At 42.0% G+C, this 144,179-nt stretch overlaps 3 protein-coding genes across 3 annotated transcripts in view; all 3 read left to right on the top strand.

The window, feature by feature from the left end:
- Nucleotides 1–51,406: 51,406 nt before the first annotated feature.
- Nucleotides 51,407–90,456, top strand: LOC100757092 (T-cell immunoglobulin and mucin domain-containing protein 2). The gene is made up of 9 exons (XM_035448102.1): nt 51,407–51,455; nt 54,418–54,750; nt 61,245–61,308; nt 61,396–61,493; nt 63,358–63,428; nt 64,386–64,497; nt 88,586–88,656; nt 89,770–89,881; nt 90,452–90,456. The coding sequence occupies exons 1-9, from the start codon at nt 51,407–51,409 to the stop codon at nt 90,454–90,456; spliced, it is 915 nt and encodes a 304-aa protein (XP_035303993.1).
- A 21,980-nt stretch (nt 90,457–112,436) lies between these two features.
- Nucleotides 112,437–124,879, top strand: LOC100768366 (hepatitis A virus cellular receptor 1 homolog). The gene is made up of 5 exons (XM_035447949.1): nt 112,437–112,755; nt 117,010–117,059; nt 119,408–119,516; nt 121,708–121,741; nt 123,206–124,879. Exons 1-5 carry the CDS (start codon nt 112,512–112,514, stop codon nt 123,321–123,323), a joined length of 555 nt encoding a protein of 184 aa, XP_035303840.1. The 5' UTR covers nt 112,437–112,511; the 3' UTR covers nt 123,324–124,879.
- A 9,640-nt stretch (nt 124,880–134,519) lies between these two features.
- Nucleotides 134,520–144,179, top strand: part of LOC100768653 (hepatitis A virus cellular receptor 1 homolog) — a 19,774-nt gene continuing 10,114 nt past the window's right edge. Inside the window, exons 1-3 of the mRNA XM_035448101.1 lie at nt 134,520–134,568; nt 136,819–137,157; nt 142,354–142,458. Of these exons, the coding sequence (XP_035303992.1) occupies nt 134,520–134,568; nt 136,819–137,157; nt 142,354–142,458 (493 nt within the window). The remainder of the gene's footprint in view (nt 134,569–136,818; nt 137,158–142,353; nt 142,459–144,179) is intronic.

The following is a 144,179-nucleotide window of genomic DNA, read 5'->3' as shown; positions in this document are numbered from 1 at the left end:
GCAGGTCTGTGAGGCATGCCAAGTGGGGCTGTTTCTGCCCCAGCTGCCATCCTGCCTACCTCGGGAGTTTCCCTGCTCTGAGGGAACATGGCTGCAAGGCTGTTGTGCCTGGCTGCCTGGCCTTCTCTGTGCTCCACACACATAGTATGCAGGGGGGCCTGGGGATCTTTCTCTCATGCCTGCACTGGCCAAGGTTCTAGGGTTACCAGCAGCACCCCCACCCCAGGTTGCTCTGCCTTGAGCACATGGAGCTGGGGCATATGAACTTATCTGGCCTGATCTGGACTTCTAAAAACAGCCTTAAAGTTATTAAGAACTGTATATGGACTGGCTTCTGTCACTTTTTAGTAGATTCAGATAAAATATACCCTTCTCAGATCTCTGAAATATTATTGGTTGTCAACTTGGCAGCATTAGACAGTCAGATCCACTATAGACTATAGTCAACATGTTAGCTGATAAAATAGTGACTATCTACTGTTCAGGCACAAGCTCAAAGTTTTTAGGTTTATTTTGGTTGTCATCTAAGTACAAACTTAAAGGGCTTTTCATCAGGCCAAAGGCACCTCTGTCCAATCCATACCTGGCTCTCTGGACAGAAGAAAAATGTACATGCTTATAGCCCAAATCTGTAGTTTTTGCTAGGACTGAAAGTTATAAATATGTTCCTGCTCTTTGAACAGATATCCAGATATTTGCTTTTTCTGCACTGTGGACTTCAGTATAAAAGTTTTAACCTCTGTTCCTAGTTTAAACATGTCTTAAACAGGTTTCTGCTTCTGGCAGACATCTGAGTATCAGTTGCTGACTACAGGCTGTTCTAAGTAGACTGCAAGCCCCAGACTTGCTATGGATGTGAACAAGTACAGCTGATGTGATACCCTCTGTCTCTGCAACAGAGTCTGCTAACCAGAAGCCCCTGATGGATTCCCCATTGCCTAAATTCCTTTTTTGCTTTTGACCAGCATTTCAATCTTCTGGGGTCCCTAACTTCGTCCCAAAGTCAGCAGGAGGTAGTTTGGGAAAGAATTTGCCGCCCATTTTCCCTGGTTAAAATGCTAAGTCAGGAGGGACTCCCTTGCATGGGGATGCCAATATCTCTCACTCCCTGATGGGTGCATGGGGATGCCAATATCTCTCACTCCCTGGTGGGGGCGCTAGAGAGACAGCAATTCCATGATTGGAATTTCCAAAAAAAGAAAATGGGGGAATGAAGGGACCAGCTCACATTTCGGCAGCCATAACAGCCTAACTTGTGCTTGCCATAACCTTGCCTTGGTCACTTAGAGGTCAGATGCCTGCCTCGTGGCAAGGAACCAATCAGAAGTAAGCTGGTGGCGCTATGCTTTATGACCCTGGCTGTACTTTATGGACAAGCACACAGCAATGATGAAAAGCATAGCAACCACCCTGGGAGGGTCTATGGGCCAAAACAACCAGTTGGCCAATCGACACAGGGAAAGCCCTCCAAGGCTGGAGGCACACCAATAGTGAGCCTGTGCGTACCCCTAAACACTTCCCCTTATGCTGTCCTACAAGATCTCTTGGGAGGCCCTAGGTCTTGTCTTTGCTAGCCATCCGCCATGGCGGGAGGGTGAAAGACCCAAGCTAACATGGGGTTAGCTCGTTAAATTATAATAAAGCCTCATGCAGTTTGCATCAAGCTCTCTAATCTGCCTGGTGATTGGGGTGACCACAGTAGTGGCCTGGGACCCCGGATACCTGAGTTTTCCGGGGAGTGGGGGGGTCTAACAAAAGGACATTGATTGTAGTCCATTAATCTGCTGATTCTTTCCTAGGAAAGCATGTGGCAATAGTGCTTGACTTCCCAAACCTGACTTTTGGCACTAGGAAACTGCATAACAGATGAACAGAGACCTTAGCAGAAATAGTTTCCCTACTGTGAACCAAGCACACACTGGCCTTGATCCAGGCTACATCATCAACCCCAAGAATACTATATTTTACTCCAAAATAGGCCCTTAGTTTGGGTTTACTTTTGAAATTTCGCTGAAGAATCCACTTAAACTGAGTGTGAAAGTCTAGGACCCCCTTGGATGGAGGAAGAGTGTTTTGGTCAGATGACTGCTAGGGAGTGTGCAACCTGAAATATCCCAGATCACCAGGGCTCCCTTTGATCCATTACTGCCTAATTCTTCATAGGGGTGTAACACTTCTACCTCAAAAGAAAACAAATTAGAAAGTCACCTGGTCTGTCCCCTTCAGAGATAAGTCTGGTTAATGTGCCTTCTGTTTGGACACAAAAGAGAGGTCAGACACAGCTGCTGATCCAGTGTCCAAGATCCATATGAGACATCACTGGATCCTTCTGTTTGTTCAGATGAATGAATGTATGCTGGCCACCCCTGGTTGTGTTTGCCTGGTAAGTTCCTGTGTGTGTTTTGTTTTCCAGTATTGAACAGGTGCTATTTCTGGTGTGAGAACCTACCCCATGAAGCTTAAGACCTGTGCCCTCTCCTGTTAGGCACCCAAACTCTTTTGGCTCTAGCAAGTCACCCAGAGACACCCTCCATCTGCCCTACTTTGGGAACAGGGGCTCTTGCTTGCTCTTTCTTTCTTCCTTCCTTTCTTTCTTTCTTTGTTTATTTTGCTGTATTCTTGCTCAAAGAGTGTTGTTTCCTATGTGGAGGTGGGGAGAATCAGGGCCTGGGCCTCTCATCAAGCCCCTCTGTTATCTGTTTGAAGTGCTCAAGGGAAGGGGAAAATAGTTCTTCCAGAAGAGCATTCCCTCTGCTCTGCCCTGGGCTTGCTCTAAGCAACCTGAGGGAAGGGAGAAAGTTCCACCTGACTGCATCCAAAGGAAAAGAGAAACTTGCATTCCTTTTACATTTTTTTTAAGTTTATGTCTTTGTTTCAATCTATGATACATACAACCGACCATTCTATAAAAAAGTAAACAAAACCACTGCTGGGATGGTCAGGAGATTGATGCCTGGGCAGAAGGGATTTTTCCACTTAGAGTCCTACAAAAAATTGTTAGGCCTCTTCGCTTTACTTTGCATTGAACTGCTGTACTCTATGTAGGGAGGGAGTTGCCCCTAAGAGATCATGTTTGAAAGACCTCCCCCACTGCTTCCCAGGCTCTAAGACCAGCAGAACTGTCTAGCCATTCCTTTCTTTAGTCACTCCAGTCATTCTAGTACTCCATAATGGGTATTCATTAGACTGTCTGAAAGACCCATTTGACCTCCAAGTCCACCACCAGCTCCCCTTTGTTCCAATCTAGTGATACTGTTGAGTTCAAGCAGGTATCAAAAGAGGCACTAAAACTAACTTGGAAAGGACTCTATTTGGTGATTCTCTTGAATCCTATGGCTGCAAGTTGGTTCTCAGCACCAACAACATCTCTTTAAAACCCAATGAGTCCACAGTTAGACTCATGCACTAAAACAACTGAAAATTATAACAGGGATCCAGACCTTACTAGACCCCAAAACTTTAACACAACTGACTCCAAGATGGAAGTGCCATTCAGGCTGTAAATCTCAGCATGTAGACAACAACACCTGCCAAAACTAAATCTAAGGCTCAAAACATCAAAATCCATATACTTCTGGGAATTTCTCTAAATGTACTACCCTTGCTTTTTAGCTTCTAGTGTTCTACTTCTAGCTAACCATTCTTGTTAACTATAGTACAGGTCAACACAGAACATGTTTTGTTTTGTTTTGTTTTTACATTTTTTTTTTTTTGCTTAAAATCTCAAATTGATAAAGGCTTCATGCTACACTGGGATCCTGAGCACTCAGTGTAGTCACAGACCAGCTAATACTGACTTTCTACTGACTTAAACACATGTCCCAGCAGGCTTCTTTGGTGAGTACTTCACAACACTATCTTGCCCAACTACCCAACTCTGGAAGCCTGCATAGGCCAGTTAGTACACCTCAAAGGGACATCAGGGCCTGGAGACGCTCAGCTTTGGGAGCTGGCAGCCTCTCTGTCTACACTTTTGCAAGCAAACACTCTAGTCTAGCTTCATTTGGTTAGACTCTTCCACTATTAACATAGGTTACAAATGAACATGTATTATGATAATGGTAGTTGAATGACAGACCAGTGTGTGTATTAGTCAGCTCTCACTTCTGTCTCTGTGTCAGGAACCTCCCTGGGCACTAGTTATAGGCTATGCCTCTGTGTGCCTTTCAGTTGATGCATCTGTCATTTGAGAAAGCTGGTTCAGGAATTTGAATTCCCTTTATTTTAGAACCATGTTAAAGGCATCATGACCTCCAGGCCTGGAGTCTGAACTCAAGTGAAGATACTTTGCTGATGCTGTAGAGATATCCACAAGAAATTTCATTTTTGTTTTTTGTGTTTCTTTGTTTTGGAGATAAGCTTTTCCTATACAGACCAGGCATCCTTGAAATCACAAGATCAACCTTCCTCTTCTTCCAGAGTGCTATTTTAACTATTTTCTTGAGGTCTCCTTAAGTGGGTGGAAAGATGCTATCTGGCAAAAGATTGTAGACCCAGACAGACTCTGTTTTCCAACAAACACTTGAGTGTGCAACTAGGAGATAAGGATGGAATTCTGGGAGAGATTTGTCTTTATCCATGGGCATCTCTGGAAGTCTATCAGCAGCAGAGGACTAGAAGGAGAGACTGTAACAGGAAGCTGGGGCTCGCCTACCTAACTGGTGAGTACAGTCTTCTGCAGATTCCTGCTGGAGTGAAGTAATCAGAAAGTGCTCCTTGGATTTCTGTGCCATATGAAATGACATATGGGGTGATAAGTGATTGTCTGCAAGACAGTAGGATAATGTAGGTTGAGTCTCTACACATTACGGCAACTTAGCATGTAATGGAGTTCTTTTGATTCTTTGAATGTGGATCTTCATTGAAATGGAATAATGGACTTCCATAGATGAGCTAGTAAAGCTGTCTACTTTTTAAAAAATAATTTATTTTTACTTAACGTGCATTGGTGTTTTGCCAGATCCCCTGGAATTGGAGTTATAGACAATTGGGAGCTGCCATGGGCTCTTAACACCCAAGCAATCTCTTCAAGCCCCTATTAAAATCCTTCTTAAGCACAGTAAACACTAGAAATAAGAAAAAAGCTATAAAATAGTCTGATACTCCAGGTGTCTGTAAATATTATGTAATATTATTTATAACATATTACTCCACAATGGAAAAATCTGTAGGAACTTTCTTCTCTCTTGCAGATTTATCTATTTATTTATTTGTATCTGGCTGGTACATAGCAATAAACAGACCAGGTTGTCCTGGAAAATACAGAGAATTGTGATTTTGTAGGAATAAAAGCATGTGCCACCATACCTACCTCTTTTTTGTTGTTGTTGTTGTTGTTGTTGTTGTTGTTGTGACTATTTTCTGTGAGACTGAGATGGAAACCAGGGTGCCTCTGACACTCACCTCCAACTCCAATCTCCCAAACTCATCTTCCCACTTTTCATTTTGAGACAGGCTCTTACTAAGTTACACAGGGAGCCTAGATAGTGTTCATGATCCTCTGGCCCCAGCCTCCTAGAAGATGGGCTACAGCCCTGTACTTCCAGACCAAATGTGACTTTTGACAGTTCCGGAAATGAGCCAAGTGTCAGTGTTTATACAAAGCATAGAAGTGTACTGGGTTGAGTCATGCTGTATTCCCAGCATTCTGAGTAGTTGGTCTCTATAAGTGACAGATTACCTTGAGAAAGAACAAGCACCAGGTTCAGTAAGACCTCCAAAAGTAACAAAATAAAGGAAAAAAATAATAACAAACAAACAACCACCCCGGAAGGTCAGGAGGCAGAGGCTACAGTAAGGCACAGAGATTTGTGGCCATCAGATGTTGCATTTATTGCCTTCCCAACCTCAGAGTAGGTGAAGCTAACTTAAGCCAGCCCAGCCTGCTTACAAGTCTTATGTTAGGACCAGAACTTAGTACATAATGCTATGCAAAGATGTAAAAAACATTCAGATAACTTGGGCTCTGACAATCACCATTCTATCCATCCAGGAACAGGATGTCCTTCTCCTCTGTCAAGGTCACAGTCTTAGGGATCTTGAGCCCTTGTCCAGCTGCTTAGACACCATTTGCACAGAGAGCTTCAGTTCACAGACCCTTAGATCTGGGTTTCCTGCTATTGCCTTGTTTTCATCTTCCTTAAACCCATTTTCACTGATGTCTCCAACATGGGAAGTCACTGGCCCTGCAGTTGCAAGGTTCTCTGGACCAAGCTTGGCCCTGATGTCTGCAGTTCTGACTTGGGATCATTGCCAGTGCCTTTGCCTTTGTTAGACCTTGACTCTTTTTTGTTGTTGTTGTTGTTGGGTATTTTGTTTGTTTTGTTTTTCCAGACAGGGTTTCTCAGTACCTATGGTGCCAGTCCTGGAAATCACTCAAGACCAGGCTGATGTGGAACTCACATACATCCAACTGCTTCTGCTGGGATGAAATGAGTGCTCCTTCACCATCAGATGGACCTTAACTTTCAGGCTTCTCTTCTTGCTCCTTGGGCTGATTTTGTCAGTGTGTGGGCACGTGTTCTCTGCTGCTCTTTTGAAGGATGGCCAATCTGAGGAGGCACCAGGGATTTGCCTCAGCACACAAAAACTTCAACAGCTTCAATAAAGGCATTCCCCAAAGTACCTAATTCACGCTTCTCCCTTCAAGTTCTATTTCTAAGCCAGTTACTCCCAAAGGATGTGTTTATCTAGATCTTCCTCCTCTGTGGTTGCAAATACATCTCACATTGAACAAGACCAAAACCCAGAATATTGCTTTCAAACCCTGTGGTGGGAGCTGGGCCTTCCCTGCTGACATTCCCTCCTGCCATGCACAGCTCAGGCCTCAGTAACTCATCCTATTTAGACTCTCAGCGGACAGAAAGCCCAGGTAGCTTTGCCTTCTGGGACCACTGACATGAGAGTCTTCGTTTCATTGATCATATTACTTTCTGTTTTCTCACTGAATTCCTACCATAGAACCTACGTTGTCCTTGCTTGCCAACCGGGAAGTCAGAGCAGTCCCCAGATGGCAGCAGGTCCTGACACACCCAAACCCTAACAAGGACACTGTCTTTGGAAACAGGAGAGTCCTCAAGAAGTAGCTCCTGAGTCCCATGGCCTGCCCCTTGCTCCTTTGCATTGCTGTCCCTCCCTGGCCACAGGCACTCTCCTGCATCTGCACCTTTGCCCTCCCTCTTCCTTCTCCCCTCCCATCTCTGGTTGGCTAACTCAACTTCAAATTTGTTCTACCTCCACCTTCTCTGTGAATGTATTAGCATGTCCTTTTAGGCAACTCAGGCCAAGTTAAAATTGTACACATACCCCACTACAATACAGTTAAAATCTTGCAGCATGCTGTGTGATTTCTGGGGCTTTTTCCCTCTTGTTCTTCCAAAGGTAAAGATGAGTAAGACTGCTATGCATCTGCAGGTGTCTTCCTGCATGACTAGAAGAAAATCTTTAAACTTTAAAAGTGGTAACACACACCTTTAATCACAGGACTCCGGAAGTTGCGGCAGTCAGATCTCTGTAGGTCTATGGCCACCATGTTAGACAGATCAAGTTCCAGGACAGGCTCCAAAGCTACAGAAAAAACATGTCTCAATAAAGCAAAAACAAAACAAAAGAAAAAACAAAAACAAAAACATAAAACCTTTAAACACTCTGAGCTTTCTGCTAGAGTTAATTTTTTATTTTTCGATTTACGAGGTATTCAGTGTTCTGCCTGCATGTTTGCCTGCAGCTAAGAAAGGGCAACAGATCAGCCATGTAATGGTGGACACACCTTTTTGGATAAGGGGTATTCACATTGTGGTTCTTAGATAGGAAGAAACAAAAAGACAATATCCAGTCTCTACCCAAATATTCAAAACCCATTTGTGTTGGGGCTTGTGTGGGATCTGCACGCTAAGATGCAGGGCTACATGGTTTTTCTGTCCTCTTGGGACTCACTGTAGTGAACATGCAAGGCCTGGAAATTGAGTATGAAGTGAGTCACCAGTGAGAGCAATCACAGGCCCCCACACCCTCTCAGTGTCTCACAGATGCTTACAGATCTGAGGACCTGGCAGCTGTCATTTATAAAGTGTCCTTAGGAGAACAGGCTCTCTTCTCATGTTTATGTCAGCAGTGCAGCTGCCTGCTATTGGTGAGCTGTCCCAACAGCCCTGCTCTGTCCTATTTGATCAATGACAAAGGACAGATCAGGAGAGGGGCCTCTCTGGGGACAGCCTCTCACTGGTGCTACAACAGAAGCTCTTGTCTCTTCTTGTTGACTCATTCTTGTTTCATCTTGATTTCTAAACCCAGAAATTCTAACAAGTCACCCAACAAGTCCTACAACTATCACAAGACCCTCAACAACAGGAAGATCTACAACAACAGGAAGACTCACAACAGGAAGACTCACAACAGGAAGAGCCACAACTACAATGAAGCCCACGAATATGTCAACAAGACCCACACTTGTATCAACATCACCCACAGTCTCCACCTCGACTCCTACAACACCAGCACAAACAGAGACTCACTCACCAGGTAAAATCAAATGTTGTCCAGGACAGAGAGTCTCTCTTATCAGTGGCTGTAAGATACACAGACACTGAGTAATATTTGTGTTTATAATTGATTTTTCTTCTTGTTGAACAGATTGGGATGACACTGTGACAGATTGGAAAAACACTGTGACATCCTCCAATGAACCTTGGAATAATTACACTGTAAGTTCAGTCTTCCCAATAAACCATGATCACTTGTGTATCTTTAGGATACAATTTGTAGATAAAGATGTCGTAAAATTAGCTCACAGGTGATTGTTTAAAAAACAAAACAAAACAAAACAAAAACAGATACTCAAGACAGGCATTGGTGGTCACACCTTTAATCCCAGCACCCGGGATACAGAGGCAGGAGGTTCTCTGTGAGTTCCAGACCAGCCTGGTCTACAATAGCTATTTCAAGGACAGCCTCAAAATCCACAGAGAAAACCTGTCTAGAAAAACCAAAAAAAAAAAAAAAAAAACCAAAAACAACAAAAACAAAAAACAACAAAAACAACCAGTCAGATATAGTGGTATATCTGTAGATAAATAAATCAGTAAATATATGAAAATAAAGAAATTAAGAGGTTGACCTTGGTCCTGGAGAGACGCTCAGAGGTTAAGAGCACTGGCTGCTCTTCTAGAGGTCATGTGTTCCATTCCCAGCAACCACAGGGTGGCTCACAACCATCTAAAATAAGACCAGGTGCCTTTTGGTGTGCAGGCAAACATGCAGGTAGAACACTATATGTAACTAATAAGATCTTTTAAAAATAAAAAAAGGAGTCTGATGTTTACAAAAGATATTTGAATTCAACATGTTCATTTACATTCCCATTGAGCATTCTCTGTAGAGCACACGGGGATATTTTGATTTCCATTCAAAAGCACCACAGAAGGTGATTAAAGCAGACAAAATCTCACACATGATGTATGAGTCCACATTAAGTACCTGGTTAGATGATTGACTGAGGTAGCTACCCATTTAGTCACCTTAACTATAATAGACCAGGTTTCTACCATGATCCCAGGCATTGATTTTTACATTGTCTTGGAGTTCCACTACCTTTACGACCTCAGATCCTTGGGTCTTCTTGCATATTTCAGACTAGCCACAGGCCAGTAAAGATGAAGCTCCAGGACTAGAGTCTAGGTTAGGGTCAAGCATGTGTTTTCTGTTCCTCTCACTTGGTGCCCCTTGTGTTTACTGCTGTTTCCTTAATGTTGTTTTCTTCATTGTTTTCTTAGGAATCCATCCCTACACTGAATCCAGAGGAGAAAATGAATAAGGGCTTCACTCTGGGCACCACAATTGCTGCCCTCATGCTGCTGCTGTTTGTGTGTGCCCTGGCTTTCACAGGTAAGTAATTTCACAACTGTCCCTAAAGAAGGGGACCCAGGTTTTTCTGACTGCCTTTAAACAAGTACACATGCCACAGTGGCTTTTAGCTCACATGCCTTCCCTATCTTAACTACTCTTGGAGTTTTTCAGCTAAAACCATTTATTTATTTATTTATTCATTCATTCATTTTACATCCTGACACTGACTCCAGTTTCCCTTCCCTCAGCATTCCCATTCCTTCCCCTGTTACCCATCTGCCAACCACCCCCTATGTTTTCTTCTCAGAAAGGCAAGGCTTCCTAGGGATATCAACAAAGCCCAGCATATCAATCTGTGGGTTAATACAATATTATTTTTGATTTAATTTATGTGTCTTCAATTGGTTTTGCTTTTAGTTTTGGTTTTTGTTTTTGTGTTTTTGCTGTGTGATCATGTAGTTCACGCTAGCATTACACTTGTTGGTACCTCAGGATCCTTCTGCCTCCTACATCCAAGTGCTGACTTCCAGGAATAGCCTGCTGTGTAAAAACACTAGTTTCCTAACACTCTCTTTTGTCTCTAAGCTGGATTCCATTAAAGAGGAAAGATTCTATTTTCCAAAAAAATTAAATATTGTGAGACAAGAAAATTTTGGATAGGCTTAACAGTTTAGGTCATTTTAAGACCTTTGATATATTCTCTCCTTTCCTACACTTGGGGTCTCACTTGTTCCCATGATCATACTGTGGAATGTCCTGAGATGTATTTAGTGTAAGATGTAAATTAGACATTGGTGGGAAGCCCCCTGCCAAATTCTGGAACAGAGTATTTGTGCGTGATGCCCACTCCTACATTGTCCTCTCCAATTGTGCATTAGGTACATCCTTATGAAAAAGAAGTCAGGTCTCTGAGGTAAACTGGAATGGATTGTGTTGATTCTTTTTGAAAAAACAATCAAGCCTATCTCTCTATTCACTTTTACTTATAAATCATGCTCTACTAATTGATTCACCAATTGGTTTGGCTGATTTGAAACAAGGTCTTATTAATCATTCTTTACTAATTGATACATCAAATGGCTTGTTGATTTGAATCAGGGTTCACTGTGTGGTGCAGACTGGCATGGAACCTGCTATGTAGCCCAGTCCAGGATGAACTGGCAATCCTCTTGCCTCAGACTCAATTACTCTGGGATAACTGCTGTGTCCCATATGCTTGTCCCCCATTCTCTACGAAATAAAGTTTAATGAGTTCCTTTCTTGTTACCCTCACTTCTCAGAAACACATTCTTCATTTCTCTGCATTTATGGCAGCACAGGAACAAAAGACCTCTTTATTCTAGTCTCCCATAAGTAGACACTGAGTTGTTAAGTTTGCTTCCTGGAGCTGGTATTGAAGGTGTTTCCCTGACCCACTCTTTTTTCACCCAGTGTTTTCTTTCATTGACTACCTATTCTAGTAAAAAATGAAGAAGTAAATCACACAAAACACATAAGCTAGTAGGAAGACCCATTGAGGGGCTTTTAGGGAAGTATGCTGGGGATGACAGGGTTGGATGGTGAGCTGTTTGAGGGAGCTTCTGAGGAGCAGAATATTTAGGGGAAGATGACTTCCAAGGTGCCAGGAATGTAAAAGAACTGTGGTCCAGCCAGTGTCTCCAAACTCCACACCAGTCCACTTGACTCACTGCACTACACTGGCCTTGCTGGCTCCTCAGTTTACAGTACATAGGGAGCTCTGTTAGTCTCTTCTTGTGTAAGTCCCCTGTACTTCCTCTGTGCCAAGTGCTGACAACTATCAATCTTTTCAATTTGTCTGAAGATTGGATGTACACAGGGCCATATCTTTCAATCAAAATGAATGTCCTTCAGGCTGATATATATATAGACTCACCCATGTGATAATAGGGAACTCTCTCTCTCTCTCTCTCTCTCTGCAGGTTGGTAGCATTCCATATCTCTTAGATTGGAGCTTTACAGAAGACAGAAGTTGTGGGGCCTTGAGGTGAAGACAACTTCTACATAACTGAAGACAGTCTTTAACCTACAGAATGAGTACCAGTGGTCTTCGGAGGGAAGATCTGCCTGAATCTGGAAGGACAGCAACTGAATTTGACAAAACAACCACCCTCAAACACCCTTTACAGCTCCAGGACTCTTTTCTGTGTGTATTCACCCAGCAATAGTGGAGAGGATGACACTCAGCTGTGTATACTCAAAGTCACTGTTCACACCATCCTATTTGTTACATCACCACTGCTTCAGTTTGTCCACTCACTGTAGTACATTCTCTCCAACATGAGTGTTTTAGATTGTGTGTGTCCTTTATGTCAATAAAGTCATTGTTAAAACAGGAAACAGACTCTTGCTTTGGTTACTAAAACCACTAAGAGAGAAATAGGATTGAAAAGTTAGAGTGAGGGTGGGTTGGAGGAGCAACCTGAATTTAGAAGTATTTCTCAACTATTTCATGTTTTATCTATTTTATTGTAATTTGAAATGTCAATTTTCCTCCCATTCCCAATGGCTCTAATCATGAAAACATTCAGGTGTTAATTTCCCTGACAGATAAATAGAAGGGACTCTAATGTCACCATTAGAGTTGACTAAGCTTTCACATAGCTCTGGAAATATGATACATTACTATATGGATGATCACAGGGTAAGGATGGGTGTTTCATGTCAGGAGAGGTTTCCATGGTGAGTCTGGCACAGGCCAACATTAGGGAGGATACTAGTGGACCAAGGTATTGAGTCATTAGTGTCATTTCTACTGCAGTTGGACTTGATGTTCAGTGTTTCCATACTCATGCTCTGGGCTCTGAATTAGGAGCTAGAAGGAGACTGTGAAGAAATGAAGGGGCAAGGAGGGAGCAGGACACAGGCTCTGCCTGAGAGGAGTGCTATTCCAGGTGCACATACTTTGGGACTATCACTGGTTCATTCAGAGTTCTAAATGTGTAATAGTCTGCAGATGGTATTTATATTTAAACTTGTATTAAAAGGACTAGGCGTTTTTGATAGTGGATCAGTTGGTCACAGTCAATGAAATATTGGTTTTGCTAAGAGTAAAGAAAGCTGTTGTGTTGTTGTCTACATTGTCAGCCCAGCTGTTGAGAAGAACACATTTGCAAGAGGGTAATACTTTCTATTTCAGTTTGAGTAATCCTGACTCCAATTAGAGTCTCTCGGCCCATAGGAGATTGGATGCTGGACCTCACACCACATTCCACTGCTGTTCTATAGAGTTCTAGGAAATAAGTTTGTGTCTTATTGGTGGTTTCTTGGGAGGTCATATAGTAAGAAGTGGCATTCTGGGTTTGCCAAATGGGGCTTCCCTTGTCTGCTCTGAAAATGGTTGTTTTAAACTACAGTCTTTCCTGTTAATTACATTTGCAGCAATTACACATCAAAGCTTGGGATTAGCAAAGATTACACTGATTTGTAGCTTTGCTAGAAAGATTTGTCCAGATCAGCATGTGTTCTAGAGTGATAAGGCCACTAGATGGGGCGATCCATGCCTGCCTCTCCTGCCTCATTCCTGATTCCTGCTTGGTGTCTGCAGGACTCTGAGATTGTGAAGATTGATCTGGTATTCTGTTTTCCTAGAGCTGCAGGAAAGGCATGAGGCTGTCTGGAAATCTTTCTGTCTGTGCTACATAGAATTTCCAAATCATGCTAGAATTCCAGAACAAGGTGACTAGTGACCTTCTGTGAAAGTATGTTGGACGCATTCAAAATCAAGTCATATATATGGCTCTAATACTAGGTATCAATAGTAACATAGGGTAACCTCTTTGTTCACCCTATCTGTTTGCTGTTATCATGTCCACACTTACCTTGGTGGACAGTGGACATCACTATGATGGGGGCCAGTGAGAAGATTTTGAGCAGTGAAAACCTCCAGTCCCCACTCTAGCAGATATGCAGTAATAGCAGAGGCCGAGTTAGAGCCCAGTCATTTATTTTCATATTATTAGAACCAGGAATCGTTTTTTATGTTGTCTGATACAACTTTAAAATAATCATGTTCCCCTGTGATATAGTTGGTGTCTATTTTTTCCTATACTATAGAAAAAAATCAAGTGAGAGAATCAATAGAAATATCCCAGAGGAATTTTGTTAAAAATGCCATCAATGTCTCAGTCTTGTGAGTTTTATTAAATTTTCTTTCAAATGGAACTTTCAGGACACCAATGATTCTGTTATCTATAACCTTCTATGGACTGGTTTATCACAATCCTTGGAATTAGTTTTTTCTTTTTGAGATATGGTTTCAAACTATAGCCTCAGTTTGTCTAGATCTCCCTATGTAGCCCAAACTGGCCTCAATGTCTCAGAAATTCTCTCACCTTCAAGGTCTGAGTGCTGGAAATAAAATTATGTGGCAGCATGCCCATTTTAACAAGACATTTAAATTTTATGACTCTTTTGATATCAAAAGGAGCAACATAAGAACATGGAGTTCTTTGAGAACTGTGTGTGCAACTTTGAGAGTAATGCAGATAGGACACTGAATAATTATCTGACTTAAGCCATGTACTTTTGTTCTGCCCAGACTCTGAACCCCACCCCCAAACTCCCCAGAGACCAGATCTAATGAAAAAACAAAGACTCTTCTTAATTTACAAGTTAACTCTGGTCCTCCAGTCGACTGACACAGCAGGTTGGAGGGACACTGAATAGCAGTGGGTCAGGGTATAATTTGGGGTAGAGCAAGGGGAGTTTCTGGATATCCACTAGTTCCATAGCAACAGTCTCAAGCTTGGGGAACCTGTCCTGAGTTATTGGTCAGCTGCAGCTGCAGAAAAGTTGCTAGGCCCTCATTCCACTATTATCAGTAAAGCACATCCAGGGCCTGCCAGCTACCTTCTTATTGGTTCCTTAGCTTATGGAGGGAATCTGGTAGTAGCTTCGAGTGATTAGGGCAAAGTCGGTAAGGTCATGCTGCTGAGTCAGGGGCCAACATCTTGCTGGGTCTTTTCTGAAGCCTGTCATGGCTGCGAAAGCAGGGGGCTGGGCATTTCACTTTCAGGAATACAAACTGTTTCTTCACATTGAAAACTGACTTCACATTTATTTTTTTGAGTTCACCACTACAGTTGGGCTAGATATCTTTACCTTACTACATGTATGCTCTCAAAACATGGGTATAATGTGTCAAATTATGCATGATTTCATTAAGTGCTAGGTACTTTTCTCAGGTCTGTTGATAGAACAAGGTCCACTTTTCAAGTCTAGTTCCAGAGATGCTGCAGGGTGGGAGGCAATAGATGTAAAAGGACATCAATTGTAGTCCATTAATCTGCTGATTCATTCCTAGGAGAAGATATGGTGATAGTGCTTGGGTTCCCAAACATGATATTTGGAACTAGGAAACTGGCCTGACAGATGAACAGAGACCTTAGCAGAAATAGTTTCCCCACTGTGACAAATCACACCCTGCCCTGGATCCATGGTACATACTCAAGCCCAAGAATACCATACTTTATTCCAGCATGAGCCCTTACTTTGTGTTTTACTTTTGAAATTTGGCCTCGTAATCCAGTTCAACTGGGTGTGAGGACATCCTTGGATGGAGGAAGTGTGTTGTGATCCAGAGACTTCCAGGGAGTGGCAATCTCAAATATTCCTGGTCACCAGGGCTCCCTTTGTTCAATTACTGCCCAATGCTTCATAGGGGTTTAATACCTCTACCCCTAAAGAAAACAAATTAGTAAGTCACCTGGTCTGTCACCTTCAGAGATAAGTCTGGTTAATGTGCCTTCTGTTTGGACACAAAAGATAGGTCAGTCACAGCTGCTGATCCACTGTTCAAGATCCATATGAGACATCACTGGATCCTTCTGTTTGTTCAGATGAGTGAATGCATGCTGGCCACCCCTGGTTGTGTTCATGGGGTATGTGTGTGTCTTTGTCTTACTATGTGTTTCTGTCACCTTTGTTTTGCAGTATTGATCAGGTGCTTTTTCTGGGGTGAGAACCCATTCCATTAAACTGAAGTCCTGTGCCCCTCCTTTTGGAGACCCAAGCCCTTTTGGCTCTGCCAAGTCACCAAAGATATCCTCCCCCTGTCCAAATCTGGGAATAGGAGCACTTGTGTATTTATTTATTTATTTATTTATTTATTTATTTATTTACTTTTTTATTTTCCTTAATTCTTGCTCAGGGAGGGTTCTTTCTTTGTGGAGGTGGGAAGAAGCAGGTCTTGGGCATCGCTGTCAAGCCCCCTACCATCTACGTGGAGTGCACTCTGGGTGGGGGAAATAGTTCTTCCAGAAGAGCATTCCCTCTGCTGTGCCCTGGATTTCTTCTAAACAGCATCAGGGAAGGCAGAAATTTCCCCTTCACTGAGCCAAAAGGAAAAGAAAAGTTCCATTCCCTTCTTTTTTTTTTTTTTGAAGTTTTTGTCTTTGTTTCAATGAATGATCCATAAATCCCACTATTCTCTGAAAGCAAGTGAACAAAACAAAACAATGTCAGGCAATGCAGCCTGGGCAGAATAGATTCTCCCTCCTGTCCCACACTGACCAAGGAGACTTTAACCAACTTACTAGGTCCTTTTTAAAGGATTAAAAACAACGGCTAAAAAGATTTCCTTTGTTACTGAGTCAGCCACAGATATTTAAAAAAAAAGTTTTAAAGAATAAAACAAAGGAATAAGTAGGTTCCAGTTTCAACAGAAAACTGATTTGGACCTATTATATTAACTGAAAACCACTGCCACCTTCCCTGATGATGAGACAGAGTTAGACACAGCAAAATTTTTATGTCTCACCCTTTCAGAATAAACCAAACCACCAGGATTGGTCCAATGCCAAACTCCTATAATTAAATGTTCAACTATCCAGTTTAGCTACCTCTGTCCAGTTTAAACTGTACCCAACAACCATGGAAACAAAAGGAGAATATTGGAGTCCATATTGCCTGGCTTGAAGACACAGGCATCCTGGTGCCCTGCAGGTCACCTTGGAATACATGTCTCCTGACTGTGAAGAAAACTGGGACTTCTGATTCTCATGGGTTTGATTCTTCCAGAGAAAAAAGTATACACTGTTTTGGACATGTAAGATATGTTCTTCAACCTCCCAGTGGCAGAAGTGAGTCAAACCATCTTCTCATTTAAATGGACAGACCCAGAGGGAAGTTATAATTGGAAACATTCCTTGGACCATGTTGCTACAGGATATAAAGACATAAATGTAGCCTTGCTGCTTTTCTCTTGAGGTTTTATGGGAAATTATGTCATAAAGGAGCCACTGGGATCCTGCTGCAAGATTTATAGATCTTGAGTTATAAAGTGTGGGCTAAGAAAGCCCACCATAGCAGAAGACTACCTATCTTGGCTGGCAGCTGAATGGAGACTAAAGGAGATTGTCTCAGAATAGGACTGCTGCCATCCTACAAATCCTCACTGCGAAGAAGAAGAGACAGGTGCAAGAGTTCTTAGGTGCAGCTGAGCTTTGCTGACTCTGGATACCAGACTGTTATGGAAATAGCAGAGCCTCTATACACCAGCACAAATTTTGCACTAAGCCACGAATTTGGACTAAGACTAAGCAAATACAGAAGAGGTTTTAACCCAAACTCTCGGCAATAGAAACACTCTGTGACATACCTGTCCAAAAAATTGGGCCTATAGCCACAGGATGACCGTCCTGTCTAGTATCTATGAAAGCTAGTTTAATGAAAACAATCAAGTTAACTCTGGGTCAAGCTCTTAAACTCACAGCATGCCACAACGTGGTTAAGACCCTCCTCTGAGGAGAACCAGAATGCTGGCTGTCTAATGCCACTGTGACCCAGTGCCAGGACCTAATCCTGGCTTACTCTCCAGTCCAATTTGAGGAACCCAACACCATCAATTTATCTACTGCTTTTTCTGAAGACACAGATACTCATCCATGACTGTCAGGAGATGAAAGATGAAACCAGGTATGTGGGAGCTGTAGTTGTTACTTAAACCAAAATGATTTGAGATCAAGCCGGGTACCTTAGCCCAGAAATCAGAACTGATTGATCTGTGACCCAGACTTTCAGGAAATTACATAACCATATACATGGACTGTCAGTTGGCATGTTTTTAATACTGGGCATGTCCATGTTATGATCTATGGAGAAAGACAGCTACTAGCTGCTTTGAAAAAGAGTTTTAAAGATCTCGGCCCTCCTGGAAGCGATTTGGTTTCCCCTACAAATGGCTTTCCTTCACTGAGGGGCTTCTCACCTGGCTGCCTGACAAACAGGCCTAACACTAGTGGTGCCTAATGATATTTTGATGAATTATTATGACTCTGTGCTGCCTGAGACTCTGTGCTAAAGGAAAACTGGACAGTTCAAACACACAGGCTGATGGAAGACACCAGGAGGAAAGATCTTTCTCCCAGAAACAACTAGTAGGTCTGTTGATTACTAACCTTAACCAGGCACCCATTTGGCCCAGGAGGATGGGGGAAGTGGGGATGGCCATAAAACTTTAAAAGTTGCTCTGACAAAGGTATGTTGGACAGCCTAGTGCAAGATGTCTCAGCCAGATGCCAGGTTTGTGCTCAAATGAACCCAAAACAGAGAGCCCTTACCCAGGAAGGGGTGGGACTGAAAGACCAGTATCCCAGTGGACTCTGGGAAAACTGACTTCACTAAGACCTGGCCTATAAGAGGAGAATAAAAGTTCCTACTAGTTTTTGTTTTGTTAGTTTTTTGAGACAGGGTTTCTCTGTGTAGCCCTGGATGTGCTGGAACTCATTCTGTACACCAGGATGGCCTCAAACTCACAAAGATCCCCCTGCCTCTACTTCAGGTCTGCTGGGATTAAAGGCATGAGCCACCACTGTCCAGATTATTTCCTAGTTTTTAAAGATACTTTTTCAAACAGGTTAAAAGCATTCCCCACTTGGACTGACAATGCTTAATAGTAGCAGATCAATGTTCCTGCCCTACCTGTTGTCTGGGGCCTGGGTCTATCTCTTAAAGAAGTAGAGCTGGTCAACATTAAAGCCTGAACCTTTCATTCCTCCAACTCACTTCTTAGAATAGGCAGGACTCCAACTCATGAGATCTGCCAGCCTCAGCCTCCAGAGTGCTGGGATTAAAGGCATGTACCACCAAAGCCCAGCTGTTTTTAATTTTTAAATAATTTATTTTTACTTAATGAGCATTGATGTTTTGCCAGCATGTATATGCCAGGTTTCCTAGTACTGCAGATATGCAGTTTGAACTGCCATGTGGGTGCTGGATATTGAACCCAAGTACTCTGAAAGAGCTGACAGTGCTCTTAAACACTGAGCCATCTCTTTGGCTCCTGGATTTCATTTTCCAATGACCCAGAAGTCACTGAGTTCTTTAAGTGTTGGGGAGATACTTAGAGAAAAAGTTGTGAATATCCTAAAAATGTGTTATTTATTTATTTATTTATTTATTTATTTATTTATTGACTCCTTTCAGACTCACTAAAATCCACCTGTGTTTGCCTCCCAAGTACTGGGATTAAATGCCTGCACCACCACTGCTCAGCAAAAACGTATTAATTTATGTTGGAAATCAGTGCACTCCTTCCCCAAAATTCAGCTTCTTGGATTTGGAGAACTTTGTCTTCTCAGGCTGTCTGTAGACCTGGTCTTTTCCCTCACTTTCTGGGAACTGTGGAGTGCTTATGGATCAGGCTGACCTTGAATTCACAGAGGGATTACAGCGTGGGTCACTACCACCTGGAGAGACAGGGCCTCTGTTAATCCCAGGTTTCCTCACAATGGAAGCCTTGCTGTGGATGACCTTGAATTTCAGAGCTTCCCTTCCCCAGGTGCTGATTACGGGATTATAAATTCCAGGCCTAGTTCATCTGAGGAGGAAGTTTAAACTCTGGGTTTCCTGCTTGCTAGGGAAACCATCTACCAGCTAAACTATTCTCCAAGCTTCTATAATTTTCATTTTATCATTAAAAAAAACAAAAAAACAACAACCCTAATTGCTTCCTGTTGGCAAATCCCTGCTCCTGGGAGACAGAGGAAGAAGCTGAGGTTCAAACCAACTGTGCTGCAGTGTGATTTAGAAGCCACTGTGGGCTACTGGAGAATTTGTATAACCTGTCCACATTTGTCCCACTAAAAACCCCTCTGAGTGGTGGTAGTGCACACTTTTAATCACAGTACTATAGAGGCAGGCAGATGTCTATGAGGTCAACGGCAGCATGGTCTACAGAGCTAGTTCCAGAAGAGGCTGTTACACAGAGAAACCCTGTCTCACAACAAACAAACAAACAAACAAACAAACAAACAAAAAACCTTTGCATCATGGCCGGGTACCCTACCCATCTCTTTGTGTGTATGTACATTGGAAGACCCTCCACTGAGTGCCAGACTGGGGTGACAATTCGGGTATGCGGTGACCCTAGTCACCAGGCAGAGGTGAGGACATGCAAACCTCAAGAGGCTTTATTGCAATTGTTTAATGAGCTAACCCCATTAACTCTGGCTTTGCATCCACCCACCATGGCAGATGGATGGGGAAAAAGACCCCCAGAAACGCCGGGGAGACATCTTATAGGGCAGTGTAAGGCGAGTGTCTAGGGTTACACACAGGCTCAGGATTGGTGTGCCTCCAGGCTTTGTGGACTTGCCCTGGGTTTATTGCTCAACTGGTTGCTTTGGCCCAATGGGCCTCCCAGGGCAGTTGCTATTCTCTGCACATCATTGCTGTGCACTGTCCTTAAAGCACATCCAGAGCTATAACGCATAACACCATCAGCTAATTTCTGATTGGTTCCTTGCCATGAGGCAGGCATCTGACCTCCTAGTGACCCAGGCAAGGTCAGGCAATCACCTGTTAGACTGTTTTGGCTACCAAGACGGGGAGCTGTTCCCTTCATCCCTCCATTTTCTTTTTGGAGATTCCAATCATGGAATTGCTATCTTTCCAGCATCACCCATCAGGAGAGAGTGATATTCTTGGCGCAGCATTAGTACCTGGACCGCACTTACTCTCTCATGAATGGAAGTCGTTAGGCGCTTGAGAATACAAGAACCAAAAGTGAGAAGTAACAAGATAATATTTATGATAGGCCTGAGCAATGAGGAGACCAGGGTAGTGAAGAAAGGGGACCAGCTGTACCAGCTTTCAAACTACCTCTGGTTGGACCCTCTCTCCCTTTGGTGCTTCTCTAGTCCTGATTTTTTGAGGGAGTAATACTTGCATCCCCTATGTAAGGGAGTTTATTTTGACTTAGTATTTCAACCTGGGAATATGGGTGACATATTCTTTCCCATGCGACTTCCTGCTGACTTCTGGATGCAGTTAGTGACCCAAGAGAGTTGAAATGCTAGTCAAAAGCAAAGGGGATTCAGGCAATGAGGAAGCAGCTGGTTGGCAGAATCAATCCCTGTTGAAGAGACAGGGTGTGGCTACATCAGCTGGGCTGGTTTACATCCACAGCAAGTCCAGGGCTTGTAGTCCTTTAGGGGCAGGTTGTAGTCAGAAACTGATACTCAGGTGTGTCTGCCAGAAGCAGAAACCTGTTTAAGACATGTTTAAACTGGGAACAGAAGTTAAATCTTATTTATTGAAACCCACTATGCAGAAAAAGTAGATATCTGGATATCAGTTTAAACAGCAGGAACATATTTATAACTTTCAGTCTTAGCAAAAACTAGATTTGGGCTAGAAGCATGTACATTTTTCTTCTATCCAGAGAGCCAGGTATGGATTGGAGAGAGGTGCTTTGGCTTGATGAAAAGCCCTTTAAGTTTATTTTTAGATGACAACCAAAACAAATCTAAAAACCTTGAGCTTATGATTAAACAGTAGGTAGTCATTATAGTCTAGTGGATCTGACTGCCTGATGCTGCCAAGCTGACAACCATTAATACTTTCAGAGATCTGAGAAGGGTAAATTTTATACAATTTCCAAATCTATTAAAAAGGTGACAGGAGCCAGTCCACATACAGTTAGCCATACCCAAGGCTTTCCATTAGCGCTGGAGGCAGAAGTCTCAAAGAACATCGCACTTCCCCAGACCTATAAAGTGAGAGGTTTTTTTTCTCTGTGTGGAATAGGGACATGGAAAAGACTGACCTTGTTTTGTCTAGGCAACGGGGGTGCAATCAATTTTCTAGTGTCCAGCAGCTTTGGCTAGTATTGGCCAGAGTATAACAGGCAGCAGGTATCACATTTGAGCATCTTGCTCACTGGTCAGCAGCATCATCATCCAGGTGCATGTACCGGGGTGCCTCATAATCTTCTTTGGACACTATGGGTCACTGTCAGGATCTGGCAGTGTGATATTATAAACTTTTAAAATAACATTTTAAATTCCATATTCCCCAGGTCTCTATAGCATTAGAGGTCTGTCAGTTTGTTTCAGTTACTTGCCTTAAGCACACAGACAGACAGGTAAATCCTTATTTCTGTAATTAATTAATTTTCATTCTGACTGTAACTGGTTTTAACTTAGTAAAATATTTGAAATTAGCACAGTTGAATTTAAATTGCATATAGTTACTTTATATTTTTTAAACAGTAGCTACATGTACACATTTTAGTTGCTTGCCTAAACTTAATTTCTGAAAATATATACTATATTAATTTGTACTTTTAACATCTTATAAGTAGAAACATTAATAGAAACATTTTTAAAAACATAAACTTTTTTTTTTCTTCTTCCATCAGCCACAGATCACACTGAGCTAAAATCTGGAATTTAGTTGAAGAGAGGGAGGAATGAAGATTGAAGGGGTCTGTACCAGGTTGGAGAAACCCACAGAAACAGTTGGCCAGAACATGGGAGAGCACATTGACCCCAGATGCTGTCTGGGAGGCCAGCACCAGACTGATCCAGACTCCTGAACATGGATGTCAATAGGAGACCTGTGCACTCCAGGGAGCCTCTGGTAATGGATTAGTATTTTTCCCTGGTGTAAGAAGGGACTGTGAGAGCCCATCCCACATGAAAGGATACACTCTGGCCCTGGACCCATGGTGAAGGGCACAGGCCCAGCACAGGAAGATTTGGTGGACTTTGCAGAGCCCCCATTGAGGGCCCTACCCAACCTGGGGAGTGGTGGGTGGATGGGGTGGGGGGAGGTTGGGGGTGGGGAAAGAGGGATGGGGTTGAGGGGAGGGAGAGGGAGAAGGGAATTACATGTGAAAAAAACTTGTTCCCTAACTTGAACTAATTAAAAATATTAAAAGAAAAACTACTCACATATAAAAAAAGAAAAAAACATAAACTTTAATGTCTTTCTGTAATATGTAGAAGCATTAACATTTTAAATCTTAATAAAAAAAACTTGTTCATAAGATGGTACCTCCTAAATTTTATGTGGTCATCTTTAGCCAAGATGTCAGTCCAAGTATCTTTTTCAACTTCAGCAAAATGGCTACCAGCCAGCCATGTGACCATCATGCCATGTGGCTGACTGCAAAATGGCAGCAACCTGCACAATTTGTTTTAGCTTTATACTTGTAACAGAAATTAGGTTATGCCAGGAAACAGATAGAACATTTTAAAACAAGCATACATAATTTACTTGAGAAATAAACAGAAGTTTTTAAATGGAATTAACTTAATATGGTTAAAATTTTATCTTGTCTTACCAATTTTTGAAATTTAGTATTTGTAAGTATGAGAAACCATAACAAACATAGATTGCATTTTTCTCTGACTTTTAACAACCTTTCTTCTGACCTTCGACAACTTTCCTCTGACCTTCGACAAATTTCTTTGACCCTCTATAACTTTCTATATATCTTCCGTTCATACCTCTGATGCCCTTTAGACATTCTCATTTAGACAAATTTCTCTTTCCCCTTCCCTCTTTATTACTTTAGTGACCTACATTTTCTTTCATTTCTCAGTCAACATAAAAACTCTTACCAAAGTCCTTCTTGTAGTTTTTAATAACTTTAAGGCTGTTTCTTTAGAATGTCCAGGTCAGGCCAGATGGTTCAACTGCCCCAGCTCCATGTGCACAGGTCAGAGACTTGTGGGGGGGATGTTATTGGTGATCCCAGAGCCTCTGCCAAGGCAGGGGTGGGAAACAGACCCTCTCAGTTTCCCTGCTCCCTTCCCCACGTGTGTGGGGCATTGAGAAGGCAGGGCAAATGGTAGCCTTGCAAACCATGTTCTCAGGGCAGGGAAACACCTGCAGCATACAAGGACCTGAAGCAGGATGGCAGTTGGGGCAGAGAGAGTCCCACTTTGCATTCCTCAGAGACAGGCAGGTGAGGATGAAGAGATAGACTCACCTGCACTAGCCAGGCTCAGCTGTGAGGGGCGCAGCAGTGGTTGGAGTCTAGAGCAGCAGCCTCACCATGTGCTCAAAGACAGGGCACCCTGCCACAGCACACTCTGACCCATGGCACATGGCAGAGGAAGTCCTGTCCCTTACACTACATGCTCAGGGCAGCAAGAAAAGACCCCTGAACGACACATGCCATGTGCATGGGTACTAAGGACAGAGAGATAGAGAGAGATGGAAGAGAGAGAGAGAGAGAGAGAGAGAGAGAGAGAGAGAGTGAAAGAGAGAGTAAGAGAAAGAGAGACGCTGCTGTAGTCCAGAGCATCAGCTGTTCTGAAAGACCTCCAGAGTCAGTACAAAGACAGGCTTGACAAACACACAGCACAAATGTGATACGTGGACAGACAGCACAGTAACACAGACGAGGGACCTATCCAGAATTTCAGATGGCTAGACAATGGGGAACAACTTGGTCTACAACCAATGTTCCCCCTATAGATTGGGTGACCCCCCTGGGTCTCTTTACAGATGGAGCAGGCAACTTGATCCCATGACAAAAGACAAAATTTCACAACGACATAGAAAAAAATGAGCAGTCAGAGAGTTCCAAATCGCCCATGCCAGGCATGCCACAAAAATGAGATTGACCCGGATGGCATCATTTCCCCAGGAGAACTACAAGTGTCAATGGGTTCCCGTCCCTTTGGGGTGTCCCCCTGGGTGGCAACCTTGGATCCTCCAAGTACGTCTACGGATCACAGTTCGATATCCTTATGGGCACTCAGACGGCTGCAGAACAAATCAAACCAACAGCACCTTTCAAATTCAACAAGGTCGACTCTGAGCAGGTGAGGGTGGTCGAGGATCTTGGTGGGAACTACAAATGAAAGACCCCCCATGGGGCTGGAGCCCAAGTGACCACTCAGGAATCCTGTGACCCAAATCATCAGGCAGAGTCAAGAACATGATGCAAACCTAAAGACGCTTTGTTGCAGTTGTTTAATGAGCTAACCCCATTAGCTGAGGCCTTGCATCCACACACCATGGCGGATGGCTGGGGGGAAAGACCCTAGAACCACAGAACAGAGATATTATAGGGCACAGTAAGGGGAGTGTCTAGGGTTACACACAGGCTCAGGATTGTTTAGCCTCCAGACTTGGAGTACTTGCCCTGTGTTGACTGCTCAAATGGTTGTTATGGCCCATAGGGCCTCCCAGGACAGTTACTATGCTCTGCACATCATTGCTGTGGACTTGTCTGAAAGCACACCCAGAGAGGCAAGGCATAGCACCACTAGGAAACTTCTGATTGGTCCTTGTCATGAGGCAGGCATCTGACCTCCTAGTGACCAAGGCAAGGTCATGGTAGCATTGTTAGACAGTGACGGCTGACAAAACCGGAAGCTGGTCCCTACAGCATGCATCTTTCCCTGAGTCCATATTGTGTGTGTGTGTGTGTGTGTGTGTGTGTGTGTGTGTGTGTGCATGTTTCCCTGCATCCATGTAGTTTTTTTGTATTATCAAAATCTGGCTATATAAAAATGTGGGCTCTTGTCTAAAAAGGCAATACAATAGTTGACTGGAATGTAAAAAAGAAATAAAAATGTTAAAAATAAAATAGTTGATTATGCTCCAAATTTGAGTGACAATGGCTTTGGGACATCAATTCGTCCCGAATGGTACTCCACAATGGAAAAATCTGTATGAACTTCCTTCTCTCTTAAAGATTTATCTATTTATTTATTTGTATCTGGCTTAGCAATATGCAGACCAGGCTGGCATGGAAATTACAGACATCTGTGAGTCTCTGCCTCCAGGTTGTAGCAGTAAAGACATGTGCCACCATAACTGGATCTTTTGTTGTTGTTGTTATTGTTGTTGTTGTGACTATTTTCTCTGTGCTAGCAATTGCAACCAGTTTGTCTCGGCCACTCACCTAGAACTCCAGTCTCCCAAACTCATCTTCCCACTTTTCATTTTGAGACAGGGTTTTACTAAGTTACTCAGGGAACCTAGATAGGCCTTAAGTTCATGATCCTCTGGCCCCAGCCGCCTACAAGCTGGGCTACAGCCCTGTACTTCCAGACCAAATGTAGACTTTTGACAGTCTGGGAAATGAGACAAGTGTCAGTGTTTATACAAAGCACGGAGGTGGACTGGGTGGGTAGGGTCATGCTATAATCCCAGCATTCTGAGGAGCAGGGTCTCTATAGCTGACAGACCACCCTGAGAGAGAACAAGCTACATGTTCAGTAAGACCTCCAAAAATAACTAAATAAAGGAAAAAATAACAAACAAACAATCAAAAACACTGGAGAGTAAGGAGGCAGGGGCTATACCAAGGGACAGAGATTTTGGCCATAAAACACTGCATTTATTGCCTTCCCAGCCTAGAGTAGGTGAAGCTATATGAACCCATCCCAGCCTGTATTTCAGGTTTTATATAAAAGTTACATTGTTAGAAGCTGAACTTTGTAGCTAATGCTATTCAATGATGTAAAATACCTTGAGATAACTTTGGCTCTGACCATCAGCATTCTATACCACCACCATCAGGATGTCCTTCTCTTCTGTCAAGGTCACAGTCTTAGGGATCTTGATCCCTTAGGGATCCAGGTGCTTAGACAACAGTTGTACAGAGAGCTTCAGTTCACAGACCCTTAGTTCTGGGTTTCCTGCTATTGTCTTGTTTTCATCTTCCTAACACACATTTTCACTGAAGTCTCCAACATGGGAAGTCACTATCCCTGCAGTTTCAAGGTCCCCTGGACCAACCTGATGTCTGCACCATGGACTTGGGATCATTGCCAATGCCTTTGATATGGTTGACCTTGGCTTTTTTATTTTTTTTATTTTTATTTTTTTGGTCTTTCATTTTGTTTTGTTTTTCCAGACAGGGATTACAGTACCTATGGTGCCAGTACTGGAACTCACTGTGTTGACCAGGCTGATCTGGAACTCACAGAGATTCAACTGCTTCTACTGGGTGAAATGCGTGCTCCATCACCACCAGGTGGACCTTGACTTTCAGGCCCTCCTTAACTTTTTGCTCTTCTTGCTCTTTGGACCGATTCTGCCTGTGTGTGGGCACCTCTTCTCAACTGCCCTTTTGAAGGAAAGCCAATCTGAGGAGGCACCAGGGCCTTGCCTCAGCACACAAAAAGCTTCAATAGCTTCAGTAAATGCATTCTCCAAAGTACCTAATTCAGGCTTCTCCCTTCAAATTCCACTTCTAAGCCAATTACTCCCAAAGGATGTGTTTATCTTAGATCTTCCTACTTTGTGGTTACGAATACCTCTCACATTGAACATGACCAAAACCCAGAATATCCCCTCCAAACCCTGTGGCGGGAGCTGCTCCTCCCTTTCTTGCTGACAGTCCCTCCTGCAATTCACAGCTCAGGCCTGAGTAACTCATCCTCTTTAGAATCCCAGCAAACAGAAAGCTCAGTTTGCTTTGCCTTCTGGGACCACTGACATTAGAGTCTTGGTTTCATTGATCATATTTTCTCTTATCTCTTCCACACTGAATTCCTACAACAGACCCTAAGGAGCCCTCGCTTGCCAACCGGAAATTCAGAGCAGTCCCCAGATGGCAGCAGGTCCTGACACCCCTAAATCCTAACAAGGACACTGTCTTTGGAAACAGGAGAGCCCTCATGAGTAGCTCCTGAGTTCCAAGGCCTGCCCCTTGCTCCTTTGCATTGCTGTCCCTCGGTGGTCACAGGCACTCTCCGGCATCTGCACCTTTGCCCTCCCTCTTCCTTCTCCCCTCACATCTCTGGTTGGCTAACTCTTCTCAACTTTGTTCAACCCCTACCTTCTCTGTGAATGTATTAGCAAGTCCTTTTAGGCCCCTCAGCCCAAATTAAAATTGTTCCCATACCCCTCTCCCATACCCTTAAACTGTTGAAGCTTGCTATAGGATTTCTTTGTCTTTTTTCCCTCTTGTTCTTCCAAGGGTAAGATGAGTAAGACTGCTGTGCATCTGCAGGTGTCCTCCTGCATGACTAGAATAAATTCTTTAAACTTTAAAAGCAGTAACACACACTTTAATCACAGGATGCTGGATGTTGAGGCAGGAAGATCTCTGTAGTTCTGTGGCCACTATGTTCGACATATCAGGTTCCAGAAACATGCTCCAAAGCTACAGAGAAACCCTGTCTCAATAAAACCAAACCAAAACAAAACAAAAACAAAAACAACAAACCTTGATACTCTGAGCATTCTGCTAGATTCAATTTTTTATTTTTTGATTTATTTACTAGGTATTCAGTGTTCTGCCTGCATATTTGCCTGCAGGCAAGAAAGGGCAACAGATTAGTGGAGCAATGGTGGACACACCTTTAACATACGTGGTCAGGATTAAGAGATACACAGATATCTGTGAGTTCAAGGTCACCCAGAGATACATGAGATTCAATCTAAAAGACAAACAGCCAGGTGGCAGTTACTGTCACCTTAAATCCAAGTATTTGGGAGCCACACACCTTTAATCCCAGCCCTAGGGAGGTGGGGACTGGGGAGATTTGGCTGGGCACAGAGGAATATAAGGAGGAGACAGGAACTCATGGCACTCAGTCTGAGCATTCCTAGGAACAGGATCGCACCTTTGGTCTGAGGATTCAGTAGAGGTAAGAACTAATGGCTGGCTGCTCTGTTTCTCTGATATTTTACTATTAACTCCTACATCTCACTTTGGGTTTCAATTATTAAAACCAGTAAGAATTTGTGCTTCAAGGTAGTTTCTCAGGGGGAAATACCATGGTCCGATTACACACTTACCATCTGTCTTATTGTCTGTGAATTTCTTTATTGGTTGGTCACATTCACTTGTATGTTGTTTGCACAACTCTGTGTGTTTTACACCCTATTTTACTGAATCATACTTCCCCATCCTTAGTTTATCAATATTCACTGCAATGAAATAAACATCTTTTCAAAAATCCTTCTAAGGACATTGGGATTTGGCCTAGTTGGAGGTCATACTAAAACTAGTATTAAAACATTTTAGTTTTCAAATAAAGGAGACAAGTTTTAATTGTGTGTGAGCCACATTAGCATTTGTTCTACTTTGGACAGGGGGAAATTCAGCCTTCAAGCAAACCCACCAGATGCCTTGGCAGATAAAGGGGCTTGCTACCAATTCTGAGTTCAACCCTGAGAACTAACCTTATAGAATGACACAACCCAGTACTCAGGGTTGTCCTCTGACCTTGTGGGTCCATTGGCAAGTTCATCCATTACCTGGCATGAAATGAATTTAATCCATTTTTTTGTTTTTCAAGACAGGGTTTCTCTGTACAACAGTAAAAGCTATCTAGGAACTTACTTTGTTTACTAGGCTGGTCTCAAAATCACTGAGATGCTCCTGCCTCTGCTTCTCAAGTGCTGGGATTAAAGACTTGTGCCACCACTGTCCAGTTTAATAAATAAGTAAGATGTTCATGAAAATCATTGTTTGGACACCAGTTTGCAGCATTAGTTTTCTGATGTCTTCTAAGTACAAGGACTGTTAATGTAATAGTGTAGGACCCAAGTGCTGAAGATCCTGAACTCATGGGGGCTTCAGGAAAGCCATTACTTCTTTACACTGGTAATAGGGCACATTCAGCTCTCTGAGAGGATGGCATGGAATCTTCTGTCCAGAAGTGGAGTTAGTGATATACTAAGCAGGCTTACTCAGGTTTTTATTGTTACCAATCAAGAAACAAAAGTGGAAATCCAGATATTGGAATATGAAGACAAGTAATATCACCCTTAAATGGGGGAAAAGTATCAGTCTTATGAGTTATGAAAGAATGATTTGCCTGTGCATCATGAGCACATTGATTGTCTCCTTCACAGCAGATTCTCCAAAACCTGAGCAAACATTAATGATAATTTCCCTAGGAGGAAATCTGTGCATGGAGGGGATCTAGTCATGGAAGATCTTTATTTGTACCTGGTGCTTTTTTGGTTATCTCTAGATAGCCCAAGGAATATGTGGTCTAAGTCACTGTTTCAGGAAGTATGAGAGGTGCTTTATAGTCTCTCTCTGTCTTTCTTGTTGGTGTTTTGATTTCCTTGGTTTTGTTTTGTATTGTTTTGTTTTTTTGGTTGAGATTCAGAGACTAACCAGTATGGATCTAAGCAGAAAAAACTCGGTGTTTACTGGGAAGCAAGCACATCTTGGCCATTAGAAGGCTGGTGTTTGCTTAGAGTTCTACCAAGAGAATACACTCTTGTCCCAGCCTTCAGTTTTCTCTGTTTGCTGCCTTCTTTATGTAATAGCCAGAAGTGAGACTGATGGCTGTATGTGAGAAAGGGACCAGAAAAGAAGACAGTGTTTAGGAGGACAAAGGTCCCTGAATGAGAGGCCTGTGTGATTAGTACAATGAAGATTTGCCCCGATGCAGTGTGCGGAGTGCCAAAGCCAATAGAATGTCTTCTCATTGTCCTTCAGGTCAACACCATTATGCTTCTTCGAGTGTTCATTTCAGGCCTCATACTACTTCTCCCAGGTAAGTTGGTTGATGGGCTGGCAGATGCTGGGAAGTCTAGAGTTGGCAGAGGTGATGACAATCCTTGAGCCTTTTTGGTTATGGGTTAAGTAGTGAACAGAGAATCAGGATAAATGGTAGCTCCAAAGGAATTACTTAACATGAATGAATTTCAAAACATATAGCTAAACAAACATAATCCCTAGAACATGTCAGGCAAGAGGTAAGAACACATGCATTCATTCATGTGATAGACAAGTAAAGGTGAGTGCACATGCATGCATGTCATTTACAAGGAAGGGTGAGCACACATGCATGGATGCTATGGACAATAAGTATGATTGCAAGTTCATATAAGTTATAGTCAAAGGTTAATAAAGAATTAAAACAGCTTTCCATGCAGGATGGGTACACAATGTCAGTCTCCATTTCTTTCACTATTTTTGCTTTTGAAAACCATTTTCAATTGCTTAACTTAAAAACCATTCTAAGTCAAAGCATTCTATGAAATGGGAAAAAAGGAACATTGTAATTGTCTTTGAGACAGGAACTAAGTTAGTCCAGGGTGACCTCATACTCCATAGGCTGTTGAGGAACAACTCAAACTTTGATCATCCTGCCTCTAGCTAGAAACAGCTGGGATTATTGGTGAGAACTAAAATATCCTTCTATGAATTAGGTGCTGTATAGGAACATAGAATTTGGACGCTTATAGCCACGTGGATTCTGTTGATTTGTGAATTGTAGGTTCAACCTGCCTAATACAAAAATCTTACCTCTTCAGAGATTCAAATCCAGAACCTTTTCAGCATGGACTTGGTAAAGCCCCTGGAAAGTTCAACACCATATCCTTATCACATGCAGAAATATCAAAATATTATGACTTTTCATTAACATATATACACAAATTGCAGCCATATGAATGCTACATCAACCATAGTTATACTTCAGATCATTTATTAGAGAATATCTATATGCAAATACTCTGAGTTGTGAAGAAAGAATTAAATTATGAAAACAACATTTTTGGATAAGGGGTATTCACATGGTGCATGTTAGATAGGAAGAAACCATAAAAGACAATATGCAGTCTCTACCCAAATTTTCAAAACCCATTTACGTTGGGGCTTGTGTGGGGTCTGCTTGGTAAGATGCAGGGCTATATGGGGTGTCTGTCTTCTTGGGACTCACAGTCAGACCTAGAATTTGAGGATGAAGTGAGTCACCAGTGAGGGCAATCACAGGCCCCCACACTCACTCAGTGTCCCCCAGATGCTTACAGATCTGAGGACCTGGCAGCTCTCATTTAGAAAGTGTCCTTAGGAGCACAGTCTATGTTCTCATCTCCATGTCATCAGTGTAGCTGCCTGCTATTCATGAGCTGTGCCCACAGCCCTGCCCTTCCCTGTACTATTTGGTCAATGACAAAGGACAGTAAGGAGAGGGACCACTCTGGGGACAGCTTCTCACTGGTGCTACAACAGAAGTTCTAGTCCCTTTTATTGACTCAGCTTTGTTTCATCTTGATTTCCAAATCCAGAAATTCTAACAAGTCACCCAACAAGTCCTACAACTATAACAAGACCCACAACAACAGGAAGATCCACAACAACAGGAAGACTCACAACAGGAAGAGCCACAACTACAATGAAGGCCACGACTATGTCAACAAGACCCACACTTGTATCAACATCACCCACAGTCTCCACCTCGACTCCTACAACACCAGCACAAAAAGAGACTCACACACCAGGTAAAAGCCAATGTCATCCGGAACCCAGAGTCCCTCTCATCAGTGGCTTTAAGACACACAGACACTGAGTAAAATCAGAAGTATGAGTGAGTGAAGAGTTCTTAGGTCTGTCCCAACAACAGCTTCACAAAGACTGTAGTTTTCCATTCGTAAGATACAGTCACCTTCTGCTGTGTAAGAACTTGAAGATCAGAGACACCATCTTTCTATATTAGATTCCCAGGGGATTCACTCCTAGCTAGACTAGGTGGATCATTATCTAGGATAGCTGATGAGGATGGAGGCACTCTGTATCAGCTTGGCATGACTTTTGGTGAGAAACTAAGGACTGACTGAGAACTAAGGTCAGTGTAGGGAAGCCTTGACCTTTTGCATCATTCTGAAATTGGTCAATACAGCTGAGGCCATGGTTCAGGGAAGCTAGCATTAAGCATTTCCTGGATACAGTACACATGCTCCATGCTTTATGATGCAGAGATTAATTCTCAGATAATTATGACAGATATAGCTGTGGTCTGTCCCTATTTTATACTGACAGTATTTCTGACATAGTCAGAAAGTTCATTGTAGAGTTATGAAAACAAGTGGCTCAGACATGTCCCTGTTCATGTGAGTTGGAAAATGTTTCTTCTGACTCCAGGGTCAGAACTCCGGCTCTGAACACAGATGTTGAGAGGGTTTTACTGTTCCCACTGGAAAGGCATCCTGACACCACCCTCTAAAGAGACAGTGGATGCCTTGTGTAGGTTTACTTTAAGGATCCTTCAATTTATTCATGGACCATGAAAAGTGCAATATTTGTACTTTATATGTATAACACACACACACACAATCAAAATCAAAGCTTTTAGTAAGTGATTTAACATGTTCTTTTGAGTGAGGCCATGTAGTTCATACTTCAAATAGCCTACAGGTAGAGTTAATATTAAAGGGTAGTACCTTGACTTACAGAGGGGGAGAACATTGTCATGCAGAAGGCAAGTTTAGGTCTAACCCATCAACATCTAGGAGTTAACAGGTGGATGTTAGAGGGGCTCTCTAAGCTTCTCAAACCTTGTTCATCCCAGGGGTACGGCTGGAATCTGAGGAGAGAGAAAGCCATATAGCCACTTTGTTGTTAGGGTAATCTGATGGGTGATAGTTATTTCTTTCCCCCTCTTGATAGACTTTTGGTCATTTCAAGCAAGAGAACCCTGACAGACTGGGCTGCTCGCCAAGTTTCAGAGGCCTCCAGGTTATAACTAGGTTTGTCAAGGATAGGATTTGTGAAAAAAACTTCTTTGTTCCAGGTAGCTGCACACTGAAGAAATGCAAGGATCTCTAAGAGTTAACAGTACATTTCAAAAATTAATTAGAGCCTGTTTAAAGGGATGGGCTCATAGGGTAAGACCTATACTATTTTCACTCATTGCATGGGCACTGTGCGAACCTTGCAAGCTGTGATTTCTGTCATTTGATAACATTGCAAACATGGAGTTATGTGATGTCTGCTGCTTCATCTGTAAAATGCAGTGAAGGGCTCCTTGTCAGGAGGTCCCTCTCTTACATATGTCTGATATAAGCAGAAAGAGGATTCTGTGATTCATTCACAGACAATGGACAGAGTGAAAACAATATATTCCTTGCTATAAAATAGACATGTCAAATAAACTTTGAATATATAAATGTTCAAAACCTGCTGTTCAGTGACTCTTCTGCCATATTAAATTCCACACACACATGGTGTAAGACACATTGACTTTGTGGTGACTTTCACAGATGTGGAGAAAAATCTAAATTTTTGTGTTTATAATTAATTTTTTCTTGTTGAACAGATTGGGAGACACAGAGACTGATCGGAATAATACCATGACATACTCCAATGACCCTTGGAATAATTACACTGTAAGTATATTCTTCCCCAATCAACCATGCTCACTTGTGCATGTGCTAGGATACAATTTTAGATAAAAATATTGTAAAATTATTTCACAGGTGTTTATTTAAAAAAAAACTGTCAAGCGGGGCATTGGTGGCACACACCTTTAATCCCAGCACCCGGGAGACACAGGCAGAGGATCTCTGTGAGTTTGTGACTTGCCTGGTCTACAAGAGCTAGTTCCAGGACAGCCTGAATATCTACATAGAAAACCTGTCTGGAATAACAAAAAAGAAAAAAAACAGTCAGATATAGTGGTATATTCCTTTTTCTCAGGACTCAGGAATTTAATACAAAATATCAGCAATTTGAGATCAGCCAGGACCATTAGACAATATGGGTTAAATTGTGACACCTTTTGTCAAAAACTGTAGATAAAAAAATCAGTAACTATATAAAAATAAAGAAATTAAGAGGTTGACTTTGGTCCTGGAGAGATGGCTCAGAGGTTGAGAACGCTGGCTGCTCTTCTAGAGGTCAGGTGTTCCTTTCCCAAAAAACACATGGTGGCTCACTAACATCTAAAATAATATCTGGTGCCCTCTTCTGGTGTGCAGGCAAACATGCAGGTAGAACACTATATGTAACTCATAAGATCTTTTAAAAATAAAAAAAGGAGGCTGATGTTTACAAAAGACATTTGAATTCAACATGATTATTTACATGCCCAATGAGCTTTCTCTGTAGAGCATATGTGGGATATTTTGTTTCCCAGGTCGACAAGGCACCACAGAATGTGATTAAAGTAGAAAAAATCTCACACATGATGCATGACTCCACATTAAGTATCTGGTTAGATGATTGACTGAGGTAGCTATCCATATATCTAGTATAGTCACCTTAACTATACTAGAACAGGTTTCTACCATGGTCACAGGCATTGATTTTTACATTGTCTTGCAGTTCCACTGCCTTTACAACCTCAGATTCTTGGGTCTTCCTGCATATTCCAGACTAGCCACAGGCCAGTAAAGATGAAGCTCCAGGACTAGAGTCGAGGTTAGGGTCAAGCATGTGTTTTCTGTTCTTCTCACATGGTGCCTCTTGTGTTTACTGCTATTTCCTTATTGCCACTGTTGTTTTCTTCTTTGTTTTCTTAGGAATCCATGCGTACACTGAATCCACAGGAGAAAATGAATAAGGGCTTCACTCTTGGCACCACCATTGCTGCCCTGCTGCTGCTGTTGTTTGTGTGTGCCCTGGCTTTCACAGCTAAGTAATTTCACAACGGTCCCTAAAGAAGGGGACCCAGGTTTCTCTGACTGCATTAGCAAGGACACAAGCCACAGGGACTTTTAGCTCCCATACCTTCCCTATCTTCAGACCCAAGACACACATGGTAAGCCATCTACTCCCCAAGGGATGTGTTAGGACCCATAGAACTCTGTGGCTGATTTCTGGTAATTGATGAATTTTCTGATCAATGAAGTTACACAAAGGCTACTATGTCTTCAAATATTCCTAATCTGAAAATCTCAAAGAGCTTAAATACTACTGGAGTTTTTCAGCTAAAACCATTTATTTATTTATTTATTTATTCATTCATTTTACATCCTGACCCTGACTCCAGCTTTCCTTCCCTCATCATCCCCATTCCATCTCCTAACACCCATCTGCCATTTTCCCCATTTGTTTTCTTATCAGAAAGGATAGGCTTCCCAAGGATATCAACAAAGCACAGCATATCAACCTGTGGGTTAATAGAATTTTATTTTTGGTTTAATTTTTCTGTCTTCATTTTGTTTTGCTTTTAGTTTTGTTTTCATTTTTTGTGCTTTTTGCTGTGTCATCATGTGGTTCAGGCTGGCATTGCATTTATTAGGTAGCTCCAGGATGACCTTCCTCAGGATCTCCTGCCTCCAACATCCAAGTGCTGGACTTCCAGGAATAGCCTGCAGTGCTTGGAAACACTGGTTTCCTAACCCTCTCCTTTGTCTTTAAGCTGTTTCCATTAAGGAGGAAAGATTCTATTTTCCATAAAAAATTGAATACTATGAGTCAAGAGAATGTTGGATAAGATTAGCAGTTTTAGGTCACTTTAAGACCTTAGATGTGTTCTCTCCTTTCCTACTATTGGGTCTTACTGCTTCCCCACGATCATACTGTAAAATGTGCTGGGATGTTTTTAGTGTAAGATGTAAATTAGACATTGGTGGGAAGCCACCTGCCAAATTCTGGAACAGAGTATTTGTTGGTGATGCCCACTCCTACATTGTCCTCTCCAAATGTACACTGGGTATATTCTTATGAAAAAGAAGTCAGGATCTCTGAGGTAAAGTGGAATGGATTGTGTTGATTCTTTTTGAAAAACAATCTTAAGAATATACCTCTATTCTCTTTAACTTATTAGTCATGCTTTACTAATTGATTCAGCAATTGATTTGGCTGATTTGAAACAGGGTCTTATTAATCATTCTTTAATAATTGAGTCATCAATTGGCTTGTTGATTTGAATCAGGTTTCAATGTGTGGTGCAGACTGGCATAGAACCTGCTATGTAGCCCAGCCCAGGATGAGCTGGCAATCCTCTTGCCTCAGACTCATTAACTCTGGGATAACTGCTGTGTCCCCAATGCTTGTCCCCCATTTCTATGAAGTAAAGTTTAATAAGTCCCTTTCTTTTTCCCTCACTTCTCAGAGACACATTCTTCATTTCTCTGCATTTATGGCAGCACAGGAACAAGACCTCTTTTTTCTAGTCTCCCATAAGTAGACACTGAGTTGTTAAGTTTGCTTCCTGGAACTGGTATTGAAGGTGTTTCCCTGACCCACTCTTTTTTCATCCAGTGTTTTCTTTCATTGACTACCGATTCTATTAAAACCTGAAGTAGTAAATCCCAGAGCACGTAAGCTAGGAGGAAGGTCATTTGAAGGGCTTTTAGGGAAGTATGCTGGGGATGACAGGGTTGGATACTGAGGTGTTTGAGGGAGACTCTGAGGAGCAGAATATTTAAAGCAAGATGACTTCCAAGGTGCCAGGAGTGTAAAAGAACTGTGGTCCAGCAAGTGTCTCCAAACTCCACACCAGTCCACTTCACTCACTGCACTACACACTGGCCTTGCTGGCTCCTCAGTTTACTGTACATAGGGAGCTCTGTTAGTCTCCTCTTGTGTAAGTCCCCTGTACTTCCTCTGTGCCAAGTGCTGACAACTATCAATCTTTTCAATTTGTCTGAAGATTGGATGTACACAGGGCCATATCTTTCAATCAAAATGAATGTCCTTCAGGCTGATATATATATAATCTCACCCATGTGATAATAGGGAACTCTCTCTCTCTCTCTCTGCAGGTTGGTAGCATTCCATATCTCTTAGATTGGAGCTTTACAGAAGACAGAAGTTGTGGGGCCTTGAGGTGAAGACAACTTCTACATAACTGTAGACAGTCTTTAACCTACAGAATGAGTACCAGTGGCCTTCCAAGGGAAGTTCTGCCTGATTCTGGAAGGACAACATCTGGATTTGACAGCACAACCACCCTCAAACACCCTTTATAGCTCAGGGACTCTTTTCTGTGTGTATTCACCCAGCAATAGTGGAGAGGGTGACACTCAGCTGTGTATACTCAAAGTCACTGTCCACATCATCCTATTTGTTACATCACCACTGCTTCAGTTTCTCCACTCATTGTAGTACATTCTCTCCAACATGAGTGTTTTAGATTGTGTGTGTCCTTTATGTCAATAAAGTCATTGTTAAAACAGGAAACAGACTCTTGCTTTGGTTATTAAAACCATAAGAAAGAAATAGGATTGAAAATTTAGAGTGAGGGTGGGTGGTGGGAGCAACCTGAATTTAGAAGTATTTCTCAATTATTTCATGTTTTATCTATTTTATTGTATTTTGAAATGTCACTTTTCCTCCCCTCCCCAAGGGCTCCAATCATGAAAACATTCAGGTGTTAAGTTCCCTCATAGATAAATAGAAGGGAGTCTAATGTCACCATTAGAGTTGACTAAGCTTTCACATAGCTCTGGAAATATGATACATTATTATATGGATGATCATAGGGTAAGGATGGGTGTTTCATGTCAGGAGAGGTTTCCATGGTGAGTCTGGCACAGGCCTACATTAGGGAGGATACTAGTGGACCAAGGGATTGAGTCATTAGTGTCATTTCTACTGCACTTGGACTTGATGTTCAGTGTTTCCATACTCATGCTCTGGGCTCTGAATTAGGAGCTAGAAGGAGACAGTGAAGAAATGAAGGGGCAAGGAGGGAGCAGGACACAGGCTCTGCCTGAGAGGAGTGCTATTCCAGGTGCACATACTTTGGGACTATCACTGGTTCATTCAGTGTTCTAAATGTGTAATAGTCGCCAGATGGTATTTATATTTAAATTTGTATTAAAAGGACAAGGCATTTTTGATAGCGGATCAGTTGGTCACAGTCAATGAAATATTGGTTTTGCTAAGAGTAAAGAAAGCTGTTGTGTTGTTGTCTTCATTGTCAGCCCAGTTGTTGAGAAGAACACATTTGCAAGAGGGTAATAATTTCTATTTCAGTTTGAGTAATCCTGACTCCAATTAGAGTCTCTCGGCCCATGGGAGAGTGGGATTCTGTATCTCACTCCACATTCCACTGCTGTTCTATAGAGTTCTAGGAAATAAGTATGTGTCTTATTGGTGTTTTCTTGGGAGGTCATATAGTAAGAAGTTGCATTCTAGGTTTGCCAAATGGGGCTTCCCTTGTCTGCTCTAAAAATGGTTGTGTTAAACTACAGTGTTTCCTGTTTCTTATGTTTGCAGTAATTACACATCAAAGCTTGGGATTAGCAAAGATTACACTGATTTGTAGCTTTGTTAGAAATATGTGTACAGATCAGCATGTGTTCTAGAGTGATAAGGCCACTAGATGGGGCCATCAATGCCAGCATCTCCTGCCTCATTCCTGATTCCTTCCTGGTGGCTTCAGAGCTCTGAGATTGTGATGCCTGCTCTGGTATTCAGTTTTCCTATAGATGCATGAAAGGCATGAAGGAGTCTGGAAATCTTTCTGTCTGTCCTACATAGAATTTCCAAATCATGCTAGAATTCCAGAACAAGGTGACTAGTGACATTCTGTGAAAGTATGTTGGACGCATTGAAAAACAGGTCATATATATGGCCCCAATACTAGGTATCAATAGTAACAATAGGGGAACCTCTTTGTTCACCCCATCTGTTTGCTGTTTTCATGTCCACACTTACCTTGGTGGACAGTGGACACTACAATGATGGGTGACCAGTGAGAAGATTTTGAGTAGTGAAAACATTCCAGTCCCCACCCTAGTAGATATTGTAGTAATAGCAGATGCTGAGTTAGAGCCCAGTCATTTATTTTCACATTATTAGAACCAGGAATATATTTTCTATTTTGTATGTTGTCTGAGACCTCTTTAAAATAATCATGTTCCCCTGTGATATAGTTGGTGTCTGTGTTTTCCTATACTATAGAAAAAAAATCAAGTCAGAGAATCAATAGAAATATCCCAGAGGAATTTTGTTAAAAATGCCATCAATATATCTGTCTTGTGGATTTATTAAATTTTCTTTCAATCTTGAACTTTCAGGACACCATTGATTCTGTTATTAATAACCTGATATGGACTGGTTCATCACAATACTTATCAATTATTCTCTTCTTTTTGAGATGGGGTCTCAATGTATACCCTCAGCTTGGGTAGATCTCCCTATGTAGGCCAGGCTGGCTTCAAATGTTTCAGAGATTCACTAACTTCAAATTCTGAGTGTTGGAGTTAAATTTATGTGGCAGCATGCCCATTTTCACAACACATTTAAACTTTATGAATCTTTTGATATCTTATGGAGCAACAGGACCAGTTCTTCGAGAAGTGTGTGCACAACTTTGAGAGTAATGCAGATAAGACACTGAAAAATTGTCTGACTTCAGCCCTGTACTTTTGTTCTGCCCTGACTCTGAACCCCTCAAATCCAACAAGAGACCAGATCTGATACAAAAGAAAAGAGTCTTTTTAATTTACAAGTTAACTCTGGTCCTCCATCCGACTAACACAGGGGGTTGGAGGTCTTTGAATAGCAGTGAGGCAGGGTATGTATTGGGGTAGATCCAGGTGAGTTTCTAGGTGTACACTAGTTACATAACAACAGTCTCAGGATTGGGCAACCTGTCCTGAGTTGATTGGTCAGCTACAGCTGCAGAAAAATTGCTATTCCCTGCATTCCACTATAATCAGTAAAGCACATCCAGAACCTGCCTATTAGCTTCTTATTGGTTCCTTACCATATGGAGGGAATCTGGTGGTTGCTTCCTAGTGATTAGGGCAAGGTCAGCAAAGTCATGCTGCTGAGTCAGGGACCTACATCTTGCTGTTTTTTTTTCTGAAGCCTGTAGTGGCTGCCAAATCAGGGGTTCACTTTCAGGAATAAAACTGTTTCTTCACTTTCTTTTTGTTTTTCTTTTGTTTTGTTTTTCAAGATAGGATTTCTCTGTGGCTTTGCAGGATGTCCTGGAACTTGATCTTGTAGACCAGGCTGGTCTTGAATTCACAGAGATCCTCTTGCCTCTGCCTCCCAAGTGCTGGGATTAAAGCCAGTTCCACCACTTACGTGATGTTTCTTCACTTTGGAAACTGACTTCACTTTTTTTTGTTTTTTGAAGCTCACTAGTTCATTTGGGCCAGATATCTTTACCTTACTACATGTAGGCTCTGAGTACATGAGCATATTGTATTACAATTTTGCATGATTTTATCAAGTGCTAGGTACTTTTCTCAGGTCTGTTGACAGAACAGGGTCCACTATTCAAGTCTAGTTCCTGAGATGCTGCAGGGTGGGAGGCAATAGATGTAAAAGGCCATCAATTGCAGTCCATTAATCTGCTGATTCATTCCTAGGAGAAGATGTGGTGATAGTGCTTGACTTCCCAAACATGACATTTGGAACTAGGAAACTGGCATGACAGATGAACAGAGACCTCAGCAGAAATAGTTTCCCCGATGTGAACACATCACACCCAGGCCTTTACACAGGCTACATAGTCAACCCCCAAAATACCATATTTTATTCCAGCATGGGCCTTTAGTTTGGGTTTTACTTTTGAAATTTGGCTGAAGCACCCAGTTCAACTGGGTGTGAGGGTCTAAGACCTCCTCAGAGGGAGGAAGGGTGTGGTAGTTGGGTGACTCCTAGGGATTGTGCAACCTCAAATATTCCAGGTTACCAAGGCTCCCTTTGGTCAATTACTGCCTAATGCTTCATAGGGATTTAACACCTCTACCCCAAAAGAAAACAACATAGAAAGTCACCTGGTCTGTCACCATCAGAGATAAGTCTGTTTAATGTGCCTTCTGTTTGGACACAAAAGAGAGGTCAGACACAGCTGCTAATCCAGTGTCCAAGATCCATAAGAGTCGTCACTGGATCCTTCTGTTTGCTCAAGTGTATGAATGTATGCTGGCCACACCTGGTTGTGTTTATGGGTTATGTGTGTGTCTTTGTCTTGCTCTGTGTTTCTGTCAGCTTTTTTTGCTGTATTCAACAGGTGCTTTTTCTGATGTGAGAACCTACCCCATGCAGCTTAAGACCTGTGCCCCCTCCTGATGAGAACCCAAATCCTTTTGTCTCTGCCAAGTCACCAGTGATATCCTCTACCTGTCCCAAACTGGGAACAGGAACACTTGCCTGTTTATTTATTTACTTATATAATTGTTTATTTTGCTTGATTCTTGCTCAGGGAGTGTTGGTTCCTTTGTGGAGGTAGGGAGCAGTTGGGTCTGGGCCTCTCAGTCAAGCCCCTCTGCCATCTATATGGAGTACACACTGGGTGGGGGAAATAGTCCTTTCAGAAGAGCATTCTCCCTGCTCTGCTCAGGTCTTGCTGTAAACAGCCTCAGGGAAGGCAGTAGTTGTTCCCCTTGACTGAGCCCAAAGGAAAAGATAAAGTTCCTTTCCCTTCCTTTTTAAAGTTTTGTCTTTGTTTCAATCAATGATCCATATATCCCACCATTCTCTGAAAAAAAGTAAACAAAACAAAACAATGGCAGACAACGCACCCTGGGCAGACTAGATTCTCCCTTCTGTCCCACACTGACCAAGGAGACTTTAAACAACCACTGCTAGGTCCTTTTTAAAGGATTAAAGACAACTGCTAAAAAGATTTCCTTTGTTACCATGTCAGCCCCAGATATTAAAAGAAAAGTTTTAAGTACTAAAACAAAGATATAAATAGGTTCCAGTTTCTGGAGGTAACTTAGAGGGTGTTTACCAATGGAGAACTGATTTGGACAAAACCTTTTATATAAACTGAAAGCCACTGCCACCTTCTCTGATGATGAGACAGAGTTAGACTTATATATACCCAGCAAAATTTTGATGTCTCACCCTCTTGGAAGAAACCAAACCACCAGTTTGGCCCAACACCAAACTCCTATAAATAATTGTTCAACTATCCAATTTAGCTACATCTGTCCAGATTAAACAGTACCCAATAACCCTGAAAACAAAATGGGAATATTGCCGTCCATATTACCTGGTTTGAAGAGACAGGCATCCTGGTGCCCTGCCAGTCACCTTGGAATACATGTCTCCTGCCTATGAAGAAACCTGGGACTTCTGATTCACATGTGTTTGATTCTGCCAGAGAAAAAATTGTACACTATCTTGGACATGATAGATGTGTTCTTCAGCCTCCCATTGGCAGAGGTGAATCAACCCATCTTCTCTTTTAAATGGACAGACCCAGAGGGAAGTTATAATGGGAAACATTCCTTGGACCAGGTTGCTTCAGGATATAAGGACACTAAATGTAGAATTCCTGCCCTTCCATTGGGGTTTTCTGGGAAAATAAATTATAAAAGAGCCACTGGGAGACTGCTGCAGGATTTACAGACCTTGAGTTATAAAATGTGGGCTAAGAAAGCCCACCTTTGAAGAAGACTACCTATCTTGGCTACCAGCTGAAGGGAGGCAAAAGCAGATTGTCTCAGAATAGGATTGCTGCCATCCTGTAGATCCTCACTCCTAAGAGACAGGTACAAGAGTTTCTAGCTGCAGCTGAGTATTGCTGACTCTAGATACCAGATGTTTGTAGAAATAGCAGGGCCTCTATACACAAATTGGGCACTAAGCCCCAAATTTGGACTGAGACTAAGCAAAAGACAAAAGTGGTTTTAACCCAAACTTTGGGGCCATAGAAACACTCTGTGACATACCCATGCAAAAAATTGGACTCTATCACCACAGGATGACCCTCCAGTCTAGGATCTATAAAAGCTACTGCTTAGTTTAATAAAAACAGTCAAGTTAACTGGGTCAAGATCTTAAACTCACATCAAGCAACAGCCAGAATGCAGGCTGTCTAAAGCCTGTGTGACCCAGTGCCAGGCCCTACTCCTGGATCACCCTCCAGTCCAGTTTGAGGAGCCCACCACCATCAATTTAGCTATCTGTGTCTGAAGACACAGATACTCATCCATGACTGTCAGGAGATGAGAGATGAAACCAGGTATATGGAAGTTGTAGTTGTTACTTTAACCAAAATGATTTGAGCTCAAGCCAGATACCTTAGCCCAGAAATCAGAACTGATTGATCTGACCCAGGATCTCAGATGTACAAAATGAAATTCCACAACCATATACATGGACTATCGGTTGGCATGCTTTTCCTACTGGGCATGTCCACATTATGATCTATGGAGAAAGAGGGCTACTCACTGCTGGGATAAAGAATTTTAAAGATCTTGGCCCTCTTAGAAGCTTTTTGGTTTCCCCTACAAATTGCTGTCCTTCACTGATGGGCTTCTCACCTGTCTGCCTGACAAACAGGCCCAAGACCAGTGGGGCCTATTGATATTTTGATGACATATTATTACTGTGCTGCCTGAGACTCTGTGCTAAAGGAAAGTGGACAGTTCAAACACACAGGCTGATGGAAGACACCAGAAGGAAAGATCATTCTCCCAGAAACAACCAGCAGGACTGTTGGTAACTAAACTTCACCAGGCTACTCATTTGGCCTGGGAGGATGGGGGTAGCAGGGATGTCCACAAAAATTTAAGAGTTGGTCAGACAAAGGTATGTTGGACATCTTAGTGCAAGATGTCTCAGCCAGATGTCAGGTTTGTGCTCCAGTGAACCCAAAACAGAGAGCACTTACCCAGGAATGGGTGGGACTAAAGGAACAATACTCCATTGGACTCTGGGAAAATGGACTTCACCAAGACCTGGCCTGCTATGGGAGGATAAAAGTACATACTAAATTTTGTTTTGTTTTCTTAGTATTTTCAGACAGAGTTTCTTTTGTAGTCCTGCCTGTGCTGGAACTCACTCTGTAGACCAGGATGGCCTCTAACTCACAAAGTTCTATCTGCCTCTGTCTCCTAACTGCTGGAATAAAAGGCATGAGCCACCACTTCCCAGAATATTTGCTAGTTTTTAAAGATACCTTTTCAAACTGGGTAAAAGCATTCCCCACCTGGACTGACACTGTTCAATAGTAGCTTAAGAAGCTCCTCCAGGAACTGTTCCCCTGATTTAGCCAGCCTCTAACAATACCGTTCAAAATGGTCTGGCTTTCAAGGCCAAATCTTTCAATTAATAGCAAAAGATTTAAAAACAGATTTAAAACTTCATTGTGCATATAGAACTCAGAGTTCTGGTCAGGTAAAAAGAATAATCAGGACACACACACACACACACACACACACACACACACACACACACACACCATCTGTATCAAAACTCCCATTAGAGTCCTACAAAAAATTCTTACGCCTCTTCACTTTACTTTGCATTGAACTGCTGTACTCCATTTAGGGAGGGAGTTATCCCTATGAGATTCTGTTTGAAAGAGCTCCCCCACTGCTTCCCAGGCTCTAAGACCAGCAGAACTGGTCTAGCCATTCCTTTCTTAAGTCACTGCAGGCACTCTAGTCCTCCATAAGGGCTATTCATTAGAGTGTCTGAGAGACCCATTTGACCTCCAAGTCCACCACCAGCTCTCCTTTGTTCCAGTCCAGTGAAACTGTTGAGTTCAAGCAGGTAGCGAAAGGGGCATTAAAACTAACTTAGAAAGGACTCTATTTGGGGATTCTCTTGACTCCTATGGCTGCAAGTTGGTTCTCAGAACCAACAACATCTCTTTAAAACCTGATGAGTCCACAGTTAGACTCATGCACTAAAACCAGTGAGAAATATAACAGGGATCCAGACCTTAGTAGACCCCAAAACTTTAACACAACTGACTCCATGATGGATGTGACATTCAGGCTATAAATCTCAGCATGTAGACAACAACACCTACCAAACTAAATCTAAGGCTCAAAACATCAAAATCCATATACTTCTGGGAAATTCTCTAAATGTACTAATCTTGCTTTTTTGCTTTTGGTGTTCTACTTCTGGGTAACCATTCTTGTTAACTGAAGCACAGGTCAACCCAGAGCATTGTTTTATGCTTAAAAACTCAAATTGATAAAGGCTCCATGCTACCCTGGGATCCTGAGCACCCAGTATAGTCACAGATCAGCTAACACCAACTTTCTACTGACTTAAACACATGTCGGAACAGTCTTCTCTGGTGAATACCCCACAACACTGTCTTGCACAACTACCCAAATCTGGAAGCCTGCATAGGCCAGTTAGTACACCTCAAAGGGACATCAGGGCATGGAGACGCTCAGCTTTGGAAGCTGGCAGCCTCTCTGCCTACACTTCTGCAAGCAAACACTCTAGTCTAGCTTCATTTTCTTAGACTCTTCCACTATTAACATAGGTTCCAAATGAACATGGATTATGATAATGGTAGTTGAATGACAGACCAGTGTGTGTATTAGTCAGCTCTCACTTCTGTCTCTGTGTCAGGAACCTCCCTGGGCTCTAGTTATAGTCTATGCCTCTGTGTGCCTTTCAGTTGATGCATCTGTCATTTGAGAAAGATGGTTCAGGAATTTGAATTCCCTTTATCAGGAACCATGTTAAAGGCATCATGATCTCCAGGCCTGGAGTCTGAACTCAAGTGAGGACACATTTCTGATGCTGGAGAGATATCCACAACAAATTTCATTTTTGTTTTTTGTATTTTTTGTTTGTTTTGGAGACAAGGTCTCCCTATATACACCAGGAATCCTTGAAATCACAAGATCAACCTTCCTCTTCTTCTTGAGTGCTATTTTAAGTATTTTCTTGAGGTCTCCTTAAGTGGGTGGGAAGATGCTATCTGGCAAAAGATTGTAGACCCAGACAGACTCCCTTTTCTAACAAATACTTGAGTGTGCAACTAGGAGACAAGGATGGAATTCTGTGAGAGACTGGTCTTTATCTATGGGCAGTTTTGGAAGTACATCAAAGCAGAGGACTAGGAGAGACTATAACAGGAAGCTGGGGCTCTCCTACCTAACTGGTGAGTATGGTCTTCTGCAGACTACTGCTGGAGTGAAGTAATCAGAAAGTGCTCCTTGGATTTCTGTACCATATGAAATGACATATGGGGTGATAAGTGATTGTGTGCAAGACAATAGGACAATGCAGGTTGAGTCTTTACACATTAGGGCAACTTAGCATGCAATGGAGTTCTTTGGATTCTTTGAATGTGGATCTTCATTTAAATGGAATAATGGACTTCCATAGATGAGCTATTAAAGCCATCTACTTTTTAATAAATTATTATACTTTATTTTTACTTTATGTGCATTGGTGTTTTGCCAGATCCCCTGGAATTGGAGTTATAGACAATTGGGAGCTGCCATGTGCTCTTAACACCCAAACCATCTCTTCCAGCCCCTATTAAAGTCCTTCTTAAGCAAAGTAAACACTAGAAACAAGAAGCTATAAAAATAGTCTGGTACTCCAGGTGTCTGTAAATATTATGTAATATTATTTATAACATATTACTCCACAATGAAAAAATCTGTATGAACTTCCTTCTCTATTGCAGATTTATCTATTTATTCATTTGTATCTGGCTGGTATATAACAATATGCAGACCAGGCTGGCCTGGAACATACAGAGATTGTGATTTTGTAGGAGTAAAAGCATGTGCCACCATATCTAGCTCTTTTGTTGTTGTTGTTGTGACTATTTTCTGTGAGACAGAGATGGAAGCCAGGGTGCCTCTGCCACTCACCTCGAACTCCAGTCTCCCAAACTCATCTTCCCACTTTTTGTTTTGAGACAGGGTCTTACTAAGTTACTCAGGGAGCCTAGATAGAGTTCATGATCCTCTGGCCCCAGCCTTCTAGAAGCTGGGCTACAGCCCTGTACTTCCAGACCAAATGTGACTTTTGACAGTTCCGGAAATGAGCCAAGTGTCAGTGTTTATACAAAGCACAGAGGTGGACTGGGTTGGCTCATGCTGTATTCCCAGCATTCTGAGGAGGAGGGTCTCTATAGGTGACAGATCACCCTGAGAAAGAACAAGCTCCAGGTTCAGTAAGACCTCCAAAAGAAACTAAATAAAAGAAAAAAATAATAACAAATAACCACCCTGGAGAGACAGGAGGCAGGGGCTACTGTAAGGCACAGAATTTGTGGCCATCAGATGTTGCATTTATTGCCTTCCCAGCCTCAGAGTAGGTGAAGCTAGCTGAAGCCGACCTAGCCTGCATACAAGTTTTATATAAAAGATACATTGTTAGGAGCAGAACTTAGTAGATAATGCTATTCAAAGATGTAAGATACTTTGAGAAGACTTGGACTCTGGCCATCAGCATTCTGTCCCTCTGGATGTCCTTCTCTGGCAATGTCACAGTTTTAGGGATCTTGAGCCCTTGTCCAGCTGCTTAGACACCGGTTGCACAGAGAGCTTCAGTTCACAGACCCTTAGTTCTGGGTTTCCTGCTATTGCCTTGTTTTTATCTTCCTTATACCCATTTTCACTGATGTCTCCAACATGGGAAGTCACTGACCCTGCAGTTGCAAGGTTCCCTGGACCAACCTTAGCCCCGATTTCTACAGCTCTGACTTGGGATCATTGCGAGTGCCTTTGCCATGGTTTGGCCTTGACTTTTTTTCTTTTTTTCTTCCTTCCTTCCTTCCTTCCTTCCTTCCTTCCTTCCTTCCTTTCCTTCTTAGTTTTTTGAGACAGGGTTTCTCAGTAACTATGGAGTAAGTCCTGAACTCACTCTTAGACAAGGCTGATCTGGAACTCACAGAGCCGACAGCCTCTGCGGGTGCTCCATCACCACCAGGTTGTCTTTGACTTTCAGGCCCTCCTCACCTTGCTCTTCTTTCTCCTTGGGCTGATTCTGCCTATGTGTGGGTACCTTTCCTCTGCTGCCCTTTGGAAGGAAGGCCAATCTGAGGAGGCACCAGGGCCATGCCTCAGCACACAAAAACTTCAACAGCTTCAGTAAAGGCATTCCCCAAAGTACCTAATTCAGGCTTCTCCCTTTCAAATTCCATTTCTAAGCCAGTTACTCCCAAAGTGTATGTTTATCCTAGAACTTCCTCCTTCATGGGTATAAATATATCTCACATTGAACATGACCAAAACCCAGAATATCCCCCTCCAAACCTTGTAGTGATAGCCACTCCTCCCTTCCCTGCTGACAGTCTCTCCTGCCATGTAAGGCTCGGGCTGAGTAACTCATCCTCTTTAGACACACAGTGGACAGAAAGCCCAGTTTGCTTTGCCTTCTGGACAACTGACATGAGTGTCTTGGTTTCATTGATCATATTACTTTCTGTTGTCTCTTTCACACAGAATTCCTGCCACAGACCCTAAAGTGTCCTTGCTTGCCAGCCTGGAAGTCAGAGCAGTCCACAGATGGCACCAGGTCCCGACATTCCTAAACCCTAACAAGGGCACTGTCTTTGGAAAAAGGAGAGTCCTCAAGGAGTAGCTCCTTAGTCCCAAGGCCTGTCCCTTGCTCCTTTGCATTGCTGTCCCTCCCTGGCCACAGGCACTCTCATGCATCTGTACCTTTGCCCTCCCTCTTCCTTCTCCCCTCACATCTCTGGTTGGCTAATTCTTCTTCAACTTTGTTCAACTCCCATCTTCTCTGTGAAAGCAATAGGAAGTCCATTTAGGCCCAAAATCCCAATTTAAGATTGCACCCATACCTCTCTACCATACTGTTAAAGTTCTTGAAACTTGCTGTATTCTTTCTGGGTCTTTTTCCCTCTTGTTCTTCCAAGGGTAAGATTAGTAAGACTGCTGTAGGTCTACAGGACTCCTCCTGCATGACTAGAGTAAATTCTTTAAACTCACTTTTAATCTGGAAGCAGAGGCAGGCAGGCTCCATGAGTTTGTGGCCACCATGTTCCACAGATAAAGTTCCTGGATGGCTCCAAAGTTACAGAAAATCCCTGTCTCAAACAAACAAAAACAAAAAACAAAACAAAACAAAAACAAAAAACCTTTAAACTCTCTGAGCTTTCTGCTGAATTTAATTTTTTATTTTTTGATTCATTTATTATATATTCAGTGCTCTGCCTGCATATTTCCTGCAGGCAAGAAAGGACACCAGATCAGTCAGGCAATGGTGGCACACACCTTTAATCCCAGCACTCAGGAGTCAGAGGCAGGCAGATCTCTGTGAGTTTGATACCAGCCTGCTCTACAAGAGGTAGTTCGAGGACAGCCTCTAAATATACACAGAGAAACTCTGTCTGGAAAAACCAGAAAAGAGAAAGAAAGAAAGAAAGAAAGAAAGAAAGAAAGAAAGAAAGAAAGAAAGAAAGAGAGAGAAAGAAAATTAAGGGCTCCAAATCTCATTACAGATGGTTATGAGCCACCATGTGGTGGCTGGGAATTGAACTTGGGACCTTTGAAAGAGTAGGCAGTGCTCTTAATCTCAGAACCATCTCTCCAGCCCCTGAATTAAAATTTTCCTTAACATGCTAATTTTCTACATAAATAAAGCTTCATGAGACCAGGGATCTTTGATTTACTGATATATTAAAAAATTCATGACTCATGTATAACATATTGTAGCTATGTAATAAATAGGAAATCAGTTAAAATTACTATTGTGGCAGTGTTTTCCTTGGTAAACATGAATATATTGTAGTTTTATCTATCTGCGTTTCTGATTTCACAATCATTGTTATAAATTATGTGTATATGCTGTGACAGTGTGGCTAGGTGGGTATGGATATGGATATTGAAGTCTTCTCAACTGTCAGATTCTCTAGAGCTGGAGTTACGGGTGGTGTGGCCCACCTGAGCATGGTGCTGGGGCTGTACTCAGGTCCTCTGCAAGAGAAGACAACCCTCTTTACTGTGAGCCAGCTCAGAGTCCTAGTGTTATGATTTTAGTGTGAGCTGTAAATTAAGGGAAATGGCTGGATTACAGGGTAAGCAGGGTTAACACTGAGCTCTGGGACATACGAGGGCTTCATGAAACCAATTACTACTTTAAGAGTGGTAACATGGCACACTCTCCTCTCTGAGAGGAAGTCATGGGATCCTCTGACCAGAAGTGGAGTAAATGATTTACTAGGCAGGCTTACTCATGTTTTTATGGTTTACCAATCAAGAAACCAATGTTGAAATCCACATACTGGAATCTGAAGAGAGGTAACATCACCTATGTATAAAAGGCTGAAAAATATTGGCCCTAGGGTTTCTGAAAGGATTAGGTGCCTGTGAGTAAATATCACATTGATTGTCTCCTTTACAGCAGATTCTCCAAAATTTGAGCAAACATTAATGCTGTTATACCTAGGAGGAAATCTAGGCATGGAGGAGATCTGGGCATGGAAGATCTTTATTTGTACCAGGTGCTTTTCAGGTTGTCTCTAGATACACCCAGGAAGATGTGGTCTCAGTCACTGTGTGTGGAAGTGTGAGAGGTGCTTCATAGTCTCTCTATCTGTCCTTCTTTCCTTCTTGTTGGTGGGTTTTTTTGTTGTTGTTGCTGAGATTTAGGGACTATACAATGTGGTTTTAAGTAGAAAAAGCTCAGTGTTCACTGGGAGGCAAGCACATCTTTGCCATTAGAAGGTTGGTGTTTGCTTAGAGTTCTACCAAGAGAACACACTTTTGTCCCTGCCTTTAGTTTTTTTCTGTTTGCTCCCTTCTTTATGTCATGACCAGAAGTGAGATTGATGGCTGTATGTGAGGAAGGGACCCCGGAAAGAAGATAGTGTTTTCGAGGACAAGGGTCCCTGAAAGAGAGGCCTGTGTGATTAATAGAATGAAGATTTGCCCCCATACAGTGTGCCGAGTGCCACAGCCAGTAGAATGTCTTCTCATTGTCCTTCAGGTCAACACCATGATGCTTCCTCAAGTCTTCATATCAGGCCTCTTACTACTTCTCCCCGGTAAGTGGATTCATGAGCTGGGGGATGCTGAGGACTCTAGAGTTGGCAGAAGTGATGACAATCCTTCAGCCTTTTTGGTTATGGATTATGTAGTGAGCAGAAATCAGGATAAATTGTAGCTCCAACAAAATTTCTTAACCAGCATAAATTTGAAAACATATGGCTAAACAAACATGATTCCCTAGAACATGTCAGGCAAGAGGTAAGAACACATGCATTCATTCATGTGATGGACTAGTAAAGGTGAGTGTGCACATGCATGGATGCTATTGACAAGGGTGAAGGCACATGCATGGATGCTATGGGCAAGTAAGTATGATTGCATGTGCATGCAAGTTATAGTCAAAGGTTAATAAAGAATTAAATACAGCTTTCCATGCATGATGGCTGCACAAAGTCAGCCTTCATTTCTTTCAGTATTTTTGCTTTTAAAAACTATTTTCAAATGCTTAACTTAAAAACCATTCTAAGTCAAAGCATTCTATGATAGGGGGGAAGAAGGAACATTGTAATTGTCTTTGAGACAGGGTCTAAGTTAGTCCAGGGTGGCAAAACTCCATAGGCTGTTGAGGAACAACTCAAACTTTGATCATTCTGCCTCTAGCTGGAAACAGCTGAGATCACTGGTGAGAACTAAAATATACTTCTATGATTTAATTCAAATTCCATATATTTTACTTTATTTGTGATCCTAAAGGTACTTTGTTGTACAGTAGTATTTTAAGATGTGTTATGTTTGTTGATGCTGTGGAATTTTTTTTTTAGTGACACAAAGCTGTGTTGCAGTCTTTTTGTTGTGCAGTCTTTTATATTGCATTTTTTTAACCCTGTGAAGCTGTTCTACTTTGATTAATATACCTGATTGGCCAAATAAAGAAGTGAACAGCCAATAACAAGGGAGGGGGAAGGAAAGTTAGGACTGGCAGGTAGAGAGAATGAATAGAAGGAAAGAGAAAAAGAGGAGCAAGAGAACAAGGAGAGGGGGAAGATAGGTAGGGGCCAGCCACCCAGCCACACTCAGCCACAAGTCAGAGTGAAAGATGCACAGAAGCAAGAAAAGGAAAAGTCCCAGAGGCAAAAGGTAGATGGGGTAATTTAAGTTAAGATCTGGCTAGAAATAAGCCAATCTAAGGCTGGGCGTTCATAAGTAAGACCCTGCATGATTTGTTTGGGAGCTGGGTGTCAGGCCCCAAAAGAATTAAAAGGGAAAGAAAAGAGCCAACATCAGTATTTGGCTAAATCAAGTCATGAGTTGTCCCAGGAGGAAATAGACTTCATTTTATACAATTATGAATGTGCTTTTTCTGATCATGTCCCGAACTCACAGCCTAGGCCTGCATATAGGTGACTAGTTAGGGTGTATCACAGTTCATCAGTTTTGTGCCTTTGTTTCTGGTGTTGGGATCCAACAAGAGTCTCTCATGGGCTAGCCAAGCACTGTATCATTGAGCTCTGACCTCAGCCCTTACAGTTCCTTTAAAGGCCACTGTGGAAGATATTGGTATTAGGTATTTTATTCCATCAACCCAAAAGAATTATATTTAATTTTTTCAGGTTTTAAATTACATCATTAATTTATTGGTTGCATATTTCCTTTTTTATTTTTGCAGGGGTGTGGTGGTGGTGGTGGTGGTTTGAGGCAGGGTTTCTCTGTGGTCTGTCCTGGAACTAGCTCTGTAGACCATGCTAGTCTCGATTCACAGAGATCTGCCTGCATCTGCCTTCCGAGTGCTGGGGTTAAGGGCGTGCACCACCACCACCACCACCACCACCACTGGGCCAGATTGCATATTTTCTTACTATGTGTCTTACATTGTAAATGGGTCTTGCTCAAGTTCTGGAATGTCACAAACCTATTAGAAGGGACTTTGCTTCGTGTGTGTGTGTGGGGGGGGGGAGGTGTTGTGTGTTGATTAAGGGTACTCTAAAATTCAGAATAAGCCTTACTTGCTCCTGACGGTTTTCCAAAACCCTTTCTGAAAATTGACTTTGAAGTTAATAAAGTTCTGCCTTGAAGTCAACAAAGTTATTCCAGAGCCCTAGCTCAGCTCTCTGATTACGAAAGGTGGGAAGAGTTAGTGATTGTGTTGTCCAAGCACTGTGGGAGAGGAGGAGGGACTGTTTGATACAGTCTCCAAATCCCAGGCCTCTCTTGAAGTCATTCCTTAGCTGAAGCTTGGCCTTGAATTCACCAGGGTCCTCTCTCTACCTTTCAAGTGCTGGGAATACAAGTGAGTTCTGGTTTTATAAGCATTATCTACAGGCCCAGCTTCTGAAATAGAAAGTTTCAATTTTAAGAAATGAAACATTTGAGCTGGCCTCAGTAGCACGTGTTTAATATCCCAGCACCCAGGAGTCAGGTGGGAGGATCCCGCTTCTGAGCTAGATGAGGTATAAAAAGACCCTGTCTCCAAAGAAATGTAGACACTGAAGAAGAAAAAGGAAAAAGAAAAGCTTGTGAATATCATACCTGTTTTATTCAAAATGTATCCACTAAGTGATCATGCTGAGGAAAAATATGCTAACAAAAGAATGTTTCCAGTCTTCAAATTCAAGCTGTAAGACTGGACATGTAATCATAGGATTGGGGAGGTTGAGACAGTGGAGCTCTATGAGTTTGAAGTCAGCCTGGTTTATCCAGCAAGTTCAGGGCCAGCCAAGGCTACAAGTTGAGACCCAGGCTCAGAAAACTGAATGACAAGAACCACAAATATTAAGTTGTCATTCTCTCCAAACCATAGACACACACACACACACACACACACACACACACACACACACTAAAACTCCAGGGATAGAGAAGGGGTAGAGCTCTAGTTCATGAGCAAGCACTTGCCTCATAATACCCTAAATTAGGTTCATTAGAAAACCCCCCAGTGAATTTTTGGAAAAAAATTAAAACAATTATTTAGTAAAATGTTGGGTGCTAATTCTCCTCTCCCTCCCACATTTTGTATGGCAGGTGCTGTGGATTCTGATGTAGTAGTGACTGCAGTGGTGGGTGACCCTGTCACACTGCCATGTATTTACTCAACAGATCTTGGAATCAGTAACTCTTGCTGGGGCCTTGGCGAGTGTAAATTTTTTTATTGTGCAAGAACACTTATCTGGACTAATGGATATCGAGTCACCTATCAGAGGAGTAGCAGATACCAGCTAAAGGGGCCTATTTCAGAAGGAAATGTGTCCTTGACCATAGAGAATGCTGCTCAGAGTGACAGTGGTCCATATTGCTGTGTAGTAGAAATCCCTGAATCTTTCAGATATGCGACGTATTCGCTGGAAATTAAGCCAGGTAAGCTCTCTTTGTTTTTTTGTTGTTGTTGTTGTTTATTTCTTGACAGTGAACTTAGTCCTCTGTTTGCTAGTGTTTTCTGTTTTCCTCTAAGAAGGAAACTGAAGGTTGTTATAAATATGTTTGTGTATAGGTGAGGAGTACCATTCCCTGTCTGCCCTGCCTTGGGCTTTTGGAGTAGGTCTTACATCTTGCCATACAATTCGTTGCTCGAACAATGGAAATGACCTGATAGAATTGTGTTCCCTCCACCACCTGTTTACAAGACACTTTGCAGTGTGATCACATGAGCAGTGGTTAGTCCATGGTCACTCTGCAGTGTGATCACATGAGCAGTGGTTAGTCCATGGTCACTCTGCAGTGTGATCACATGAGCAGCAGTCATTAGTCCATGAATGATGCTGATACACAGTTCCCTCCAAATAGCTTCTTTAGAAGGAGAATGTGGAGATCAGACCTCCGGGTAGGAGGAAGAGCATTAGAAAGAAACAATACAATATATGAGGTTCATCACTTGATGGGGTATGCAGGGGCTTCCAGGGAAGGAGGGCCTATTCCTTACAACCTGGACAGGAGATTCATTAAGAGTAGGAGTGGGGGTCGGTAGAGAGAGAGGGAGAGCTGCTAAGACTGGAATGGCAGGGCAGACCAAGGACCCTCTTCAGAGAGCAGCCTGCACAATACTATTCTCAGGAGTGTTATGATTTTGCAAGAGAGAGACCTTGGCAGGTTGGGTGCAAACCATGGTGGAAGAGAGTTGGACAAGCCATGCAAACAATGCTAATGTGGAGAGTTTTATTGGGGGAAAGGAATGGGAAAGAAGGGAGGAAGAGAGAGGGGAGGGGAAAAGGGAGTGCAGGGCAGATTTGTGGGAAGAGAAAGCAGAGAAAAAGTGAGGGCCAGAAAGTCACTGAGAGGCAGACAGAAATAGAGACAGGGTACTGCCTGTGTGCTGGGCAGGCTGTGTAGTGTGTGTGTGTGTGTGTGTGTGTGTGTGTGTGTGTGTGTGTGTGTGTGTGTGTATGCTAACATTCCTCCTTTTTGTTTATTAAAAAGAGTTATGTATGGCAGGTTAGGACAATGAAGGCATCAAGTTGTCCAGACTACTTCCTGCTGATCTGGGGGTGTGGAAATCTTGGGGAACCCGAGAACTGGGGAGTTGGCCACATCCTGGAATGGCTGGTTGCCTTACCATTGTTCAGGCTCTCTAGAACTGTCCAGTGTCTCAGGCCTGGTGATATGTTTGCAGAACAGAGGATAACATTAAGTTTAGGGAGTTATGTTCTGGTAAGTGAGGGAGGGAGTGTCAAGACCAGGGAGAGGTGGGGAGGCTTTAGCTGCTTGGGTCCTGGTAACTGAAGGAGAGATGCATCACACCTGTTCTGCTGTTAATACAAGTTTACTTCCTGGAACTTATAAGATTTCCTTGAGTTTGTGAAAAGTCAAAGTTTAGAGGTGGTTTTAGACATTGTTTGTAATCAGTACTGAAACTCACACTGCAGAAACCGCAGTGTACTCATGCCAGAATTGATTCTGGTTGAAAACTTTGACACTCTTTCTTCTTTCTGGAAAACTGTGAGAATGTTTTTAGCACAATGAAAAGTACCCTTTAAGTCTATAGTGAGAGGGAATTTAAAATCCTGTTCTTATAGTCATGTTCATATAGTGATAGTACGGTGTTTAGTACTCTGCCAGAGCTTGGTTAATAGTCATCAGAATTTCATCCATGACTGTTAAGACTATGAACTTTTGGAGTTTTACTATAATAATAGCATAAAGAGATAGATCAGGGACACGTTTCATCAGCATTTAAGCTTTTTTTTTTATCCTCAGATATCATAACTTACATTTACATACCTTAATTCACTTTCTTAGACCCTGAAACATTCTTAGATCCTCACCTCTTAAGATTTGTACCTTAAAACACCATTTATCTAATTTACCAGGAGGTACAGGTGGCTGGCCACTGAGAGCATTCACTATAAAGCAAGGTCCTTTACACAAATTAATGGTAAAAGTTACATTAAAAATGTTTTGTGAGTTTTATTCTGAGTCTGGTAGCAAGGTGAAATGTATCTAGACTTGGTATTGGCTCTAGGAGAGTGAGGCCTGTGACCTGAATTTTACAGGGAAGTGAGAAGGCAGCTGAAGCCTTGGTTCTTGCTGTTAAGCTGGACTGTAGTGATATTTGTGGTTTATTAAAATCTGGCCTGAGGATTCAGAAAAGCAAGATCAGCCTCAAGCTATGAGATCAGGCAGTGTTGGCACACATCTTTAATCCCAGAACTCAGGATTAAGAGATAGATGGATCTTTGTGAGTCCAAGGCCACCCAGGTGTACTCCAGGTTGAATCAGTCTAAAAGAATAACAGATTGCATGCCTTTAATTCCAGAACTAGAGGGTTATAAAAGATGGAAGCAGGGTCTTCATTAGTCAGTATGAGGCATTCAGTCTCCAGCCACTCTTCATTAGTCAGGAGAGGCAGTAGTTTGAAGCTATGTGGTTCAGGCATTCATTCTGAGGTAGAGGTAAGAAGCCAGTGGCCAGCTGCTATTCTTTTCTGATATTCAGCTTGAAGTTTGAACCCCAATATCAGTCTCTGGGTCTTTTACTTATTTTTTGATACACTGGCCAAACTACTAGTCGTAAGACAGCATCAGAATTCTGAGAAGAATAAACTTTACATGAGTTAATGATTAAAAATGACAGAGACTTACTTGCTGGCTGCCTATCCTCTATGTTCACTTTGTTTAGGCAACTGGAGGCTGTCAATTACCCAGTGTCCTGATTTGTTCAGGGTCTGGAGAGGGTCTTCGAAGCAGTTGAGGTGAAACACAGGTTGGCTCACTGGCTAGTGCTGCCACTTTTGAAGCCAGTTCCTGGTGGAGGTTCTTCTGTGTACATCCATATTCTTTGGAGAAAATAGGAGTGCTTCCAGGAGCTGGCACATGTCTCTCTATTACAAAATGCTTTTTAATTAAACATTTTAAATGTCATAATCTGCAGATCTCTGAGCATTTGAGGACTATCTATTAGGTATATCTGAGTGGATTTTGTTTCTAGTTCTTTGCTTTAAAATTAACTCTGAAAACTTATTGGGAACAAAGTAAGGCTTATCCCTGTAATTAATAGTCTTAAACTTTTATCACCATATAGAGTATATTTTAAACCAGAGTTGAATAGCATATATATACTATGTCACAAAATTTCATAGTAATCCCAAATATTTGAGACTTACTAATTTCTTAATCTAGAAGGAGATACAATGAACAGAGAGGTCATAAGACCTTAAAAATTAAAAGGAAAAACTGGTGGATGCTGAGCAAAATGAAAACCTCAAATCTGGATGCATTACATTTTCTTTCTTCCTTCCTTCCTTCCTTCCTTCCTTCCTTTATTTTTTTTTTCTAGAGAGGGTTTATCTGTGTAGCCTTGGCTGTCCTGGAAATAGCTCTGTAGAAAAGGCTGACCTTGCATTTGCAGTGACCCACCTACCTCTGCCTCCAGAGTGATGGGATTAAAGGAGTGTTTTCAAGACCGACCACTGGGCTTTACATTCTCCTTATTGATATAAGGATCTCTTTGCATTGAATAAAAGAGAAGACTCATAAGAATTTCTTGACTTCTGGTGCTATTCCTAACAGTTTTACTAAAGGGTATACAAAAACAACAGAAGTCAATCATAGAAATAATCTGTCTCCATTTTTAAATTAAGAACATTTTCTGTAATCTCTCAGCTTCTAGACCTTGTTATTCATCCATTTGTTCATTTTCATGTTTAAATTGATTTTTAAAACTACATTACTATTCTGTTGCTATGAATGAATGATGTGTATGCAGTGTATATGCATACCATGATGAATTTGTCAGAGGGCAAACTTGTGGGGTTGATTCTCTCTTTACATAATTACATGAGTTCTAGGAGTGTAAGTCACCTATCCAGTCTTCCAAGTCAAGTGCCTCTACCCATTGAACCATTATTCTGGCTCCCTGTTTTGTGATTTTTTTATGAATTTTGACACGGGGCCTTGCTCTGTAAATCAATTTGACCTGGAATTTCTTGTCTATTTCCTTAAACTCCTAAATTTGGGTTTGCAGGAATGTGATACCACACCTTGTTAGGGTGAGGTCCATTCTGATTCGGCAAGGAGCTGCCTTGCAAAACTATGTCTGGGAGGCAACTTAGGGAAGCCAGAAGAAGATGGTCATAGAGTGTGCAACGAATGATGTATAGAGACAGCTTTGGGGAAGAGACATAAGGCTCGCAGTGTGTATCACAGATGTGAAATGATATATTTACCTGGCTGAAGTTAAATAACTCTGGAATCAAAGGGTACCCACTCACATGAGAATAAACCTTACACACACAACACAGAGAGACATAGAGACATCGAGAGAGAGAAAGGGATCACTAGAAAAACAAAACCCTCTTAGGGAATGTGTAGAAATTGGTCTAGCATACCTGAAGCCTTTGCTTCTGTCCCTAGAACTGCAAAAACACTAATCAAATAAGGGGTGTGTTATGGCTTAGGAAGGCACTAGTCTAGCACACATTCCTGCCTAAAACACTGGGGTCAAATTCCCAGCACCAGAATAGGGATAGGCATGGCATCATAGCATAAAATTACCAATTTCTACTCATTAATTGAAGGTTTTATGAAGCTTAGATATTTGTTAACCGGTCAGTGCTTAAAGAGTGATTCCATAGGTGATCCAACAACTCTGTTTCATCTTTTACAACCAAGTCAACATTTTCTCATGGCTTAAATACACCAAGCTTCCTCTCCAGTGGTCCTAGGAACCTCATCAGCTCCTTTGGACTTTCCCATCAACTTGGGAGAATAAAATCCCAGAGAAAGATGAGCAAAGCTCCTGAGCTGCTGATTCTTTCCTGATTGTGCTGTTATAGTGATCTTCTGACTAGATTGCCCCATGCTTGCTTTTCTCTCACCTAGAGATTTCTGCTCTCCAGGGATGGTTTGTACTGTGTTCAGGCCTCTGTCCACACATTGGACTGGTCAGCAAACCACCCAGGCCAGGTGATAAACATAACCACTCATTGGTGTGAATAGTTTCATTGCATCACAGCCACACCCACTCTTGCTATGTTGTCAGCAGTGATTTTCAAACTGACATGTGTGCTTGCTCCTGAACACTGTGTTTTTTAGTTACTGAGCCCAAGACACTTAACTGTCTGGCCCTCTATAGGAAAGGGGCTTGAGGGAGAATGAGATGGCTCAGTGGGAGGTGCTGACTAATAAGATTGATGACCTGAGTTCAATCCCTGGCACCAAATGGAGGAAGCAGAGAACAGACTCCTGACATCCATCCGCATTTGTGACATCACACAAATAAATGAATAAATTCATGCATAGAATTTAAGGGGTTGCTCTGCATCTGCCATTTCCCTATACATCGTAGGAACACTACTGTTTTTCCTTTATTTCAAGGTAAACATACACTGCATTAAGGGATTATGCATCCCACATAAAGAAGGGTTTTCAGAGCAATTTTTCCTTGTTGCTGAGCATTAATTTTGCAGTTAGCACAGGTAATATTGAGGTTATGTCTTCTGACACTGACAGTATGAGTCCTGACACTATTTTGCCTTAGGTCCTGTCTAGGAACATAGCATACTAAGACCTATTTGGATGCTTAAAGCCCCTTGGAAGCTGTTGATTTGTGAATTGTAGGTTCAACCTGCCTAATCCAAAAATCTTACCTCTTCAGAGATTCAAAATCTAGAACCTTTTAAATGTGGACTTGGTAAAGCACCTGGAAATTTCAACACCATGAAATTATCACATGCAGAATTATCATAAGTTTATAAACTTTCAATTAACATATATACATAAATTGCAGGCATATGAATGCTACATCAACCATGTTTATGCTTGAGGATCATTTATAAGACAGTATCTATATGCAAATGTTCTGAATTGTTAAGAAAGATTTAAATTTTGAAACCAAACATTTTTGGATGAGGGGTATTCATATTGTCTGTCAAGATAGGAAGAAACCATAAAAGACAATATCCAGTCTCTACCCAAATGTTCAAAACCCATTTGTGTTGGGGCTTGTGTGGGATCTGCATGGTAAGATGCAGGGCTATAGGGTGTGTCTGTCCTCTTGGGACTCACTGTAGAGAACATGCAGGGTCTGGAAATTGAGTATGAAGTGGGTCACGAGTGAGATCAAAAGTCCCCACACCAGTCACACAAATGCTTAGAGATCTGAGGACCTGACAGCTGTCATTTATAATGTGTCCTTAGAAGCACAGGCTATGTTCTCATTTCCATGTCATCAGTGCAGCTGCCTGCTATTGGTGAGCTGTCCCCACAGCACTTCCTTGCCCTGTCCTACTTGGTCAATGACACAGGTCAGAAGTTCAGGAGAGGAGCCTCTCTGGGGACAGCCTCTCACTGGTGCTACAACAGAAGCTCTTGTCCCTTCTTGTTGACAAATCCTTGTTTCATCATGATTTCCAAATCCAGAAATTCCAACAAGTCCTCCAACAAGTCCCACAACTATACCAAGACCCACAACAACAGGAAAACCCACAAAAACGGGAAGACCCACAACAACAGGAAGACTCACAACAGAAATACCCAGAACTACAAGAAGGCCCACAACTACAGTGAAACTCACGACTATGTCAACAAGACCCACACTTGTAACAACATCACCTAGAGTCTTTACCTCTATGCCTACAACACCAGCACAAACAGAGACTCACACACCAGGTAAAAGCCAATGTGGTTCAGGAACCAGTGTCCCTCTTATCAGTGGCTGTAAGATACACAGACACTGAGTAAAATCAGAAGTATAAATGGGTGAAGAGTTCTTAACTGGGTCCCAACAACAGCTTCGAAAAGACTGTAGTTTTCCAGTCTTAAGGTACATTTACCTTCTGATCTGTATGAACTTGAAGATATAGAGACACCATCTTTCTATTTTAGATTCCCAGGGGATTCACTCCTAGCCAGACTTAGGTGGATCATTATCTAGGATAGCTGATGAGGATGGAGGCACTCTGGATCTGCTTGTCATGACTTTTGGTGAGAAACTAAGGACTGACTGAGAACTAAAGTCATGGTAGGGAGACCCTTGACCCTTTGCATCATTCTGAAATTGATCCATACAGCTGAGGCCATGGTTCAGTGAAGCTAACATTTAGCGTTTCCTGGACATCACGACACATGCTCCATGCTTTATGATGCAGAGATTAAATCTCAGATAATTATGTCCTATATAGCTGTGGTCTGTCCCTATTTTATAATGACAGGAACTGACATAGTCAGAAAGTTCATGGTAGAGTAATGAAGACAGAAGGTGGCTCAGACTCTGTCCCTGATCACTTGAGTTGGAACCTGTTTCTTCTGACTCCAGGACACAGATGTTGAGAGGGTTTGTAATGTTCTCACATCCTCACTGGAAAGGCATCCTGACACCACCCTCTAAAGAGACAGTGGATGTCTTCTGAAGGTTTACTTTAAGGATCTTTCAAAATATTCATGTACCATGAAAAAGTGCAATATTTGTAATTTATAGGTATAAAACACACACACACACACACACACACACACACACACACACACACACACACACACACACATCAAATTCAAAGTTTTTAGGAAGTGATTTAACATGCTCATTCTTTTGAATGAGGCCATGTAGTTCAAATTTCAAATTGCCTATAGGTAAAGTTAATATTAATGGGTAGTACCTTGACTTACAGTGGGGGAGAAGTTTGTCATCCTGAAGGCAAGTTTAGGTCCAACCCTTCTACATATAAGAGTGAACAGAAAGCTGTAAGAGGGGCTCTCAAAGCTTCTTAAAACTTGTCCATCCCCTGGGGTAGGGCTCGATTCTGATGAGAGAAGAAGTCACATAGCTTCTTTTATTTTTAGGATAATCTGTTGGGTGTTATATTTATTTCTTTCCCTTCTTTTATTGCCTTTGGTAATTTCAAGCAGAATGACCCTGAAGGACTGGGCTGCTCACTGTGTTTGCAGAGGCCTCTAGGTTATAACTAGGCTTGTCAAGCATAGGTTTTGTGAGAAAAACCACTTTTTCCCAGGTAGCTGCAAACCCTGAATAAATGCAAGGATATCTCAGGTTAACAGAATTTTTTAATACTTAATTACAGCCTCTATCAGGGGATGGGCTCATGACCTGAGGACCTGTAGTATTTCTATTCATCGCATGGGCACTGTGTGTACTATGTCAACTGAGATGGTTTTCATTTGCTAAAACTGGAAACATGGAGTCTTGTGATGTCTGCTACATCTGTAAAATGCAGTGAAGGTCTCCTTGTCAGAACGTCACAACCCTTACATATGTCTGATATCAGCAGAAAGAGGATTCTGTGTTTCATTTGCAGACAATAGACAGAGTGAAACAATAGATCCCTTGCTATAAAATAGATATTACAAATATACTTTGAATGTGTAAGTGTTCAAAACTTGCTGTTCAGTGAATCTTCTGCCTTATTAAATCCCAACCTCACATGGTATGAGACACATTGACTTTGTGGGTAACTTCTACAGATGTGGAAAAAAATCTAAATTTTTGTGTTTATAATTAATTTTTCCTCTTGTTGAGCAGATTGGAATACCACTGTGACAGATTGGAATACCACTGTGACATCCTCCAACAACTCTTGGAATAATTACACTGTAAATATATTCTTCCCCAATCAACCATGCTCACTTGTGCATCTTCTCAGATACAATTTGTAGCTAAAGATGTCTGTAAAATTAGTTCACATATATTTGTGTTTAAAAAAAAAGAGTCAGATATAGTGGTATCTTCCTTATTCTCAGGACACAGGAAGTTAATACAAAATATCAAAAAAATTGAAGCCACCCTGGACCATTAGGCAACGTAGGCTATATAGTGAGTGACATCCTCTCTCAAAAACTGTGGATAAGTAAATTAGTAAGTATTTAAAAATGAAGAAATTAAGAGTTTGAGCTTGGGCCTGGAGAGATGGCTCAGAGGTTAATAGCACTGGCTGCTCTTCTAGAGGTCATGAGTTTGATTCCCAGCAACCACATGGTGGCTCACAACCATCTAAAATAAGAACTGGTGCCCTCTTCTGGTGTGTAGGCAAACATTCAGGTAGAACACTATATGTAACTAATAAGATCTTATACAAATAAAATAAGGAGTCTGATGTTTACAGAAGACATTTGAATTCAAGATGTTCATTCACATTCCCATTGAGCATTCTCTGTAGAGACACGGGGGATATTTTGTTTCCCAAAACACCCCAGAAGGTGATTAAAGCAGACAAAATCACACACATGATGGATGAGCCCACAGTAATTATGTGGTTAGATTTTTGACTGAGGTAGTTACCCATGTAGTCACCTCACCTAACATAGAACAGGTTTCCACCATGGTCAAAGGCACTGATTTTTACATTGTCTTGGAGTTCTGCTGCCTTTACCACCTCAGATCCTTGGTCTTCCTGTATATTCCAGACTAGCCACAGGCTGGTAAAGATGAAGCTCCAGGACTAGAGTCTAGGTTAGGGTCCAGCATGTGTTTTCTGTTCCTCTCACTTGGTGCCCCTTGTGTTTACTGCTGTTTCCTTATTGCCACTGTTGTTTTCTTCATTGTTTCCTTAGGAATCCATCCCTACACTGAATCCAGAGGAGAAAATGAATAAGGGTTTCACTCTTGGCACCACCTTTGCTGCCCTGCTGCTGCTGCTGTTTGTGTCTGCCCTGGCTTTCACGGGTAAGTTCACAACGGTCCCAAAGAAGGATACCCAGGTTTCTCTGACTGCCTTTAAGCAAGTACACTTGCCACAGGGGCTTTTAGCTCACATGCCTTCCCGATCTCCAGATCCAAGATACACATGGTAAGCCATCTACTCCCCAAGCAATGTGTTAGGACCCACAGAACTCTGTGGCTTATTTCTGGCATTAGATGAGTGTTATGCTCAGTGAACTTACAACATTGCAACTATGTCTGCAAATATTCCTAATCTGAAAAATCTCAAGGAGCTTTAATACTACTATAATTTTTCAGTTAAAACATTTTATTTATTTATTCATTCATTCATTTTACATCTTGATCCTGACCCCAGGTTTCCCTCCCTCATCATTCCCATTCCCTCCCTGTGCTGCCCATCTGCCAACCTCCCCCTGCTGCTTCTGTTCATAAAGGCCAGGCTTCCTATGGATATCAATAAAGCGCAGCATATCATGCTGTGAGTTAATACAATTTTTTGTTGGTTTAATTTTTGTGTCTACATTTTTTTTGCTTTTAGTTTGGGTTTTTGTATTTGTGTTTTTTGCTGTGTGATCATGTAGTTCAGGCTGGCATTGCACTTACTAGGCAGCTCCTGATGACCTTCCTCAGGATCCTCCTGCCTCCAACATCCAAGTGCTAGACTTCCAGAAATAGCCTGCAGTGCTTGGCAACACTGGTTTCCTAACCCTCTCATTTTTCAGCTGGTTCCATTAAAGAGGAAACATTCCATTTTCCAGAAAAAAATTAAATACTAAGACACCAGAGATTTTTGGATTGGCTTCACAGTTTTAGGTCACTTTAAGACCTTAGATGTGTTCTCTCCTTTCCTACCCTTGGGGTCACTTGTTCCCATGATCATACTGTGGAATGTGCTGGGATGTATTTAGAAGATGCAAATTAGACCCTGGTGGGAAGCCACCTGCTAAATTCTGGAACAGAGTATTTGTGGGTGATGCCAAATCCTACATGGTCCTCTCCATGGGTACAACCTTATGAAAAAGAAGTCAGGGTCTCTGAGGTAAACTGGAATGGATTGTTTTGATTCTTTTTGAACAAACAATCTTGAGAATATCTCTCTATGCTCTTTTCCTTATAAATCTTTCCTTACTAATTAATTCATCAATTCTTGGTTAATTTGAAACAGGGACATATAAATTATTTCTTTACTAATTGATTCATCAATTGGTTGGCTGATTTGAAACAGAGTTCACTGTGTGGTGCAGACTGACCTTGACCCTGCTATGTAGCCAAGGCCAGGCTGAACCCACAATCCTCCTGCCTCAGACTCATTTACTCTGGGATAACTGCTATGTTCCCCAATGCTTGGCCCCCATTCTCTAGGAAGTAAAATTTACTGAGTCCCTTTCTTGTTACCCTCACTTCTCAGTGATGCATTCTACATTCTGTATTTCTCTGCATTTATGGCAGCACAGGAACAGAAGACCTCTTTATTATAGTCTCTCATAAGTAGACACTGAGTTGTTAAGTTTGACTCCTGGAGCTAGTATTGAAGCAGTTGCCCTGACCCACTCTTGTTTCACCCAGTGATTTCTTTCATTGAGGACCTATTCTATTAAAAACTGAAGAAGTAAATCACAGAGCACATAAGCTAGTTGGAAGATCCTTTGAGGGGCTTTTAGGGATATGCTGGGGTTGACAGGGTTAGGTGGTGACCTGTTTGAGAGAGCCTCAAGGGAGGAGAAGATTTAGAGCAAGATGACTTCTTAGGTGCTAGAAGTGTAACAGCACTGTGGTCTAGCCAGTGTCTCCACACCCCTCTGTGCCAAGTGGTTACACTATCAATCTTTTTAATTTGTCTATAGATTGGCAATACCCAGGGCCATTTCTTTCAATCAAAATCAATATTCCACAGGCTGACATATATAGACTCACCCATGTGATCATAGGGAGCTTACTCTCTCTCTCTCTCTCTCTCTCTCTCTCTCTCTCTCTCTCTCTCTCTCTCTCTCTCTCTCTCTCTCTGCAGGTTGGTAGCATTCCACATCTTTTAGATTGGAGCTTTACAGAAGACAGAACTTGTGGGCCCTTGAGGTGAAGTCAACCTCTACATAATTGAAGAAAGTCTTTACCCTACAGAATGAGTAACAGTGTCCCTCTGAGGGAACATCTGCCTGATTCTGGAAGAACAGCAAGTGGATTTGACAGCACAACCACCCTCAAATACCCTTTACAGCTCCAGGACTATTTTCTGTGTGTGTTCATCCGTCAGTGGTGGAGAGGGTGACACTCAGCTGTGTATACTCAAACTCACTGTCCACATCATCCTATTTGTTACATCACCACTGTCTCAGTTTCTCTACTCACTGCAGCAATTCTCTCAAATATGAGCATTTTATACTTTATGTCAATAAAGTCATTGTTAATGTAAGAAACAGACTCTTGCCTTCTTTATTAAAACCATTAAGGGAGAAATAAGATTGAAAAGTTAGAGTGAGGGCTGGTGGGAGGGGCAACTGGAATTTAGAAGTATTACTCAATCATTTCATGTTTTTCTATTTGATTGTATTTGGAATTGTCACTTTTTCTCCCCTCCACAAGGGGTCCAATCATGAAAACATGCAGGTGTTAAGTTCCCTCATAGATAAATGAAAGGGACTCTAATGCCACCATTAGAGTTTGTTAAGCTTTCTCATAACTCTGGAAATATGATACGTTATTATATGGATGATCATAGGGTAAGGATGGGTGTTTCATGTCAGGAGAGTTTTCCATGGTGAGTCTGGCACAGGCCTACATTAGGGGATGTAAATAGTGGACCAAGGGATTGAGTTCATTAGTGTTATTTCTACTTCAGTCTGACTTGATGCTCAGTGTTCCCATGCTCAGCCTCTGGCTCCTGAATTAGGTACTAGGAGGAGACAATGCAGAAATGAAGGGGCAAGGAGGGAGCAGGACACAGGCTCTGCCTGAGAGGAGTGCTATTCCAGGTGCACATACTTTGGGACTATCACTGGTTCATTCAGAGTTCTAAATGTATAATTGTCTCCAGATCATATTTATATTTAAATTTATTTCAAAAGGACAAAGCATTTTTGATAGCGGATCAGTTTACCACAATCAATGAAATACTGGTTTTGCTAAGAGTTAAAAAGGCTGTTGTGTTGGTATCATCATTGTCAGCCCAGTTGTTGAGAAGAACAGAGTTGCAAGAGGGTAATAATTTCTATTTCAGTTTGAGTAATCCTGACTCCAATTAGAGTCTCTCAGCCCATAGCAGAGTGGGATGCTGGATCTTAGTCCACATTCCACTGCTGCTCTACAGAGTTCTATGAAATAAGTATGTGTCTTATTGGGGGTTTCTTGGGAAGTCATATAGTAAGAAGTTGCATTCTGCGTTTGCCAAATGGGACTTTCTTGTCTGCTCTAAAAATGGTTGTTAAACTACAGTGTTTTCTGTTTCTTACATTTGCAGCAATTACACATCAAAGCTTGGGTTTAGCAATGATTACACTGATTTGTAGCTTTGCTAGAAATATTTATCAAGATCAGCATGTGTTCTAGAGTGATAAGGTCACTAGATGGGCCCATTCATGCCTGCCTCTCCTGCCTCATTCCTGATTCCTGCCTGATGGCTTCAGGGCTGTGAGATTGTGATTCCTGCTCTGGTATTCAGTTTTCCTAGAGATGCAGGACAGACATAAAGGGGTCTGGAAATCTGTCTGTTTGTCCCACCTAGATTTCCAAATTATGCTAGAATTGAAGAACACAGTGACTAGTGCCATTCTGTGAATGTTGGACTCAGAGAAAAACAGGTCATATATATGGCTCCAATACTAGTTATCAATAGTAACAATAGGATAACCTCTCTGTTTACCCCATCTGTTTGCTGTTATCATGTCCTTGCTTACCTTGGTGGACAGTGGACATCACAATGATGGGTGACCATTGAAATGACTTTGAGCAGTGAAAATATTCCAGAATGCATGTCCCCACCCTAGCAGATATTTTAGTAATAGATGCTGAGTTAAAGCCAATTCAATGATTTTCATATTATTACAACCTGGAATCTATTTTTTATTTTGTTTGATGATGTCTGATACATCTTTAAAATAATCATTTTCCCCTGTGATATAGTTGGTGTCTGTTGTTTTTCCTATACTATAGAAAAATATCAGGTGAGAGAATCATTAGAAATATCCCAGATGAATTTTGTTAAAAATGCCATCAATGTTTCAGTCTTTTGGATTTTATTAAATTTTCTTTCAATTTTGAAATTTTGGGACACTATTGACTCTGTTATTTATAATCTGCTATGGACTGGTTCATCACAATACCTAGCAGTTATTCTTTTCTTTTTGAGATGGTGTCTCAATGTATACTCTCAGCTTGGCTAGGTCTCCCCTATGTGGACCAGGCTGGCCTCAATGTTTCAGAGATTCTCTAACTTCAAATTCTGAGTGCTGGTATTAAAACTATGTGGCAGCATGCCTATTTTGACATCACGTTTAAACTTTGTGAATCTTTTGATACCTTATGGAGCAACAGGACAAGTTCTTTTTTTTTTTATTTGAATTACAAACAAGATTGAATTACATGGCAATCCCAGTTCCCTTCTCCCTCCCTTCCTCCCCTATCACCCCCCAACTAAAACCCTACCTATCACATATCCTTTCTTTTAATCTACACCTGACTCAACCTTTCTGCTCCCTCATGACCTCTGCATCCTTCCTTTTATTCCCTTCTCATTCTCGTAGCTCCCTCCCTCCTCTTCCCATGCTCTCAATTTGCTCAGTGGATGGTGAACCTTCTCCCTTCTCCAGAGGACAAAGTTTGTCTCTTTTAGGGTCCTCCTTGTTTACTAGTTTCTCTGTCAATGTGGCTTGTAGGCTGGTAATCCCTTACCCTATGTCTAAAATCCACATATGAGTGAGTACATATCATGTTTGTCTTTTTTGTGATTGGGTTACCTCGCTCAGAATGGTTTCTTTGAGTTCCATCCATTTTCCTGCAAATTTCAAGATTCCATTGTTTTTTTTTTTTTTTTTTTTTTTTTTTTTTTTGCTGAGTAGTACTCCATTGTGTAAATGTACCACAATTTCTCTATCCATTCTTCAGTTGAGGGGCATCTAGGCTTCTTCCAGTTTCTGCCTATTACAGTTAGTGCTGCTATGGACATCATTGAACAATGTCTGTGTTGTATGGATGTGCTTCTTTTGGGTATATGCCTAAGAGTGGAATTGCTGGATCTTGTGGTAGACTCATTCCCATTTTCTTGAGGAGTCACCATACTGATTTCCAAAGTGGCTGTACAAGTGGTCACTCCCACCAGCAGTGGAGAGGTGTCCCCCTTTCTCCACATCCTCTCCAACATGAACTGTCATTGGTGTTTTTGATTTTAGCCATTCTGACAGGAGTAAGATGGTATCTCAGAGTTGTTTTGATTTGAATTTCCCCGATGGCTAAGGATGTTGAACACTTTCTTATGTGTCTTTCAGCCATTTTAGATTCCTCTATTGAGAACTGTCTATTTAGTTCTGTACTCCTCTTTTTAATCGAATTGTTTGGTGTTTTGGAGACTAGCTTCTTGAGTTCTTTGTATATTTTGAAGATCAGCCCTCTGTCAGATGTGGGGTTGGTGAATATCTTTTCCCAGTCAGTGGGCTGCTGTTTTGACATGCTGTGTCCTTTGCCTTACAGAAGATTCTCAGTTTCAGGAGGTCCCATTTATTAATTGTTGATCTCAGTGTCTGTGCTACTGGTATTATGTTCAGGAAGCGGTCTCCTGTACCAATTAATTCAAGGGTATTTCCCACTTTATCCTCTAATAGGTTCAGTGTGGCTGGGTTTATGTTGAGGTCTTTTATCCATTTTGACTTAAGTTTTGTGCAGGGTGAAAGACTTGGGTCTATCTGTTGTCTTCCACATGTTTGAATCCAGTTATGCCAGCACCATTTGTTGAAGATGTTTTCTTTGTTCTAGTGCATATTTTTGGATTGTTTGTCAAAAATCAGGTGTTCGTAGGTGTGTGGGTTAACATCAGGGTTTTCAACTCTATACCATTGGTCTACCTGTCTATTTTTGTGCCAATACCAAGCTGTTTTCAGGTCTATAGGTCTGTAATAGAGCTTGAAGTCAGCATGGTGTTGCCTCCAGAAGTTCCTCTATTGTACAGGGTTGTTTTGGCTATCCTAGGTCTTTTGTTTCTCCATATAAAGTTGAGAATTGTTCTTTCCCCAACCTTTAATTCTTAGGTACTGTCTGTCTTTGAAGTTGAGGTGTGTTTCTTGTATGCAGCAGAAGGAAGGATTCTGTCTTCTTATCCATTCTGCTAATCTGTGTCTTTTTATAGGGAAGTTAAGATCATTAATGTTGATGGATATTAATGACTATTGATTGTTCATTCTTGTTTGTTTTTGATTTGGTTATGGTGGTGAGATTATGTGTGTGATTCTATCCCTTTTTCCTTTCGGCTGTTGTTAAAGTGGGTTTATCTATTGCCTATATTTTTCTGGTTGTAGTTAACTTCCTTGGGTTGCAGTTTTCCTTCCAGAACTTTCTGTAAGGCTGGATTGGTGGATATGTATTGTTTGAATCTGGTTTTGTCATGGAATATCTTGTTTATTCCATCTATATTGATTGAAAGCTTTGCTGGGTATAGTAGTCTGGGCTGGCATCCACGGTCTCTTAGTGTAGGTAGAATATCTATCCAGGACCTTCTGGCTTTCAGAGTTTCCATGGAAAAGTCAGGTGTGATTCTGATAGGTATGCCTTTATAGGTTACTTGACCTTTTTCATTTGCTGTTCTTAATATTTTCTCTTTGTTCTGTGTGTTTGGTGTTTTGATTATTATGTGGCAAGGAGATCTTTTTTTGGTTCAGTCTATTTGGTGTTCTGTAGGCTTCTTGTATTTTCATTGGCATATCTTTCTTTAGGGTGGGAAAGTTTTCTTCTATGATTTTGTTGAATATGTTTTCTGTGCCTTTGAGTTGCATTTCTTCACCTTCTTCTATATCTATTATCCTTAGGGTGGGTCTTTTCACAGATTCCCATATTTCCTGGATATTTTGTGTTAGGGATTTGTTGGACTTAAGATTTTCTTTGGTTGATGAATCTATTTCCACTAGTGTGTCTTCAACTCCTGAGATTCTCTCTTCCATCTCTTGTATTCTGTTAGTTATGCTTATGTCTGTAGTTTCTGATCATTTACCCAGCTTTTCTTTTTCCAACATTCCCTCAGATGGTGCTTTCTTTATTGTCTTTATTTCAGTTTTTAGGTCTTGAACTGTTTCCTTGAGAGATTCGTTGAATCTTGTATTTTGGGGGTTGTTTTTTTCTTCCATTTCTTTAAGGGATTTTCTCATGTCCTTTTTGAGGTCCTCTATTATTTTCCTGAAGATAATTTTAAGGTCATTCTCTTCTGGTTCATCTGCATTGTGATGTTCAGGTCTTGCTGGTGTATGGATTCTAGTCTCTGGAGGTGTCATATTGTGTTTTCTGTTATTGAATGTGCTTTTACCTTGTCCTCTTCTCATCCTTTCTTCTAGTGGGTGTAGCAGGAGTTTCTTGCTCTCCTGGTGGGTCTGGGACCAAGGTTCTCTTCTGGTAGATGCAAACAGATCCAATACTCTGATGTCTGTTCTCTTCTCGTGGATGGAGGTGTCATGGTTACCAGGGTGATGGCAGTGTTCAGGTGTGTTGGGTGCCTCTGGGCTGGCGGATGGAGACAGAACTGCCACTGGGTGCTCAGTGTGTCAGATCCCTCAGCCGAATTGGTCAGGCGCACAGATCGCTGGTGTCAGATGACTCTGAGCAGTAGCGACTAACAGGAACCTGAAATAGCCCCTGGCCTACCTGGGCCGGCAGATGGAGGCAGAGCTGCCACCAGACCTTGGTGTGTTGGATCACACTGCCAAATTTGGTCCAGTGCACAGATTGCTGGTGTCAGATGACTCTGAGGATTGACGACCAACCAGTTCTTCTTTGAGAACTGTGTGCACAACTTGGAGAGTAATGGAGATAGGACACTGAGTAATTGTCTGACTTCAGGCATGTACTTTTGTTCTGTCCAGACTCTGAACCCCCCAAACCACCAAGAGACCAGATATGATGAAAAAGTAAAGAGTCTTTTTAAATTACAAGTTAACTCTGGTCCTCTATCTGACCGACACAGTGGGTAGGAGGGACCCTGAATAGCAGTGGGGCAGGATATGCATTGGAGTAGAGGAAGGGGGTGTCTGGGTGTACACTAGTTACATAGCAACAGTCTCAGGATTGGGCAACCTGGACTGAGTTGATCGGTGACCTGCAGGTGCAGAAAAGTTGTTATGCCTGAATTTCATATTATCAGTAAAGCACATCCAGAGCTGACAACTAACTTCTTATTGGTTTCTTACCATATGGAGGGAATCTGGTGGTTGCTTCCTAGTAATTAGGGCAAGGACCAGCATGGTCATGCTGCTAAGACAGGGGCCTACATCTTACTGGGTCTTTTCTGCAGCCTGTCAGGGATGCCAAAGTGGGGGGGGGGGCTGAGTGAGGGCCTGGGCCCTTAATTTTAAGGAATTAAAAGTATTTATTCACCTTGAAACCTGACTTCACATTCATTTATTATGGCTCATTAGTTCATTTGGGCCAGATATCTTTACCTTATTATGTGTAGACCCTCAGGACAAGGGCATATAGTGTTACAATTTTGAATGATTTCATCAAGTGCTAGGTACTTTTCTCAGGGCTGTTGATAGAACAGGGTCCACTTTTCAACTCTAGTTCCGGAGATGCTGCAGGGAAGGAGGCAATAGATGTAAAAGGACATCAATTGTAGTCCATTAATCTGCTGATTCATTCCTAGGAGAGGATGTGGTTATAGTGCTTGACTTCCCAAACCTGACATTTGGAACTAGGAAACTGCATAACAGATGAACAGAGACCTTAGCAAAAATAGTTTCCCCACTGTGAACCAATCACACTCAGGCCTTGATCCAAGCTACATCACCAACCCCCCAAATATAGTTTATTCCAGCATAGGCCCTTAGTTTGGGTTTTACTTTTTAAATTTGATTGAAGAATCCAGTCAACTGGGTGTGAGGACCTAGGACCCCCTTGGATGGTGAAGAGTGTGGTGGTCAGGTGACTCCTATGGAGTCACCTCAATGTACTCCTCAATTTGAGGAGTGCAACCTCAAATATCCCAGGTCACCAAGGCTCCCTTTGGTCAATAACTGCCTAATGCTTTATAGGGGTTTAACACCTCTACCCCAAAAGAAAACAAATTAGAAAGTCACCTGGTCTGTCACCTTAAGAGATAAGTCTGGTTAATATGCCTTGTGTTTGGACACAAAAGAGAGGTCAGACACAGCTGCTGATCCAGTGTCCAAGATCCATATGAGATGCCACTGGATCCTTCTGTTTGCTCAAGTGTATGAATGTATGCTGGCCACCCCTGTTTGTGTCTACGGGGTATGTGTGTGTGTCTTTGTCTCACTATATGTTTCTGTGAACTTTGTTTTGCAGTATTCAACAGGTGCTTTTCCTGGTGTGAGAACCTACCCCATGCAGCTGAAGACTCTGCCCCCTCCTGTTGGGGGCCCAAATCATTTTGGCTCTGCCTAGTAACTATAGATATCCTCTACCTGTCCTACTCTGGGAACAGGAGCGCTTACTTGTTTATTTATTTACTTATTTATTTGTTTATTTTGCTTGACTGTTGCTCAAGGTCGGTTCCTTTGTGGGGGTGAAGAGAAATAGGGCATGGGCCTGTCATCAAGCCCCCCTGCCATCTATGTGGAGTGCACACAGGGTGGGGGAAATAGTTCTCCCAGAAGAGCATTCCCTCTGCTCTGTGCTGGGCTTGCTCTAAACAGCCTCAGGGAAGGCAGAAAGTTTCCTTTGAGCCCAACGGAAAAGAGAAAGTTCCATTCCCTTCTTTTTAGAAGTTTTTGTCTTTGTTTCAGTCAATGATAAATCCCACCATTCTCTGAAAAAAAAGTAAACAAAACAAAACAATGCCAGACAATGCAGCCTGAGCAGACTAGATTCTCCCATCTGGCCAACACTGACCAAGAAAACTTTAAACAACCTTTGCTATGTCCTTTTTAAAGGATTAAAGACTACTGCTAAAAAGATTTTCTTTGTTACCCAGTCAGCCCCAGATATTAAAAAAAGCTTTAAAATTTAAACAAAGATATAAGTAGTTCCCAGTTTGGGGGTGTTTATCAATACAGAAGGGATTGGGACAAGAAATTTTATATAAACTGAAAGCCACTGCTGCCTTCTCTGATGATGAGACAGAGTTAGACATATATATTTTGATGACTCACCCTGTCAGAAGAAACCAAACTACCAGGATTTGTCCAACACCAAACTCCTATAATTAATTGTTCAACTATCCATTTTAGCTACTTCTGTCTAGATTAAATAGTACCCAATGACCCTGGAAACAAAAGGGGGATATTGCAGTCCATAATGCATGGCTTGAAGAGACAGGCATCCTGGTGCCCTGCCAGTCACCTTGGAATACATGTCTCCTGCCTATGAAGAAACCTGGGACTTCCGATTCTCATGTGTGTGATTCTTCCAGAGAAACAAGTGTACACTGTCTTGGACCTGAAAGATGTGTTCTCCAACCTCCCATTGGCAGAGGTGAGTCAACCCATCTTTGCTTTTAAATAGACAGACCCAGAGAGAAGTTACAATGGGAAACATACCTTGGACCAGATGCTTCAGGATATAAGAACACTAAATGTAGTCTTCCTGTCCTTCCATTGGGGTTTTCTGGGAAACTGGATTATAAAAGAGCTACTGGGAGATTGCTACAGGAGTTACAGATCTTGAGTTATAAAATGTGGGCTAAGAAAGCCCACCTTTGAAGAAGACTACCTATCTTGTATACCAGCTGATGGGAGGCAAAAGGAGATTGTCTCATAATAGGATTGCTGCCATCCTGCAGATCCTTACTCCAAAGACTAAGAGACAGGTACAAGAATTCCTAGGTGCAGCTGAGTATTGCTGGCTCTGGATACCAGACTTCTGTGGCAATAGCAGGGCCTATATACACCAGCATAAAGTGTGTACTAAGCCCCAAATTTGGAATGAGACTAAGCAAATACAAAAGTGGTTTTAACCCAAACTTTGGGGCCATAGAAACACTCTGTGATATACCTGTCCAAACAATTGGGCCCTATGGCCACACAATGACCCTCCTGTCTAAGATCTTTGGAAGCTACTGCAAGTTTAACAAAAACAACCAAGTTAATTCTGGGTCAAGTTCTAAAACTCACAGCATGCCACAACATGGTTAATGCCCTCTTCTGAGGAGAACCAGAATGCTGGCTGTCTAATGCCTGTGTCACCCAGTGCCAGGCCCTACTCCTGGCTCACTCTACAGTCTAGTTTGAGGATTCCCATCGACATCAATTTAGCTACTATTTTGTCTGATAACACAGATACTCATTCATGATTGTCAGTAGATGAAAGCTGAAACCAGGTATGTGGGAGCTGTTGTTGTTACTTTAACCAAAATGATTTGAGCTCAAGCCAGGTACCTCAGCCCAGAAATCAGAACTGATTAATCTGACTCAGGCTCTCAGATGTGCTAAAGGAAAGTCTACGACCATAAACATGGTCCATCATCAGTTAGCATGCTTTTCCTACTGGGCATGTCCATGTTATGATCTATGAAGAAAGAGGGCTTCTCACTTGTAGGAAAAAGAATTTTAAAGATCTTGACCCTCCTAGAAGCTATTTGGTTTCCTCTACAAATTGCTGTCCTTCACTGATGGGCTTCTGACCTGGCTGCCTGACAAACAGGCCAGTGGTGCCTATTCATATTTTGATGACATATTATGACTCTGTGCTGCCTAAGACTCTGTGCTAAAGGAAAACTGGACAGTTCAAACACACAGGCTGATGGAGGAAGGAAAGATCATTCTCCCAGAAACAACCAGCAGGACTGTTGTTAACCAACCTTCACCAGGCTACACTTTTGGCTGGGGTGGGGGGGTGGAGAAGAAGAAGAAGCGGGATGTCCACAAAAATTTAAGAGTTGCTCAGATAAAGGTATGTTGGACAGCCTAGTGCAAGATGTCTCAGCCAGATGACAGGTTTGTGCTAAAGTGAACCCAAAACAGAGAGCCCTTACCCAGGAAGGGGTGGGACTGGAAGACTAATACCCCAGTGGACTCTAGGAAAATGGACTTCACCAAGACCTGGCCTGCTAGGCGAGGATAAAAGTACTTACTAGTTTTTGTTTTGTTAGTTTTTTTGAGACAGGGTTTCTCTGTGTAGCCCTGGGTGTGCTGGAACTCACTCTGTAGACCACAACGCTCTCAAACTCACAAAGATCCACCTGCATCTGCCTCCAGACTACTGGGATTAAAGGCATGAGCCACCACTGCCCAGAGTATTTACTTTTTAAAGATACTTTTTTCAAACAAGGTAAAAGCATTCCCCACCTGGACTGACACTGCTCAATAGTAGCTTAAAAAACTCCTGCCGGAACTGGTCCCTTGATTTCGCCTCCCTCTAACAATGGGGTTCAAAATGCTCTGGCTTTGAAAGCCAAATCTTTAAATTAATAGCAAAAGTTTAAACATAGATTTAAAACTTCATTGTGCATAAAGAACTCAGAGTTGTGTCTAGGTAAAAAGAATAGTCAGGACACACACACACACACACACACACACACACACACACACACACACACACACACACACACACCATCTCTAAGAAAACTCCCATTAGAGTTTTACAAAAGACTGATAGGCCTCTTTGCTTTACTTTGCATTGGGCTACTGCACTCCAATTAGGGAGGGAGTTACCCCTATGAGATTATGTTTGAAAGACCTCCCCCACTGCTTCCCAGGTTCTAAGACCAGAAGAACTGTCTACCCATTCCTTTCTCAAGTCACTCCAGGAACTCTTATACTCCATCACGGCTATTTGTTAGACTGTCTGAGAGACCCATTTGACCTCCAAGTCCACCACCTGCTCCCCTTTGTTCCAGTCCAGTGATACTGTTGAGTTCAAGCAGGTAGCGAATTGGGCACTAAAACTAACTTGGAAAGGCCTCTATTTGGTGATTCTCTTGAATCCTATGGCTGCAAGTTGGTCCTCAGCACCAACAATGTCTCTTTAAAACACAATGAGTCCACAGTTAGACTCATGAACTAAAACCAGTGAGGAATATAACAGGGATCTAGACCTTAGTAGACCTGGAAACCTTAACACAATTGACTACATGATCGGAGTGCCATCCAGGCTATAAATGTCAATATGTAGACAACAATGCCTTCCAAAATTAAATCAAAGGCCCAACACATCAAATCCATATACTTGTGGGAAATTGTCTAAATGCACTAACATTGCTCTTTAGCTTCTGTAGTTCTACTTCTGGCTAACCATTCTTTTTAACTGAAGTACATGTCAACCCAGAGCATGGTTTTATGCTTAAAACCTCACACTGATAAAGGGTCCATGCTACACTGGGATCCCGAGCACCCAATGTAGTCATAGACCAGCTGATACCGACTTCCTCCTTACTTAAAACCTGTCGGAGCAGTCTTGTCTGGTGAATACCCCACAACACTGTCTTGCACGACTGTCCAACTCTGGAAGCCTGCATCGGCCAGTTAGTACACCTCAAAGGAGTATAAGGGGAGGCAGAAGCTCTGCTTTGGTTGCTGGAAGCCTCTCTGCCTACACTTCTGCAAGCAAACACTCTAGTCTAGCTTAATTTGCTTAGACTCTTCCACTATTAACATAGGTTCCAATGAATATGTATTAGGATAATGGTAGTTGAATGACAGACCAGTGGGTCTATTAGTCAGCTTTCACTTCTGCCTCTGCACCAGCAACCTCCCTGATCTCTAGTTATAGTCTATGCCTTTGAGTGCCTTTTAGTTTGTTTATCAGCAAGTTGATAAACCTGGTTCAGGCATTTGATTTCCTTTGTGCAGGAACCATATTAAAGTCAGCATGAGCTCCAGGCCTGGAGTCTGAACTCAAGTAAAGACCCTTGCTGAGGCTGCAGAGACATTCACAAGAAATTTCATTTTTACGTTTTGTGTTTGTTTATTTGTTTTGGAGACAAGGTCTCCCTATATAGACTAGGTTGTCCTTGAAATCACAAGATCAACCTGTCTTTGCTTCCTGAGTGCTATTGAGCATTTACTTGAGGTCTCCTTAAGTGGGTGGATAGATTCTATCTGGCAAAAGATTGTAGAACCAGACAGACTCCGTTTTCCAACAAAATACTTAACCGTGCAATTAGGATATTAGGATGGAATTCTGGGAGAGACTTGTCTTTATCCATGGGCAGTTTTAGAAGTCTATCAGCAGCAGAGGACTAGAAGGAGATACTATAACAGGAAGCTGGGGCTCTCCTACCTAACTGGTGAGTACAGTCTTCCGCAGACTCGTGCTGGAGTGAAGCAATCAGAAAGTGCTCCTTGGATTTCTGTACCATATGAAATGACATATAGGGTGATAAGTGATTGTGTGCAAGACAATAGGACAATGCAGGTTGAGTCTCTACACATTAGGGCAACTTAGCATGCAATGGAGTTCTTTGGATTCTTTGAATGTGGATCTTCATTTAAATGGAATAATGGACTTCCATAGATGAGCTATTAAAGCCATCTACTTTTTAAGAAATAAATTATTTTTACTTTATGTGCATTGGTGTTTTGCCAGATCCCCTGGAATTGGAGTTATAGACAATTGGGAGCTGCCATGTGCTCTTAACACCCAAACCATCTCTTCCAGCCCCTATTAAAGTCCTTCTTAAGCAAAGTAAACACTAGAAACAAGAAGCTATAAAAATAGTCTGGTACTCCAGGTGTCTGTAAATATTATGTAATATTATTTATAACATATTACTCCACAATGAAAAAATCTGTATGAACTTCCTTCTCTATTGCAGATTTATCTATTTATTCATTTGTATCTGGCTGGTACATAACAATATGCAGACCAGGCTGGCCTGGAACATACAGAGATTGTGATTTTGTAGGAATAAAAGCATGTGCCACCATATCTAGCTCTTTTGTTGTTGTTGTTGTGACTATTTTCTGTGAGACAGAGATGGAAACCAGGGTGCCTCTGCCACTCACCTCGAACTCCAGTCTCCCAAACTCATCTTCCCACTTTTTATTTTGAGACAGGGTCTTACTAAGTTACTCAGGGAGCCTAGATAGAGTTCATGATCCTCTGGCCCCAGCCTTCTAGAAGCTGGGCTACAGCCCTGTACTTCTAGACCAAATGTGACTTTTGACAGTTCCGGAAATGAGCCAAGTGTCAGTGTTTATACAAAGCACAGAGGTGGACTGGGTTGGCTCATGCTGTATTCCCAGCATTCTGAGGAGGAGGGTCTCTATAGGTGACAGATCACCCTGAGAAAGAACAAGCTCCAGGTTCAGTAAGACCTCCAAAAGAAACTAAATAAAAGAAAAAAATAATAACAAATAACCACCCTGGAGAGACAGGAGGCAGGGGCTACTGTAAGGCACAGAATTTGTGGCCATCAGATGTTTCATTTAATGCCTTCCCAGCCTCAGAGTAGGTGAAGCTAGCAGAAGCCGACCTAGCCTGCATACAAGTTTTATATAAAAGATACATTGTTAGGAGCAGAACTTAGTAGATAATGCTATTCAAAGATATAAGATACTTTGAGAAGACTTGGACTCTGGCCATCAGCATTCTATCCCTCCACCAACAGGATGTCCTTCTCTGGCAATGTCACAGTTTTAGGGATCTTGAGCCCTTGTCCAGCTGCTTAGACACCGGTTGCACAGAGAGCTTCAGTTCACAGACCCTTAGTTCTGGTTGTAGAGTTTGGTGTTCATTTTTTTCTTTATAATCTTTTCATTTTCGAGTCAGGCTTCTTTTTGTGTAACAACTCTAGCTGTCCTTGTTATGCTTGTGCTTAAATTAGAAATAAAGAAGGTGCAAGATGAGGTATGAGACTATAGAGATACATGAACGGTAGTTTATTATAAGGCAGGAAAGCGAAAAGGAGAGAAATGGAAGAACAGAGCAGAGAGTAAGAGTACGAGAAGAGAGGAAGAGGAAGAGCGAGAAGCCTAAGAGAAGAGAGACAGAGTTAATGGCTGACCGCCACAGTCAGTTGCCAGAGAGAGAGAGGGGGGGTAAGAGAGACAGGTAGAGCTTTAAAGGGAAAGCTGAGCATTAGCATTGAGCCTTCAGGCATGTGCACTATCCTCATGCAGGTCCATAATGCATAACAGGTGGTGTGGCCACAAAGGGCATATAACCTTGCATGCCCCACCTGTTGTCAGGGGGTGGGGTCTGTCCCTTAAAGTGGTAAAGCAGGTCAGCATTAATGCCTGAACATTTCAGTCCTGGAAATCACTTCTTAGAACAGGCTGGTCTCAAATTCATGAGATCTTTCAGCCTCTGCCTCCTGAGAGCTAGTATTAAAGGTGTGCACCACCACTACCCAGCTCTTTTTAATTTTTAAGTAATTTATTTTTACTTAATGTGCATTGGTGTTTTGACTGCATGTATGTCTGTGTGAGGATGTCAGGTCCCCTAGAACTGCAGTTATGCAGTTGTGAACTGCCATGTGGTTGTTGGAATTGAACCCAAGTACTCTGAAAGAGCTGACAGTGCTCTTAACCACTGAGCCATCTCTTTAGCTCCTGGATTTCATTTTTCAATGACTGAAAAGTCACTGAGTTCTTTAAGTGTTGGGGAGATATTTACAGAAAAACTTGAGAATATCCTAAAAACATTTTATTTATTTATTTATTTATTTATTTATTTATTTATTTATTTGCTGGTTTCGAACTCACTGAGATCCAGCTGCCTCTGCCTCCCAAGTACTGGGATTAAATGTGTGCACCACCACTGCTCAGCAAAAATGTATTTACTTATGTTGAAAATTGGTGCACTCCTTCCCCAAAACGCAGCTTATTGTATTTAGAGAACTTTGTCTTCTCAGGCTGTCTATCTGACCTGGAACTTCCCCTCGCTTTCTAGGTACTGTGGAGTGCTGGAGGAGCAGGCTGACCTTGAATTTACAGAGGGATTACAGGTGTGGGCCACCACCACCAGGGGAGACAGGGACTCTTGTAATCCCAGGTTTCCTAGCAATGGAAGCCTTGCTGTGGATGACCTTGAACTTCTGATATTTGCTTCCCCAGGTGCTGATTACACTCATATTACCTCCAGGCCTAGTTTATCTGATGAGGAAGATTAAACTCTGGGTTTCCTGCTTGCTACAGAAACCATCTAAACGATTTAGCTAGAGACCGCTAAACTATTCTCTCAAATTCTATAGTTTTCATTGTATCATTTAAAAAAAAAAAAACCCTAATTGCTTCCTGTTGGCAAATTCCAGCTCCTGGGAGACAGACAAAGGAGGTGAGGTTCAAAACCAACTGTGCTACAGCCATCGTGGACTACTGGAGAATTTGTGTAACCTCTGCCCCCCCCAAAAAAAAAACCCTCTGAGTGGTGGTAGTGCACACCTTTAATCACAGTGCTAAAGAGGCAGAGGCAGGCAGATGTCTATGAGTTCAAGGGCAGCTTTGTCTACAGAGCTAGTTCCGGGACAACTAGGGCTGTTACACAGAGAAACCTGTCTCACAAAAACAAAAACAAAAACAAAAAAAATGAGAAAACAGAAAAACAAAAAAACCTTTGCATCATGGCCTGCTACCCTACCTACATCTTTGTGTGTATGTGCATGTGTGCTTGCATCTTTCCCTTTGTCCATGTTGTGATGGGATGTGTGTGTATGTGTGTGTGTGTGTGTGTGTGTGTGTGTGTGTGTGTGTGTGTCTGTGTCTGTGTGTCTGTGTGTTCATGCATGTTTCCCTGCATCCATGTCGTGATTCTGAATGATCAAACTCTGGCTATATAAAAATATGGGCTCTTGTCTAAGAAGGCAATAAAATAGTTGATGGAAACATAAAAAATGAATTTAAAAATGTTAAAAATAAAATAGTTGATTATGATCCAAATTTGAGTGTTCACGGCTTTGGGACATTAATTTGTTCTGAGTGGTACTCTACAATGGAAAAGCCTTATGAACTTCCTTCTTTCTTAAAGATTTATCTATTTATTTATTTGTATCTGGCTGGTACATAGCAATATGCAGACCAGGCTGGCCTGGAACATACAGAGATCTGTGAGCCTCTGCTTCCAGGTTGTTGGAGTAAAGGCTTCTGCCACCATACCTGGCTCTTTAGTTGTTGTTGTGACTATTTGCTGTGTGACAGAGATGGAAACCAGGGTGTCTCTGCCAATCAACTCCAACTCCAGTCTCCCAAACTCAACTTCCCACTTTTCATTTTTGAGACTGGGTCTTACCAAGTTACTCATGGAGCCTAATAGAGTTCATGATCATCTGGCCCAGCCTCCTATAAGCTGGGCTACAGCCCTGTAGTTCCAGACCAATGTGGACTCTTGACAGTTCTGGAAATGAGCCAAGTGTCAGTGTTTATACAAAGCACAGAGGTGGACTGGGTCGGTTGGGTCATGCTATATTAGCAGCATTCTAAGGAGGAGGGTCTCTGTAGGTGACAGACCACCCTGAGAGAGAACAAGCTCCAGGTTCAGTATGACCTCCAAAATTAACCAAATAAAGGAAAAAAATAACATTCAAACAACCACCCACCCTGGAGGGTCAGGAGGCAGGGGCTACAGTAAGGCACAAAGATTTGTGGCCATAAGATACAGCATTTATTGCCTTCCCAGCCTCAGAGTAGGTGAAGCTAGCTGAAGCCAACCCAGCCTGCATATAAGTTTTATGTAAAAGTTACATTGTTAGAAGCTGAACTTAGTAGATAATGCTATTCAAAGATGTAAGATACCTTGAGATGACTTGGGTTCTGACCAACAGCATTCTATCCCTCCACCAACAGGATGTCCTTCTACTCTGCTAAGATCACAGTCTTAAGGTTCCTGAGCCCATATCCAGGTGCTTAGACACCAGCTGCACAGAGAGCTTCACTTCACAGACCCTTAGTTCCGGGTTTCCTGCTATTGCCTTGTTTTCATCTTCATTACACCCATTTTCACTGATGTCTCCAACATGGGAAGTCACTAGCCCTGCAGTTGCAAGGTTCCCTGGACTAACATTGGCCCTGATGTCTGCAGCTCTGACTTGTGACTATTACCAGTGCCTTTGCCTTTGACGTTGATTTCCTTCCTTCCTTCCTTCCTTCCTTCCTTCCTTCCTTCCTTCCTTCCTTCCTTCCTTCCTTCCTTCCTTCCTTCCTTAGTTTTTCAAGACAAGATTTCTCAGTAGCTATGGAGCAACTCCTGGAACTCACTCTGTAGACCAGGCTGCTCTGGAAATCACAGAGATCCGACAGCCTCTGCTGGATAAAATCATGCTCCATCACCAACAGGTTGACCTTGACTTTCAGGCCCTCCTCACCTTCATGCTCTTCTTGCTCCTTGGGCTGATTCTGCCTGTGTGTGGGCACCTCTTTTCTGCTGCCCTTTTGAAGGAAGGCCAATCTGAGGAGGCACCAGGGCCATGCCTCAGCACACAAAAACATCAATAGCTTCAGGAAAGGCATTCCCCAAAGTCTCTAATTCAGGCTTCTCCCTTTCAAATTCCATTTCTAAGCCAGTTACTCCCAAAGCATATGTTTATCCTAGAACTTCCTCCTTCATGTTTACAAATATACCTCACATTGAAAGTGACCAAAACCCAGAATATCCCCTCCAAACCCTGTGGTGGGAGCTGCTCCTCCCTTCTCTGCTGACAGTCCCTCCTGCCATGCCCAGCTCAGGCCTGAGTAACTCATCCTCTTTAGACTCCCAGTGGACAGAAAGCCCAGTTTTCTTTGCCTTCTGGGACCACCGACATGAGTGTCTTGGTTTCATTTATCTATTACCTTCTGTTGTCTCTCCCACACTGAATTCCTGCCACAGACCCTAAGGCATCCTTGCTTGCCAGCCTGGAAGTCAGAGCAGTCCACAGATGGCACGAGGTCCTGACACCCCTAAACCCTAACAAGGACACTGTCTTTGGAAACAGGAGAGTCCTCGAGAAGGAGCTCCTGAGTCCCATGGCCTGTCCCTTGCTCCTTTGCATTGCTGTCCCTCCCTGGCCACAGGCACTCTCCTGCATCTGTACCTTTGCCCTCCCTCTTCCTTCTCCCCTCACATCTCTGGTTGGCTAATTCTTCAACTTTGCTCAACTCCCACATTCTTGTGAAAGTATTAGGAAGTCCATTTAGGCCCCACAGCCCAAGTTCAAATTGCACCCATACCCCTCTACCATACAGTTAAAGCTCTTTAAGCTTGCTGTATCCTTTCTGGGTTTTTCCCCTCTTGTTCTTCCAAGGGTAAGATGACTAAAACTGCTGTATTTCTTCAAGCACTAAAAAACAAAATCATCTTAGGGGATGCACAGCAATTTGTCTAGCATGCCTGAAGCCTTGGCTTCTGTCCCTAGAACTGCAAATATACTAATCAAGCAAGGGCTGTGGTGTGACTTTGGAAGTCACTAGTCTAGCAAACATTCCTGCCTAAAACAATGGAGTTAGATTTCCAGTACCATAATAGGGATAGGCATGGCATCATAGAATAAAATTACCAATTTCATTCATTAATTGAAGGTTTTATGAAGCTTAGAAATTTGTTAGCAGGTCAATGCTTACAGAGTGATTCCATAGGTAATCCAGCAACTCGGTTTCATCCTTAACACTCAAATCAACATTTTCTCCTTGTTTAAATACATCGAGATTCCTCTCCAGTGGTCATATGACCCTCATCAGCTCCTTGGACTTTCCCATCTACCTGGGAGAATAAAATTCCCACAGCAAAATGAGCAAAGCTCCTGAGCTGCTGATTCTTTCCTGGTTGTGTTGTCATAGTGATCTTCTGACTAGACTGTTCCCAGGCTTGCTTTCCTCTCACCTCAGAGATTTCTGCTCTCCAGGGAGGGTTTGTACTGTGTTAAGGCCTCTGTCCACATATTGGACTGGTCAGCAAACCACCCAGGCCAGGTTATAAACATAACCAATCACTGAGGTGAATAGTTTCATAGCATCACAGTCACACCCACTCTTGCTATGTTGTTAGCAGTGATTTTCAAACTGACAAGAAGGGTGTTTTCTCCTGAACATGGTGTTTTTTGGTTCCTTAACTTAACTGTCTGGCCCTCTATAGGAAAGGGACTTTGACAGGCAGTGAGATTGCTCAGTGGGAAAAAGTGCCTACTAATAAGCTTGATGACCTGAATTCAATCCCTGGGCCCACATGGAGGAAGCAGAGAACAGGCTCCTCTCATCCATCCACATTTGCGACATCACACAAATAAATGAATAAATATATGTATAGAATTTAAGGGGTTGCTCTGCATCTGCCATTTCCTTACACATTGTAGGAACACTACTGTTTTTTCTTCATTTCAAGGTAAACAAACACTGCGTTAAGGGATTATTCTGTAATCCACATAAAGAATGGTTTTCAGAGCAGTATTTCCTTGTTGCTGAGCTATTATTTTGCAGTTAACACAGGTAAGATTGAGGTTACATCTCTGCCGACACTGACAGTATGATTCCTGGCACTATTTTGCCTTAGGTCCTGTCTAGGAACATAACACACTAAGACCTGTTTGGATGCTTACAGACCCTTAGATGCTGTTGATTTGTGAATTGCAGCTTCAACCTGAATAATCTAAAAATCTTACTTCTTCAGAGATTCAAAATCAAGAAACTTATAAGCATGGACTTGGTAAAGCACCTGGAAAATTCAACACCATGAAATTATCACATGCAGAATTATCAAAAGTTTATAAACTTTCCATTAACATATATACATAAATTGCAGGCATATGAATGCTACATCAACCATATTCATGCTTGAGGATCATTTATAAGACAGTATCTATGTGCAAATGTTCTGAATTGTTAAGAAAGATTAAATTTCTGACACCAAACATTTTTGGATGAGGGGCATTCACATTGTCTGTCTGTCATAGATAGGAAGAAACCATAAAAGACAATATCCAGTCTCTACCCAAATGTTCAAAACCCATTTGTGTTGGGGCTTGTGTAGGATCTGCATGCTAAGATGCAGGCTAGATGGTGTGTCTGTCCTCTTGGGACACACTTTAGTGAACATGCAGGGTCTGGAAATTGAGTATGAAGTGAGTCACCAGTGAGAGTAATCACAGGCCCCCACACCCTCTCAGTGTCTCACAGATGCTTACAGATCTGAGGACCTGACAGATGTCATTTATAAAGTGTCCTTAGGAGCACAGGCTCTGTTCTCATCTCCATGTCATCAGTGCAGCTGCCTGCGATTGGTGAATTGTCCCCACAGCCCTACCCTGCCCTGTCCTACTTGGTAAATGACAAAGGACAGAAGTTCAGGAGATGAGCCTTTCTGGGGACAGCCTCTCACTGATGCTACAACAGAAACTCTTGTCCCTTCTTGTTGACTCATCCTTGTTTCATCTTGATTTCCAAATCCAGAAATTCCAACAAGTCCTCCAACAAGTCCCACAACAACAGGAAAACCCACAACAACAGGAAGATTCACAACAGGAAGACCCACAACTACAGTGAAACCCATGACAATGTCAACAAGACCCACACTTCTATCAATATCACCCAGAGTCTCTACCTCGAATCCTACAACACCAGCACAAACAGAGACTCACACACCAGGTAAAAGCCAAAGTGGTCCAGGACCCAGAGTCCCTCTTATCAGTGGCTGTAAGACACACAGACACTGAGGAAAATCAGAAGTATATATGGGTGAAAAGTTCTTACCTTGGTCCCAACAACAGCTTCACAAAGACTGTAATTTTCCAGTCTTAAGATACATTCACCTTCTCCTGTGTAAGAACTTGAAGATACAGAGACACCATCTCTCTGTATCAGATTACCAGGGGATTCACTAACTAGCTAGACTTAGGTGGATCATTATCTAGGATAGCTGATGAGGATGGAGGCACTCTGGATCAGCTTGGCATGACTTTTGGTGAGAAACTAAGGACTGACTGAAAATTAAGGTCAGGGTAGGGAGACCCTTGACCCTTTGCATCATTCTGAAATTGGTCCATACAGCTGAGGCCATGGTCCAGTGAAGCTAGCATTTACACTTTCCTGTACATCAGGACACATGCCCCATGCTTTATGATGCAGAGATTATATCTCAGATAATTATGTCCTATATAACTGTGGTCTGTCTCTATTTTATAGTGACAGGAACTGACACAGTCAGAAAGTTCATGGTAGCACCTTGACTTACAGTTGGCGAAAAGTTTGTCATTCCAAAGGTCATTTTAGATCCAAACCTTCTACATCTAAGAGTTAAGAGATAGCTGTTAGAGATGCTCTCAAAGCTTCTTAAACTTTGTCCACCCCCTGGGGTAGGGCTGGATTCTGACAAGAGAAAGGGCCACATAGCTTCTTTTGTTGTTAGGGTAATCTGATGGGGGATATTTATTTTTTTCCCCTCTTGATGGCCTCTGGTAATTTCAAGCAGGAGAACCCTGAATGACTGGGCTGCTCACCAAATTTGCAGAGGCCTCTAGGTTATAACTAGTCTTGGAAGCATAGGATTTGTGAGAAAAACCACTTTGTCTCAGGTAGCTGCACACACTGAAGAAATGCAAGGATCTCTCAGGGTTAACAGAACTTTTCAATACTTAATTTCAGCCTTTGTCAGGGCATGGGCTCAAGGAGTGAGGACCTATAGTATTTCCATCATTGCATGGGCACAGTGAGTACTTTGCAAGCTGAGATGTCTGTCATTTGCTAAAACTGGAAACATGGAGTCATGTAGTGTCTGCTACTTCATCTGTTATATGCAGTGAAGGGCTCCTTGTCAGGACGGTCACAACCCTTACATATGTCTGATATCAGCAGAAAGAGGATTCTGTGTTTCATTTGCAGACAATAGACAGAGTGAAACAATAGATCCCTTGCTATAAAATAGACATTTCAAATAAACTTTGAATATATAAATGTTCAAAACTTGCTCTTCAGTGAATCTCCTGTCTTACTAAATCCTACCCTCACATGGTGTAAGACACATTGACTTTGTGGGTGACTTTTACACATGCGGAAAACAATCTAAACTTTTGTGTTCATAATTAATTTTTCCTCTTGTTGAACAGATTGGAATAACACTGTGACAGACTGGAATAACACTGTGACATCCTCCAACAACTCTTGGAATAATTACACTGTAAGTATATTCTTCCCCAATCAGACATGCTCAGTTGTGTATCTTCTATGATACAATTTCTAGATAAAGATGTCCGTAAAATTAGCTCACAGGTATTTGTTTTAAAAAAAAGAAAGAATCAGGCCTGGCGTTGGTGGCACATGCCTTTAATACCAGCACCCGGGAGGCAGAGGCAGGTGGATCTCTGTGAGTTCGAGACCTGTCTGGTCTACAAGAGCTAGTTGCAGGACAGCCTCCAAAGCTACAGAGAAACTCTGTCTCGGGGGAAAAAAAAAAGGCAGATATAATGGTATATTCCTGATTCTCAGGACTCAGGAATTTAATACAAAATATCAGAAATTTGAGGTCAGCCTGGACCATTAGGCAATGTGGGCTATATAGTGACACCCTGTCTCAAAAACTGTAAATAAATTAGTAAATATATAGAAATAAAGAAATTAAGAGTTTGACCTTTGGCCTGGAGAGATGGCTCAGAGGTTAAGAGCACTGGCTGCTCTTCTAGAGGTCATGACTTCAATTCCCAGCAACCACAGGGTGGCTCTCAACCATCTAAAATAAGATCTGGTGCCCTCTTCTGGTGTGCAGGCAAACATGCAGGTAGAACATTATATGTAACAAATAAGATCGTTTACAAATAAAATAAGGAGTCTGATGTTTACAGAAGACATTTGAATTCAAGATGTTCATTCGCATTCCCATTGAGCATTCTCTGAAGAGCACACAGGTGATATTTTGTTTCCCACACACAAAGCACCACAGAAGGTGATTAAAGCAGACAAAATCTCACACATGATGATGAGTCCACATTAAGTATCTGGTTAGATGATTGACTGAGGTAGCTACCCATGTAGTCACCTTAACTATACTAGAACAGGTTTCTACCATGGTCACAGCCACTGATTTTTACATTGTCTTGGAGTTCTGCTGCCTTTACCACCTCAGATCCTTGGTCTTCCTGCATATTCCACACTAGCCACAGGCCAGTAAAGATGAAGCTCCAGGACTAGAGTCTAGGTTAGGGTCCAGCATGTTTTCTGTTCCTCTCACTTGGTGCCCCTTGTGTTTACTGCTGTTTCCTTATTGCCACTGTTGTTTTCTTCATTGTTTCCTTAGGAATCCATCCCTTTACTGAATCCACAGGAGAAAATGAATAAGGGCTTCACTCTTGGCACCACCATTGCTGCCCTGATGCTGCTGCTGTTTCTGTGTGCCCTGGCTTTCATGGGTAAGTAATTTCACAACTGTCCCCAAAGAAGGATACCCAGGTTTCTCTGACTGTCTTTAAGCAAGTACACACGCCACGGGGGCTTTTAGTTCACATGTCTTCCCTATCTCCAGAGCCAAGACACACATGGTAAGCCATCTGCTCCCCAAGGGATGTGTTACGACCCACAGAACTCTGTGGCTGACTTCTGGTATTTAATGAGTGTTCTGCTCAGTGAACTTACACCATTGCTACTATGTCTGCAAATATTCCTAATCTGTAAATCTCAAGGAGCTTAAATACTACTGGAATTTTTCAGCTAAACAATTTACTTATTTATTCATCCATACATTTTGTATCCTGACCCTGACTCCAGTTTCCCCTCCCTCATGACCCCTATTCCCTCCCCATGCTACCCATCTTCTACCCCTCCCTGCTGTTTCTATTTAGAAAGGTCAGGCTTCCTATGGATATCAACAAAGCACCCCATATCATGCTGTGGGTTAATACAATTATTTTTGTTGGTTTAATTTTTGTGTCTTCATTTTGTTTTGCTTTTAGTTTCAGTTTTTGTTTTTGTGTTTTTTGCAGTATGATCATGTAGTTCAGGCTGGCATTGCACTTACTAGGTAGCTCAGGATGACCTTCTTCAGGATCCTCCTGCAACCAACATCCAAGTGCTGGACTTCCAGGAATAGCCTGCAGTGCTTTGAAACACTGGTTTCCTAACCCTCTCCTTTGTCTTTCAACTGTTTGTGTTAAAGAGGAAACATTCTATTTTCCATTAAAAATTTAATACCATGACACAAGAGATTTTTAGATTGGCTTCACAGTTTTAGGTCACTTTAAGACCTTTGATGTGTTCTCTCCTTTCCTACCATTGGTTACTCACTTGTTCCCACAGTCATACTGTGGAATGTGCTGGGAGGTACTTAGTGTAAGATGTAAATTAGACATTGGTGGGAAGCCACCTGCCAAATTCTGGGACAGAGTATTTGTGGGTGATGTCCAGACCTACATTGTCCTCTCCAATTGTACACTTGGTACATTCTTATGAAAAAGAAGTCAGGGTCTCTGAGGTAAACTGGAATGGATTGTGTTGATTGTTTTTGAACACATGGTCTCAATCTTGAGAATATCTCTCAATGTTCTTTTGCTTTTAAATCATGCTTTACTAATTGATTCACCAATTGGTTTGGTTCATTTGAAACAGGGTCTTATAAATCATTCTTTACTAATTGATTCATCAGCTGGTTGGTTGATTTCAATCAGGGTTCACTGTGTGGTGCAGACTGTCATGGAACCTGGTATGTAGCCCAGGCCAGGCTGAACTGACAATCCTCTTGCCTCAGACTCATTTACTCTGGGATAACTGCTGTGTTCCCCAATGCTTGGCTCCCATTCTCTACTAAGTAAAGTTTAATGAGTACCTTTCTTGTTACCCTCACTTCTCAGAGATGCATTCTGCATTCTGCATTTATGCACAGGGACAGAAGACCTCTTCTTACGATAAATATTTCTGCCAAAAGCTGCCTGAACCCCACCGCCACGTGTGAGCTTTATGCAAGCCGCCTGCCTGAGTTAGGGCCCAAATGAAAACACAGAAATTTGTATTAGGTTCAAAGCTGCTTGGCCAATGACTAGAATTCTCATCTGCTAGCTAGTCTTAATTATCATAAATCTATATATTTTATAAGACTTATCTTATCTGATGCCTTATTGGCGTCCCTCCTTGCCGACGGATCACATTGTGCTGCTGGAGCAGGAGCGGAGGGGAAAAGAGGCCCTTTCTGTTTCTCCTTCGCTTAAATATGAGTCTCCTTGCTATGTCACTTCCTGCCTGGATCACCACATCTCTACTACATTTCCCAGAATCCTCTTTGACTCCTAGTCCTGTCTAACTTGCTGTCTCATTGACCAAACAGTATTTTACTTAACAATCAATAAGATAAACATACACAGTACATTCCCCATCAACCTCTCTCATAAGTAGACACCGAGTTGTTAAGTTTGCTTTCTGGATCTGGTAATGAACCAGTTGCCTTGACCCACTCTTGTTTCACCAAGTGTTTTCTTTCACTGGGGACCTATTCTATTAAAAACTGAAGAAGTAAATCACAGAGCACATAAGCTAGTAAGAATATCCTTCGAGGGGCTTTTAGGGAAGTATGCTGGGGATGACAGGGTTAGGTGGTGAGCTATTTGAGGGAGCCTCAGATGAGCAGAAGATTTAGAGCGAGATGACTTCTTAGGTGCCAGGAGTGTAACAGAACTGTGGTCTAGCCAGTGTCTCCACACTGCACACCAGTCCACTTCACTCACTGCACTACATTGGCCTTCCGGCTTCTAAGTTTACCGTACTTAGGGAGCTCTGTTAGTCTCCCCAGTGTGAGTCCCCTGTATCTCCTCTTTTCCTAGTGGTTACAACTATCAATCTTTTTAATTTGTCTATAGATTGGCTGTATTCTGGGCCATTTCTTTCAATGAAAATCAATGTCCTTTAGGCTGCTATATATAGACTCACCTATGTGATAATAGGGAACTCTATCTATCTATCTATCTATCTATCTATCTATCTATCTGCAGGTTGGTAGCATTCCACATCTCTTAGATTGGAGCTTTATAGAAGACAGAAGTTGTGGGGCCTTGAGGTGAAGACAATGTCTACATAATTGAAGACAGTCTTTACCCTACACAATGAGTACCAGTGGCCCTCTGAGGGAACTTCTGCCTGATACTGGAAGAACAGCAACTGGATTTGACAGCACAACCACCCACAAACACCCTTTACAGCTCCAGGACTCTTTTCTGTGTGTATTCATCCAACAGTGGTGGAGTATACTCAGCTGTGTATACTCAAAGTCACTGTCTACATCAACCTATTTCTTACATCACCACTGTCTCAGTTACTCCACTCACTGCAGCACATTCTCTCAAATATGAGCATTTTAGACTTTATGTCAATAAAGTCATTGTTAACACAGGATACAGACTCTTGCCTTGGTTATTAAAACCACTAAGAGAGAAACAGAATTGAAAAGTTAGAGTGAGGGAGGATGGGAGGGGCAACCGGAATTAAGAAGTATTTCTCCATCATTTCATATTTTATTTATTTGATTGTATTTGGAAATGTCACTTTTCCTCACATCCACAAGGGGTAAGTCATGAAAACATGCAGGTGTTAATTCCCCTCGTAGATAAATAGATGGGACTCTAATGTCACCATTAGAGTTCGTTAAGTTTTCTCATAGATCTGGAAATATGATACATTATTATATGGATGATCATAAGGTAAGGATGGGTGTTTCATGTCAGGAAATGTTTCCATGTTGAGTATGGCACAGGTGTACATTACGGGAGGAAAATAGTGGACCAAGGGATTGAGTTCATTAGTGTTACATCCACTGCAGTCTGACATGAAGCTCAGTGTTCTATTCTCACGGGCTGGGCTCTGAAATAGGTGCTAGGAGACAATGCAGAAATGAAGGCAAAAGGAAGGAGCAGGACACAGGATTTCTGCTTGAGAGAAGTCCTATTTCAGGTGTGACAAATTTTGGACTACCACTTGGTCATTCAGAGTTCTAAATGTATAATTGTCTCCAGATCATATTTATATTTAAATTTATTTCAAAAGGACAAAGCATTTTTCATAGTGGATCAGTTTGTTACACTTAATGAAATATTGGTTTTACTAAGAGTTAACAAAGACTGTTCTGTTGGTATCTTCATTGACATTTTCATTGTAGAATAAAAGCAGAGTTACTAGAGGGTAATTTCTATTTCAGTTTCAGCAAACCCTGACTCCAGTTAGAGACCCTCAATCCAGAAGACAGCACACACTAGATCTCAGTCCACATTCCATTGATGATCTACAGTGTTCTAGGAAATGAGAATGTGTCTGATTGGAGGTTTCTGAGGAAGGTCAGATAGTAGGAAGTTGCATTCTGGGTTTGCCAAATGGGGCTTCCATTTTCTGCTCTAAAAAATGATTGTGTTTCAACTCCAGTGTTTTCTCTTTCTTAAATTTGTAACAGTTTTACATTGAAGTATTGTTTTAGTAATGATTACCCTGATTTATAGCTTTTCTAGAAAGATTTGTCAAGACAATTCTACAGTGGTGAGGCCACCAGATGGGGCCAGCCACTCCTGCACTATCCTGAGCCCTTTTTGAATCCCACTGGGTGGTTGCAGGACTTTGAGATTGTGATACCTGCTCTGTTATTCAGTCTTCCTAGAGATGTGTAGGAGATATGGAGGGGTCTGGAAATCTGTTTGGCTGTCCCATGTAGCATTTTCTAAATCTTGCTTGAACTCAAGAACATGGTGACTAGTGACATTCTGTGAAAGTATGTGGGACTCAGTGGAAAACAGGTCATTTATATGGCTCCAATACTAGGTGTCAGTAGTAACAATAGGGTAACCTCTATGTCTGTTTTCTCCTTGTGTTTGCTGTTATTATGTCCACACTTACTTGTGGACAGTGGTCATCATAACGAGGAGTGACTGTTGAAAAGTCTTTGAGCAGTGAAAATATTCCAGAATGCACATTCCCAAACTAGATGTTGTAGTAATAGCAGATGTTGAGTTAGAGTCGAGTCAATAATTTTCATATTATACTCAGGAATCTATTTTGTATGTGTCTGATAGATCTTTAAGATAATCATGTTTCCCTTTGATACAGTTAGTATCTGTGTTTTTCCTATACTGTAGAAGAAAGTCATGAGTTGAGAGGATGGATAGAAAGATCCAAGATGAATATTTGTTAATAATGACATCAATGGGTCAATCTTGTTGATTTTATTGATTTTTTTAGGTGGGGCTTGAGACAGGGTTTCTGTGTGTAGCTTTGGAGCCTGTCCTGAAAATCAGTCTGTAGACCAGGGGGCCTTGAGCTCACAGAGATGATCCTGCCTCTGGAGTGATGGGATTTAAGGGATGTAACACCACCTCCCAGCTTGAATTTTCTTTTAATCTTGAACTTTCAAGACACCATTGAGAGTGTTACCTGCAACCTGCTGTGTAATAATTCTTTACTTAACAATTATACTTTTCTAGTTGAGATAGGGTCTCACTGTATAGCTGTACCTTGGCTAGAACTCTCTATGTAGACCAGGCTAGCCTTGCTGTCTCAGAGATTCTCTTTACTTCAAATTCTGAGTGTTGGGATTAAAAATATGTGGCAGCATGCCTATTTTGACAGCACATTTAAAATTTATGAATTCTTGAATATCTTATAGAGTAACAGGACAAGTTCTTGAGAACTGTGCACAACTTTGAGAGTAATGCAGGTGGAGAGTAATTGTCTGACTTCTGCCATGTACTTCCAGGAATGAAAAGTGATTATCCACTTTGAAAACTAACTTCACAATATTTTTTCAAGTTCACCAGCTCATTTGGGCCAGACATCTTCACCTTAGTATGTGTAGGATCACAGGACATGGGCATATTGGGTTAAAATTTTCTGTGATTTAATCAGGTGCTAAGTACTCTTCTCAGGGATGAGTATAGAATCCATTTGAAGTCTAGTCCCTGACAAGCTGCAGGATATAAGGGAATAGATGCAAGAGCCATCAATTCTGGTCCATTAATCTGCTGATTCATTCTGAGGGGAGGGTTTTGTGATGGCACTTGGCTTCCCAATCATGACATTTGGGACTAAGAAACTGGCATGAGGGATGACCAGAGACCTTAGCAGAATCTAGTCTCCCCACTGCGAACCAGTCACACCCTGTAGTTTGTGGCTGCTAGAATTGTCTGCTGAGTGACAATGCTGCATAGAATCTTTATATCAGAAGGAACAGCTTTAGCTCATTCTCAAGGACTGTCCCCAGGACAGAGGCTTATTAGAAATGAAACCAAGACATGTGTAGCCAACTGAATGTCTCTTGAAAGGGATCTACCAAGTACAGAGTCCCTTGGACTGGAAGAAGGTGGAATGTTCAGAAAGGAAGCTGTGTTCCCAGGATTTATGATTCTGTCTGTCTGCCATCAAGGGAGTGAGGAGGATGGGGAGGACTGAGACTGGAGAGGTGGGCAGAGAGTCTTACAGTGGCTGAATGACAAGGGACCTAGGATCCTATAAGTCTGTTTGAGAGGACTCCCACTCTCAGAAAACAGCATCTTAATATATTAAAGATTTATATCTGCTCCCTAGTACACATTGTGTTAGAATATCAGAATTTGCTTCACCAGTTTGCTTCTAAGGTAGCTAGCTTGGTTTGGGTAATGGCAGTAGGGGAAAGTCAATTATTTATATAGCATCTTTTATTGGAGATTATACTAGGTTTTCAGAGAAGAAAGGGGAAAGGGTAATCTGTAAGCTGTGTGGTCATCTGAGCCTAAGCAGGAGCTGGAGGAAGAGATATGAGATAGGAAACTTGGCCCCAACTACTTTGGGTCCAGCAGAAGCTGAGCCCAAACTTGACACCTCTGAGGAGGTGATGGTATTGGGGCTGTGATGGTCTACAACTTGGTTTTATAGTGGTATTGTATTTTAATCTTTCCATGTGTTTATATTTATGGTTCTCTTTTATACATCCATCTTTGCTTTTGTGATTAGCTGGAGGAGAGTGTAGAAGTTTGGGCACATGTCAAGGGCTCACCAAGGCCTGTAGTTTGTAACTTTGGCTGCTCAGTCACCTGGAGAGCTGAACACTGCTCACCAACCTATTCACTGGGATCTCAGATATCAGTGGCTGGTGACCTGAGTGTTTCAACTTAGATGACTTATGTGTGCAGCTTGGACTAAAACCCACTGAACTAAAGATCCTGGGAGGGTGAGGACCAAGGACAGAGGGCTATCATGATGTCTTGGTTAAGTCCTGCAGAGGAACATAAAAGCCACATGAAACAGGGTAGTGTCAACAATGGGTGAGGACAGGTGTACAACCAAGTAGGGGAAAGGGCATGAAGTCCGTGACAGCAGACCTGTCCTGTGTCTGGATACCAGGAGGTAGTATTGGGAAAGTCTGAGTGCTCCTACGCCATTGTGGGATTTCTCAGGAGGCTGGGGCACAGCTGCTAGCTGATTCTGTCCCTGGTCCTTCAAAGGACTCAATGTTTTCCCCCAAAAACCATTTTTTTAAAAAAAAAAAAAAAGGCAATAAAGGAAATCTCCACTGTGCTGTGGGGAAATGCTTGAAGGTGACCCCTATGCCACACTGCAGAATGCTGAGATGGCCTGGTTGTCTTCACCAGTTTCTGCATTTGCAGCAGCACTGATGACCCAGTCATATTTTAACAGACTTTGTTTTTATAAAAATAGTATTAGGTTGGGTGGTGGTGGTGGTGTTGCTAGCAGCGGCAGCAGCAGTGGTGCACACCTTTAATCCCAGCACTCAGGAGGCAGAGGCAGGTGGATCTTTGTGAGTTCGAGGCTAGCCTGGACTACAGAGTGAGTTCCAGGACAGGTTCCAAAGTTACAAGGAGAAACCCTGTCTTGAAAAACAAAATTTTAAAAAGAATAGTTTTAGAACCACAGCAAAACTGGGTTTAAATACAGAGATTTCCCATAAAACCACTTTCCCCATCCAACACACACACACACACACACACACACACACACACACACACACACACACACACTCACACTCTCATCACTGAGGGAAAATAAGGGGAGGGGAAAGAGAGAGGAGAGAGAGAGGTCTCCTGGCATAGCATTCCCCATCATGACAGCTGTCAGAACTGATGAACCAACATTGGCACAATTGTTAACTGAAGTCTACAGCTTCTTTCTCTTGCCGTTGTGCATTCCGAGTTTTGACAAATGTATAATGACAAGTATCCACTACTATCCCCTCATGGAGAATAGTGTGATAGGCCTGGAAATACAATGATCTACCCATTGGTCTCTCCCTTCCCTAAATAACTATCTTCTTTTCTTTTATTTTTTTTTTTGTTTGTGGTTCTTGATTGTTTGGGCATGGTGCATGGTGGTTTCTACAGAGACTCACAACTGGTTAATATGCAGAGACTAAGTGATTGTGGAATGCTCAGCCCTGAACTGGACATCTTTATCACAGCCCTACTCCCCAAGTCTCAGAGAGAATATCATGGAAGTGTGTGTGTGTGTGTGTGTGTGTGTGTGTGTGTGTGTGTGTGTGTGTGTTGTGTGTAGGGGGCAGTGTTGTAAGAGCCAGCAGTTGGTGTGGATTGCTGCAAAACACTGTCTTTGAAATATGAAGTAGCTGTTGCTCTCATGAACTCACAGCAACTGTAGTTGTCTGACAAGACTTGTATAAAATCAAGCCAGAATGGCTAGGGAGAGCCAATTGAGGAGCCTTTGGCATTTGAGGGGGTAGCCCCTGGTAGGTTGTCCATTCTCCAGTGGATGGCCCTGTATGCATGTGCAAATGAACAACACTAATTAGACTCTGGGTTATAAAAAACTGACATGAAGCTGGGTGTTGTGATGTCTGCCCTTAACCCCAGAACTTTAGAAACAGGAGGTGGATCTGAGTTTTGAGGTTAGCCTGCTCTACAGAGACAGTTACCAGACAGCGTGGGCTACACAGAGAAACCCTGTCTTAAAAAACAAAGCAAAAAGACATAAAGTGGAAGAAAGATGAGGTTGTCCTAAAGAATTCAGGGGATGGGGAGAAGTTTTAGAGGAGTTTGAGGAAGGGAAGCAAATAGGATCCGAAAATATCGTATTCATGTATGAAGCTACTAAGGAATAATTTAAAAATAAAATGTTTTAAGTATAAGAAATAGTAAGTAGAAAGATGAACAATAGTGAATAAATTCATGCATGAATGAATGAATAAATAAATAAACCCAGAGGATGGGGGAATACATTTATGAATAATATAGAGTAGCCTCTCTCTTCAGAGGGTACAGACTAGAAATGCTAGTGGACACTTGAGGTGTAGGGTCACACTGGATGGCATTACCACAGCAGACAGCAACCAGATATGACCACACTGGACACCCTTTAATCTCCAGGGCTATTTTCTGTGTCAGTTCAGCTGGTGTCCCCACTTGCCATCATTTGTGGAGAGGATGGCCCTCTTGGTGTACGTACTCACACTCACCATTGACATCATACTTAGTCATTCAAGTCACTGGGAGAGTGTCATCTGAAACACGGACATTTTAGACTTTGATGTTTTCTTTAGACCTTATAATTCTGGTGTCCATGAAAGACAATCATTGGTAATTCAGGAAATGGGTTTTTATCTTGGATATTAAAACCATCTATAAGAGAAGAATAGGATTAGAAATTAAGATGGGACTTAATTTAGAAGCACTCTGTGATTATATAATGTTTATTTTATTGTAACACAAAATTTCACTTTTCTTACCTTCCCTGAGGGAATCAAATCATGGGAAATCCAAGTTTCAATTTTTTCTCACAGATAAATAGATGGAAGTCGAGTCTAATGTCACATTTAGAGGTTTGTGTGCTTTCTTGTGGCTCTGGAAATACAGTTCATTATTGTGTGGTTGCACATAACAAGCACATAATACCTTCTATGATTCCACATGACTGTAATCTTGGAACTCAGGAGGTTGACACAGAAGAATTGAAAGGGTGAGGTCAGATTGAGCTACATAAATAATTTCCAGACCATTTGGAGCAATGAGACATTTCTCAAAAGACAAACACATCAGGGATAGTGGCTCACACCAGTAAGTCCAGCCCTCAGAAAACTGAGGCAGGAGGACTGTCATGATTTCCATCCCAACCTGGGATGAATAATAAGTTTGAAGCCAGACTGGGATACAGAGAGTTGTGTGTGTGTGTGTGTGTGTGTGTGTGTGTGTGTGTGTGTGTGTGTGTGTGTATTTCTCTGTGTCTCTGTATGTGTCTCTCCCTCAACACAGTAATAAACACACTTGTACATTTCAAACTACTCAGGGCTTGTTTTAATGTTTAACATTAATTCCTATATAACACATTCATATGTAAGCAGCTCTATAGGAAAGCAGTGAAGTCATGTAACATGTGTATGGAATCATGATTCCCTTTCCCAGCTCTTTCCATCCCCATACTCTCCCTCCTAGGGTCCTAAATCAAAACCTTCCACACACTCTTTGCTGTTCCCAAAAATATAAGCTTCTGTACATGGGGATCTTCACCTTGATGTCCTCTGTATCATTGTGACAGAGTATATTCTACACTGGGTCAAACAATCGGGTTAATAATTATATCATGGATACAGCATATTTACCTATTGCCTCACCGTTAGACAGCATGCTGCCAAACATGTGCTTTTACAAACAACATCGCTCTGACTGTCCATGTGTCTCTCCCTCACCATTTGTGAAATGTTGATGTCATTTCTCCTCAACTGCTTGATGAATTCGTTCATAAAACTCCTCAGTCAAAATAAAAGTAACTGGGAAAAGGAAAAAAGACTATTTGTTATATGTTTGTCCTCTATGTCGGTATGTGTGTATGTATGTATGTATGTATGTATGTATGTATGTATGTATGTATGTATTTGTAGTGGGGCCAATTAAGCAAGGTCTTGTGTATCAAGACTGGATGTGGACCACAATGTGGTGTAAGATGACTTTGACTTCCTGATTTTCCTACCACCAACTCCCACTCTTATGCACCTTCCTGCTGGGCTCAAAAAATTCTTATGTGCAAAAGTTGAGCCCTAGATCTTAGCCAAACTCTCCTGACCTGGAGTTGGCTGACCTGTGGTGGAAGGAAGGCTCAGCACTGAGGGTGAGGAGCTTCAAGGCCTTTCTACCCTGGGCCTCAGTGAGGCTCTCTGCAGTTTTCACTGTTCCTTCCAACAATGACATCTACTATCTGCCTCAGGCTAACAATTCCTGATACACATGCAACAGTCTCATGATCCTGGAAATTCAGGTAAAGACTATGTAATCTGACATTTCACACCCTTCTATCTGCTTCTTTCTAGTCAAGGTGTCACAAGAAAGACTCTGGGCAAAACAGCCTGCTTAAAGCTAATTGTTTTACAGTAGCCTGGGAAGATACAGAACTCCTTGGATTATTTATTTCCTTGTTGTTCCACTTTTTTATCCTGAAAGAACTTGGATCTGCATCAAAATTGCAAGTATCCCTGTAATCATCCAATTTCCTCTAATGTCAGCGTTGCACACACCATGGAACCTTGATCAATGTGAAGAAGCTGGCATGATACAGTTAACTGAGCCCTGAACCTTAGTGGGGGTCCTGGGACTGGTTCCTCAAGTGTGAATGCTTTAATTGGGTATGATTGCACCTGAGTATAGTTCCAGCACTAGGCTGGATATGAGAACAGCTTGGTTCACATAGCAAGACCCTGTCTCCAAATAAGCAAACAAACCAAGGGTAGGAACATAGCTCAATGTTATACATACATAAATAAAAGCATTCAAAGATTATGTTAATCTATATTGAAATACTTAAAAATAAAAAATACAGTGAAATGACAAAGACGGTGGTGCATACTTGAAATCTAGCTACAGAGCAGGAACATCAAGAGTCTAAGACCAGTTTCAGCTACATAGAGACTTGAGGTTCCTGGGCTACAAGAGACCTCATCTCAAAATAAATAACCATGAAACAGCCAAGCAAACATCAAAAAAGAGTAGATTTCAACTTCAACACAGGTATTCCCCCATTCCTTGTCTTTCCCTTTGGGTATTCCCATACTCTTCAGGAGAAAGCTGTGTGATTGCTTTGAACTTCTAGACCAGCACTGTCCAATGTTAATACAGCAAGAACTACATGCGCAGTTTTAATTTTCTACTATCAGTATTTAAAAAAAACAAGTCATAGGGCTTGAGATATAGCTCAGCAGTTAGACATGCTTGCTACACAATGATGAAGGCCAGACTGAGCATTCCAGCTTCCACATAAGAAGTCAAACCCCCAAGAACATCTGGGTCCCACTCTCAAAGTAAGGATGGGAAGACAGCCTCATTGACTTCCTGTCAACTTTTAGGATATTCTGTGCTGGTTTTCTGGGGAGGCAGCACACACCTTTGATCCAGCAGCAGTGGAGAGAGACCAGAAATTCACTATCATCTTTGACTAAAGGGAACTTTCAGGACAACCTGAATTACACAGTGACTCAGCCAAAGTAGAAACACAAACAATACCCAAATCAAAACTGAAATGATCATCCTAACTCCATTCAAAATAGCCTAATATTGTTAAATTCCAGTGACCCACCTGTCTTCCCCCAATAGGTGTGAGGACAGCATCTTACACCCTTTAGCACCAAACAGATCTGTGACCTTGTCCTCAGTATCTTCAAGATGGATGGATGGTTGGTTGAGTAGGTGGGTGGTTGTTAGTTTATATACTTATTTAGTTTGTAGGAGGGAATTTGCATTTGCTTCTGGAAACTCGCTTGAACAATATATTTCCCTCTAGTTGCAGATGGGAAAGAACTCAAACCGAGTTTCCTGTTTTATACAACTCCCACACTTTGGGAGGCTCCATAGAAATTTTAGGTACACCTGGGTATGGAGAAGCTTGGCCTCAACATTTTGAAGATATCATCTCACCACACAGCTGGCCAGAATGCTTTCTCTAATGCTTCTGCCATAAGACAGATCCACCCGCCTCTGCCTCCCCAGCGCTGATATCAAAGGTGTGCAGCACCATCTCCTGCACTCCCTAAACTTTGGAAGCAGACACTGTGAACTAGATTTATTTCTTTCAACTCCCTCATCCGAATATAGGCTTCTAGGAAACATTTATTAGAAAGATGTAAGTAGAATGGCATCCAGGGTTATAATATGAGCCAGGTGTCCCTTCCGCCCTTGCTCCAAGGACTCCTGGATTCCACAGTTTATTCTTCTTCCTGGAGTGCAGCTTATTCACATGTAAAGTGAGAGGGTTGGTCCAGGTGTTAAAGTCCCTTCACTCTGCAGCCATCTCAAAAGCAGCATGGTCCCCAGGCTTAGAGTCACACCTCAAGTGAAGATCTTTGCTGCACTTGGGAAACAGCCCAGGGCACATTAGCAATGTTCCCACTCACTTATGTTCTCCTATAGTCTGTTTGTATCAGTGAGTAGATGTTATCTAGTAGGTGGATTGGAGAACTGGAGAGACTCAGATTTCACACAGAACAGGTGAAAGTGTAGCCCAGAGATAAGGATGGACTTAGAGAGACTCCTCTATCTGTAAATAGCTCTGGAAGCATCCATCAGCAGCAGAGGACAAGAAGGAGAAACTGGAACAAGAAGTTTCCACTCTCTCTTAAATAACAGGTAAGCAGGGTCTTCTACAGACTCATGTTAGAGATAAGCAGAGGATAGTGCTCTGTGGAGTTTCTGTAACATATGGAATTGCCTATGGGATGATATGGGGACATTAGGACAACTCAGCATCCAATAGAATTCTCGGGATTCTTGGAAGGTGGATCTTCATTTAAATGGAACAATGGACTTCATAGACGAGCCAATAAAGGATTCTTTGTTTTTCTTTTTTTCTTTTTTTTTTTTTGCAGATTTTTATTTGAATTAGAAACAAGATTGTTTTACATGTCAATCCCAGTTCCCTCTCCTACCCTCCTCCCCTATCACCCACCCCCAACTAAAACCCTACCTATCACATATCCTTTCTGCTCCCAAGGGAGGGTGAGGCCTTCCGTGGGGCGTCACCAGAATATATCGTATACTTTAGTATAGGGCCTAGGCCCATCCCTGTGTGTCTTGGCTCAGGGAGTATCCCTCTATGTGGAATGGGCTCCCAAAGTCCACACCTATGCTTGGGGTAAATACTGAATAACTACAGGAGGTCCCTTAGATTTCCAAGGTCTCCTCATTGAAACCCATATTCCGGGGGTCTGAATCAGTCCCATGCTGGTATCCTAGCTATCAGTCTGGGGACCAAGAGCTCCCCATTGTTCAGGTCAGCTGTTTCTGTGGGTTTCACCAGCCTGGTCTGGAACCCTTTGTTCATCATTTGTCCTTCTCTGCAACTGGATTCCAGTTCAGTTCAGTGATTAGTTGTGGGTGTCTACTTCTACTTCCAACAGCTGCTGGATGAAGGCTATAGGATGGCATATAAGTCGGTCATCAATCTTATTATCAGGGGAGGGCATTTAAGGTAGCCTCTCCTCTGTTGCTTAGATTGTTAGTTTGTGTCATCTTTGTAGCTCTCCAGACACTTCCCTAGTGCCTGATTCTCTGTAAACCTAAAATGTCTTCCTCTATTATAGTATCTCCTTTCTTGTTTTCTTCTATTCTTCCCCTGACTCAACCTTTCTTCTCCCTCATGTCCTCCTCACCCATCCTCCTCTCCCCTTCTCATTCTCCTAGCTCCCTCCCCCCTCCTCCCGTGCTCCCATTTTTCTCAGGAGATCTTGTCCCTTTCCCCTTTTCCAGGGGAGCATGTTTGTCTCTCTTAGGGTCCTCCTTGTTTACTAGCTTCTCTGGCAGTGTGGATTGTAGGCTGGCAATCCTTCACTCTATGTCTAAAATCTACATATGAATGAGTACATACCATGTTTGTATTTTGTGATTGGGTTACCTCGCTCAGAATGGTTTCTTCTAGTTCCATCCAATTTCCTGCAAATTTCAAGATTCCAATTTTTTTCTACTGAGTAGTACTTCATGGTGTAAATGTACCACATTTTCTCTATCCATGCTTAAGCAAGGTTAACATGAGAAATAAAATATAAAAAACTGTAGAAAATAGTTAGGTCTTCTTGGTGTCTATAAGTAGTACATACTATTATATGACATAAAAATGGTAATGAGGAGATGAGGGCATAGACATATTGCAGTGTTCTTCATTGACTTTTGTGGTTGACAGATAAGCAGATTTTGTACAAAATAGCTATATACTGTGTGAAGACCCTCAGTTGCCTGCAGACAGTTGAGGTTTTGTTTTAGCAGTGAGGTAGCCAAGGGCAAGAGTAACTAAAGTTTGCTTTAGTTGGAGTGTTGGAGATGGGAGGAGAGCAGTCAGTCTGGGAAGATGAGCAGCTTTTAGACTTGGACTTGTTCTTCAATGATTGGGAAGTCACCAAATCCTTTAACTATGGGGAAAATATTTAGAGAAAAGCTTTAAAATGATTTTTTAAATGTTTTTTATATGTTGAAGGGATTCCTTCACTCCCCCCTTTCCAGACCCAGGCAAGAACTGCTGGAGTCTGGGGTCCTTCATCAAGAGCTGTCTGTCTGTCTGAGCTGATCATGAGCTTCACACCACCCAGGTGCTTCTGGCTGTGCTTTCACTGACCTGAAGCCCCTCCCATCACCACATCTCTCTGCGATGCATACAGGGACCTTAAAACAAGGGTCAGAGAATACAGCAAATATACCTCAGTGGGTACTGATTAGATCCTCACAACTCTGAAGTCTTACTCTGAACTTTCTCTTTTCATTACTAGGTGTGTGTGTGTGTGTGTGTGTGTGTGTGTGTGTGTGTGTGTGTGTATGTATCAAAGGACAACATTCAGGAATCTATTCTATTCTTTTACCAGTTAGTTCCTGGGGTTATCTAACTCATGTTATGGAGCTTAGCAGGAAGTGACTTTAGCCACTAAGCCATCTCTCTGGCCCCTGATAAGTTTCTTCCTTCAGTGTGGGCACCATCAACCCACAGCTTCAGCAGACACCATTGGAACCCACTCATGTCTAAGCTGCCACCATTTACTTTGGTGCCGGACTTCACCCTTTCATTACTCAGAAAAAAATCTCTTCCTCTTTGTCAAGAAAGAAACTCAAGAGCTGAGGCAGAATGATGGTGAATTCAATAACTAGCTTGAAGAGTCTTCAGATCATACACACACACACACATACACACACACACACACACACACACACACACGCACACACACACACACACACACACATACACACACACACACACACACACACACACACACTGTTATGGCATTTGTGTTTATTTGGAGCTGGAGATTTACTTTGTAGCTGAGACTGGCCTGGATTTCATTGCAATCCTCTTTTCAAAGTCTACTGATTGCTAATATGATATGCATTAAACAGTTATGTCTGATATTTCTTATTTTATTTTAAGACATACCTGCATGTATCTCAGGCTGGATTCCAGATTGATAGGTATCTAAAGAGGACCTTGAAGTTCTGATCCTCTACTTCCTAAGTTCTTGAATTACAGCCATACACCAAAATGTGGAAGATGGAAGTAGAAGTTTGTACACACTAGGTAGCTGTCTACCAGCTCATATACCCAGCTCCCACACTGGGACTTTTATTATTTAACAAAGAAAGAAAGAAACCTTAGTGTGTTGGCAAATAGTTTCAATCACAGCCCTTGGGGGATGGAGACATAGGATCAAGGGTTCAAGCCCAGCTTTGAGTCCCAAAGATATCTCACACTAACAAATGACCAAAACCCAGATTATCTCCTCCAAACCCTGTGGAGGGAGCAGCTCCTCCCTTCCCTCCTGACACCTCAAGCTGAGGAGCTCATCCTTTTTTGCTCCTAGCCTATTGCTTGCCTTCTGGGCCCAAAGATATGAGTGTCTTGGTTTCATTGACCATATTGCCTTCTGTTGTCTCTTCCACACTGAAATTCTGCCACAAGGTATACTTGCTTGTCAGCCTGGCAGTCAGAGAAGTCCCCAGATGGCACCAGGTCCTGACACCCCTAAATCCCAGAAAGACACTGCATGTCCTTGAAAAAAAAAGAGAGTGGCTCCTGAGTCCCATGGCCTGCCCCTTGCTCCTTTGCATTGCTGTCCCTCCCTGGCCACAGGCACTCTCCTGCATCTGTACCTTTGCCCTCCCTCTTCCTTCTCCCCTCACATCTCTCTCTCTGGTGGGCTAATTCTTCTTTAACTTTGCTCAACTCTCACCTTCTCTGTGAAAGTATTGGAAAATCCATTTGAGGCCCAAGTTAAAATTGCACTCATAACCCTCTGGTCCTGCTGCCAATGTTCCCTTAGTTTGCTCTATGCTTTCCTTGTTGTTTTCCTGCTCGGCTCATGGGCTCTTTTATTCAGAGTAAGAGTGTATTCTATATTTTCTATGGCTTAGAAACACATCTTTATTTCCTAGATAGATGCAAGCTACATGAGACAAAATGAATCTTTGATTCATTGATAGAGTCTAGATTCATAGAATCATATGTACTTTGTTGAAAACAGTAAACAAATACATGAAATGATATTAGTATTTTCTATAGTAAACTGGATACTTGGTAATTTTATAAATCTATGATGTCAAAGTTACTATAAGCATATTACCATTTTAAGGTTTGTATTTATTGTTTTTAATAGTGTGTTTCTGTGTGTGGTGTTGGTGTGTGTGAACACAGGTATCAAGGGAATGTCTGTGTCTTCTATATCTCCAGCAAGAATGGTTGTGCGCCTCCTAACATGGGTGCTAGGAACCTCTCTCGGGTTTTCCATAAGAGCAGTGTCGCTCTCTTTCCCCTCGGCTCCTGCTCCAGCGGCACGATGTGATCCACCAGCTAGGAGGGACGCCAATAAGGCGTCTGATAAGATAAGTCTTATAAAATATATAGATGTATGATAATTGATACTGAGCTAACAGATGAGAATCCTAGTCATTGGCCAAGCAGCATTGTAACTAATACAAGTCTCTCTGTGTATTCATTTGGGCCTAACTTGGGCAGGTGGCTGGCGTAAAGCTTACACGTGGCAGTGGGGCTCAGCAGCTTTTGGCAGAAAGATTTATTGTAACATTTATCGTAACAGAATGGTGTCAGAAGTGGGATAACTCCATGCCCGAAGGTTCCCAGAGAAAGAGGTAAACCTGCCGCCACAGCCTGCCCTGTCGGGCCGCTGAGCTGCATGGGAGCAGCTTCCATATGCTCGCGCCGTCCCGGCGCTTGCTTCTGGGGTTTAGACTCGGCACTTCTGAGATGATAAAGACAGATCCAGATAAAGAAAAACCTCTAAAGGTTTACACTACATTTAAAAATATATGTAGGCTTGTGAGAGAAAAAGTAACAGGAGGAAATAGAATAGCCGGGTTATGGTGGCCAATGCCGGTAGAATTTGCTGAAGGAAGCAGAGGCAGGCAGATTTCCACAGAGAAACCGTCTCAGAAAAAAAAAAAAGAAACAAAAGGAAGTAAAAGTAGAATAGTAAAAAAGCCACCTAGAGATGAAAAATACACAGAGAATCTGGATACTAAATGCCATACTGTTGTCTTTAAATTGTTTGATTGCCGAGGAAAGAATTACTGCTGCTAAAATACATTTGATTATAAATGCTGCTAAATTAATCCAACTTATACATTTTAAAAATGCTCTAACTTCAGGATTTGAGTTTAAGGACAGTCTACTTAGAAATAAAGGTTTTACTTGTATTTACACAGAAAATCAGAAGCTGTGGATTCCTTCCAGACTAATATGGTTTGATCAAGCAAGACCCCCTGAAGCTGAGATGATACAGCCTTACAGACTATAAAAACAAGGACTTGGTCAGGTTTCTATGTTTTATCATGATCCTAATGGTATATGAACATCGCCCCCAATCAGCAGGAAGCAGTTTAGAAAGAACGACACCCATATTCCCAAGTATTGTTTATAAATGTTTTTTTCATTTAAATGAGGTTAGTTATAAATGATAATGAGCATAGTCAATCTCTTTTTAAAGAAAGAAAAGGGGAATAGGATATAGGAATGAATACTTTAAATTGGTAAAGATTTTCATTTATTGATACAACTTTAAGGTCAGTTTTGTGATATGTATATGTCTACTCTTGTTTAGGTATTGTGTTTATACAGATCTTTTACCTATAATAGTCAGAACTTATAATTAGGTTAGTTAGGTTTTCTAGATATAGAGATGTATTTGAGATGGTTAGGTGTTCTTCAAACCTTTCAAAGACCTACAGAAATATGGCATTTAAATGGTTTAGGGTTTTTCTTGGCAGTGAGACACAACTGCTCCTGGCACACCAATTATGTCAGAAAGGAGGATGGGCATCGAAGAAACTCGTTATGGAGTTTGCTTTCAACATGGCAAGACTAGCCATTTGGACAAGAAACTGCTCTTGCCTGGACTGTTTGTTGCTGTATAAATTGGACATACAGGACCCACAAGAAAATGACTGCTAAACTTACAAAACTGAAGGGTTCCTGTTAAAAAGGAGGAGTGTGCCAGACACACTGTGGCCTATAGGCTGAAGATGGATGCCCCAACATTACAGAGGAACTTTGGGTGACTGTCCAGGTAGCAAGATGTCCTGTCAATTCTAGAGTTTATATATTATCCTTCTGTGGTCTTTGATAGAGTTGAAGACAGATAGTTATGGTTATAGTTTTCTTCAGTTATTATAAAAAATAAGTTACCCTTTTTATTTAGACAGAAAATAAGAGATGATGGGGGAAATACTTCTGCGTATGTTTATAAATAAAGTACTTGCTTGGCCAATGTGACAGCAGGTTAGGCTGGACTAGGAGTCAAAGAGGATTCTGGGAAATGTAGTAGAGAAATGGTGTTCCAGACAGGAAGTGACATAGCAAGGAGACTCATATTTAAGAAGAGGAAAAAGGAAGTGTCGCTCTCTTTCCCCTCGGCTCCTGCTCCAGCGGCACGATGTGATCCACCAGCTAGGAGGGACGCCAATAAGGCGTCTGATAAGATAAGTCTTATAAAATATATAGATGTATGATAATTGATACTGAGCTAACAGATGAGAATCCTAGTCATTGGCCAAGCAGCATTGTAACTAATACAAGTCTCTTTGTGTATTCATTTGGGCCTAACTTGGGCAGGTGGCTGGCGTAAAGCTTACACGTGGCAGTGGGGCTCAGCAGCTTTTGGCAGAAAGATTTATTGTAACGTTTATCGTAACAGAGCAGTGGACACTCTTAACCATGAGTCATCGCAGCAGCCTAACATTAATGTTTAGTGAAAATAGTGTTTGTTCATACTCCCTCAGCCCCAGTCTGTTAGTGGTTACAGTGGAACTAAAATGAAAAACTCCAAAAGCCTGGTCTTTGGCCTGTATGGGACAATGTGTTTAGACACAACACCTCCATTCTTCTCAGTCCATCTTGCTAATAATGAACTTGATTGAGGCTTAGGAACCAATCTCTCCAGTTACTGAACAGGAACAGCCTGAGTCCACTAGAGGGCAAGTATACTGCCATTAGAAGGTTGGTCCTTGCTTAGGGTTCTACAAACGAATCACACTCTTGTCTCTGCCTTCAAATTTTCTCTGTTTTCCATCTTATTTGTGCCAAGACCAGGAGTGAGGTTGATGTCTATATGTGTGGACAGACCAGGAAGAAGAGGCTGTTTGGGAAGACAGGGGGCCCTAGCAGAGAGGCCTGTATGGTTCATACATTCAGGATGAGAGAACTTCTCAGATACAGTGTGGTGAATGACAGCCAACCAGAGTGTCTTGTCATTGTCCTTTAGGTCAACATCATGATGTATCCTCAAGTCCTCATATCAGGCCTCTTATTCCTTCTCCCAGGTAAGTGAGGGGTGAGCTGGGGATGGCTAGGAGGATGGAAGTTCAGATAAAACATTCCCTGGGGTCTGTATTACAGGTTAGATAGTAAGGAGAACTGTAGCTCCTAAGAAATGTCTTAACCTGCAAGAATTTCAAAATTTATGCCTAAAAAATCAGACCCACAAGAACATCATGTAAGGGTAAATATATGTACATGAATGTTACATTCAAGTAAGCGTGGGTACAGTACATGCATGTTGTAATCAATGCATGAGGGCTGAAGAAAGGACATATAAGGACAACCTAATCTTCATTTGGCCCATTTGCTGTTAAAAAACACTCATTTTCAATTATTTAATTAAAAAATAATAATTGGAAAATTCTATGTTAGTGAATTGCATATTAATTTTTTGAGGAAAGTTCTAAGGTAGCCTAGGCTGTCCCACCCACACGATGGAAAACAATGCTTCCCAAGAGCTAAGATTATAGATGTGAGCCCCTACACCTGCTATAGGATTTTGGAAGGTGTTAATTCTTATCAGACATTTCTATAATTTTATTATAATGTGTATCATGTTTGTTATCCTAAAAAAATTAGTAGGTAAAAATCAAGTGATGAGTATCCCGGTGAGAAACGCATGCCTGTTACACACTCACTTTATAAAACAAGGAACATGCTTTCTCAGAGCATGTCCCACACTCGTGGCCTAGGCTTAAAGACAAGTGATAGTTCTCTCGATGTTTTGTGCTGTTTATTTGTTTGTTCCTATGCTGGGATCCAACCCAGGGCCTGGCATGGGTGAAGTGAGCATGGTACCCTTGAGCTGCATCTTCAACCTTCAGATATCCCTTACATGGAAGCAATTTGTATCTCAACAGATATATATTAAAATTATTAATTTAGGTTTAAATGTTGCATGGTTTAGTTCTTGATTTAATATTCTGATTTTGTGGTTGCACTTTATAAGTGAGTGTTGTTCACTTTCTGGAATATTAACATATAAGCAGGGATCCTTGTTCAGGTTTGTTATTTTTTTTTATTTTTTTAAAGAATTGATACTAAAGCCTCAGTCCTCCTGATGCTATTACAAAATCCATTGTGAGCTTGCCCTGGTGGTGCACCACAATAATCCCAGAACTGTGGAGGTAGAGGCAGGCAGATCTCCATGAATTCAGGCAGCCAGTTCTACATACAGAGTTCTAAATACTGAAGCTAAGCAAGGGTTACATAGCAAGACCTTGTCTCTAAAAAACAACAAAAAACATATGAGCAAACAAAAAGAATTCTGAAAATTGATGTGAAGTCAGTAAAGTTCTGTCTTTGCAACAAAAATGCTGCAAACAAGACCTCGGCTTTGTATAAGAGAGGTCGGTAAAGTGAGTGGTGTCATTTTCAGTAGCATTGAGGGGAGTTAAGGTCGGTTTGAAGCAGATTTTCATAAGCCCAGGCTGGTTGTTAATTCACTAGTTTCCTGACTTCACCTTCCAGTTCCAGCTTGGCAGGCACCCATCATCATGCACAGCTTCTGGGAAAGCAGCTTTCACCTTTTAAGACTTAGAGTTAATGTCTGCAGTACATGCTTGAAGTTCCATTTCTCAGGATTCTGAGGCAGGAGGATAGTAAATATGAGCCAGCCTGGGCTACAGAGCAAGATCCTGCCTGAAAACAAACCAACAGGTCAGGCATGGTGGTGCATGCCTTTAATCTAGGCAGTCAGAAAGCAGAGTTAAAGGTGGATCTCCAAGGGTTTCAGGCTAGCATAGCCTCCATAAAGAGTTCTAGGCTTGTGATAACTACCTAGTGATCTCTATCTCAAAAAGAAAAACAATGAAAGAAAGATTAAGAAAGGAAGGAAGGAGAGAAAGAGGGAAATAAATAATAAATACAAAAGGAATTAAAAGCTACAGTGTGAATATAATACAGTGCAGTATGTTGCTTTATCCACACACATAACCATTACATTAATCATTACTATGAAGAACAAGCTAATAGAAAAGTGTTTATAATGAAAAAGTTAAGCTATGAAAACTCTAAAAGAAAAATGCAAAGAAGGGCTGGAGCATAATGATGGAACACATGTCTGCCATGCCCTATGCCTCAGGTTCAGGTCTCAGTTGAGCCAAAAGGAAAAACGGGAAAGGAATGAAGAAGTAAAATCAATCATAAGCAAAAGATGAGTGCTCCTTCTCCAATGCCACTTTCTCTTTTTAAATCACAGCTGCTGTGTCTTCCTTCCCAGAAGTGCATGGAGTGGTGGGTCACCCTGTGACACTGCCATGTACTTATCCAGTGTCTAATGGCATCTCCTCCATGTGTTGGGGCCGAGGAGAATGTGGGGATACATGTAGACAAACACTTATCTGGACTGATGGCTACAGGATCTACTATCGGAAAAGCAATCACTACCAGCTGAAGAGACAGCTTCTTGAAGGAAATGTGTCCTTGACCATACAGAATGCCGCTGAGAGCGACAGTGGTCTCTACTGCTGTCGAGTGAAAATGAAGGGCCCGAATGGTGTACAGAAACTGACCATCTCACTGCAAGTTCAGCCAGGTAAGCCGGCCTTGTTGCTTTGCTTATGTCTTGCAAGTGAACCGAGTCCTCTGTTTAATTTGTTCTTTTCCTAGAACAAGGAAATAAAGGGTCTTATAAACATGCTTGTGATTAAACATTTGCTTCTTATTATTTTTTTAAATGACATAATCTCATGTATCTCAGGTTGTCCCTTAATGACCATGCCCCCGCCCCAGTCCTCCTGCCAATAGCACTCTAGTCCTCATAATTCAGTTGTATGCCACCAACTTGTTTATTTATTTTTACGCCCTAAGATCAACTGTAATTCAAGACCAAAAGCTAAGTCAGGACCCAGGTCCTAACTGTACTTAGAACAGTCTTGTTATTCCATGAAACTGCATCTCTTTTCTGTCTTGAAATATAGCAAGGAGCTTTATTTAAGCTGACATGACTTGAAGGAAAGGGTATCCCTGCCTCTGAGTTAATGCCTTGTGACATTAAGCCACCTGTCCTCAACACTGGGAAACCACTACATCTCTAACCTGAAAAGCAGGCAATGCAGGGTGCTGCTGTACTGATGAGCTGGCCTCAACAATGGTCAGCTGACCTTGCTGAGCACAGGCCACAGGTGTAGTGGAGAGTTCTACTCCATTTCTGTCCTGCCTTGGGCCTTTGAAATGGCCCAATGGGAAAGTCTTTCTCTTCCAATACTGTTCAGTGGTTACTAGTGAGAAGTTCATGAAAGCCCCAGCTCTTAAATCTTTATAAATCTTCTTTTGTCATGTGGACATCATTTTCACAAAAGGAGTTGAAGGATGTACCTTCTTCTGGTGATAGTCCTAATCGCCGTGACTACAAGGCGATTAGGACTTGAATTCTAACTTGTCTCTATCTTTAAATTTTCATGAATCATTTTGTAATTGTTCAACCTTTGCAGTTTGTTACTTACCTTCTTTTGTTTTTGGTTTTTCTAGACAGGGTTTCTCTGTGTAGCTTTGAAGCCTATCCTGGCATTCGCTCTGGAGACCAGGCTGGCCTCGAACTCACAGAGATCTGCCTGCCTCTGCCTCCTTAGTGCTGGTATTAAAGGCATGCACCTCCAACGGCCGGCACTTACCTTCTTATTTATCTATTTATTTTTGTCACTGAATCTCACTGTGTGGTATGGATGGTCAGGATTTCTACAAATAGATCAGACTATGCCCTGTCTTTGGACTGATGGCATCAAAACCCTGTTTCACAATGTCCAGCTGTTTGAAATTATTAACAGCGAGCTGTTATCAAGCATAGAAAAGATTTCATAGGTCAGTGTTTAAAAGTTCTCTGTTTAGCCAGTCAAGGGGTTCAAAAGTGATACTCTGCCTTATCCTTTAACCACCATTTATTATAATTTCTTGTGTTTTGAACACATCGGGCTTCCTCTCCAGCTGTCCTAGGACCCTCATCAGCTCCTTTACACTTTCTCATCTACCTGGGAGAAAAAAATGCCCCAGAACAAGATAAGCAAATGTCCTGAGTTGCTGATTCTTTCCTCGTTCTGTCCTCTTAGTGATCTTCTGACTAGATTGTTGGTTTGCTTTTCTCTTACCTCAGAGATTTCTACTGTCCGTGGAGGGTTTATATTGTTCTCAAGCCTCTGCCCACACAGTGGGAATACTTGCAGGCTAACTAGTCTAGTTAGCCTTATGATGCAGCACTGTGTGGTGTCCTCTCAAGACTGACTGCATTGAACATGCTGTGGGTGAACTCTGTCACCACTGAGAAGAAAATGATCAGTTACAGGGCCCCATATCCTCTTAGTGTCACAGCGATTCTGAGAGAGATCTGAGGATCTGAACCCTATCATTTAGAATGTGTTTCAGTAGGAAGGTGAGCTCTGTTCTCATCTCCATGTTGTCAGCACACCTGCCACCTATTGGTGAGCCTGTCTCCACTGCCCCACCCTGCAACATCCTAGTTAGGTCAGTGACAAAGAAGTTCAGGAGAGGAGCCTCTGCCCAGAGACAGCCTCTCCCTGATGTGCTGGAGAATGGTTGCAGCAAAGGCTCTTCTTTCTTCTTGCTCGGCTGACCCTTGGCTTTCATATTCAGGAGTTACAACAAGTTCATCAAGGAGACTTACAGATACAAGTAGATTCAAATCTATCAATACACCCAGACCTACTTCAAGGAAAACCAAAACTACTCCAAGAAAACCCACAACTACTCCCAGGAAACCTATCACTACTCCAAGAAGACCAGCAACAACCGCAAAACCCACAACTACTAAAAGGAGACCCTCAACCACTCCAAAATTCACAACTACTCCAATAAGACCCTCAACTACCACAAAACCCACAACTACTAAAAGGAGACCCTCAACTACCACAAAACCCACAACTACTAAAAGGAGACCCTCAACTACCACAAAACCCACAACTACTAAAAGGAGACTCTCAACTACCACAAAACCCACAACTACTACAAGGAGACCCTCAACTACCACAAAACCCACAACTACTAAAAGGAGACTCTCAACTACCACAAAACCCACAACTACTTCAACAAGACTCACAGATGGTCCAAAAAAACCCAGAATCTCTACCTGTACTCCTCCACCAACAACAAACACACTTACACCAAAACCAGGTAAAAACCACATGTTTCAGCAATCAGAGACCTTCTCATGGGATGCTGTAGGACACAGAGAGCAACAAGGCAGCCATAAGTACAATCTAGGTGAAGTGTTCTTAGATGGATTCTGAACAATTGCTTCACAATGTCTGTGATTCTCCAGCCCTTTTATGTTCACCCTCTGCTCTAGGCAACTCTATGCGCTGGGGAACTGTGAGGATCACTCAGGACTGACAGAACTTCTCAATATTAGTTTCTGCCTGCTTCAGTGGGTGGGCTGAATTTGGAGAACAAAGATAAGTTACTGATTTCACTGAAAACTGAGATTTAGAAAAGCAGTGACAATTGATGTGATCATATGACTGGCTGGGGTGGTATCAGTTGATTTTTATTTTGTTGAGATTAGATCTTTGTTGAGACAGGATCTCAACTTGACTGGAATGGAACTCATGATGTAGATCAAGCTTACCTTGAGATCACCAAGATCTCCCTGCCTCTGCCTCTAGTGATGAAAGGTGTGCGACATCATGCCTGTCAGTATTGAATTAAAATTTTATCTTCTTTCATATTTGAGTCACACTTATACCTGGAAGGTTGTGCTTAAGGTCCTAAGTCACAGAGTCTAGACTGTAGATGTTTCCTGAACCTAGTCATTGTCTTTGGCTCCTTGGAAGTGAGCTCCCAATGAGTAAAAATGTAAGCTTAGTAATATGAGAATGTGGAGGGGTATAAGTCATCGAACTTCACTCATGCTGGCAGTGCCAGCTTTGGCAGTAATTGCGACTTCCATAGACCTTGCAGTATTACCACTCATGTTTTGGGCTGTGTGTGTGTGTGTGTGTGTGTGTGTGTGTGTGTGTGTGTGTGTGTGTGTACTACCAGCAGAAATTTCTGTCATTTAGTAAAACTACAAATGTAGAACCATCTGATGTATGCTGTTTCAAGAATAAAATGAAGCAGGTACTCACTGTTAGGATATAAAGCATTTGTTTATTGCTGTTACTCAGCAGCATGAGAATTCTGTACATACCGATTTTAGAAAGCTTAAAATTTATAATCTGTTCCCCCCAAATAAGGTATCTCAGAGACACCGCAATATGTGAATGGAGTTCAGGGACTCTCCTGCCACAGGAAATCCCAATCCTCACATATGTGACATGGTGACTCAGGTGATACTGTAGCTGATTTCTGAAGCAATTCTGATCCAAGCCAAGGCTACTGACATATTAGATAAGAACACACAAGCTGTTTTGGATGCCGTGGTAGTTCCACTCATTCTGAGAAGCTTCACCCTGACCTTTCGGTGTGTGTGTACTCAGCATCCTCAGCTTATATGGAAGTATTGGTGAAGTGGGACTTTGAACTGTTCCAAAACTAAGTCATCTGACTCACCTAAATTTATGGATAAACCCAGGCATGTACATGTATTATTGAGAGAGCGGGAGGGAGGGAGGGAGAAAGGGGGGTATTTTCCATGAAGCTAGAATAGAAAGGTTAAGATATATAACTTCCTAGATAAATTTAGTAAAATGCTAGTATTTAGTGAGGTGCACCTCGTGCCTATGATATTCGCTCATGCTGTTGAAATTTCAATCTATCATAGAAGCTATTGTGAATATGTGTAGTGCCTATACTACAAAACTAACATTTTTTAATGACAATTTTCATTCCTTTTGAGCAGATTACACGGTCTTTGTGACATCTTCCCACCGCCCTTGGAGTAATCACACTGTAAGCATATCCCTCCCTGTGTTAATGATGTGATTCTCTTGTCTATATTCCTGGAATCGAGTTGCATTTAAAGACTTGTAAAAAAATTTTTAGCTCACAGACTTTTGTCTCAACAACAAATAAATAGAAGAAGAGAAAAGGAGTCAAGCATAATTGTTTATTCCTTTATGGTAGGATCCAGGAAGCTGACACAGGGGATGCCAAATTGAGGATAGCCTGGACTACCAGATCAGCTTGAGCTACATAGTGAGACCTTATATCAAAAATCCCAGGGAGACAAAGACAGTATTAAATATATGATAATAAATCCACTGTAAAGAGAAGAATTTGACTATAAAAGGGTATTGAGTTTATTTTGGTGGGCAAGTTTGTTAGAGGTGCCTAATAAATGCTATTTTACAAATCAATGAGGGAGGTAAGGACACACAGAGAGATTTTCCATGGTTAAAATTAGGTTAAAATAAAAAGAATGAGCTAACTAGAGGAGAATAAATTAACGTATCATATTTATGTGTCCCAGTGCAACATCAGAAACCATCATGCCATGTTGAAAGTATTGCTAATTGAGCAGACTTGTGCTGTTTTTAGCACAACCCTACATGGGGAAGTTGTACCTGAGCTGTGTTAACTGCAGTACAGCCATCTTTACCAGCAAGAAGGAATAATTTAGAATTAAATTCAAAACAAGAATTAGCAAAACCTGAACTCTGAAGCTGTCTGGCTGGCTCTAGGTGCATTGAGAACAGGGCACATATACTTTCATGTGCTGGTGTCTAGGTTTTTAGTTTGTTTTTGAGACAGGGTCTCCTGGAGACCTTGAATTCTCTATGGAGTTGAGAATGATCATGAACTCCAGGACCTCCTGTCTCTACTTCTCAAGTTCTGGGATTTTTAGGTGTGCCCCTCCATGCCTAGCAACAGCAGCATTCATTTTAACCTGTAGATCAACTACCTGGATTCTATCTCACAAAGAGATTGAAAAAAACATATGGAAAGATGTGTGAGAAAGGTTGGACATTGCTGCCATTCATAATCAGGAAAATGCTATGAATTAAATGTTCATGTGGATACAGTGGACACGCCTGTGATCCAGGCACTCAGGAGGTGTAAGCAGCAGGATCAGAAGTTCATCATATTGGTTACTTAGTGAGTGTCAGGCCAGCCTAGGGTACATGAGACCCTGTCTCAAAACCAACACACATTACTTTATATCCCCACAGTGTTTGTCAAGAATACCTGAAAATCTCTTTCCTGAGAACCTACTGAACATGTTGTTTGAGGACATAGAGTCAGGGCTCACAGAGCTTAACTAACTTGTCCATGCTCCCCCTGACTAAGCAGAGGAGCCAGGATTGTGACTCCAGAGATGAGGCTCATACACAGGCAAACACCTGGTCTCTGCTACTCCCTTTCCTTGCAGTTAAACCATCCATGGGCTCTGATGAGGGTTAGTAGATTAGTGCTAAGCTATTAGAGTTGAGTCACCTGTTGCCAGCCTGTCTCCTGCTTATTCCAGTATGTACTGATCCCTGATCACCTGCATCAGAGCATTAGGGGAGATTCTGAATTTCTGTATGATCACAGGGTGCTAATCAGGCTGCATTCAGGAACAGCTTCTTCTGAATGGTTTATAAAGATGTAGATCTTGCTGGGAATGGGGGTCCATGGCTTTAATTCCAGCCATCAGAAGGCAGAGGCATGTGCATCTCTGTGGTAGAGGCCAGTCTTCACAGAGAGTCCAGGCTAGCTGTGGCTTGGCTACAAAGTGAGAAGTGAGACACAGCTTCATTTAAAAAAAATCCAGAATTGCCTTTTATAAGAGTATTAGGATCTGTGAGGTAAGACCAGCCTCAGCAGCTGAGCACACGCTGGAAACACCAGAGCACCGACTTATATGGGAACCATTGTTTTTCTCAATAGAGGAATAACCTAGTGAAACTTAGTGCTCCCAAAAATATGCAACCATGTTGTCATACCACACTTCATAGAAAACATTTTCATCCTTCTCCTAGACACTTTGAAGTTTGCATTGTCTGGATTTGAACAACTTAGTACCAGCTCAGGTTGTTTGATTTTACTTGCATGTTCTATTCTAGTTTATTTCCACACATAATCTCTCTATGTGGCCCTGGCTGTCCCAGAACTGATATGTAGACCAGACTGTCTTGGAACTCTCAGATAGTCTTCTGCCTCTATATCCCAAGTACTGGGAATCAAGGTGCACACTCCCATATAATTGCTTGTTCTGAAGTAGCCACAGAAAATGGAGGTAAAGTTTAGGTTGAGGTCTTGGGTGTGTTTTCTGCTCATCCCATTTGGTGTCTCTTCAATGATTGATGTTTCCTCAGGAAGTGGTCCCCACACCACATCCCCAGAAGATCTCTACTGAGGGCCTCTATATTGGAATCTCCGTGTCCCTTGTGCTGCTGCTTCTCACAGGCATCCTGTTGACCATAAGTGAGTAACTTTATCAAGACTTCAACATTAGCAATGGAAATGGGTCTCCCTGAGAAATGAGCATGAAATCCAAGGAATTTTGGCAGAGCAAATCTTTTATACCAGGTCAGGTGGTAGTACACACCTTTAATCCCAGCAGTAAGGAGACAGAGGCAGGCAGAACCCTATGAATTTGAGGCCAGCCTGATCTACAGAGCGAGTTCCAGGACAGGCTCCAGTGCTACACAGAGAAACCTCAAAAATAAAAAACAAAACAAACACACAAAGAACCTTTTACCCCTATAGCATACTGCAAAGCCACTTTAAATCCACTGAGCAAATTAGGGGTTCTGCTCAGCCTTTAACTCTAAAGCAAAGAGGTCCTATGCCTGCCTCTGAGTGCTCAGAGCTTGGCCTCACATTCTCTGAGACCGGTCATGTAAAGCAGTGCTGTGACTAGAGAGAATGGTGTCTGAACATGGATTCTGACCCTAGGAAAAGGCTCACTCCATAGCTATTCTTGCCAAATGATGTCTTCTCACATTTCTTTCAAGATGGCACTTGTTCTAACTTATTTAGTCCTTTGGTAGGAGACAGCATGTTTCATGTATATTTCCCAGACCTAGTACCTAGAGCAAGGATTCTTAACCACTGTGACTGGCTTTAAGGAGCTCCACATGCCACGGGGTTTGCATTCCACATGACTGCTCTATGTTCCCCAACCCAAGATACTTATAGTAGTCCCTTTGGATCCCAGGGATGTGTCACTACATACTATGCACTGAGATTATTCCTAGTACTTAGGAAATGTCCGGGGACCCCTGTTACAGTATCATAAAATTTCCTGTTTCATGTAATGTGTAAAACTTAAATATGGGTGGCTCTTTTTCTAAGTACCATTGTTTGTTTGATTTGTATCCTTTGGCATTTTTGAGACAGGGTCTTGTACATCCCAGGCTGGCATGGAACTTACAGTGTAGCTGAGGCCAGTGTTGAACTTTTTATCCTGCTGTACTTACAAGCATATGCTTTATGTTTCAATTGTTGGCCACCTCAAGAGAAAACTTGAACTCAAGTTTTCCATAAATGAATTTAATGTGGGGCTGGAAAGGTGGCTCATCGCTTAGGAGCATGTATTGTACTTACACAAGGTAGCTCCTGGGTGGGTGACTCATAACTGCCTGTATCCATAGCTCCATTTGGTGCCTCCATGCCTCCAGTTTATCAGGTTTCTGGTCTCGAGTACACACACACACACACACACACACACACACACACACACACACACACACAAGAGAGAGAGAGAGAGAGAGAGAGAGAGAGAGAGAGAGAGAGAGAAACAGAGACAGAGACAGAGACACAGAGACAGACAGAGACACAGAGACAGAGACAGAGACAGAGACAGGGACAGAGACAGAGAGACAGATCTTTAAAGAAAAAGTTAAAGACTGGAACAGTAGTTTGCTTCACAGGGTGAGATCTGGATGGCAATACACCTTCTCAAGACTTCTGGTGTATTCTGCCTTAGCCTGGGGAACTGGTTTTGACCCCATGATGATATTTATGAGTGTTCTGGTGTTAATAAGTGTTAATAGAAGAGGCAAATGAAGCATTGGGAGGGCAAACTACATGACTAATGCTAAAGCAGAGTTCTTTGAGGATGGAATCCATACCTCAAGACCATTTCCTGCTGAGTTCGTGAGGGCAAACACAGTGTTTCTGTTTTGTAGTCCACTCCCCGTGTGAGACCCCAACTCATCAGCTGTTCAAGACCTCACACAGGAGCTCATTACTGACCTGTCTCTCATTACTGGACAGTACGGCCTACTTTAGTGACTTTTTTAAAGGATCTTTGATGGACGAGACCATTAGTAGGACCTTGTGTCTCAGGTCACCTGGAGATTCCACATTTAGCTTGTTCTCCAGCAGTCAATTTACAAACCTAGACTTCATTTGTTTTCAGTGAAAGACAACTTACGAATGTCATGCTAGCACATTAGGAATGCTATGTGGGTGAGTGCACCAGTCCGTGATTGAAGAGAAGAAACTTCCTATGGGGTACAGGAAGGCACTTCCCAACATTATGAGGGAAAGTTTGATTAAAAACAGAAATAATACCCTGTTTAGTAGAAAACATAATGGATGTTTTTGATGACATGTTCAATTTTCCTTTCAACTCCTCCCCTCTACCCCCGACCCGACTCCATTTCAGCATGCAGACACATGAGAAACAAGAAGTCAGAGAGGTAAGTTGTCTCGGCCTGTGCCAATTGCTTTGGAACTTGCGGTCTTGTAGATTTCTCCTTGTTCCTTTTTTTCTTTCCCTTTCCTCCTCCTCTTTCTCCTTCTCCTCTTTTTCATTTACTTATTTTTAATTAAAGTGTTTTTCATAATACCTGTTTTGGTCATGCTCCTTTCCACCCACCAACTCCTCTTGGATCACACCACTTTCTACCTACTCTACATTATATTCTCCCTCTTTCTTTCAACAAAAGGAAAAAAAAAACCAACAATACAAAATTGAAGATCAAAACAAAACAAAAAGACTGTTTTCTGTCAGTTCTCACATTGGCTCATCTGCACTTTCTGACCCTAAGTTGTTTCCATATATGGACGTGTAATACTGACCCACACGAGAAAAGCTTTGCCCCATCTTCTTTGTAAATGGCAGCATAGGTGTTCTTCGTGTGGCTGACTGGTTCTGCATTTCAGCAGGAGAGATGGCCATTGTACAAAAGACAAAACTGCATTCTGTCAAAACACTACCCATGAGTTAAAGTTGGTCTGTTTTCTACTCTGATTTGCTACTTCATGAGTTTTAGGAAGCTCACATAGCAAGTCCACTGTGACCACCAGAGTAAAAGCCCCTCCCACAGATAATGGGAAAGGAAGACCCACAAATACCAGCAGTGCTCTCCCAAAATTAGTTCCTCTCCCTGCTGTGACTGATGTTTTTGTGCATGTGGTGTACACGAGTGTGTGCCGTACTGTAGACTTTGCAACTGTTTCCCAGTCCACCAGCCCCCCGTGGAAAGGCCCTGCTTCATTGATTTACACATTTCCCTTGTTTGTTAGTGTTAGAGTGTGCAGACGCTGTGCAGATTTCAAAACCGTTTATTTTTTTAAACAAGAATTTATTTATTTATTATTGTGATGGAAGCTGTTGTTGCTATTGTTGGTGTGCTTGTGTGTACACATGCAGTTCAATGGCATCTGTGAAGGTCACAAGACAACTTTCTGAAGCTGGCTGTCTCCTTCTACCTTTCTGTGGGTCCAGGGATCTAGCATGGGTCACCAGGCCCTCCTACCCCTTTCTAAAGGGCCACAGTCCTAAGATGTAAATACACAAGTCATCCAGTCCTTAGCCCAGTTCCAAAGTGTACACCCTGATTGATTAGGTAACTCAGTTTGATGTTGGGTATCTGTCTTTTTAGACATTTTACTTTTGTGCTTTATTACATGACTGTCCTGATGGATGCCAATATGAATTATTTTTGTTTTAATGTTTCCTAATTTGGCTGATGTTTATTAAGCAAACTTTTCTATGAATTAATATCAGGTCCCTACATGGTGCTATTCATTCCCTGTTACAGTTTTGGGAATTGGGCTCCTGCTGTGAAAATACCCCATCTTCCTGAATCGTAAATGAAAACTCTGCCCAGACCTAAAAAGTAACTGGCTTGTTCTTTTTCTGCCAACTCTCTCCACAGTTCAGTCGTCTTCCATGCTTACCAGAACAAAACTTTTCAATTTGCAGAGCAACCTCAAGCCACCAAAGACAAGTTTGACATTACTGATGACAGTTTTCACTCAAGTATTACATCCTAGTTGTTCTCTGAGGGGTCATCATCCCAAGACTGCAGAAGAAAGCAATGGGATATAACCACACTTGTATTTTTTTCCTGTGGCAGTTCATCTGATGTTCTCACTTGGAGCAATTGTGGAGAGAATGGCCCTTTAGCAATTCATATGCACGGTCACTGTTAATATAGTACTTAGTCTTGTCACACACCAAGGAGTTTTCTCTCAAACAGGAACACATAGAATTTCTTGGGTTCTTTAGATGCCATAAGCTGTGTCCTCGAGAGACAGTCATTGATAATGCAGGAAATGACCTTCTATCTTAGTTACTGAAACCACCAAGAAGACTAGGATTTAAAAGTAAAAAATAAAATGTAAGTAGGGAGGGCAAGGCTTAACGTAGAAGTGCCTCAGGATTATGTTTTATTGTCACTCAGAAAGTTGTTTTCCTTACTTTCCACAAAGGGACTTAAGTCACAGGAGCTGCAAGTTTAACTTCTCCAGTAGATAAACAGAAAGGAGCCCAGAGGTGGGTGTGCTTTCTAATGCCTCATGACATATGAAATATGATGCATAATTATGTGGTTGATCTTAGGGTAAGGATGGGTGTTTCATGTTAGGAGTGGTTTCCATGGTGAGTGTGACCCAGCAGAAATTAGGGGAAGAAAATAGTGGACAAGGGTGTGAATTCATTAGTGCTATTTCCACTGCAGTCTAACTTGACGCTCCATGTCCCTATACTCATCTGCTGGGCTGTGAATTAAGTGAAAAGATGGAGCAGGCCCCAGGCTCTCTGCCTGAGAGAAGTACTATTCCAAGTGTGACAGAGGTTGGGACTGGTTCATTCAGAGTTCAAATGTATAATTGTCTCCAGATCATATTTATATTTAAATTTATTTCAGAAGGACAAAGCATTTTTCATAGTAGATCAGTTTGTCACAGTTAATGAAATACTTGGTTTTGCTAAGAGTTAACAAAGGCTGCTGTATTGCTATCTTCACTAACAGTTTGATTGTTGGTAAGATCTGCTTTTCAAGGCAGTATTCATTTCTACATAAGTTTTCTGCCTCTTGAGTGCTGGTTACACTAGTTGTCCTCTTGTCTTCATGTGACCTCTTAGAAACTGTACACACACACACACACACACACACACACACACACACACACACACACACTAAATAATTAAAATGTCATAAAATTTAAAATTTTAAATAAAAAAGTAGAATGAGGTAGAAAAGACAAATGATTAAATGCTGATTTATTGATTTTTTTAAATGATTTACCTTAAGTAACATTTGTATTGACTATTTGCCAAGAATGACTTCACTAGTTACCTACTACAGAATGATCTGTAGAAACAGCTAAAGCGATGGGTCATTGACCTTGACATCTTGCTGACTGCCACATATGCTTCTCTAAAATCTTGCTTATTTGTCTACTCAATTTGTATTATTTTATTATTATTGTTTAAGTGTCTGGTTGTTTTCTAATGAGAGAGAAAAATTGTGTGGATTTGGACAAGAGGGGAGATGAGAAGAATCTCGGCGGAGCTGGGGGAAGAGAAACACTAATAAGAACTGATTGTATAGAAAAAAAATTACTTTTCAATAAAAAAGTAGAAAAATGAGAATACCGCTGGGCCCATCATTGAAGCCTTCCCATAGCCATCCAGGCTTTGGACCATCAGTGCCATCTCCGTCTTCCCTTTTCATTGAGCTCAAGTGATTACTCCAGGGAGAGTCCCACAACAAGAAGACATGGATAAATGACTATCTTCTTAAGTGAAATGATGACCACATCTTATTTGGTAAAATTTGAGGATATCCAAAATTAATTTTGAGTCAGAGGGCATTTTCCTGAAAGAGGAAACCCAGAAGTTTGTGTGATCAACCTTGGATGGAAGAGGAAACAGAAACGCAGACGAGGGAAAGGCCTTGACCCAGGTCACCAGATTAGTTTGTGACTAATGCAGAATCTTAACACATAATGCCTTTTCCTCATCCCAATATGATAAAAAAAGATTTGTTTGTCCAGGCAATGTGGTACACATCTTTAGTCCCAGCATGTTGTATGCAACGCCACCAGTCTGAGCTACCTTGCTATAATCTTAAAATAAGAGAATATGCACACATACACACCTACCACAAACTTATTCAACCCAGGGGTTCCTACTGCTTGCTGTACCTGGCTAGGGAGGGGCTGTGTAAATGAGAATTCAGACTGTAACTGCAGACATAATGTTCCCGTTTCAAGGAAGGCCCGAGCACTTGTTGCTATGCCACTCCCCATGTGATCTAATGATCAGGAAGGGTCTTGAACCTCTCTCTTGTCTAGGCCTCTCTTCCCCTTCTCTAGACTGCATCCTTAATATGAAAATATATGGAAGGTGCCACTGGCCTTCACAGGTGAGGCCTCTTTATCCTAGGTTCTCCCATCCCACCCCCAGGACTGTATCTAGGGAAATCAGAGGAGATAATAATCTGTATCTTTTTATGATATCATGACCCATGGGCGATTCATACAGATAAAAAGAACATGAAAAGGTCTACTCACTTGGTGTGATGACTAATTTCAGGTCTAATTTTTTATCATTCCATAGACCAGGGAATTCTACCCTGCAGCAGTAGATCCCATGGTCATCTACAGTCACATTCTCTATGGTCAGGGACACATCTCCTTTGAGGAAATTCCCCCTTAGCTGGTATCTTCTGGATGTCTGATATGTCACGTTTCTTTCATCAGTGCTGAGAACCCCATTGCCACACTGTGACCAAGGGCAGGGTCCCTTACCCCAGCACACAGGCACAGGTGTCGCAGGGGTAGGTAAAGTGTAGCTGCAGGGCACATATGCATTCTTACCGACCTCGACAATAACTGCATCTTCCAAAGACCCTTCACAGAGAGGGAAGGAGGATAAGACAGTGAGCGAGTGAGGGGATTCATTTCTGTTGACAATGCATCATATATTTAAAGAGGAACTATGGCTGCCCTGTTGGGAGGAGGATTGACTGTGCCAATGATTCTCTGACATCACAGGAAACAGAGAGCCCTTTTCTAACACCCGCTATGATTGCACATGACTCTAGCCCTGGAGCTTGGCAGGTGAAGACAGGAAGATCCCAATTAGAGACCAGACTGAACTATAGAGCAAGTTCCAGGTAGCCTAATTGATGAACTCGTTTTCTCAAAAAAACTTAACAGGTCAGAAATGAAGACTTATGACCATAATCCCTGTACTGAAGATCCTGTTTCAGAATTGCAATGAGTTTGAGACCAGCCTAGGCAACCCATATTCATTTTCTAAACTGTCTGCCTCCATTGGTCTGAGGAGGAACATGGGAAATTACATTTCTCTCAATTCCCACGTGTTGTGTGTCCTTTATTCCCCACACCCCACTTTCAGCATCACCAGCCTCAAAGAGAATTGTTAAGAGTTCTTTGACGATAAAAGCCTGGGCTAATGGAGTCAACTTTCAGAAAAATAGACATCATTGGCCAGGAAAATGGTCCACCTATTTGAGCTAGTCTATTCATTAGCAAAGGAAAGGTAACCTCATCCCCATTCTTTCTTTCTTTCTCTCTCTCTCTCTCTCTCTCTCTCTCTCTCTCTCTCTCTCTCTCTCTCTCTCTCTCTCCCCCTCCCTTTTTCTCTCCCTCCCCTCTCCCTCTTTCCCCCTCTAGTGAATAAAACCCTTTAAAAAAACAGAACAAGTAGCTTGCACATTTGAAACTCCTTATATGTTGTATTGAAGTTTAACATAAATTCCTCTATAATAACACAACTATATAATAAAGTATTCTAACCACATGAAAGGTACATGAAAGCTGGACTCCCTCTCCTAACTCTTCCCATCCCCCAGATCCCCCTCCTGGAGCCCAAGCATTAAAAGAATTGAACACACTGCTGATCCCTAGCAGTGTGTGCACACATAATTGGGCAACCTTGATTTTCTCTGTAGCATTGTTGCTGCCAGCACCTATATCAGGTTGTTCAATGAGGCTCCCTGCTTGTATCATGGATACCTCAAATTTACTTACTTGGTTGAACAGTTAGGTTGCTGCCAAACATATGCTATTATAAACTGCCTCATGATGAGCATGCTTGTATCTCCATCTTGCCCTCTGTGAAATAATTTTTTTGCCATCCGAAAAGCTCCAGCCTGTACATACATGTAAGTAGTAGTAGCAGCAGCAGGTCACGGTTGAAGGAAAGATGTGAAAATGTGAGTACAAGGCATGGGAAATCAAAGTCCAGCTGTGTGGGCACAGCTTTAGCTCTCCAGTTAAAACGGTAATTCCCCAAATCTCTGTCTATTCTGGAGCTCAGGAGAGCAGTAGAGACAAGAGAATTGCAAAGAAAAGGCAGAGGAGCCACATAAGCAAGTTACTGGTCATTCTGAGCAATGAGACACTTCCTCTGAAATCAAAGAAGTCAGGGGTGGCTCACTCAGGAGGCTGAAGCAGGAGGACTACCATGAGTCCCGGCCCAGCCTTGGCTGCAGAGTAAATTAGAGGCTAGCCTGAGATACAGAGGGTTTCAGAGCCTCCAGCTCAGTTGGTCAGGAGTGAGTCTGGGATGTTGCATTGCTGTCATTTCCCATATACTGGGATCCTGCTTCTTCATGTACCAGAACCACTGCCTTGGAGAGAATTGTGAATCAGTTCTGTGAACATGAAATAATGGGGCTAATGGAAGTTGACAATCAGAAAAATGGGCATTGCTGCCCATGAAAATGGCCCCATCTATCTGGGATCTGAGCTAGTTGTCAGTTCATTAGCCAATGAAGGGATGATCGAATCACCCCAATACAGTGAACAAGAACCTCAACAAATAAGAAGCTTGTACATTTCAAACTATTGGAGCCATTATAATGTTCAACATTAATTCTTTTCAAAACATTTATATGCACACATCTATACAGGAAAGCAGTCAAGCCATATGAAACCTGTATGAAATCTTGACTCTCTTTCCAAACTTTTCCCATTCCATGCTTTCACTCTGAGTCTAAATATCGAAAAGTTCTCCACACATTGCTGTTCCCTGACATTGTGGGCACAAACAGGATTCTACCATATGCATGTTGCTGCACCTTGATTTTCTCAGTAGCATTGTGACTTCTGGCATTCTCTACCTGATGATTAATCAGGCTAATGGCTTATATCATGAATGCATCATATTTCTATACCTGGCCTCCCACTGACAGACATTTAGCATGCTGCAGACATGTGCTGTTACAAACATCATTTCTAGGACCATCCCTGTATCTCCCTCCTACCATCTATGGCATACTGATGTCATTACTGCTCAGCCGTGAGCTGAACTTACACATAAAACTCTAAACTTTTATTAAAAAGTAAAATTAACTGGGCAGCTCTAGGAAGACTGTTCCCTACATGTTTGCTCTATAAGAGATTTCTACATCAGCACTCCCTGCTGGACTGGAGCAATTCCATTATGCCAAATTTGACCAATAGATCCTAGCCAAACTCTCCTGACCTGGAGTTGATCCAGGCCTCAGTGAAGTTTTCTGCAGTTTTCACTGTTCCTTCCAACAATGACATCAACCTTCCTCCTCAGACTAAAAGTTCCCGATACACATGCAGCAACCTTACCATTCTGGAAATTCAGGTAAATACTATGAAATCTGAGATTTCACACCCTTCTAACTGCTTCTTTCTCGTCAATGTGTCACAAGGACACTCTGGGCAAGGCTGTCTACTTGAAGCTAATTGTTTTAGAGCCTGGGAAGATACAGATCTCCTTGGATTATTTATTTCCTTGTTGTTCAATTTTTTTCCTGAAAGAATCTGGGTCTGCAGCAAAATCACAAGTGCCCCTGTAATCATCCAATTTCCTCTAATGTCAGCATCGTACACATCATGGAATCTTGATCAAAACCAAGAAACGGGCATGATACTATTAAATGAGCCACATTCCTTACTCGAAGTCCTGGGATTGGTTCCTCAAGTTTGAATGGTTACGTTGGGTGGGGTTGCACATGAGTGAAATTCCAGCATATTAGTGAAAATCCAGTACTGGGCAGGGAGATTGCTGATATGCTGTCCACCTGGTCTACATAGCAAGACTCTGTCTCCAAAAACAAAATCAAAAACAAGGGTTGGTATACAGGTCAGTAGTATACATAAATAAATAAACTAAGTAAATAACATGTAAAGATTATACACATCTATACTGATGTATTAAAAAATAAAAATAAAACATACAATAGAAAAGACAAGCATGAAATCTGATGCTCCAGAACTAGATCTAATGATCAGTCTAAGACCAGCCTCAACTACAGAAACTTGAGATTCTTGAAATACATGAAACCTCATCTCAAAACACACAAACAAACAAACAAACAAACAAAAGAAAATAGCCAAGCATGCAAGGAAGCAAGTAGAATCTAAGTTTAACACTGGAATTTCCTCATTCTCCTTACACTGAGCATTCCCAACACTCCCCAGGAGAAATCTGTATAATTGCTCTGTACTTCTAGACCAGCACGGTCCAGTACTAATACAATGAGGACTATGTAAGCAGTTTCAATTTCCCACTACACATATTAAAAAGAAACAGGTGATAGGGCTTGAGAGATGGCTCAGCAGTTAGAGGTACATGCTGTTTAATCTTGAAGGCCAGACTTAGCATCCCAGCACCATCATAAGAAGACAGCCCCCCAAGAACACCTGATTTCCAGCCCTGAAAATAGGGGAGAGGGTGACAGAAGGAATGGTGGTCTTTACAGATTCCAGTTTACTGAGAAAACATGAGTTCAGGATTCAGGGAGAGATCCTGACTCAATAGAGTAGGCAGAGAAATAAAAGAGGTCATCAGATACCCTCTTCTGTCCTGTGTGTTCATGTTCACACACCCTGGTACAAACACACACTTGAGTGTGTATCCACAGAGAAATTAAATTAAGAAAAACCTAAAACCTCCATTGAACTTATTTCCGTATTTTGGTGAGTCTTCTCAATTACTCAATAGATACATACATATAGAGTATCAAGGCCAGGGAGATGGTTCTGTGATTAGGAGTACTTCCTGTCCTTGTAGAGGATCAAGGTTAGGTTCTCAGCACTCACAGGACAACTCATCCCATGTATCTCCAGTTCTAGAGGCTCCAAGGCCCTGTCTTGGTGCCTGTGGGCTCATCCATGCATATACTCAGCCCTTTCCCACTCATGTTAATATAATATTAATAAAAAGAAAATTATTCTTAAAAATATAGAGCTTTAAACTACAAGTCATTTTACTTCATCCTGTTTCTCTACCAAGTACTTTGAAGAGTCTGCTTGCTTCCCCCACACTCACACATTTCCATTCTATCGACATATGTATGTAAATATGGTACTACTGAGTTATGATATTTCACAAAAATAGGTTCCTGGAAACCAGCTGTTACATGTTATACTTTCACTTACATTTCTTGAAGATACTTGAAGTTCACAGTTCCAAAAGAAAGTTGGTATTTTTTAATACATACACACTGTTCAGCAGCAGAATGAACAGTGTGACGACCTATTCCTAGAACAGGGATGTCCAAAATACACCAACATTTTGTACAGGTGCTCCTGGCATGGCAGTTCAGTACCCAGGGATAGTTCTTTACAAGATGATCATCCTAGCTGGGGGTGTAGCACACTTTCAGAGTGTTTGTCAGGTGTGGGAGAAGCCCTGGGTTGGATCCTCAGAACAGCAGAAACCATGGATCATGGCACGCACATGTGATCCCAGCACCAGTGGAGAGAAGATCACAAGTTCAATGGCTGCTTGCTTACAAAAGCTTTTAAGGCCATCCCGAATCACATAATGAGACCCTGCCTCAAATTGAATCAAGAAACACAAACAACAATAACAACACCCTAGTCAAAACTCAAATGACTATCCTGGCTTGACTCCATTCAGTAAAGCCTAATGTTATTAAATCCTCCGGATCTCTCTATCTTCTACAGATGGGTGTGGAGGCAGCATCTTCACATTCATTGACGGGCAGTGGTGGAACATTCCCTTGATCCTAGCACTCAGGAGGCAGAGGCAGGCAGTTCTATGAGTTCAAGGCCAGCCTGGTCAACAGAGCAAGCTCCAGGACAGCCAAGACTACTTAGAGAAACCCTGTCTTGAAAAAATAAAAAAGAGAAAAGACACAGCCAATGAGATGATGATGGTTCAGTACAATTCTCACCTCAAACTTTGTGTCCTCAGTATCTTTAGGAAGATCACACAAGGTTGGATATTAAGTTTATGATTTGTTTTAGGGGGAATGAGGACACCTCTAAACTCTTATTTCCTTCTAGAAACACTCCTGGTTTTTTATTTTTATTTTTATAATTGTAATTAGACCAATTTTAAATTAGAAACAAGCTTCTTTTACATGTCAATCCCAGTTCTCTCTTCCTTCCCCCAACCCCCAACTGACCGCCCATCCCAACCCCCCTCTGCTCCCCAGGGAGGGTGAGGCCCTCCATGGGGAAATCTCAAAGTCTATCACATCATTTGGAGCAGGACCTAGACCCTCCCTCATGTGTCTAGGCTGAGAGAGTATCCCTCTATGTGGAGTGGGTTCCCAAAGTCCATTCGTGTACTAGGAATAAATACTGATCCACTACCAGAAGCCCCATAGATTCCCCAGACCTCCAAACTGACATCCTCATTCAGGGGGTCTGGAACATTCCTATACCGGTTTCCCAGCTATCAGTCTGGGGTCCATGAACAACCCCTTGTTCAGGTCAGCTGTTTCTGTGGGTTTCTCCAGTCTGGTCTTGACCCCTTTGCTCATCACTCCTCCCTCTCTGTAACTGGACTCCAGAGTTCAGCTCAGTGTTTAGCTGTGGCCATCTGCTTCTGCTTTCCTCAGCTACTGAATGAAGGCTCTAGGATGGCATATAAGGTAGTCATCAATCTCATTATTGGAGAAGGGCATTTAAAGTAGCCTCACCATTATTGCTTAGATTTTAGTTGGGTCAACCTTGTAGATCTCTGGACATTTCCTAAGTGCCAGAATTATCTTTAAACTTATAATGGCTCCCTATATTATGGTATCTCTATTCTTGCTCTCCTCTATTCTTCCCCGACTAGATCTTCTGCTCTCTCATGTCCTCCTCTCCCATCCTCTTCTCCCCTTCTCTTTCTTCTAGCTCCCTCTTCCCTCCCCCAATGTTCCCAATTAGCTCAGGAGATCTTGTCCCTTTCCCCTTCTCCAGGGGAACATATATGTCTCTCTTAGGATCCTCCTTGTTTTCTAGCTATTCTGGTGGTGTGGATTATAGGCTGGTACTCCTTGGCTTTATGTCTAAAATCCATAAATAAGTGAGTACATAACATTTTTGTCTTTTTGTGACTGGGTTACCTCACTCAGGATGGTTTCTTCTAGTTCTATCCATTTTCCTGCGAATTTCGAGATTCCATTGTTCGTTTTTTCTGCTGAGTAGTACTCCATTGTGTAAATGTACCACATTTTATCTGTTCATTCTTCAGCTGAGGGGCATCTAGGTTGCTTCCATGTTCTAGCTATTACAAGTAATGCTGCTATGAACAAACATAGCATCCTCCAGTTGCCAGATGGGAAAGTAATCATACTGTTCCTTGTGTTACATAACTCCCACACTCTAGGAGCCTCAAAGGACAATTCAGTAACAACTGAAAGGTGCACCTGGGTGTGCAGAAGCTTGACTTCAGCGTTTTAAAGGTCTCATCTCACCACAAAGCCTTGACTGGCCTATAACTTTCTCTGTAGACCATGCTGCCATAAAGCACAGAGATCTGCTTATTTGTGCTCCCCAGTGATGGGATTAAAGGTGTGCCTCACCACCCCTGGCTCTCTTAAATTTTGGGAAACAGACACTGTGGGCTGGATGTGTTCTTTCATCTATTCCATTCTGAGCATGGACTTCTAGGAAACATTTATTAGAAAGATGTAAGTAGAATGGCATCCATTCTGCTCTTACTCTTGCTCCAGGGACTACTGGTTCCCACAGTTTAGTCTTCTTCCTGGAGTGCAGCTTATTCACATGTAAAGTGAGAGGGTTGCTCCAGGTGTTAAAGTCCCTTCACTCTGCAGCCATCTCAAAAGCAGCTTGGTCCCTGGGCCTAGAGTCACACCTCAAGTGAAGATCTTTGCTACACTTGGGAAACAGCCCAGGGCACATTAGCAATGTTCCCACTCACTTATGTTCTCCAACAGTCTGTTTGTATCAGTGAGTAGATGCTATCTAGTAGGTGGATTGGAGAACTGGAGAGACTCAGATTTCACACAGAACAGGTGAAAAATGTGTGTGGCCCAGAGATAAGGATGGAACTCTGGGAGAGTCTCATCTCTATCCATGGGCAGCTCTGGAAGTCTATCAGCAGCAGAGACTAGAAGGAGAGACTGTAACAGGAAGTTGGGGCTCTCCTACCTAACTGGTGAGTACAGTCTTCTGCAGACTCATGCTGGAGGGAAGCAATCAGGATAGTTCTCCTTGGCGTTCCTGTGCCATATGGAATGACATACGGCATGATATGAGGTTATATGTGGGACATTAGGACAATGGGGAGTGAGTCTCTAGACATTAGGACAACTTAGCATCCAATAGAGTTCTTTGGATTCTTGGAAGATGGATCTTTATTTAAATGAAATAATGGACTTTCATAGATGAGCTACCTATTTATTTTGGTTTTTGAGAAAGTGATTTTTTTGTTTTTGTATAGCCTTGGCTGTCCTGAAACTCACTCTATAGACCAGACCAGGCTAGCCTTGAACTCACAAAGATCTATTTCCCACTGCTTTCTCAGTGTTGGGATTAAAGGCGTAGGCCACCATTGCCTGGCTTATAGATGATCTGGTAAAACCTTCTCAAGCAAAGTTAACCTGAGAAATAAGAAGAAAGCTGTTGAAAATAGTCTGGTACTTTTGGATTAATCCCTATTTATTTAGGTGGTGTCTTTAAGTAACATGTTTTCTCTCTGTTTGCTGCCTTATTTGTGCCAAGACTAGAATTGATGGTTATATGTGGGGATGGATTAGGAATGAAAAGGGTGTTTGGGCATACAGCCCTCCACCACTGGGAGCTTACAACACCCTGGGAGAAACCTTTGAAGGTGGATTTTACAGGCCCGCATGATTCGCATCATCAGGTATCAAAGGTAAATGCCTTCCGAGAATTAGGACACAACCAGATACCATGTGCTGAGTGCCACAGCCAATTAGGATATCTTCTTTGTGCCTCCAGGTCAACACCATGATGCATCTTCAAGTCTTCATTTCAGGCCTCATACTGCTTCTCCCAGGTAAGTGAGTAGAGGGTATTGCTGAGGTTGGATATGACATAGAAAGAATACATTCCTTGGTATTTGTTTATTATGAATTGTGTAAGAGAAGAGAACCAGGGTAAAATTGGGCCTCTGAAGAAATTATTTACTTGTGTGTGTTTCAAAATTGATGGCCAAAAAAGAAAACCGCAAAAGTATGTGAGGAGTGAGTACACGTGCATGCGTGTGATAGATTGGAAGGGGTGCGTACATGTGCATGCATGTGGTCGACTAGTGAGGGGTGATTATGTAGAGGAGTATGGGATGAAGTTATTTCCTATCACATTTCTATAATTTCACTATAATACCATGTCGTATATTTATGATCTTGCAAAGGTATTAAATTAAAAAAAAATCAAGTGATCTGTGTCCCAGTGTGAAATATACACTCGTTTTTTATACAACAAGGACTGTGCTTTCTCAGGTCATATCCCAAACTCATAGCTTAGGTCTGCATATAGGTGATAAGTTAGTTAGTGAATCTCATAGTTCATTGTTGTATGTTCTTGGTTGGTTAGCTGGATGGCTGGTTGGTTGGCTGGTTGGTTGGCTAATTGGTTGGCTGGTTGGTTAGCTAGTTGGCTGGTTGGTTGGCTTGTTCCTGTGCTGGGATCCATCTGGGGTCTGGCATGGGCTAGGCAATCACTGTATCACTGAGCTCCATCCTCAGCCCTCAGAGTTTCTTCAAAGGCCACCATGCAGGCAATTGACAGTGGTTTTCTTCCACCATCCAAAAAGTCATATATTTAAATTTTTGCTTTAGTTTTAGGAATTGCATAATTTAGTTCTGGGCTGAATAATCTCCAATCCTGTGACCTTCGTGTGTAATTGGTTCCCAGTTTCTGGGATGTCATCCACTTATAACAAGGGATCCCTGCTTGGATTTTACTTCTTAAGGGACTGATCCTGAAACCTCGTTCCTGCTTGTAGTGTTCTAAAATTCTTTCTGAAAATTGATGCTGAAGAATAAAACTTCTGCCTTTGAGCCAATAATGCTGTTATTTGTAGAGGAGAGAAATGTAAGGAGTTGATGATTCCACTTAGAACAACAGGAAGGAGAAGGACAGAGGTTTTTTAAGGCAGGATCTCTTGAACCCAGGTTGGTCTTGAATTCCCTAGTCAACCAAGACTGGCTTTGAACTTCTGGCTTTCCTGCTTACACCTCCCATGTTCTGGGTTTGCAGACACCTATCAACACACACAGCTTCCAGGACAGCAGGTGTACATTTAAAACCTTAACCTTGAAGTGCTGTTTGAGTTCCCCTGTTCCCAGTTAGCTAAGAGCAGCACTAGTCTTGCCCAGGAAAGAGCTCGTCGATTGGTATTCTGATACCAAATGGTCAGCTCTGAACACGTTTATAGATAACAGTAACATCAAGATGGAGAAGGTTGTATTTATGTATTTCAGAATACACATACATGTGTGTGTGTATGTGTGTGTGTGTTATATACATATGTATATGTTTTTACATACGTACATGTAAGACAATTAATGAAAAGAGAGGCCATGAATTTTAAAGAGAGCAAAGAGGACTGCAATGTGAGAGCTTCAGGGGTGGATAGGAAAGGGGGAAATGAAGTCATCATAATCTAATCTATAAAATTAAAATAAATAACTTATAAAAATTAAATCCAGGCACTAGGGAGGCAGAGGCAGGCAGATCTCTGTGAATCTGAGGCCAGCCTGGTCTACAGAGAGAGAGTTCCAGGACAACCTCCAAAGCAATACAGAGAAACCCTGTCTCGAAAGAACCTTAAAAAAGAATTAGATTAGCGCTGGTCTCAGTGGTGCATGTTTGTAATTCCATCTCAAGTGCAAGCAAGCTCAGGCTATAGAGCAAGACCCTGAATAAAAACAAACCAACAGGTCAAGTATAGTGGGAACTTTAGCTCCAAACCCCAGAAGGTAGATGCAGGAAGAGCTCTAAGAGTTTCAGGATATCTAATTTATAAGTGGGTTCTAAGCCTGCGAGAGCTACACAGTGAGCTCTGACTCAAAACAGCAAAATGAAAGAAAAGAAAACTAGCAACAACAACCAAAAATAGGAGAGAGAGAGAAAAAGAGAGAGGGGGGAAGAAATGATAGAGTGCATGTCTCCAATGCATCATGCCCCATGTTTAATCCTCACTTGACACAAAAAGGAAAAACGAAAAACAAATGCAGACATAATAATAAAATTGTACGAAACCATTGAGAACTTATTCTCTGTTTCCCCTTCTTCACTACAGCTTTCATTGAATCTTTCCCAAAAGTGCGTGGAGTGGTGGGTCACCCTGTGACACTGCCATGTACTTACTCTGTATCTCATGGAGTCTCACCCATGTGTTGGGGCCGAGGGGCATGTTTTTCTGATAAATGTAAAGATGCTGTTATCCTGACCAATGGATACTACGTCTACTACGAGAGGAACAATCGCTACCACCTAACGGGGAAGATTCTTCAAGGAAATGTGTCTCTGACAATAGAGAAAGTCAATGAGAGTGACAGTGGCCTCTACTGCTGTCAAGTGGAAATGAAGCAATGGAATGTTGTACAGACACTGACCATCTCACTAAGAATTCAACCAGGTAAGCCGGCCTTGTTTCTTTGCTTATTTCTTGCAAGTGAATCAAGTGCTCTATTTGCTAATAATTTACTATTTTCCTAGAACAAAGACATGAAGGCTCTTATAAACATTTTTGCTGTTAAACACTTGATTGGGTTTTTTGGAGTTTTTTTGTTTTGAAATGTAATTTCATGTATCTTGATGTCTGTAGCTCTCTAGTCCTGAGAACACAAGTAAGTTTCATCATATGCAGCCTTAAGATTCCCTTTTGAGGCACAGAATAGCTTGGATGTTTGGATGAAGTCCTAAGATCAACCATAATCCAAGACCAAGAGCTAAGTCAGGACCCAGGTCGTAACTTTACTTGGACAGTCTTGTTGATCCATGAAACGGCATCCACTCTTCATTCTGAAACACAGCAGGAGCTTTATTTAAGCTGAAGTGACTTGAGTGACCCTGCCTCTGAGTTAATGTCTTGTGACATTAAGTCACCTATCCTCAACACTGTAAAAGCACTACATCCCTAATCTGAAAAGCTGGCAATGCAGGGTGCTGCTGTGCTCATGAGCTGGCTTCAACAGGGTCAGCTGACCTTGCTGAGCACAAGCACATGTATAGGTGGAGAGGTCCACTTCCTGTCTGCCCTGCCTTGGGATTTTAAAATAGTCCTCACATCATGTCACAAAATTATCCTTTTCATACAAAATTGGCTAAGTGGGAAAGTGTCTCTCTTCCAATACTGTTCAGTGGTGACTAGTGAGAAGTTCATCAAAGTCCGAGTTCTTAAGTCATTAGTTTCCTTTGTGATGTGAATATCCTGATTTTCCTTCAGCTTTTAATTAAAGGTTGAGTCATGAGAGTATACTTTCTTCTGATGCTAGTACCTAATTCCCTAAGGGCTTCCACTGACAATAGAAGCCGATGGTAACCTATCTGTATTCTTTTTAAATTCATATGATTATTTTGTACTTGCTCAGCCCTATAATTTGCTATTTATTTTTTATTTCTTTTCTTATTTATTTATTGTTGATACAGGATCACAGTGTATAGTATGGCTGGTCTCAACGTCCATATGTAGATCAGACTGGTCTCAGACAAACATATCCAATTGCCCCTGCTTTCTGAGTGATGGGATTAAATCCTGTGTCACCATATCTAGTTGCATGAAATTAATAATAGTAGGCTTTAATCAAGCCTAGAAATTCTTTCTCAGGTCACTGCTTAAAAGTCCTCTGGCTGACTAGTCAATGGGTCTACAAGTGACACTTTACCTTATCCTTAAAAACCAAGTCAACATTTTCTCCTGGTTTAAAAACACAGAGCTTCCTCTCCAGTGGTCCTAGGACCCTCATCAGCTCCTTTGGATTTTCCCATCTACTTGGAGAATAAAGTCCCAGAGCTAGATGAGCAAAGCTCCCGAGCTGCTGATTCTTTCCTGGTTGTGTTGTCATAGTGATCTTCTCACTAGATTGTTCCCATGCTTGCTATTCTCTCACCTCGGAGATTTCTGCTCTCCAGAGAGAGTTTGTGTTGTGCTCAAGCCTCTGCCCACACAGTAGTCTGGTTCAGCAAACCATAGCCAGAGCCAGACCTGGTTATGTGACAGACCCACCACTGGTGTGAATAGTTTCACCAAAGCACAGTCACGGGACTCACTGCTATGTCATTAGTTGTGGCTTTCAAATCGGTTGAGGTGTGTGCTTGCTATTGAACATATGTTTTCAATTTCCCAAGCTGAAAACATTTACTATTTGGTCTTTACCAAGTACAGGGGTTGGTGGCCATTGAGATGGCTCAGCAGGTAAGAGCACTGGTTGTCAAGCCCAGTGACCTGAGTTCAATTCTGGAGACCCACATGGTAGAAGAAGAGAAACCGCTCTCTCAAGCTGTCTCTGACCTCTATATATGGGCCACAGCACATGCTTATGCACACACACACACACACACACACACACACACACACACACACACACACACACACGCAAACACACAGAAGCTGGCCACTGCATTCACCACTTCCCTGAATATTATAGGCACACACATTACTTTTCCTTCAAGACAAAAGCTATCTAGATTCCAAATTACATTTTATCCCTTAAGGGAAAACAAAATCAAACCAATTATTCTCAATTTCCAACGTTTTATTTTGTAGTTAGCCAAGTTAGGATTGAAGGAAGTTGCTTATGATGAAACTGGTCAGCTGGCAATAAACACTGTGCTCCTGCTGGAGTACTTCACTTATTATTTCCTCCCAGGCAACATTTCCCCTTAATGCCAGCCTGGGGTTTCTGCACACTCTCAGACCATCAGTAAGCTGCTGGGATTCTTCAGCACTCCTGACTCTCCTGCTTTGTGAATTACTGATCAAGCCTGCCTAATCTGAGAATCCAAAGTCTGAGTGTAAGGAAAATGTGGCAGAGAAGCAGATTCCATCTCAAAACTAGCTGAGACTGCTTTATTGGAACAGCCAGCAAGGAGCCCCGGCCTTTCTGTGGGGCAAGGAACACACACACACACACACACACACACACACACACACACACACACACACACATCATACTCTCTCTCTCTCTTCTCTCTCTCTCTCTCCTCTCTCTCTCTTCTCTCTCTCTCTCTTCTCTCTGTGTGTGTGTGTGTGTGTGTGTGTGTGTGTGTGAGTGTGTGTGTGTAGCTACCAGGGAGTTACAGCTTTGTTTTGTGGTTTGACTAGGAGTGGGGTGGCTTGTTTACAATACCCAGGCATATTGTTTCTGCAGGTGGAACTAAAGGTCAGCATGGGGCTATTCAATTCTTTATGGTTAGGGCCTATTGCTCAGTACAACATGACTCAATGCCTCATGGCCTGAGGCTGTTACCCAACATGCAGTGCTTCAGAATCTGAGAACTTTTGGGCACTGACTTGATGATACATATGGAAAATTCAACACCACATCATTTTCATGCACAGAATTCTTACCAATATTAACCAATGTAGCTACATGAAAGTGTTGTGGCAATTCATATTTAGATGTAGGCCCCATCCATAAGAAATTATCCATAGGCAAATAATCCAAATTTTTCAGAAATACCCAAATTATGAAACTCCTGGTACCATGCATTTCTGGATAAGGGATATTCACCCTGTTTCTCTTAGATTAGAAGAAACAGTGGAAGACTATGTGCATTTTCTACCCAAGTGTGCCTGTAATCTGTAGAAATCAGTCATTTACCAATGAGAGGTAGACGATTGGTCCCAGTCTCCCACACCCTCTCAGTCTCATAGAGATGCACAGACATCTGAGGACCTGATGCCTGTCATTTAAGTGTTTCAGTAGGAACATGGGCTCTATTCTCAGCTCCATGTTGTCAGTGTATCTGCCTGCTATTGGTGAGTTGTCTCCATTGCCCTGCCCTGCCCTGTTCTAGTTGGTCAATGAGCTGAGTTTGCAGAGGGCTCTAGGTTATAACTGGAATTGTAGAGCATAAGGATTTGTGAGAAAAACCCCTTTGCTCTAGGCAGCTGCAGGCACTAAAAAACTGTGAGGATCTCTCAGGATTGACAGAACTTTCCAATACTTAGTTCCTGCCTGTTTCACAGGATGGGCTCATGGGCTGAGTTTGGAGAACATGAATCGGTTACTGACTTCATTGAAAACAGAGATTTAGAAAAGAAATGACAATTTATGTGTTCATATGACCTCCTGGGGTTATTTAGTGAAATCTTTTTGTTTGTTTGTTTGTTTGTTTGTTTGTTTGTTTGTTTTCGGTTGGTTGGTTTTCTTTAAGATATGGGATCACAATCTGGGCATTGGTGGTGCACGCCTTTAATCCCAGCACTTGGGAGGTAGAGGCAGGCAGATCTCTGTGAGTTCGAGGCCAGCCTGGTCTCCAGAGCGAGTGCCAGGATAGGCTCCAAAGCTACACAGAGAAACCCTGTCTCAAAAAACCAAATATATATATATATATATATATATATATATATATACATATACATATATATATGGGATCACTCTAGTTCTTGCTTGCCTGGAACTCAATATGTCAATCAGTAGTCTGTCCTCAAACTCATAGATCACCCTGCCTCAGCCACTCCACTACTGGAAACAACATGTCTATCAACAAGATGGATATACAGGTATCCAATATGTATCATATTGGTTATTTAGTGAGTGTCAGGCCAGCCTAGGTACATGAGACCCTGCCTCAAAACCAACACACATTACTTTATATCCCCACAGTGTTTGTCAAGAATACCTGAAAATCTCTTCCCTGAGAACGCACTGAACACATTGTTTGAGGACATAGAGTCAGGGTCACAGAGATTAACTAACTTGTCCATGCTCCCCCTGACTAAGCAGAGGAGCCACGATTGTGGCTCCAGAGATGAGGCTCATACACGGGCAAACGCCTGGTCTCTGCTCCTCCCTTTCCTTACAGTTAAACCATCATGGTCTCTGGTGAGGGTTAGTAGATTAGTGCTAAGCTATTACAGTTGCGTCACCTGCTGCCAACCTGTCTCTTGCTTATTCCAGTATGTACTGATCCCTGATCACCTGCATCTGGGCACTAGGGGAGATTCTGAATTTCTGTCTGATCACAGGGTACTAATCAGGCTGCATCCAGGGCAGCTTCTTCTGAATGGTTTATAAAGATGTAGATCTTGCTGGGCATGGGGACCCATGGTTCTAAAGCTAGCCAGCCATCAGGGGGCAGAGTCTGAACCATCTCTGTGAGTTCAAGGGCAACCTGTTCTACTTGGAGAGTTTTAGTCTGGCTGTGTCTACATAGTGAGAACTGAGACAATATCTCAAAAATGTAGACTCTACAATTGCCTTTTACAAGATAAGTAGGGTCTGTGAAGAAAGACCCGACCAAGTAGCTATGCACATTGGGGTAACATCATGTCAACTTAGAGAAGAGCCATTGTTCTTCTCAGTAGAGATATACCCTACTGACTGTTAATGAAGATAAAAACACAAAATGATGTTTTCCTTAGAATTTTGACAAAGGTATACATCGTGTAATCACCCTGAGCAAAAAAGAGAATACATTTCCATGGTTCTTGAATACACTTTATCACCTCAGAGTTCCACTGTGCATGACTATCTCTGATTATTTGGTCTTACTGCATATTCTAGATTAGCTGTAGGCCAATAATGGTAAAGGCTAGGCTAAGGTCTAGGATGTGTTTTCTGTTAATGTCATTCAGTGCCTCTTCAGTTTACTGCTATTTCCCTAGGGAGCGATCCAACACGGAACCCACCAACGATGACTAAAGGCTTCTATATTGGAATCCCCATTACCTTGATGCTTCTACTTCTTGTGAGCATAATGGTTATTACAAGTAAGTCATTCTAAGATGATCCCAAGGTAGGGTAAATGAAAGATTGTCATTTAAATAATAAATGATCACAGAAACCCAAAAATTTTTTCTTTAAATTTTTTTATTCACTTTACATACCAACCACAGTTCCCCTTCCCTCCTCTCTTTCCCCTATCCCTATGTCCCCCGTCAACCCACCCTCCATCCACTCCCCAGAAATGGTAAGACCTCCCATGGGGAGTCAACAAAGCCTAGCCCCTCCCCCTGCATCAAAGCTGAGCAAGGAATCCCACCATAGAAAATGGGCTCCAAAAAGCCAGGTCATGCACCAGGGACAGATCCTGATCCTACTGCCAGGGGTCCCACAAACAGACCAAGCTACACAACTGTCACCCACATGCAGAGGGCCTAGTTTGGTCCCATGCAGGCTCCCCAGCCTTTGGTCTAGAGTCCGTGAGCTCCCACTAGCTAGGGTCAGCTCCCTCTGTGGGTTTTCCCATCATGCTCAAACCAAAGAAGTTTTGCAAAGCAAAAAGTTTTACTTCTACAGAAGGGTGCAAAGCCACTTTAATCCACAGAGCAAGTGTACCCAGTGGTGGTCCCAATGAACCTTTACCTGTAAATCACAGGGTCCTGTGCCTGTCTTTCTGAGTGTTCTGAGCCTGGCTTCATGTTCTATGAAACTGGCCATATAAAACAGTGCAGTGACTAAAGAGAATGGTGTCTGAGTATAGAATTTGACCCTAGGAAAAGGCTCACTCGACAGCTATTCTTGTCCAATGGTGTCTTCCCACATTTCTTACAAGATGGCATTACCTCTAACTTATTTAGTCCTTTGGTAGGAGACAGTATGTTTCATTTATATTTCCCAGACCAAGGAACTAGAGGAAAGATTCTTAGCCATTCTTTCTGCCATGGGGTTTACATTACACATGACTTCTCTGTGTTCCTCAATCCATGATACATACTGTAGTCCCTTTAGGATCCCAGGGATATGTTAGAACCTAATAAGCACTGAAATTATTTCTAACATCTGTGAAATGTTCTGGGACCTTGTTTTTTTGTCACTATGGGGGTGCTAGGAACCCAGTGGGTGTTCTCTGCAAAAGCAGCAAGTGCTCTTAGCCACTGAAGCCAAGTCTCTAGCTCCAGCCATTTTTTATATTACTTCTTTTATTTTTTGAGATTATAATATAATAACATCCTTTCCCCACTCCTTTTCTCCCTCCAAGCTCTCCCATGTAACACTCTGTGCTCTTTCAAATTCATGATCTCTTTTTATATGTTATTACATGCATGCATATATATGCATTATATATATATATATATATATATATATATATATATATATTCCTAAATGTAATATCCACAGTCTAGCTATTATTCTTTGCATGTATGTTTTCTTTGTTTCAAGACATGGAACATGAGCTCATTATTGACCTGTTTCAGAATATGTCTGTCAAGCTTCAGGATGTTTCCCTCTATTATTTTTTATCTTGGTTTTTCAAGACAGGGTTTCTCTGTGTAGCTTTGGAGCCTATCCTGGCACTCGCTCTGGAGACCAGGCTGGTCTCAAACTCCCAGCCTCTGCCTCCTGAGTGCTGGGATTAAAGACGTGTGCCACCAACACCCGGCAGGATGTTTCCCTCTAATTATTTGGATCTTATTTATCTAAAATGATTATTTAAGCTGACTCTGGTGGTATAAATCTACAGTTCCAAGACTTGAACTGCTGAGGCAGA

Source organism: Cricetulus griseus, chromosome 7 (genome assembly GCF_003668045.3).
Source record: "Cricetulus griseus strain 17A/GY chromosome 7, alternate assembly CriGri-PICRH-1.0, whole genome shotgun sequence".
In the NCBI taxonomy this organism is placed as follows: Eukaryota; Metazoa; Chordata; class Mammalia; order Rodentia; family Cricetidae; genus Cricetulus; species Cricetulus griseus.
Note: the sequence above shows the minus strand (reverse complement) of the source record. Positions and strands in the feature narration are given on the sequence as shown.

Bases quoted from the DNA above. Each gene is read 5' to 3' on its own strand.
- LOC100757092 (XM_035448102.1), top strand. From the start codon at position 51,407: ATGATGCTTCCTCAAGTCTTCATATCAGGCCTCTTACTACTTCTCCCC. The intron at 54,751-61,244 runs GTAAGCTCTCTT...TTCCAAATCCAG, and splicing joins TTCGCTGGAAATTAAGCCAG to AAATTCCAACAAGTCCTCCA. The intron at 61,309-61,395 runs CACAAAAACGGG...TACAGTGAAACT, and splicing joins CCCACAACAACAGGAAAACC to CACGACTATGTCAACAAGAC.
- LOC100768366 (XM_035447949.1), top strand. From the start codon at position 112,512: ATGTGTTGGGGCCGAGGAGAATGTGGGGATACATGTAGACAAACACTT. The intron at 117,060-119,407 runs GTAAGCATATCC...ATGTTTCCTCAG, and splicing joins GCCCTTGGAGTAATCACACT to GAAGTGGTCCCCACACCACA. The intron at 121,742-123,205 runs GTAAGTTGTCTC...CTCTCTCCACAG, and splicing joins AGAAACAAGAAGTCAGAGAG to TTCAGTCGTCTTCCATGCTT.